The sequence below is a fragment of the Cyprinodon tularosa genome, unplaced genomic scaffold (genome assembly GCF_016077235.1).
Source record: "Cyprinodon tularosa strain WSP-4 unplaced genomic scaffold, ASM1607723v1 ctg24, whole genome shotgun sequence".
Lineage (NCBI taxonomy): Eukaryota > Metazoa > Chordata > Actinopteri > Cyprinodontiformes > Cyprinodontidae > Cyprinodon > Cyprinodon tularosa.
In genome coordinates, this window is record NW_024038896.1 from 201,819 (window position 1) to 314,406 (window position 112,588).

At 38.6% G+C, this 112,588-nt stretch overlaps 7 protein-coding genes across 9 annotated transcripts; 2 read left to right on the forward strand and 5 right to left on the reverse strand.

The window, feature by feature from the left end:
- Window positions 1–569: 569 nt before the first annotated feature.
- acbd3 (acyl-Coenzyme A binding domain containing 3) lies at window positions 570–10,014 on the reverse strand. Of its 2 annotated transcripts, none has more exons than XM_038287487.1 (8): window positions 9,703–10,014; window positions 7,799–7,940; window positions 7,441–7,581; window positions 7,109–7,267; window positions 6,720–6,894; window positions 5,427–5,673; window positions 4,566–4,850; window positions 570–2,583 (listed from the first exon to the last, which is right to left on the reverse strand). In XM_038287487.1, exons 1-8 carry the CDS (start codon window positions 9,968–9,970, stop codon window positions 2,369–2,371), a joined length of 1,632 nt encoding a protein of 543 aa, XP_038143415.1. In that variant the 5' UTR covers window positions 9,971–10,014; the 3' UTR covers window positions 570–2,368. The 2 variants fall into 2 exon arrangements, with proteins under 2 accessions (XP_038143415.1, XP_038143414.1); XM_038287486.1 differs by having other exon boundaries at window positions 4,566–4,853; window positions 9,703–10,013.
- Window positions 10,015–15,399: 5,385 nt separating this feature from the next.
- Window positions 15,400–17,164, forward strand: mixl1 (Mix paired-like homeobox). The gene is made up of 4 exons (XM_038287488.1): window positions 15,400–15,875; window positions 15,967–16,184; window positions 16,265–16,391; window positions 16,470–17,164. The coding sequence occupies exons 1-4, from the start codon at window positions 15,779–15,781 to the stop codon at window positions 17,036–17,038; spliced, it is 1,011 nt and encodes a 336-aa protein (XP_038143416.1). The 5' UTR covers window positions 15,400–15,778; the 3' UTR covers window positions 17,039–17,164.
- A 12-nt stretch (window positions 17,165–17,176) lies between these two features.
- lin9 (lin-9 DREAM MuvB core complex component) lies at window positions 17,177–33,091 on the reverse strand. The gene is made up of 15 exons (XM_038287484.1): window positions 32,978–33,091; window positions 30,724–30,756; window positions 30,342–30,433; window positions 29,002–29,115; window positions 28,431–28,561; window positions 27,832–27,957; window positions 27,555–27,712; window positions 27,330–27,463; window positions 27,094–27,222; window positions 25,031–25,132; window positions 24,866–24,946; window positions 24,651–24,776; window positions 24,353–24,535; window positions 24,154–24,251; window positions 17,177–18,159 (listed from the first exon to the last, which is right to left on the reverse strand). Exons 1-15 carry the CDS (start codon window positions 33,006–33,008, stop codon window positions 18,054–18,056), a joined length of 1,644 nt encoding a protein of 547 aa, XP_038143412.1. The 5' UTR covers window positions 33,009–33,091; the 3' UTR covers window positions 17,177–18,053.
- Window positions 33,092–36,618: 3,527 nt separating this feature from the next.
- Window positions 36,619–65,810, reverse strand: parp1 (poly (ADP-ribose) polymerase 1). Of its 2 annotated transcripts, XM_038287519.1 has the most exons (24): window positions 65,720–65,810; window positions 64,078–64,248; window positions 61,628–61,793; window positions 61,299–61,414; window positions 61,003–61,217; window positions 54,458–54,554; window positions 54,262–54,378; window positions 52,203–52,379; window positions 51,758–51,920; window positions 50,935–51,075; window positions 50,600–50,839; window positions 48,521–48,586; window positions 48,296–48,428; window positions 47,993–48,188; window positions 47,790–47,918; window positions 47,021–47,104; window positions 42,801–42,923; window positions 42,577–42,705; window positions 42,400–42,498; window positions 42,141–42,293; window positions 41,911–42,038; window positions 41,753–41,814; window positions 37,965–38,079; window positions 36,619–37,281 (listed from the first exon to the last, which is right to left on the reverse strand). In XM_038287519.1, exons 2-24 carry the CDS (start codon window positions 64,198–64,200, stop codon window positions 37,200–37,202), a joined length of 3,054 nt encoding a protein of 1,017 aa, XP_038143447.1. In that variant the 5' UTR covers window positions 64,201–64,248; window positions 65,720–65,810; the 3' UTR covers window positions 36,619–37,199. The 2 variants fall into 2 exon arrangements, with proteins under 2 accessions (XP_038143447.1, XP_038143448.1); XM_038287520.1 differs by lacking the exon at window positions 65,720–65,810 and having other exon boundaries at window positions 64,078–64,250.
- On the forward strand, window positions 57,634–58,889 carry LOC119785104 (adenosine receptor A2b-like). Its single transcript, XM_038287521.1, has one exon. The coding sequence runs from the start codon at window positions 57,655–57,657 to the stop codon at window positions 58,816–58,818; it is 1,164 nt and encodes a 387-aa protein (XP_038143449.1). The 5' UTR covers window positions 57,634–57,654; the 3' UTR covers window positions 58,819–58,889.
- Window positions 65,671–70,939, reverse strand: LOC119785091 (poly [ADP-ribose] polymerase 1-like). Its single transcript, XM_038287499.1, has 4 exons — window positions 70,748–70,939; window positions 68,313–68,478; window positions 65,920–66,037; window positions 65,671–65,725 (listed from the first exon to the last, which is right to left on the reverse strand). Exons 1-4 carry the CDS (start codon window positions 70,868–70,870, stop codon window positions 65,671–65,673), a joined length of 462 nt encoding a protein of 153 aa, XP_038143427.1. The 5' UTR covers window positions 70,871–70,939.
- An 8,694-nt stretch (window positions 70,940–79,633) lies between these two features.
- Window positions 79,634–100,168, reverse strand: si:dkey-206f10.1 (adenylate cyclase type 8). Its single transcript, XM_038287461.1, has 20 exons — window positions 99,992–100,168; window positions 99,005–99,739; window positions 97,531–97,680; window positions 97,271–97,401; window positions 96,035–96,146; window positions 94,171–94,298; window positions 93,567–93,725; window positions 93,252–93,486; window positions 92,391–92,561; window positions 91,331–91,431; window positions 90,622–90,823; window positions 90,174–90,266; window positions 88,705–88,865; window positions 88,546–88,627; window positions 88,314–88,472; window positions 84,941–85,087; window positions 84,728–84,820; window positions 83,427–83,541; window positions 81,127–81,329; window positions 79,634–79,995 (listed from the first exon to the last, which is right to left on the reverse strand). Exons 1-20 carry the CDS (start codon window positions 100,166–100,168, stop codon window positions 79,795–79,797), a joined length of 3,555 nt encoding a protein of 1,184 aa, XP_038143389.1. The 3' UTR covers window positions 79,634–79,794.
- Between the last annotated feature and the right edge of the window lie 12,420 nt (window positions 100,169–112,588).

The following is a 112,588-nucleotide window of genomic DNA, read 5'->3' on the forward strand; positions in this document are numbered from 1 at the left end:
TCTTGTTACTGGAGAGGACGTGCAGCTCTTAGATTAGAAAAGCATTCCTAGTTTAATAAACAAGGTTTAAAAAAAAAAAAAAAAAAAACTATGTGTGGAAATGTCTAGAAATTGATTTTTGTAATATCTAGTTCCTCTTTAAGTGTTGAAAAGTCATAATTTATGGAAATGTTATTCTTTATATTCTGTCCCATTATCAGTGTAGCTGCATTTTTGTTCTTCCTTAGGGTCCAGCTCCATCCACCCTGTATATCCTTCCTTCTCTTTATTGCTTTATTTGTTCAGATCGTTTCTTTTAGCATGTCTTTTTTTTTTTTTTTTTTCTTTGTGTTTTACCTCCTTATGTCCCTTTGCGTCCTTAATTTGCATCTTCCACCCTTTGATTCTTATGTAACAAGGTTAAGAACTCAGATCTGAAGCATAAAAAGTGACTTTTTTTTTTTTTTACATTGTTGCACTAACTCTAGCTTAGTATACTATAATTCTAATTCAAACGCAAGTAAACCCTTGTATTTCAACAGAAAAATCAAGCTAGTTTAACATGTACATATTATAATAAGCAGACACAGTTCAGAAGATGAAGTTTAATCAAGATTAAATATATGCCCAAAATGATTTAGCAACTTATGAACTCAAAAAGTAAAATAAAGATGAGCTTCTCTTTCATACCAATAGTCTTATACATTTGTACTTTTAACAAGATATGGGGCAAAACAACCTCATTCACCTTATAATACAGTGCAGCGATTTGCAAAAATGTTTCCTTCCTCCAAGTCTAAAAACCCAACACATAAACCCATTTATTTAATTATTTACATACAAGGCTTGACCAACTAAAACCAACTGGTTAGAAAGAAAAAATAATCAAACACCTTTTCAGGTACAGGAAATGGCATTGACTGAGCCATATGTAGTGACAATTAGATGAACAAATCACTAAATGCTTTTGAGCAGAGTGTATTTAAATGACTGGAAACTGATGAACAGACCCTTATTTACCTTTGGCCACACACACACACAGCACAGTGTGATAAAGCCAAAAACAAGAACCTTTTTCCTTCAGCCATTGAACAAACCCCCCGTTTAAACAAACGTTTGGAGAACAATTCGTCAAGCAGAGGCAAAAGAAACCACGTGGATGCAGAAATGGGGTTAGCTTTGAAAAATATCGACACGTCATGCAGAACACAATTCTCTAAGCAACAGGGATGAAGATCGGCGGCTCTCTGAGGCAAACCACAACAGTAAAAAGTAAATATTTATGCCTTTCAGATTTCTGCAGATGTAACAGAGCGGTTCGGGATTGTTGGTAGTTTTACGGCCAGGTGCTGGAGATTACTGGCATTCCAAAAAAATATAAAAATTAAGTCAACAGTTTGATGCATCACAGAGAGCAAAGGACAGAGGGAACAGCTGCCTGGAGATGAAAAACTGCATTTAAATATGATCTGAATTTAAAGTTTTTCTGCACTGCATCTGTTTAAAGGGGCCAGGAGATCCTTATACCATTACCTGTCCTTCATATGCATGCTAGTAGTCTCCAAAAAAAAAGTTACCGGTTCTGCATTCGGCCTGTCATACAGTCATGAAGAGAAAAATCAAAAAGGTAGCAAAGACATGGAAAGACTTTTGCTCTGACCCCATCAGCCTCCTGACGTCATCTGAGCTTAGTGATTCTGGAAAAGACCGACACGATTGTTTCACAACAAAAAACATGTTTATGTTTGTCTCCACTGATGTTTTTAATGTGTGAACCAGAGGATCTCTGGAAAAAGGCATAGTGTTATGAAGAAACATTTTGCAGTAGCGCTGGATTTCCAACAGTCTGTCTTTTCGGAGGCGGGTGGAAGGGGGGGCGTTCTTTCCAAAAAACAGGAAAACTCAGCTCACAGTGTTGGACATGCCGAGCTTCCTCTCGTTTAATAGGTGTCAGTCGCACAAGGACGGGATTCAGAATATGGCTGGGACTGGGACGTCCCAGGCTGGTGTGCTCAGCGGAGGGGTAGAAAAAAAAAAAGTGGTAACACAAAGGTTTAGAGGACACTCCTACAGCTTTGTGTATGCAAGTGCAGCAAGGGCAGTTGGTGAATTTACAACAGTTATGCACACTCCTTTTACCCAAAGGCTCAAACAAGATGTGTAGCATGGCTGGAACTTGGTTCACGACCGCACAAACAGAATACATCAGTGAAATCTCCAGTAAGGGCTCCAGATGCGTCTCTCTGCCTCCCTCTGGTGGTCTTTTCCAACCATAACGGATCAATTAGTCCTTCACACACAGATACAGGCTGCCTTTACATACATCTTCACCTACACACACATAATATGAACAAACACTCTTCGGCTCTCCCTGCGTCTTTAGTCGGGCTTATCTGGTGTAGTAGACTCTGTAGTGGACGCTCTTGGAGCGCCAAAGGGAATAGGAGTTGTCAAACTTGAGCAGGTAGACTCCGCGCCCAGGATACTGGTGGCTGCCGGCATACACCTCTTCGTGACAGTCCCGCCGGTAAACCGGCACAATCTCATCCACATGAGGCTTCCCTGCCTCCTTCTTTGCCTTCTCCTCCTCGGTGGGAGGATCTCCTGTGGACACAACCGATGTGAGACATTAGAACAGCAAAAGAAAGGATGTTATTATTTATATTTAATTCTTGATGCTTTAATATTTTCATTATTCATACTAAAATAACACTACATTAATAAATGCAACATTGGCCTGTATTACAGCCATACTAGATGGGAAAATATATCCACGTGAACATGCTCATAACCCCTCTAAGCCGATGATTCTAGCATCAATAGCAGGACCTACAGTTTGAACTCATTTTATACAGATAAAAAGGTATGCGTGTCACTATTCCATCCTTGCATTCTATTTATGAAGAAACTGATCTTATTTTCCATCCCTCACCACTCATCTGCACACTGCCAGCCATCTGGCTTAAAGAAACCCAGCTACACTTTTCCCTTTGCATTCAGAATATGGCTGTTAAGAAATATTTCCGGTTGTGAAAAATGCACATAATCTAACATTATTGAGCAACAAAAAATGCTATGTTGACCTCAGTTGTTCAACCAGAAGAAATTCGCCCTGCCACTGTCTACTAACCATCCATTCTGTTATCAGTAACAATAACTTCTCATCTGCTTCTGAGCTAGAGGAAAACTAGCTACCAACACCTGTGCATTATTTAGCAGGAAATTCCCTTTCGCATTTAATTGAAATTTGCAGGGATTCACATTGGTTAAGCATCCATTAGGTTAGGATTATGGAACAAAAAACAAACAATTCAGCTGAAAAGAACTTGACGTGTTTATAAAGTTGGAACCAGATATAAAAATAAACTGATCTGAATTTGATCTGTTAAATCACAAATGTAACATGAATATTTTGACATTTTAAGCCAAAAAATAAAGATATTCGTGTGGGGGCAAAGGATGATTACAGGGATCAAGATAATTCAATTCAGTTTATTTCTATAGTGCCAATTCACAACAAGTCATCTCAAGGCACTTTACAGTTCACCAGATCATACAGTCAAATTAATTCAAAGTTTTCTATCTAAGGAAAACCAGTTGATTGCATCAACCCATTGACTCGAATGCAATCCCTTAAGCATGCTTAAAGTGACAGTGGAGAGGAAAAACTCCCTTTTAACAGGAAGAAACCTCCTGCAGAACCAGGCTCAGTGTGAGCAGCCATCTGCTGAGATCGACTGGGGTTCGGTTGAAGGAATCGACTCCTTTAAATGACATGGTGTTCTGTAGAGGTAACAAATCATTAGTAAGGGTTGGTATGTAGTTAGGAGATTCTGTTGTAAAAAAGTAATGAGTTGGTACTTAAAGGTAACTTAAAGGTAACTCTATAACTTCATAGGTTGTGCAATTTTCAACCTTGCATGGTTTCATTGGTCTGCAGTGCAAAGACAGGGCGTTTTAAAAGCCCCCAAACAAGCCGCTGCCTCAACAGTTCCACAGGAAAACCAGTTAATTGCATCGACTCATTGACTCAAAGGCAATCCCTGACACTAATCATGCTTGAAGCGACAGGGGGGAGGAAAATCTCCCTTTTAACAGGAAGAAACCTCCAGCAGAACCAGGCTCAGTTTAAGCGGCTATCTGCCAAGGTTGACTGAGGTTTTAAAAGTTACATCCTCACACTCAATAACATTTTCCTTCTACAAACTATGTGACACTATAAAGTACTATGATGACCAGTTTTCTACTGCTGTATGGGGCACAGACAGGCATAACTACCATCCCACTCCATGCACACACACCAACACTGCAAAATCAGATCTCTGAAAAATGACGCCCTACATTTCCCATTACTACAGCGGTTTTTACAGCTATAGTTACCAGACAATGCTTACTTTAGAGTATTTTGAACTTTTAGAAGCTTTAACTAAATCATGAAAAGAAATCCATCAAAGGTTCAAGCAGTTTAAGGTGAAAAGAATATCATCAATAAAAGCATGTTGAATAGAGGCCACAGCTTTTATTTCACTAGCAGCCACTGTGAGCTACATTTCAGCAGGAATCACACACTCCAAGCCATCCCTTACCTTCATCATCCTCGTCTTCGTCGCTGGACTCCGACACGTGCACACTGACTGAAGCAGAGGCAGCGTCTGTCCACTCAAAGAACACCCCAAAGCCAATGTCATAATAGTCTGTAGCAAACTCCCAGAACAGGTAAGATCCTTCCTCGTGGGTGGGAACGCGCACCGTCACAACTTCACCACGCCCCACTGTGATCACGCTGTCGGGATCCTGGCGGATTTTCTCCTTGAAGTCCTTGATCTGCGGCCGCGTCCACATGGACGGCGCGGCTATGACTGGTGGAGAGTCTGCTGTGATTAAAGAGAAACAGACGTTTTGTAATCTGTTAAAGAGAATCTGCAATAACACTGTAAGCCTAGCCCTACCCTGAAGATAAATATTACACTCCCAGGTGATTGGTTCCACTATAAAGAAACCGAATTTCAAACAACCAGCAGCTCCAACAGGCTGATTAATTACTCGTTTATATGACAGCAACCAAAGACAGGCCACATATTTACAGGTAAAAGATTTTTGCTTACACACTTATTACTGTTATTTTTTCAGCCACTCGATCTCTTTAAGGGACACTAGTTGTCCCCGTATGTCAATCCAATACTTTGCTGATTTTCTGCTTGACTGTTTTTTCTTCGTTAGTAGAAACTGTGTTCAGATAAAACCTAAATCATATCATGCGTCAAGCACTCATCCTCCCAGCCCACAAGGTCATATAAGTGAGCAGAGTGTTCCACTTCCTTCTGCCATTAGCTGCACTAAAGGGAAAATGTGGATCTGTCTTCATGAGTTCAAATCCTGCACTTATGGTTTTTTTTTTTTTTTTTTTTCCAATGAGAGGGAAAAAAATATAGCTACAGCCTACAAACCTAATAAAGGCCCGTTCTCAGAGACTTCGACTGCAGGCTCTGGCTCCGGCTCTTTGTCCATGCTCTCAGAGTAAGAGTCTGACTGGCCTCCATTGACAGTAGGAGCTTCCTCACTGGAAAGTGGTGAAGCAGCACATAACGTTCCAGCCGCTGATGCAGACGTGATTTCAGCACTGTTAAAGCTGTTGGAATCAAAGGTACCCTGCAGAGCTGAATCATTCTGCTGCTGCTGCTTCTGTAAGGCCGCCTGGGACACAATGAGAACCGCAAAGAATTATATCATAAAATGAACCAGTAAAAATAAATAAATAAATAACCAAAGGGAAACGATTAACTAATTTAATTGAAATGAAAATTGCAGATTTAAAAACATAAAACATTGCATTGTTTACACTTCGTTCCATGCATTCCAATCATGTACTGGACCAACACAAAGTAATGAAAAACAGAGGGGTACATAGCGTGAAAAAAAAAAAAAAAAAAAACATATCTTGGAAATTGAAATGTATTGAATCGTAGCATATCGTAATTAGATCCTTTTGGTTTCTAATTTGGAGAAGCAACATCTCACTAAAATTGAACAATAGGTCAAGATCAGTGAAGATGGGCAGAGATGCAGATCAGTGAAGATGGGCAGAGATGCATCATAACAGTTTCTTCCCCACTGCCATTAGACTGCTGAATGTTATGTAAATTGGGTCATTTTATTATATTAATATTTTATTATAAAGAAATAAAAAACTGAAATTTTAGAACTGTAAATATACAGTCATATGTTTATATTACTGTTTTCAATGCCGTACTTTAAAAAAATGAAACTGTCTAGAGAGCTGTTCTTAAAAAAAAAAATTTTTTTTTTTACAGTTGTGTATACAAAATTACAAAATAAATCTGTCCAAGACTCTCCGTTGGATGCATGTCTGAAGTTTGACAGGAAAATAATAAAACACATAAATATGCTTTGATCTAAGCATTGCTATTTCTAGCATGCGATGCCAGTAGCTCCATCCATCTTACCGTCACTTTAGGCTAACTTCTCTGGAGAAAAACGCCCTAACCGCATGACACCCACTACTCTAAATTGAACATCTAATGGCTTCCTTTCAGCAAATGAGGTTATCTTACCCTTTTTTTTTTTTTTTTTGGTGGTGCACAAATATCAGATATATTTAACAGAATCTCTTGTTTGGCGGCCACATATTTAATAACATACAACGTAAAGTATAAAGGTTATAAATACTTTGGAAAGCATTTCTTTTTTGTAAACTGAGCTGCTGTAAGTCGTCTTCTTACCTGCTGCTGAGCCAGTTGGACCTGGTAGAGCTGTTGCATGTACTGCTGATAGTGCTGCTCCTGAAGCTGGCGGATAAGGCTCATCTGTTGCTCTGGATTGTTGGGGTACTGCTGAGCGGCATACTGTTGGAACTGCACTGCTGTTTGGGCGTTCAATGCTGCCATTATCTGTTGTCTGGTTAAAATGACAGCGGGAAGCTTTGTCAGACAAGATATGCAAGGAATAAAACAGGACGCCAGAACAGTTTGCAAGTTAAGGGAAACCGATTTGAATGTGAACTCAGCATCAAGCTGAGTTTCCAGCAGTAAAACATTAAATATTAAATAAAACATGATGAAAAACATTAAGGAGAGATCAGTTTGCGTTTTACCCAACAATAAAAACATACTTCTGCTGCTCAATCCGTAGCCTCTCCAACTCCGCCTGCCTCTGTTCCTCTTCCTCTCTTCGCAACCTCTCCTCCTCCTCAATCCTTCGTCTCTCCTCCTCCTGCCTTTGTCGCTCCCTCTCCTCCTCCTCCTGTCTCAGTCGCTCCTCCTCTTCTTTCCTGAATGGGGCAAAAAATATGTGTAACTCAAAAGTCAAACCATTTTTAGTAATCAAGATTGTTCTTAAAATTTCAGTTACCTTTGCATTATTATATAAAATTTTAATACCAAACTCCTAAGTGAAATATGCATTGCTTTTACAAAGTGCCAAATTTGAAACTATACTCTTCACCTTTTCCGCTCCTGCTCCTCCCTTTCAATTCTGTGTGATATGACGTAAGGAGCGAAGAGGTTACAGCACTTGTTGAGAAGCTTCACAAACTCCACCATTGCATCTTCTTTTTCCATATTACCTAAGGAGGCCCACTCCTTCCTGCACATGGAAGATAAACAGTACAATCAAATCACGAATAAACAGCCATAATAACCATCTGCTAATCAGAAAACTGTATAAATATTAATCAACTCCACCAAAAGAGATCAGCACCCATAAATGTTTTAATTAAATTTAGCTTTAGAGGTAATAAAACGGTGAAGCTTTATTATAAATAGGAAAACTACATAATTCACACTACAGTTCTGGGGCTTACCTGCGATCATTTCCCAGGACGTCGAAGAAGCCGACTTCTGGTGAAGCATCGGGGTTATAAGGGCCCAGCAAAACCTGTTTGTGGAGGGCCACAAGTCGAAGCTTCTCCTCATATGTAGGGTGGAAGGCTTTACCATCTTTATCTAATCAGAAAAAAAAAAAATAGTATGCACATATTTTTCTGTGAAGAATGAAAAAAACATTCAAATATTCTGACAAACCTCTGACAACCAACAATGAGAACGCACCAGAAACTAAAATATGCAAGATTTGTTTTAGTCTTTAACAATCAAAAAAAATATGACCATCTATGCAGAAACCCTGAAACAATTATATTAGATTATTAGATCAGGATGTCACCATGACAACTGTAGCTAACTAAGCAGGGGTGCTTTGTGAAAGCCTTTTAAATGGCTGATTAATATTGCTACAACTATTATGTGTTGCAATGCGGAGGTGATATCTGGACAAATTTATAGAGGATTGTGGTTAACTTAGGAGAGCTAGTGAGATTGTGTACAGTTTGGTATGTAAACAAGTAGAATTAACCCACACTGAGGAAAAAAATACATAGCAGAGATTTTCTTTGTGCAGAGTGCAGCTGTTTGCACAGTGATCAGCAGAGTGGTGTGCGAATAAAAACAACCCACATGTCTGCAGCTAGAGGTTGTTCACACTTTAGTACATCCTTACAAATCAACTTTTTGTTTATGGGATTAAAATATTAGTGAAAGGTGTAGAATTCTTGGGTTATTATTTAGAAGGAAATTCCCTCTCATGTTAAATTAAACTTTGCAGAGATTCACATTGGTTAATCAATAAGCATCCATTAGGTTAGGATTATGGAGCAAAAAACAAACAAAACAAATACATTGAAAAGAACTTAAAGTTTAAGTTATTGACTTTTTGATAAAATAATCTGTTTTACTGAATGGAATTTGATCTGTTAAATCACAAATGTAACATGAATATTTTGCCATTTTAAGCCGAAGAAAAAAAGATATTCCAGTTGAGGCAAGGGATGATTACAGGGATGAAGATAATTCAATTCAATTTAGTATATTGATATAGTGCAAATTCACAACACGTCATGTCAAGGCACTTTACAGATCCAATTCAACCAGATCATACAGTCAAATTGATTCAAGGTTTTCTATCTAATGAAAACCAGTTGATTGACCAGAAGGCAATCCCTCACATTTAACATGCTTGCAGTGACAGTGGAGAAGAAAAACTCCCTTTTAACAGGAAGAAACCTCCAGCAGAACCAGGCTCAGTGTGAGCGGCAATCTGCTGAGGCCAACTGAGGTTCGATTGAAGGAATCGACTCGTTTAAACGACTTGGTGGTGGTCTGTAGAGGTAACAAGTGATTAGTAAGGGTCAGTATGTAGTTAGGCAGAAAACAAGTGTTACCATTCTGTTATAAAATAAGGCTTACTCCAAAAAATAATGAGTTGGTACTTAAAGATCATTCTTTAACTTTATAGGTTGTGCAATATACAACCTTGCATGGTTTCATTGGGCTGCAGTGCAAAGACAGGGCGTGTTAAAAGCCCCCAAACAAGCCGCTGCCTCCACAGTTCAGAGTGGACAACTGCTCCAATCGACTTGACATGTTCTCTATCGAGCTAAACCACACAAAAAACGCCTACAGGATAGAAAACTAACTTCTCTCCATCACTCCTCAAACGTGTCGTTCCTGTTTTAAACCTCAACGGTCAGCTAACATGTTCGTTAGCTACTGATTAGCCAGAAAGCTGATATGCGCCTGACAGTTAGCAGCTAGTCCTAGCTAAATGCTAAGCACAGCTAGGAGCAAACCGTGCTCACAAAAGTACCACGCGCTTTTTTTAACCCCCACTTCCTCTGCGTCAAACCCGTTTTTGTTTTAATGTGTAAAATACCTTTAAAGAATTTAAGGGCCAGTCCGTACAGCTCCTGTAAAGGAAAGCCCCATTTCCTCTCTATCGCAGGTTTGGTTGACTCTCCATCGTCGCCCTCTTCGTCCACCGGCTTCTCGAGCTCAGGTGGAGCCGGTGCCGGATTCGGTTCTTCGACTTGGTTCTGTTCACCCTCCGGGTCCGGGCTGAGAGTGAGGCCGTCGATGGAAACTTCGAGCCGGCTGGTCGTAGCGCTGTCGAGGTCGCCGCTCTGAACCTCTGTCGCCATCATTGTAGACTGTCAGCTGAAGCAGCCACGTACCTACTTCCGCTAAGATCAGCCGGAACATCCGTTTTTTTTTTCTAACAAGTAAACTGTGACGAGGCTTTAACTAGCGATGCACTGGATGGCATTCAGAAGAGCAGTAGTGCTACTGGAAAAAAAAAAAGTTAACTGATTTTTTATTTTATTTCAGTATAATATGAGAAAAAAATTCAGAATTCTGTCTTTTTCTCAGAAATCTGACTTTAAACCTTGAATTCTAACAAACATGTTAGCATCAAGCCGTAGCCATGTCTGTTTTAGAGAATAAATTAGCTCCCTTGTTTTAATCACCTTCTGCTCTTCCATTAATGAAATAGCATCGCCAGGGACCCCTCGGGCACGTAAAAAATCAACCTATGTGTCACTGGCCCTCTCAAACAACTCACATCTTTGTCAGTGAAGCTGATTGCTACCACATTTTTTCCTTCATGGTGCCCATCTACATTAAGATCCAAAATTTTGAGATTAAAGTCAGAATTCTGAGATTAAAGTCAGAATTCTGGTTAAAACAAAAAATAAAATTTCTGAGATTAAAGTCAGAAATCTGGCTAAAACAAAAATCACAATTCTGAGATTAAAGTTTGAATTCTGGGGAAAAAGTCAGAATTCTGAGGAAAAGGTCAGAATTCTAAGATTAAAGTCAGAATTCTGAGATTAAAGTCAGAATTCTGGTTAAAACAAAAATCTAATTTCTGAGATTAAAGTCAGAATTCTGGCTAAAACAAAAATCACAACTCTGAGATTAAAGTCAGAATTCTGAGAAAAAAGTCAAAATTCTGAGATTAAAGTCAGAATTCTGGGGGAAAAGTCAGAATTCTGAGGAAAAGGTCAGAATTCTAAGATTAAAGTCAGAATTCTGGTTAAAACAAAAATCACATTTCTGAGATTAAAGTCAGAAATCTGGCTAAAACAAAAATCACAATTCTGAGATTGAAGTCAATATTCTAAGATTAAAGCCAGAATTCTGGTTAAAACAAAATCAGAATTCTGAGATTAAAGTCAGAATTCTGGGAAAAAATCAGTCTGAATTCTGAGAAAAAGGTCAGAATTCTGAGATTAAAGTCATAATTCCGGGAAACAAGTCAGAATTCTTGGAAACAAGTCGGAATTCTAAGATTAAAGTCAGAATTCTGAGAAAAAAGTCAGAATTCTGACGTTTTTCCCTATTAAACTGAAATAGTATTTATAAATCAGTTAACTTTATTTATTTCTTCAGTGGCCTGAATCCTCTTCTGTAATTGTACACCCTTTTAACTTTGATTTACATAATTATATATATTAATATATTATATAAATCAAATAAAGCATTTCCAAATAAACTAACCATAATCATATTTCATATTCATTCATTCACCCACCTATTCTGATGTCACGTTTTTGGCTGACTGCCAATATATATGAGGACAACATGAGAATTAGTCAAATTGAGTATTCGTTCATTCTTGCTGTTCAAATAAAGACATAAATGGGAGTTTTTAGAGGGCATATGTTCCATCACAACCACTTTTTACTGAGCATTAGCGAAAAGTATCATACCCACAGTCAAACATGGTAGTGGTAGTGTGATGGTCTGGGGCTGATATGTCTCTTTAGAACCTGGATGATGTGTTTTAATGAATGCAACCAGGAATCCTGACAGAGAATATCAAGATCCAAACATGTTAGGTCATCTTAAATATTTAAGTGTGGAAAAAAAGAGAAAAAAAAATCCTTTGAGGAACCAAATACTTTTCATTACATTATATACCATTGGAAGACAATATGTATTTTTATGTTTGGTTGTTTTTTACGTAAAATTTTATCACTAAAATCTACACCAAAGAGAGCGTAATGAAAGTTTGTATTTATTATACAGATGTAATAAGGTACTTCTAGAAATAGTTTAAATTGTTATTCTCTGAATATTGTTGTAAGTTGTGATGTTATGCATAAAGATAAAATATCAAAATAGTTCCTTTCAACTACTCAGACAAGCAAAACAGTCATGTAAAAGGTAATTAAATTCATATTTAAAAATATAACCAAACACAGGTAAAGAGTCACAACTTAAACAGAAGATAATTTGGGGAGAAAAATAAGAAAAAAACAACAATTATGGTAAATAATGAAAAATTACCTTATTCAGTGATCTAAACCAACCTAATGCCTTTCACAATGCTGCCATTTTCTTTTTCTACATATGCTTTATAAAGTTCACATAAAAAGTTAGAATAAGTAATGAATTTTAAAAAAAGGTAACAGTACACAGACTGCCTCAAGAATCTGTCCATACTTATCTTAAACTGAAATATTTCCCAAATACACAAAGACTGCACTAAAAGGAAAGGCTCATAAGGTAGCTGACACTTTCACATATCTCTGCAAACCTTTGAGGATGATGTACCAGCCTGTCTGTAGAACAAATGCATGCGAGTCAGATCAAACTGTTAGTTTGCCAAGTCTTTAAAAGGTGTGAACGTGTTTTGTTTTGGGATCCTGAAGAAGCTGCTGACTGGAAATGGTCATTAATCCCTACGTGTCTCTGGTGTCTGAAGTGCAGTCTTAGCTGCACACAAACACAATTATATTATTTAGCACTTTAGTTTCTGTAGTCTTAAACAAAATGCCCCCTTCAGCAAAAATCAAAGAAAAGAAAAAAATAATTCTGTGTATTTTCTTGTAGCTGTAGGGCTAAATTTGCAGAGTTTCTGGCTTGTTTCTGTAGGTCAGAACTCTGGGAAGCATATTGTCGATTCCAAAATCCACAGCTCTCAGAGGAGATTACACTGACAGTCACAAGGGACCTGGAAGTTTAACACCCCGATTTTGCATAGCAATATGGTCTGTGTTCACATGCAATACCCAATTACGGTCCTCAGACAGAGCGACCGACAGAACTTTGAATGTCCTAACCAAGGAGAACATCCTACCTGAACAAAGGTGAAGGCGTTAAAGCGCTGAGATCAATAAGTACTGATGCTGACGGGAAACAGCATTGAGTTAATTCACAAAGCCAGCAAGTTTGCTGCTACTCACAGGCTGGGTGATATAAAATATGATTTCCCTGCCAAACATTGAGGCTTTTTCCTTGTGGTTTACCACAGCAAGCAATATATCTTATAAATCGTGTGAGTCAGAGTCTGGATTTAATTTAGTGATTCAGTGTTGCAATGTGGAAGTCAATCCACACCCAGAAGTTTCTTACCAGGAGGAGAAACATTCATTTCTTAAAGAATTGTTCTATAAAACAACTAAAACTGTGTTTGAATGCACCGTTAAATTATTCCAAGCTATTTCTTACTGATCTTGTCCAAACAAAAGGAGCCAAAACATTCTGTCTGACTTCTTGACTTGATCTCCCATGACTTGTCCTATACAATAACTCCCCGATCCTTTAGATCTCCTTTCAACTATAGAGGTTGTGTATTCTGACTCACATCGTTTCCAATTAGCTCTAATTTCAAGAGAGGATTATCTTTAAAAACACCCAAGCTAATTATTTTAATAGTTGGATGATGCAGCTGCACACTTGAATTGATCTTATCGGGATTTTATGTGATATAGATGGACACAATGTATGCATAACTGAAAACCTAAAAAGTCTGGCATGGTTTGTATCCAACACTTTTCAGTAAATATTTTTGTAACCACCTTTTAAACATAGACTTTGTCATTTTGTACACACAAGTGTATACAAAAAGAAATTTTGTTCATTACAGCTCTCTATACATTTTCCTTTTTTTAAAGTGCAGCCTTGATAAAGGTAAGCAGCAGTGATAATGTAAACAAACGACTGTATCGTTACAGTTTCAACATTGTTTTTATTTTTTTGTGTTTTTTTTTGGCTTTTAGCTCAGTTTCAGCCTTAAGTCCTTTGGGGTTTATCTGTTATAGTTTTCTTTATTTAACATCAAGAGACTGTAATGTTTCTCAGTTAATCTTTGCAAATATCTGTCTGATTGGACAGAAAACATTTATGAATGGCACTTTCAGATGCTGCCAGCATTTTTTTAATGGATTAGGTCTGGACTTTGATTGGGCTGTCCTGTTGGAAGTGGATCCTCTATCCCAGTCTGGTTTTAATGAGTTCAACAGTAATTCTTCATGTTTATTTATTTTTTTTACTATATTTACATGCAGCATCTCTGACCCTTTCCTTTTTTCTGCTGAAGCATGATGCTGCCACTACCATGTACCACAGGGGGATGATGCGTACTCTGTCACATCAGTTTGTATATCAACCAAAAGGTTCACTGTTGTTTGCTGTTTTTTTGTTTGTTTGTTTTGTTTTCTGTAGCTTGAAGCAAACTGTAATCAATATTTCAAATTCAATTCAGTCTATTCATATAGCACCAATTCACAACACATGTCATCACAAGGCACTTTATAGTTCACCAGATCACACAGTCAAATTAATTCAAAATTTTCTATCTATGGAAAACCAGTTGATTGCATTGACTCGGATGCAATCCCTCACACCAAGCATGCTTGTAGCGACAGTGGAGAGGAAAAACATACTTTTAACAGGAAGAAACCTCCAGCAGAACCAGGCTCAGTGTGAGCGGCCATCTGCCGAGGCCAACTGGGGTTCAAGGAGACAGAAGCAGAGATACAAAAAACAACTGTAAAAAGCGGCCCTGTCCAGGAAACACACAGCCAGGCAGACAAGCTCCGAGCCAGCTCCCATGTACGAGGATGAAGAGAGCACATCCAGCCAGTCACAGTCAGAGAAACAGGACACTGGAAAAACAGGCCAATCTCCAACATCTATAAACAAAGGTGTTGATGGCAGCAGCACAGCTGATATTTCTCTCCAGGGTGGTATCACAGCCCAACAGGAACAGACCATAACGTTAGAGATTAAAGTAACAGATTCTGCAGAGTGGAATAAAAGAGATAGAATGAAGCAAAATGATGAAATAGGGATCCCTATGTCCTCCAGCAGTCTAAGCCTATAGCAGCATAACTATATAGATAACCTGAGCCACTCTAACAATAAGCTTGATCAAAAAGCAAAGTTTTAAGCCTGCACCAAAAAGTCCTCACAGACTAAAACTGGTAGTCGGTTCCACAGGAGAGGAAAGATCTGCCTCCCACATCCACTAGTAAACCTGCAGATTGAGAGCAAAGCGCTCTGTTAGGAACAATCATACCTCTGATACAAGATGGAGCTTGGCCATTTAAGGCTTTATATGTGAGAAGGAGGATTTTAAATTTTATTTTGGATTTAACAGGATGCAAGTGAAGAGAAGCCAGGATATGAGAGATATGATCTGTCTTTTGAATTTTCATCCATGATTTTATGTGTTTTTTGGGTTGTTTTTTGTTTTTTTTGCATGTTATCCATAAAGGCCAGATTTGTAGAGTGCACAGCAAATATTCTCTGACTGTCCTGTCAGTTTGGGTGGAAGGCAACGTCACACAGATCCCTTTGAACTTGTGCTCAGTTGGGATAATTTCCGTCCAGCTTCCTACCGTCCCTCTTTGAAGCCCACCGGCTCCATTAGCGGAGCTTCGCTCATGCAAAAGCGGATAAATGTTTTCTCTGCCGATGTGTATTGAGTCCCTCAGCTTCCATTAACCCCCGCCTTTGAACAGGCTCGCGGCCTCTCCACCCGCTCCGGGTGTCATGGCTTCACACCTCCACGCGCCCCGCAGACGTCTGAAGTCGCTGCAGCGGCCGCTCCAGTGCCAGTCGGCCCCGATGGCTGACCCATTCACACTTCCGGACAGCATCTGCCTTTGATCGCGGAGGGATTTATAAAGTCGAGCAAGCAAAAAGCTCTCAGTCGGACCATGTCTGCGGTTCATGGGAATATGCGCGTCGGGGATCTCAGTAACTTTCAGATGTTTCAGGAGCGGCCTCTGCAGATGAACGGCGCGGTGACTTCAGGTCAGTGTCTGGGAGATCTAAAAACATCTGGTATGTGTGACCTAGAACTACCAAAGCAGGTTATTTAAATGATTTCTTCCAATCTCTCCAGATTATGGAGCCTCAGATGTTCCAAACTACTTCACCTCAACATCTAGTGGGAGGGCAGACAAGTGCGTTGCCATATTGACCCACAGGAGGAAGAGGACCAACTTTACCCAGCAGCAAATAGAGATGCTGGAGAAGGTTTACTCTGACACCAAATATCCAGACATCTACCTGAGAGAGAGACTGGAGGCTCTGACCGGGCTGCCAGAGTCCAGGATTCAGGTAGGGGGGGCTGATTTCACAAAAGAAAGGACAAGAGTTACAGCCTGGAGGATATGTTCTTATTTTGCTTTTCATCTCAGGTGTGGTTTCAGAACAGAAGGGCCAAGTCTCGTCGCCAAGTTGGTTCATCGTTATCCACGAAAGCATCCAGCACACCGTCAGGACATCACTTTGGGCAACTACCCTGCAGAATGGCTCCAGAGAAAGGTGATTATTAGAAACATTCTCAAGAAAACCTTAGATGTATGGTGGGCTTTTCCTGACCTACCCCTGTTTTATTTGCAGCCTATGATAGCCACAGCTCTGAGCTACGCAAGACAGCAGCTTTTGGTTTGGAGGAGAGTGTGAGGCCCTCGATGGAGCACAGTGCAGAGGATGTTCTAAGGACCAGTGTTCAGACCAAATCCACTAGTTACGACCACATGCTACCCTCCTGCATCTACGATAAAGCAACAAGAGCAACGGATGAGCAGATGCAGCTGATTAAGCCTGCAGGCTCCGTCCAGAGCTGCAGCATCCCTCTTTATCCCAGTGAGCTGGGGAACCATCTAAGAATGAAAACCAACATGCCTGGCAGCCAGGGTCCAAAGGTTCTGGTGGAGTACGATAATTTCCCGCCAAATAAAACCATCGGACCAGAGATGAAAGTTGTGATTCCTCCCTTGCCGACCCAAAACGGCTTCAACAGGTCCTCTCCGAAGGAAAAGGAATGCCACCTGCAGTATCCACATCTGAGGGCCACAGAGAGCTTCAACCAGTTTTCTCCAATCTACAGCATGGAGGCACAGGAAGTCAGCGACTCGGATTCAGACTGGGAGAGCGAAGCCATGGCTGGCTTTGGTGGCTTTATGTGAATGTGTCGACGTTAAGAACTTGCATGTACAATAATAATGAAAATCTGTATTTATTATAAAGCTGTATTAAGTCCACGTGTTTAAAACTATTTGTATTAACTGGATTTTATTTGTGAATAAAATTCAATGACCAAAAGCTTTGCAATCATATGTTTAATATAAAAAGAGGGAAACATTTATGTACAATTGCCCTGAGGCACTTTCATATACATTTGTACAGAACAAACAGGAAGGAAGTGTTGACTTGAGATCGCTAGAGTTAAGTCAATAATGCAGGCTTTTATTTATGAGGGGTTGCAGCAGCAGTAGCCATGCCTGAGGAGGAAATGCTAAGATCTTAGGGAGTAAAAGGCATCAAAACCCAACAATTCACCTTTATAAAAATACCAAAAATCTCTTTCAGTGCACACAAAAATTACCAAAAGAACATTTCTGAGCATACAGCAGAAATGTTTCTAAATAATTATACAATTATCTACAAATGGTTTTTATAAAACATTCTTTAACTTTCCCTGTGCTTGCTAACAGTGAAGCAACAGAACAAAACACTTACAGGGGGAAACATTAGGGATAGCAAATATTATTTTTTTTCCACAACCATACACATCTATGCAAAAATAAATAAATACAGACTATAAAAACTGTTAGAATCAATGTTTGGCACATGGAAACCAATAAATAAAACCCAAGAGCATGGAGATGTGATCTGTGGCAGGTGGATGTAGGGTTCAATGATAGATGGGAGACTGTTTCTGGCTTGTAATGGTTGGTTGGTTGGTTGCGCAAACATTTTCCATACAATAAAATAGGAGGGTAAAATACATGACACCTTCCCTCTGTTTGGATTCAAAACTCCGGAGTCCGGGCCAACTGTCGTCCAAAGTCAGGTGAGCCACAAGAGTCCATGTGGGCCACGTTTGTAGCCTTAAGAGCTCTGTTTTAAAGAGACGGCAGTAATGGGCCTCGCTTCGGTGTGTTCATGCACCCGTGTGTGTGGAAGGGAGGATGCAGGGACTCAGACTGCATTGGTGTTGTTGGCAGCGAACGCGTGCAGATTGCCCAGCTGACTCAGACCGCTCTGAATGTGTGACACGTGGATTTCCACGTTATTCTGAAAGCAACTGGGGAAAGAAGATGAACATAAGTTATTCAAAAATAATAAAGCAATGCCTCAGGATAGATGCCACATCCGCTAAACAACCAACACAAAGCAGTGCTCTGAAGTGGACTAAAAAGGTTTGCTGAATTATTAAAACTAGAATTCCCATGGCAGTCATTTTGATGGTTCTGAGATTTCAAAGTGAAATAACTTTATTTACATTAATCTAATGTTGGTCATGTTAAATGCCTTTTTCCTGTTTCTATATCCTTCATTTTCACATAGGTTTTTAAATAAAATAAATACTGAATTTCTATATTCAAATATTGAGTTCCGCGCTTTATAGAGTAGCCCAAGAAAAGCCTTGTTTTGGCTTAGAAAACATGCAAATTGAACCGGAAGGACAGGCTTTGATTAATTGCTTGCTTTCAGTAAAAAAAAAAAAAAAGAAAGTCTTCCATACTTCAATCTTAAAGTCATAGGGAAGCGGCTGTTACAATGGTTGCAGTCACGAATTATCCCGAGTGGTGCACGACTTTACACAAGTGAATAAAGTGAATGTGATTGGTCGATTATCAAGAGGGCGGGATTGTTGTGGTGGAAGGTTTGCAAGCAGTTTGGTTGTGATCGGTGTCTTGGAAGCATCTTGCTAACCAGTTAGCAACTTAGTGCTAGTAGGTCCCTAATGGGAAATTACATTGGGACCAATTAGCACTTAGCAACGACCCTGTATAGGAACGCTATGGACAGCGGAAATATGCAAGATGAGGAGAGTTTTGTGTCAGAGGTGGATGAGTCTCCTCCGTCATACATTTTTTATTTAGAGGAGGAAAGCGGGGATGAAGTTGTTATGGAAGATATATGATTGGCCAAATTTAGGTGTACAAGCTGACGTATAACTAACTGGCCTGCATAAAATAACAGAAAAAAACAGATTTTAAGAAAGGATTTTTTTTTTTTTATAGAAATTTTCTAACTTTAAGGACAATATCGTCTGATAAAGAGTACATTTATATACCGTACATGTTTAAGCCAGAATGATTTGACATTTAAATTAGGGCTGCAACAACGAATAGATAAAATCGATAAAAATTTACTTTTAAAAGAGTTGGCAACGAATTTAATCATTGATTAGTTGTGTCGCGCGATTAATGCGTCATCCGCCACCGCCGTCATCACATCCACTTGACTGAAACGGGGGAAGAAAAAAATATATGGCGGAGCGAACCAGCGCTGCAGGTGCAGTGTTGCCAACTCAACGACTTTTCAGACCCCTCCAGCGACTATTTTTCAAAAAAGCGACTAGCGACAAATCTGCCGACTTTTTACGGTGTCACTGGCGGCTTTTGGAGACTCTTACGTGAAAGCATGTATCGTTCCTACTAGGGCTGGGCGATAATTCAATAACGATATATATCGATCGATAGACGTGTGGCGCAATAGAAAAAAAGAGGGTCGATAAAAGTTCGATAAAAAAGAAAAGCAGTTTTCCTTCCTTCTCATTGTAGCCTAGCATGTAGGTTTATGCTAGTCACTGCTTCCTCCCAACCAATCACAATCGCGGACCCAGGCACGACGTCACCAAGCGCCGCCCTCTCAAACCACAACACAGCACATGAAGCTGTGCTGCAAGGAGAGGCGGAGGAAATTGTTTCAAAGAAAGGTTTTTGTAGTTCGGCAGTCTGGCAGTATTTCGGTCATGGCAAGTCGGACCAAAAACAAACCACAGTCATCTAGAAAATGTGTCGGGAACCAGTGAAAACCAGTCTGATAACGAAACCAACTTTTTTTTTATCATCTCAGCCGCTCACAGCCGCAGGAGTACGAGCTGTGTAGGGCCCGGTGCGGCTCTCCTCCGAGGAATCTTCGGAAAATATATATACACTACATTGCCAAAAGTATTTGCTCACCCATCCAAATTATTGGAATCAGGTGTTCCAATCACTTCCATGGCCACAGGTGTATAAATTCAAGCACCTAGGCATGCAGACTGTTTTTACAAACATTTGTGAAAGAATGGGTCGCTCTCAGGAGCTCAGTGAATTCCAGCGTGGAACTGTGATAGGATGCCACCTGTGCAACAAATCCAGTCGTGAAATTTCCTCGCTCCTAAATATTCCACAGTCAACTGTCAGCTGTATTATAAGAAAATGGAAGTGTTTGGGAACGACAGCAACTCAGCCACGAAGAGGTAGGCCACGTAAACTGACGGAGCGGGGTCAGCGGATGCTGACGCGCATAGTGCGAAGAGGTCGCCAACTTTCTGCAGAGTCAATCACTACAGACCTCCAAACTTCATGTGGCCTTCAGATTAGCTCAAGAACAGTGCGCAGAGAGCTTCATGGAATGGGTTTCCATGGTCGAGCAGCTGCATCCAAGCCATACATCACCAAGTGCAATGCAAAGCGTCGGATGCGGTGGTGTAAAGCACGCCGCCACTGGACTCTAGAGCAGTGGAGACGCGTTCTCTGGAGTGACGAATCGCGCTTCTCCATCTGGCAATCTGATGGACGGGTCTGGGTTTGGCGGTTGCCAGGAGAACGGTACTTGTCTGACTGCATTGTGCCAAGTGTAAAGTTTGGTGGAGGGGGGATTATGGTGTGGGGTTGTTTTTCAGGAGCTGGGCTTGGCCCCTTAGTTCCAGTGAAAGGAACTCTGAATGCTTCAGCATACCAAGACATTTTGGACAATTCCATGCTCCCAACTTTGTGGGAACAGTTTGGAGCTGGCCCCTTCCTCTTCCAACATGACTGTGCACCAGTGCACAAAGCAAGGTCCATAAAGACATGGATGACAGAGTCTGGTGTGGATGAACTTGACTGGCCTGCACAGAGTCCTGACCTCAACCCGATAGAACACCTTTGGGATGAATTAGAGCGGAGACTGAGAGCCAGGCCTTCTCGTCCAACATCAGTGTGCGACCTCACAAATGCGCTTCTGGAAGAATGGTCAAAAATTCCCATAAACACACTCCTAAACCTTGTGGACAGCCTTCCCAGAAGAGTTGAAGCTGTTCTAGCTGCAAAGGGTGGACCGACGTCATATTGAACCCTATGGATTAGGAACGGGATGTCACTTAAGCTCATATGTGAGTCAAGGCAGGTGAGCAAATACTTTTGGCAATATAGTGTATATTTTCAGTTCTGGGCAGTTTCCCACGTAGTTCTAACAATTGAGTTAAAAATGCTGAGGGGCCAGAAACTTCAAAGTAATAACTCAGGTTAAAGCAGGAAACGGGGGCGGCGGCGGCGGTGGGGGGGCATTTATTTATTTGTTATATTTATTTTGGTCACTTTTCTGGTCACTTAAGTTTATTCTTTGTCAGTATTTAATAACATAACTCAGGTCTCTTAAGTTATTTTTCTTTAAAACAATTCTGTTATGGTTAAAAAAGTTGGTTAAATAAAGATTTAATTCGAAGTCTGTGTTTGTGTTTTTTATTAAAATTAAATCATTTAGCAATATTATAAAAAGTCCAGGCAGAGCTGCACATAAAATATGGTTTCAAATCTTTTCAATAATTATCGATATCGATCAATATGCATTTTTTTTTATCGATAAGCTTTTTTTCTATATCGCCCAGCCCTAGTTCCTACTCTGCCGTGGGGCACCTCCCCCATCCTAACCCCGTTCTCCCACAGGAGTCCCTCTCAGCGCTGCAGTCAGAGCCGCAGGATTTTAGTGAGGAGTTTATCCTCAGCGTCCAGACTGCGAAGGAGGCGCGCATGCGCCGGCGCAAATTGATCACAATAATTAAAATAGCCTGCGCTTTGTAAAGTGAAAAAAGTCGTAACATGCAACTTTTGTAAAAACAAATTAACATGGCACGGAAGCACCACTGTTATGACGCAGCACCTGAAAAGAAAACATGTTGGAGCTGATCAGCAGGGTGAGTAACCGTGTTTGTTTCGTTTTAAAGTGGGAAAACGTAACGTTAGTTTCTCAGGTAGCTCATCTGATGCTTTCCTTACCTACCTACAGACAGTTACTTACAGACAGGGATAAGGTTGGCTACTTATTTTACTTTTAATTTCATTTGAATTAGCTTAAGCAGCGTTTATATTTTCTTTATAAATAAATTAACTTGCAAATTATGAGGGCAAGGCTTTTAAAAGTTTAAATCTTCTGGCAAAGATAAAGTAAAGAAGATCCTGCAATTTATGGAAGTAAAGCAGAATAAAATCCAGCAAGATCAGTAATATGTCAATTAATTATATGCCACATTCCCATGTAAATATCTGTCTTTGGAGGATGTGTTTTTTAGCACCCCTAGTTCTCTCATTTTTATTCCAAATACAATTTATAATTTGAATCACAGGGCTATTTTTATCTCTATGGTTAAGTATTTTCTCAAGTAGCAACTTTAACTGCTATACTTTCCTGTCTTAAAAGGCAGAATTCTTCTAGTCTAAAAAAAACTAATTTGTTGAAATGGGGGGATCTATTGTTTGAACCCCTTAGGGGCTTTTAAAAAGAAAATGTCTTTTTTTGCACTTTATGAAACAAAGTACCCTATATTTTGTGGATGTACAGCTACATTTCTCATGTAAGTTTGCGTAGTTTTAACACAAACATTTATTTTTCATATTGCACCAGTACAGTTAATGAGCAACCTGTACTTGTGTGCTTGTTTGTTCTGTCTAAAATGTTTATTTTGGAATAAAGAGGTTAGTATAAAAAATATTTTTTGTCCGATTCATCGATTAATCGAAAAAATAATCGGCCGATTCATCGATTTTTAAAATAATTGTTAGTTGCAGCCCTAATTTAAATATAATTTCCCTAAGACTTAAACAGGGCATTCCTTTGCAGCAAAAACAGCCTAGAACTGCTCAGGGAAGACTTTAAATCGGGTTACGACACAATAGAAATATTTGACCATTCGTGGGGTTAGATACTGATGCTGGATGAAAAGGCCTTGCTCACGGTTTCTGCTCTAATTCAAAGAGCACCTTTCATGTTCCCATATAGGGCTGGGTGATTAACTGAACTTAACCTTTACCTTCATTCACTATGGTAACCGGTTAGAATTTTCCAATGTTTGTAAAAGAAATAAAGTTAATTTAGCTGTTTTGCCTGTGTTCGCTGGTGGCTGATATTTCCTACCCCTTTAAGACCCGGCAGTGTGTGTGTATAATCTCGTGACTCCACAGATCCAGTCAGAAGCGTGTTCAAAGAGAATGAGCCCAGTGAAGAAGCGTCTAACACAGCATATTGTCTGATAAAGAATACATTTATATACATATTTAAGCAAGAATGCTTTGACATTTAAATATGACTCCCCTACGACTTTAAATAGAAAGGTATAGTTTTCTATTTTTATAAGGCTACTATGTTGGTCAAAAGACAATATTTTTTCTATGCTACAGAACATAAAACAAGAGGAAGAACATTTTCTGTATTCAGTCAATTCTAATAAACAGGTGTCCTGAAGTCTGCTCTGGTTAAAAATGACTAGATGTCCGAAATTAAAAACTAAAGAAATTAAACCGGTGAAGGAAGACTCTGCTTTCAGTGAAAATTTCAGTGAAAAAATATTTTTAACATACTTATCTGAATAAGTGTCAATAATGGCAGGCAAACATGTACCATTTATGATGTGAGGTGTAGTGGGCTGTACAAAATGATTGCAAAGGCTGGTAGATTGGACAGAACTGCTCTAAACCACTTTATTGTAGCCCTGGCTGAATGTTAAGTGGTGTTACCCAGCTGGACGGTGAGGCTAACAAAGATACAGAGAATATATTGTCTTATTTCCTGTCTTTACTGTTCAGCATATGAAAAAAAAAACTGAAAATCTAAAAACAATTCCCTAAAATTTGTAGATGTGATATGTAAAGTATTTAAGTGGTGTGAATCTTTAGAGGCACTGAGCACATATGATTAAATAATGAACAAAAAAGATTTTATTCACTTCAGGTTTTACATAAGAAGACAATAATAGGGAAGCTATATTTCCTCACTTTAAGTATAAAAGCAAAAACAGTAGAAAGAAACAGCTGTAGGCATTTTTTACCTGAGGTTGGATGGATCAATTGATGCTTTGATGTCATTCAGGGAATCCGTTAAAGATTTAAACTCAAATGAATTCAGATCTCCTCCATCTGCAAGACACTGAAACGAACCAGGAGAAAAATAAGGCTGTGCCACACTAGTAGAACCAGTCTAAGTCTGTAATGGGAGCCAGAGAGGAGAACAACAAAACTATCCTCCACCTTGATCTGTAGTAGCAACGCAGTGAGACTGGAGATAAGGTGTGTGAGGCCGGGGTTCGTTGCGCTCGGGTGCCCGTCCCTCTGCATGTTCCTCAGCTGCACCATCTGCTGAGCCTCTTCCTCGCAACGCCGCCGCAGGTCTGTGGGATGGTCTGCTGGAACCATGCCCTGATCAGGAGAGAGCTGGACACATAAACAGCTCTAAGTAACACAAAGTCCCTTCTGGTATACATTGTGGGATTTAAAAGAAATCTTATTTCCACAGCCTAAATAACTTGCAGTGGATCCTTTGACTTACTTCACAACAGAACTGCTGAACCTCTTGAAGCACCTTGTTTAGATCTTTATTGAGTTGCTCTAGCTCAAGAACAGTGGCAGCATATCGCTTCTGAAAGTCCAGGTCAATAGGCATGGAGTAGGACTTCTGAAAGGAGGAAAACACGCATGCAAATAGGTTAAGCTCGACTCCTTGGTCTTCTAAGGGTTTAAAGTTGCGTCAGTGAAAGACTTTACCAGTTTCTCTGCTTCTGTGTTCATTTCTTTTAAGTGCTTTATGTGTTCCTTTTTGATCATGAGGATTTTAGACAGCCTGGTCTGAAAAAGCAAAAAAAAACCTCAATGTGTTAAAGGTGGTGCTGATTTGGAATTATGCCATTTCTTTTGTCAGGAAATACTTACAACTTGGACCAGGAATTTTACAGGAAACCCCCCCAGTGTTTCTCTCTCTGTGCTGGGCACCTTGTTCGTCCACGGGGAAGCGTTCATGAGAGGATCGTTGTCCTGTTTTTTGAAAGTAGATTTTTTTTTTTATGTTTAGAAGTTTAGAAATTGCTTAGTTGTATAATGATGCCCTTTGGTTTATAGACTAAGACCAAAGAACCTATGCTGTTAAAAAAACAAGTATGACCTTAATTAAAATACTCAAAGAAATTCAAAGAACACTTTGTAATCAGAGTATAGAATCAAGTTAATTAAACTTCTGGGATATTGATTTGGTCAGGTAAGTAGCAGAGATGGTTGTTAATCAGTTTCAGCTGCGTTGGTGTTAATGAAATAAACAACAGGTGCACTAGAGGGGCAACAACGAGACGACCATCAAAACAGGAATGGTTTTACAGGTGGAGGCCACTGACATTTTTTCCCCTCCTCATCTTTTCTGACTCTTTTTCACCACTTTTTCATTTGGCTAGGGTCACTGTCACTACCGTTAGCATGAGGCGCTACCTGGACCCTACAGATGCACAGGCAGTCCAACTCCTCCAGGATGGCACATCAATACGTGACATTGCCAGAAGGTTTGCTGTGTCTTCCAGCACAATCTCCAGAGCATGGAGGAGATTCCAGGAGACAGGTAGTTACTCCAGAGAGCTGGACAGGGCCGTAGAAGGTCTACAACCCATCAGCAGGACCGCTATCTGCTCCTTTGTGCAAGGAGGAGCAGGAGGAGCACTGCTGGAGCCCTACAAAATGACCTCCAACAGGCCACTGGTGTGAATGTCTCTGACCAAACAATGAGAAACAGACTTCATGAGGGTGGCCTGAGGGCCCGACGTCCTCTAGTGGGCCCTGTGCTCACTGCCCGGCACCGTGGAGCTGGATTGGCATTTGCCACAGAACACCGGAATTGGCAAGTCCGCCACTGGCGCCCTGTGCTTTTCACAGATTACAGCAGGTTCATCCTGAGCACATGTGACAGACATGAAAGGGTCCAGAGAAGCCGTTGAGAATGTTACGCTGCCTGTAACATCGTTAAGCATGTTTGGTGGTGGGTCAGTGATGTTCTGACCTGTACAGGCTAGACAACGACACCCTGACTGCCATTAGGTATCGGGATTAAATCCTTGCACCCATTGTCAGACCCTATGCTGATGCAGAGGGTTCTGGGTTCCACCTGGTGCACGACAATGCCCGGCCTCAAGGGGCGAGTGTATGCAGGCAGTTCCTGGAGGATGAAGGAATTGATACCATTGATTGGCCCCCACGCTCGCCTGACCTAAATCCAATAGAACACCTCTGGGACATTATGTCTTGATTCATCCGACGCTGCCAGGCTGCACCTCAGACTGTCCAGGAGCTTAGTGATGCCCCGGTCCAGATCTGGGAAGAGATACCCCAGGACACCATCCGTCGTCTCTTTAGGCACGTGGGGGCCATACAAATTACTGAATACCATTTTGAGTCGCTGCAATGAAATTTCAGCAAAATGGACTAGCCTGCTGCATCATTTCTTCACTGTAATTTTTAGGGTGTCTGAATTCAGCCCTCTGTAGGTTGATAATTTTCATTTCCATCAAATGATGTGGCATCCTTTTGTTCCTAACACATCACCCAGTCCATATCGGTATATATAAACAGCATGATTTCTTTCCCCATTGAGATCTGATGTGTTTTCAAAGTGTTCCTTCATATTTTTGAGCAGTGTAGTTTGGAACAATGCTCTTCTAGCTGTTCCATCTTCACGAGTCGTTTTCCACAATGGTGGTCATACGAACAAGACAAGCTGGTAAGTTACCAAACAGGACATACAGATAGTGGCCATCAGTTGGATGAGGAAAGGGAATGAATAGTAGCAAATATTGGAATAGTAGCAAATATGATAAGCTAGCCAAGTAGGAAAGAGATTTATTTGATACAATCTTGAATAAAGTTTGTGTTTGCTATTTTAAAAAAATTCTACAGGAACTGTTTTAACAAACAATGTGAAAAAAATAACCCAGAAATGTCATCATTTGAAGGTTTACCATTTGAACAGGAGTGGTAACAGTTGGGTAGGGCGGTCGAGGAGGAGTCATGAGGTTCTGCATGTAGCGTGAGGACCGATGCTTCTGTGCGAAGGCAGAGATGGGCATCGTCTCATTGGGCTCATTGCTCTGATAAACACAAACATAATTCAGTAAAAAAACTTTTGCACTTGTTAAGAGTAGTTTGACTGCTTTGGTGTTATTTCATCAGTAACAGATGAAGGCAAACACTTTACCAGGACTTCGTAATCAGGCACAGTGTGAGTTCCCAGGCCGTTGCGGTCGAAGGTGACACGATAAGTTGCAGCACTGGTGTCAACGGCATCAATCTGCCCGGTGAAAAGGCCGTCATGGACCCCTCGAAGCCGAGCTGGTAAACAAACAAAAAAAAATCTATTTGATTACAGTCGTTGGACTGAGGTGGGATTCCTCTCTGCGGGCGTTCATCCCAGTCATCTAACCTGTGACTTTCGTTCCTATGATGAGTGGCAACGGGATTTCATCAGGAAGGTCTTTGCAAGTTGAAACATCTGACAACTTTCTTTGCTGTAGGAGCCGCATCTTCTGACGCTTCTGTTTCAGAGCTGTTCGCTCTTCAGCAAAGAAGGCTGACGAACACCTAGGGAAGCCAAGAAAGCGATTTGACTTTTTGCCTTTAGATTTCAGAGCTATTCAGGACAAAACATGAATAAATGAAAATCTGATGATTAATCCTTAATTGTACAGATCAGAGCGTACCGCCTCGGTTTCCCCATCAGCCTCCTGATTGTTCCCCACTCAACTCGAGTCAGTTTTCTTGTTTTCAGGTTGGGAAAAGATTCCTTGAGGCACAAACAAAATTCATTGTCGCCTTCAAAGAGAGGTCTGGAAAAAGAAAGAAGGGTGGAAATTATTTCATTACTAATTCATAACATGTTTATACTTCACAAAGATACATATACATTTTCAATAAATTATATTCACATTTATTTTGCTTTAATGGTGAGATGTAATATTTAATTCTTGAATGTTTTTTCATTAGCTGTAAGAGGAAAAAAAAACGTTTTAATAAAACTAAATGGTTTATAACAGTGTATTTTAATAATCTTCATGGTTTTCTCTGAGATTTCATAGTTACTGAAACTAACAAAGGTTTAAATAGTTGGATTTGGTGAATATGACTGTACATAAATGGTTAACAGGATGATAATGTTCATGTGTTCAAACTAAGCTACAGTTTTCTGTATCAATTGTGGCTAAAATGACAACCAGAGCTCACATCTTTTAAGCGTTAACCATCATGTATCGTTTATGTATAGCAACATTCAAAATATTCACAAAAAAGGGTGAGAATTTACCTGTCAATATTGGAATAAAACCATTCATAGATGCACCATTTATGAGCCTTTGGTAGCTTTAGGAGGTTTCTCAATCTCAGGCCTATTTTTTGTGACGCCTTCTTATCTGGTGTTATGATGTTAGAAAACTTCTGCAAAACAAGTAAAAAAAAAAAAAGAGTAATTCAAATGACAATAAAATAACCATTTATTTTATCAACTCACGACAATGCTAATTTGTAGCAGCAGGAAAAATTAATGATTTTTAAAGGGTAACCATGGAAAAACAAACTTTGTCACAGAAGAAGGTAGATCAATTTAAAATATGTATAAATTCTTAGTTTGTTTGAAGAAACGGTCAAAATTAGGGAGTTGAGGTCTTTCTTATGCAACTTTTAATGAATTTTAGCAGTGTCAATACTTGTTTTTAGTTGCCAAGTTTCAGTGAAGTCCAAAATATAATATCTAGAGCCGAAATAATTACTGTCACTTTGCACCTTTCCAGACATGAGGCATTTTCAAAATGTACCAGACTATGAAGGTAGGTATGAATACCTCAGTTCTCCTCTGTAATTACGAAGAAGCTTTTCACCTGTGGTGTAGTGGAGACTCTCTGGCTCCTCCGAGGAGATCTGGAGGTGATTCGCTGCTGCGGAGGTTCATCTTCATCCCGAAACAAACGGCTTCTCTTTGAACTCCGTGTGGGCTGCGGAGACAAATGGAAGCTTTCACAATCCTGCTGATCTAACAGATTATAGTAACAGAACCTCACACGGAAACATGGACACTGTCCGTCTGGACAAAATCTCACCATGCATAACACTGGACTGTTGTCAGCTAAATAAGAACTCATGATAATAAAAAATCTTTTGTAGCTTTATAATCATTCTGTTTGAGAACATGGAGCATAAATCCACACTTAGAAAAATACAGACTGCAAAGAATAAAAAAAAATAATTTCAGCTGATTTTCAGTTATACACTTTTAAGTTACACAGAGTACTTCCCTTATAAATGTGATGCAAGTAAAATACAATTAAAGACAAAGGAGAGATGGAGATTGACTTCAGGAGAAGACCCCCACCTCACTCCCCCGTGAACATCCAGGGGCAGGGCATAGAAACCGCGAAGAGTTTCAAATACCTTGGTGTTCATGTCAACAATAAACTGGACTGAACTCATAACACAAACACCCTAAACAAGAAGGGCCAGAGGCTCCTCCACCTCCTGAGGAGGATGAGGTCTTTTTGAGTGAGCAGGCCCCTGCTTAAAACTTTCTATGACCAATGGCCTCAGCCCTCTTCTACGCTGACGTCTGAAAGAGACTGAATGAGCTGGTGCGAAGGGCCACTTCTATCCTGGGCTGCGCTCTGGAGTCGGTGGAGGAAGTTGCCGAGAAGAGGGTGCCGTCCAAGCTTACATCCATCATGGACAACACCTTCCACCCCCTGCACCAGACTGTAAAGGAGCTGAGCAGCTCCTTTAGTAACAGACTTATATGCCCAGTGTAAAAGTGCCATTAATCTTTACAATGCCACTGCTCTATAACCTGGTGTAATAACACTGCAATAACTCATACTATTTATCTATTTAACAAACCAGAAACAGCACTTTACCTGCCACCACTTTACTGTACATAAGATACTGTACATATGCACCTTAAATCTCTCCTTTATGTTTTACCATCCACTGGGTATATATGTCTTGATGCACTGTAAATAGTTTATGCAACTTTTATTCCTTTGTGCACCTTCTGTTTCTTTATAAAAGCTGATGTCACAAGTGAATTTCTCCATTGTAAGATCAATAAAATTCTATTGTTCTATTGTGTTCTGACTTTTTTTCCCCATAACAATAAATACCAATTTGGATTCAAATAGTTATCAGGCATTGCCCTTAATCATAATATTAGGACCCTCCTCTTCCCTCCTACCGTTTCCATTGTGACGGAGGAATGTCGCCCCCTGGTGTTGTGAGCTCTCGTGAAGCTGTTCTTCTCATTTAATGTGTTGGACAAACTGCCCTCTGTAAAAAAAGTCAGGTGGTTATTTAAAAAAAACATCACTACCAAACCCAGATGACGGGTTTAATAGTAGAAAAAAAATGTTTTTTTCTCCCCTCTAAAGCATCAACACAATATTACTATCACAATTTAAAACCACAGTAAAACAACAATTTACAAATCAGATCATAGGTTTGAAGGTTTTTTTTTTCCCACAGCCAATAAACACCTCTAACTATAAGACAGACCAAATACACAGCATGCAAACTAAAGCAGGAGAAAAACTGTAGAGGCAAACAAACTGACAACAAACCTTTTAGACTGACGAGGGCCTCTGCTGAGGAACCTGTTGTAGAAAGAATGAACTATATGAAAATGATAGCAATAAACGACACACAAAAGTAAAAGCTGTGGTGAAACAGTGAACCAGACCAGCTGATAACTGCACATTAAAGATGTAGAGAGAAATTTTACATTTTCTCCAAATATAGTATTTTTTTTTTTTTACACATGCTATAGGTCTCCCAAATAACATCCCTTATGGTAAGAAGTTGTTACTAAAACACTTAAAAGATTTAAAAGCAAGCATTTTTACTATTAAAGCAGAGTGTAAAACTATATTCAGAAGAAACTAAAAGAAATTCAACATATCTCAAAGGACAGTAATTCTACAGAGATGTCAGCTCAGCTGTTCATAAAGGAGGAGATCGACTAGAGCAGATTATAGGGAAGTCAACAAAGTTGCTCACGTTCAACGTTTAAAAGTTTGATTTTTTGGTCACATGACATGATAAATCAGAAAGTTGTGAGTATTTTGGAAATCTTACCATTTTATCTATGGTTCTTCTTTATTAAAGGAAAGGGTTTTTATATATATTTGATCGAGTAACATAAAATTCCATTAAAATTATAAAGACAGGCTTTAAAATCCAATAAGATAAAGGATTTTGCCTGTGGGCTAATATTAGTTTAGCACTTACACAAGAAAACCCAGAGATTGCAGCTGATCATGTAAAGTTGACTCGTTTTGTGCTTGTACTGAAACATATCTGCACTGGGGCTGAAACAATCTGATTAATGGTGATTAAAGGATTATTGAAATAATGGTCAACTAATTTAGTAATCGATTAATCGTTAACTAGAGTGTAGAGACTCTAAAACAGGCTTTTAGCTGACAGAGCAACCCACTTCAAGCAGTAATTACATCATTTTGTCTGTCAATATGCTCTATCTAGAACGCCTCGTGTGGAAAAGTTTCACTTGGTTTTCTTCTTTAAGGAGGTTTTTGCTATCTGATTAATAATCGATAAATCGAATAAATAACCGACAGATTTATGAATTTCGTTAGTTTGCATAGTTATACACTACTTCAAATACAAAGATACATAGCTAGTTGAGAAGGAAATCGGCTGCAGGGCTGGGTAACATTTATTTCTCTCTCTCCAACTTTCTTTTTAATGATCTTTAACATTTATTCTTCAGATCTTCCCTGATGTTATTTTTAAAAAAGGTACTCAGTTCAACTTAGTATTGTTAAGTCACTGACAGATCAGTGATGCTGAGAGAAATTCTGCCCATAAACTGGGATTTTCTGAGAAGCTGGCTGGTGTTTTAAATATAATTCTCTTAACACTGAATAGTTGACCTAGTTATAGTTTCACAAAAGTAGAGACAATATCTTATTTATACCTCTCAAAATATTAATTAGAAACAACAAAACCAACTTGTCCCCAAATTAAAATAAATCAATAACTGGAATAATCTCAGCTACCAGTGTTGCAATAAATGATAAATAGATTTTATGCTATACTTTTCAGATAGAAATTAATCTATAGGGATATCCTTAAATTAATTACATATAGATCTCCAGAACCACTGACTGATCCTAGGCGGACCTGTTCACAGTGACAGCATCCGAACAGTTTAATCACAAATAGCTGACGGATTCATTGAGGCCTTAACCCCCAGGATTCAGCTGTCAAATGGCTGTAACGTAATAAAACGGCATTAAAGCAGATAACGTTAATGCGTTATAATGCGCTTATAAAATTTAGCTGACCCACAAACGACAGTTTCAGATGTTAGCAGACAAAACACTAAATTAAGTCAAACGTATCGTCTATATAGGTAAGAATGACCGTAGCTAACAAACCGTTTGGACTGAACTAAGCAACCGCCAGAAAGAGAACTAAAACTATATCCAAGTACACAAATTAATACGCTATAGCTACCTTCATCTTTGTAGTTCTTTTGTTATTGCTAATAGGGTCTTGAAGTTAGCATCGGTTAGCTCCAAGCTAAGCTAATGGTATTTGTTTATCCGGTTGGGTTGAAAACTTGTTCAACTCTAACGTTAGCTTTGGCTAGCCTGCCGTGCTAACAAATGGTAGCTGACTAGAACAAACCGGCAAATCTAGGTTTATATCGGACCTTATTAAGTCAAACCAAGACAGCAGTATTTATTTTACATGAATGCAACGTTAGCATTTCGTCCGCTCTTTATATTTTCACCACAGCACCCCGTCTGGTTAAAGCTGCAAAACTGTGAAAATTGTGTTTTTACTCACTCTCATCTAACAGCTGGTCCATCTCCGCCATCTTGAATTAGCCGCGCTGCTTTTTCAAAGACGTTGTCAAAATGCATTCTGGGTGGGAAATCTGTGTGGAGGGCGATTTGAGGGGATAAACATTGAATAAAAAAACCCTGCTCCTTGGAAGTTGTTTTATTTGATTTAATTATGTCATTTACTAACTTTACCTTACACACATTCGCAATTTGAGTTGTAATTTTGACCGGAAACGGTTGAAATATGTCAGGAATAATAACAAACCCAGATTCAACCCAGCATCACTGCAAACCGATCAAATATTCTGGGATCTACAAATTGTTATCATTTATTACACATACCTTAATTTAATTTTCCTAACTAAAACCGAGTGTGACACATAGTTCTGAAATACATCATAATAAAAGTAAAACATTTTTAGATTATGAGATTAAAGCTGATGACAATTGTAAACGGTTAGAAACCAGACATTTTGAAATAATCCACCTTATAAGACCTGATAAAGAATTTAGGTTCAGGTAATTTAGTTTGAAAAATACGAGTTTTCTATAATGCACTAGTCAAACAAAAAACCTGACAAAAGTCATGTTGCTTAATAGAGTAATGAGGCAAAAACTGCAAATTACATTGGAAAATTTTATAGTAGAAGAGCAGAAGGCTCTTTGTCAATTAAATCAAAATAATCTATACATCTGGACTGGATGATGCAGAAAATGGATTTTCAACTAATGAGATTAACACCCCAACTCTACTTTATCCATGGTAAATAGCACTACTAAGGTGATAACAGGGGAACAAGTCTAAATAAGTACCACTTGATTTAAAAAAAATGTAATGTCAGATCAACAAACCTCACGGTAAGCATTGTAAAAAGCATTATAGGCAGCACCTAATCTGTATCATCATCAACCGTTTAAAAAAATCTCTTTCAGACGATCTATTGAAATGGTGTCAAATGTTTTGCTTGGAGGTAAATTATGGTTTAATAAAATAGAAATTGGAAACTCCACAGTAAATTCCACAAATTTGTTAATGTTAAATATTGTCTAAGAACATTGACTCTTTTAGTTATTACAACAATTGGAATTAGATATACACTATGTAGAGTGTTAATTTAACACTAATTCAGAGTGGGACCAAATGCACAATGACTGGTGTTAAATTTAACTCTTAGTGTTAATTTAACACTGCAACATTAACTTGATAATTCTAAATAAAATGCCCCAAAACCACCTTTTGACTTATGTGTAGATTCCTTTGCAGTGCCATCTATTCTTATATGTATAAATTTAGCTTTGCTGTAAAAAGATATAAAGTGAGCAAAACTAGCATTGTGTCTTATTTCAAATTGGTGACAGCAGCCTTTACTTTTCAGTCATCTTGAGCCTTAATTGCTTCTTAAATTTGTCTTATTTTGCAAAATCACTTAAGAACGTTTACCTAGTATGGAAAATTCCAGGCTTTATTACTAATATAATATTGACAAAATCATAACTGTCTGCTATTCCTAGCCTGCAGCTAAAAAGAACCTGCAATATTTTTTAAAAATATTGAACACATATTTGAATTAAATCTACAATGTACAGAAACTAAAACATACCTGCTGCAGAAAAAAAACAATGTTCCATTAATGTCACTTGTATGTGGAGATTATTTGGATATATGACATTAAATTGCTAAAAAGAAACTACATTTGTATTTAAAAGCACAATTGTTTGCAAAGGTAACCAGAGCAGCTGAGGAAAGCCAGGAGCCACATACATCTTTGGAGTTGCAGGTTGTAGATTTAGTGTAAGCAAACAATATCCAGTATGAAGTAGAGACTGACATTTTTTCGGGAATCCCATGTGTCACGGGATTCCCGTGGGATGGGAGTCAGTATTAGTAACGATCACGGGATTGGGACGGTACAGGATTAAACATTAACGGGAGCAGACGGGAGCGGGAGCAAACCAATAGTAACTTCCGCTCTGAGTTTTTCACCCGCGCTCAAAAACAACAAGAATGGGAGTGGTGCAGGAGCGGGAGTCATTCTGAATGGGAGCGGGATGGGAGTGGGAGTAATTTCACCAGGAGTGGGACGGGACAGGATTTAGATTTCTACTCTGGCCCGGGATCGGGACGGGACACCATTTTTTTCTGTGGGAGTGGGACGGGACATGAGTGAAAATCCAATCCCGTGTCAGTCTCTAGTATGAAGCAAGGTGATGGAAGCATCCTTCTTTGGAGATGCCTTTATTCAGCAGGGATGCCTCTCAGGGTTGAGAAAAATATGGATGAAACTAAATACAGGGTAATACTGGGAAATAAGCAAGACTATAAAGAGAGTGGGTTAGAGGTTCGTATTTCTGTAGGGTGATTGAACTTCAGATAGTTTAGATCAAAGCATTTTTGAGTGTTGGTATGACGCTTAGATGTTCTGATTCTGATTGCATAAATTTCAACCCTGTAAAAACACCCCAGCAGTAAAAACAATGAAAAGTTGTTCTATGAAATATTTTCTTTTCCATGTAGCCCTGTGTTGACCAGTTTTATAAAATCACACCCAGATTTGTGGGTACCCCCCTTAAATGACCTTGACACTTTTATAAGTCGCTTTGAGGATTATATAAGGTACATTTTAAGAGTCACAAATCAACTTTAATATCTAGTTAAAGGAGAAGTTCGGTTTTTTACACTTTAAGCCCATTTTCTGTAGTGTCCAGGATGAAATCGAATGATCGACACCAAAAGTGAGACAATTGCTCCTGTCTCTGCTTTTTGGCTCATTTAGAATCACCCCCTGGCTGCTTTAGAATGGCTTGCATAGAGCATGTCCGATAATGTCCTTAAAACAACCTTAAACGTTCTTTTTTTTTAAATATGCTACTCACCGGGTCGTCAGCGCTGTTCAATTACGTTCCAAAAAAAGTTTCGTAAAGAAAAAACGTTCCTGTAGTGTTTTATTTAGCATTTTGTAAATCCCATTGAGTTCTGTTGGAATAGTCAATATTCCCCTGCCACCGGAAACGGAAATGGGGCCTGTTTACACAGTTGTAGTCTTTTCGCTTCACTCTGTGTACTCCGACGTCGAGGTGCTAACGTCTCTGTTAAACACTTTAAAAAACTCTGAAAATGGAATACGAAAGGTGGATTCTTGATTCTCGACGTCGGAGTACACAGAGTGAAGCGAAAAGACTACAACTGTGTAAACAGGCCCCATTTCCGTTTCCGGTGGCAGCGGAATATTGACTATTCCTACAGAACTCAATGGGATTTACAAAATGCTAAATAAAACACTACAGGAACGTTTTTTCTTCACGAAACTTTTTTTGGAACGTCATTGAACAGCGCTGACGACACGGTGAGTAGCATATTTTAAAAAAAGAACGTTTAAGGTTGTTTTAAGGACATTATCGGACATGCTCTATGAAAGCCATTCTAAAGCAGCCAGGGGGTGATTCTAAATGAGCCAAAAAGCAGAGACAGGACCAATTGTCAAACTTTTGGTGTCGATCATTCGATTTCATCCTGGACACTACAGAAAATGGGCTTAAAGTGTAAAAAACCGAACTTCTCCTTTAATATCACTACTAGTGTGGCCAGTTCTACTACCTGAGCCAGTTCATGACCAGTGAGATCAGTAAGAATAAAGACAAATGTTTTAGGATGTACCTTGTTTTATTGCAATGAGGTTTAAGCAGGAAAAAATTAACCTTTAAAGGGGAAGACGGCTTTAGATAGAAAGAAACTAACCAAATATTTACATGTCAAACTTTTAAACAGTCTACAAAATGCTTAACAGATTGTAATGTTAGAAAAAAAACATGAGAACAGGTAAGCATGCAGATGTCCTGGTCAGAGTTCAGAGCACGTTTTAAATGTGAACAAGGCGTCTTATCGAGTCACTTAATTAAACATTATTATATTCCTCTTTATGACCATTAATTCCTGAAAAACCGGGTTTATCATTAGACTTCTTCCTTCACTGTTGTGTCCACGGCTCATGAACTAACTCTTGATGTCCAGTGTTATGAGAACGCCCCAGTGGCTTTTATCTACTGTATTCTAACAAACGCTGCTGGCTACAGATCCTGGTGAAAAACAAAGAAAATGAAACTATTTCACATGGACACGATGGGGGCATAGAACAGCATCACATAGGCATTGCTGAAGAGAATTAAGCCAAGACTGATGCAACTTATTTTCCTTGAAGGGTTCCGATCCAGTCCTTTTTTGTTGTTTACCACAGAGACGTCTGGTAGTTAAACCTGATCTTTAGGAGATACTTCAAGTTTATTTGAGCCACATCATATACGATGTACCTGGAGGAGTGATGGTTAAGGAAAGCAGCATGGGTAATGTAGTCAAGTACACAAGAAATGAGTTATAAAGGGAAGCTACTTATGTCATAGCCTACATTCAGAGAACTGGTTAGAACGAGATGATCAACAAAGACAGGGATTCACCTTCTGTGTTTTATACCGTTTTTTTATAGTGCTTTTGGGGATTTTTAGCAAAATTTTCAGATTTAAATTTCCAGAGATTGCAGCTGTTATTCAAACGTAGCAAAACAATATATTCCTAATAGTTTTATAGATTTGGATAAGTGAGCTATAAGGAAAACCTTAAACCATACCAAATGGACAAGACAGACAGTTGGGTCTGAGTTGACAGATGGACAAAGGCACTTGAGTATTTAAGGTGTGGTGGTTGCGTTTCAACATTTTCGATTTTTCCATCATGGGGATAATAAACACTGAATAAATTCTGGACATAATAATGTTTGGTTTTTTCCTCCAAACCTATACAGACCTGATAAACAGTCAAATTTGTTCCTCTGAAATGAATATTCCGCAATAATTTACCTGCTATCCTGTTCCTGCTGTCCAGAAACAACACAAAAAAGTAACCAACAGAGAGAAGCTGGGCAAAAAACAAAACAAAACCTGTAGGATTATTTAACAAAAACATTAAATTCATAAGGCGGGAGATGAATAAAGGATACTCGTTGTACAGTAGACTTGTGTCATCAATGTTAGTGTTGACTCCTTTACCCAGAGGTACTTGTACCCCATTCAAAGTGACGGAAGCATTCGGATCAGGAGCGGTTCTACCCAAGCCTGTAGGGATTGGAATTCATTAAGAATGAGAGTTTAAAAAAGAAGACAAAATAAACTGAATATAATCAACAAAACCTAAAGATCAAACCATTTGATTTCGTTTGTAAAATGCATTAAAATGAAGGTTTATTACAGTAGAAGCACAATCTCACACTGAAAATCTTAGTAAAATCATATTACTTTATTTAAAAAAAAAACTATAATAAATCAATGGGTTTAGTAAAACCACCAGATCCAAACATTGGCACCATGCCTAAAAATGCTAGTAAAATATAATTTGAGCCAAAAAAAAGTCTGTTTTAGACTAGTCCAGAAAAAAGATTTATATAATTTTTACAAAAATAGATAAAAATGTTCTGTTTTTCTGAATTAAAGAGATCACGCTGCTGATCATGATTTAATAGAGGATGTTCTGTTACTGTTTGCATTGCTGATTTCAAGGCAAGAGATGCCTTTCATTTAGAGAAGCTTGAACATGTTATCCATTTATATTTACTTTCTTTTAGGATCTCCTAGTTATGTAGATCACCATTAGTTTGTGGACTTGGTACGGTTGTTTCCCCCTTCCTCTTCTCGTCACAGTTTAGCTTTTTTATTCAGATTTCCTTTTAAACTTATCTTGTGAATTCAATAAAAAACAAAAAAAGTTAATTTTTTCCCCCCTGGGTGAATGAATTATGCTTCCATATGAAACATTTATTTCATTTATATAAAACATTGTTCCCTTTGGCTATCATACTGGTCAGCAAGAACAGGGCATTTCTAATGGTTATTCCTCAAAATAAGAAAAAAAAAAGATGACATTGTAATCTGTGGTAGGAGAGGGTAAAAAGTAGAGGAAAAATACAGGAAAATAATAAAAAAAAAAGAATAAAGATCAGCCGTAACAAGACTTAATACATGTAAGGAACCAGAGAGATTAGAGCAGAGCAACAGAGGGTGAAAAGACGAGAAGAAGGACTGGAGCAGAGATGAGGAGGTGCTTCTCTTTAGGAGTAACCAGGGTGAATAAGATCATGCAGGCGGCTCATGTTAGATGTTTTGGAGATAAAGTCTGAGGCCAGACTGAGATGGTTTGGACATTAACAAAGGAGGAATAGTCAGGAGACCTAAAAGAGATTTACGGGTGGAAATGAAGGTAGCTGATGTGACAGAAAAAGATCTAGGGGACAGATTTAAGCCCAATTTCCACTACCCTTTTGAAACCACGCTGAGAACGGTCCGAGCACGGTAGCAGTTACCAGTTGAGTGTTAATGGAACACAGCTGAACTGGACCGTGCAGACACAACCAAACCGCCGTAATCTAGTACTAGTTCATCAGTAGGGCTCTGCACGGTTTAGATGTGGCTCGGTTCTTCAATAACAAAGAGCCTTGAGCAGACCACATCATCTCCTATTTACAGTAACCTGACTTATTTCGTGGATATTCTGCCATGTCCAGCTTTGCTATTCACAGATCCCTTCCCCTGTTCACAACATAAACTTCCTTTCAGCCTTTTAACAATAAATGGCGTCAAAAGAGCGTGGCGCGACCTGAGATGATGCCGAGACCAAGGCTCTTATTAAAATGTTGGTGAAGGACGCTATCCAGGCACTTAAGTTCCTGAATGTCATGGGTGCCGCCATTTTAGTTTGCGTAATTTCCGCATTGAGAGTTGCAGTATCGTGGACCGCGGATAGGAGGCGAGGAACCCAGCTAGCGTGATGTGTAATTGGCTCTAATAACCAAGCTAGGTACGGATCGGTTTCAGAGGGGTAGTGTAAATGGGGCATCGGATGGAGACAGATAATTCGCTGTGAAAAGCTAAAAATCAGAAGATGAGTGTGATCTACAGGTGCTGGTCATAAAATTAGAATATCATGAAAAAGTAGATTGATTTCAGTAATTCCATTTAAAAAGTGAAACTTGTATATTATATTCATACATTACATACAAACTCATATATTTCAGATGTTTATTTGGTTTAATTTTGATGATTACAAATGACAACAAATGAAAATCTCAAATTCATCATATCAGAAAATTAGAATATTGTGAAAAGGTTCAAAATTGATGGCCCCTGGTGCCACACTCTAATCAGCTAATTAACTCAAACCACCTGCAAAAGCCTTTAAATGGTCTTTCAGTCTAGTTCTATAGGCTACACAATCATGGGGAAGACTGCTGACTTGACAGTTGCCCAAAAGACGACCATCGACACCTTGCACAAGGAGGGCAAGACACAAAAGGTCATCGCTAAAGAGGCTGGCTGTTCACAGAGCTCAGTGTCCAAGCACATTAATAGAGAGGCGAAGGGAAGGAAAAGATGTGGTCGAAAAAAGTGTACAAGCAAGAGAGATAACCGCACCCTGGAGAGGATTGTGAAACAAAACCCCTTCAAAAATGTGGGGGAGATTCACAAAGAGTGGACTGCAGCTGGAGTGAGTGCTTCAAGAACCACCACACACAGACGTATGAAAGACATGGGTTTCTGCTGTCGCATTCCTTGTGTCAAGCCACTCTTGAACCACAGACAGCGTCAGAAGCGTCTTGCCTGGGCTAAAGAGAAACAGGACTGGACTGCTGGTGAGTGGTCCAAAGTCATGTTCTCTGATGAAAGTAAATTTTGCATTTCCTTTGGAAATCAAGGTCCCAGAGTCTGGAGGAAAAGAAGAGAGGCACTTCATCCACGTTGCTTGAAGTCCAGTGTAAAGTTTCCACAGTCAGTGATGGTTTGGGGTGCCATGTCATCTGCTGGTGTTGGTCCATTGTGTTTTCTGAGGTCCAGGGTCAACGCAGCCACATACCAGGAAGTTTTAGAGCACTTCATGCTTCCTGCAGCTGACCAACTTTTTGGAGATGCAGATTTCATTTTCCAACAGGACTTGGCACCTGCACACAGTGCCAAAGCTACCAGTACCTGGTTGAAGGACCATGGTATCCCTGTTCTTAATTGGCCAGCAAACTCTCCTGACCTTAACCCCATAGAAAATCTATGGGGTATTGTGAAGAAGAAGATGCAATACACCAGACCCAACAATTCAGAAGAGCTAAAAGCCACTATTAGAGCAACCTGGGCTATCATAACACCTGAGCAGTGCCACAGACTGATCGACTCCATGCCACGCCGCATTGCTGCAGTAATACAGGCCAAAGGAGGCCCAACTAAATACTGAGTGCTGTACATGCTCATACTTTTCATGTTCATACTTTTCAGTTGGCCAACATTTCTATAAATCCTTTGTTTTTATTGGTCTTCAGTAATATTCTAATTTTCTGATATGATGAATTTGAGATTTTCATTTGTTGTCATTTGTAATCATCAAAATTAAACAAAATAAACATCTGAAATATATGAGTTTGTATGTAATGTATGAATATAATATACAAGTTTCACTTTTTAAATGGAATTACTGAAATCAATCTACTTTTTCATGATATTCTAATTTTATGACCAGCACCTGTACATTAATCACCAAATAGCCACAAGAAAAAAGGGACTGAACTAAGCTAGGGATCATCTCTAATCAGAGCAGCTGGATGAGGAGTCTTTCCTTCCTACCACTCGGGAGTTTAACCTGCAAAGGTTTCTGCTGTCATCACAGTAATTCACATTTCACACTCTTCTTTACCAGGGGAGCTAATAAGTGTTAATCACCTGATCAATCCAGAATAATAGTGAAGGTTCTTACCTTTAACGCTGTGTTTTCCCTTTGGTAATTTGGTGATGTGAGAGGCTTTCTTCAGCTCGTGCCTGCATTAGCAACAGTGTGTTAATTTAATCAGTTACATCAGTTGTGTCTTATAGCTGACTCTATATGTATGTTTAAAATCTTAGATCTTGACTCACATGTTGCCTAGAGCGACCTCTGCCAGCAGAATGAGACCCACAGGGTCTGACTGAGAGGTGTGGCAATAGTTTGCACTCTTGGACACCATGTCAGCAAAGTACACACCTTTGCCGAACATGTAGCCGGTCTAAAGAGCGTGGGAAAGAAAGTGTGATAAGAAATCGGACTAAAATAAAACAAGAGCTGTGAAGCTTTCTAACCAGCTGGAAGAAGATCGTCTCTAACTCACCACAGGGGCCTCTGGAGGAGCAATGCGGAGCCCCTGAGACAGAATACCAGCATAGTTGGGGGCGCGAGAGCCGTGCCACAGTAACTGCCGGTTGTGTAGCTCCTCGAATGGACGGTAGCGTTGGTGCTCTCCTTCTCGTGCAATTTTGAAAATCTAAAAGAGAATTCATTGTGCGGGAAAAAAGATTAACTTAAAGCGATTAGGTATTTTTATGAAGACTTATAAAAAAAAAAAAAAAAGAAGAGATTTAACAACGTACGTCTTGTACTTCCAGAGTGTAGGTGTTGTGAGTAGCAGCATGGGTGTTCTTAACGTATTGCGTGATGATTTCGGCCTCCTCTGTGGTTTTGTCAACAACCTGTGCATCATCAAACCAGTTACTCTCTGTTTCACGACGGCAGAGATTCAGTTCATTAGAAGTTGTTTCAATTTATACCTCAATCTTAGTTTTAAGCTTCTCATAGTTGATGTCGATTGGATCGTGCTCATTGTCCTGAACTCCTCCTCTCAGCAGGCTGTAGGCCACTTCGATATCCAACAGGTTGTCCAGCATCTCAACTTTAGCCTGAGCAGTAGCATATGGGAAAATCTGCATTAGCTTCCCATCTCAGAACTGATCTCTTCAGAGGGGAAGGCGATAGGAATAAATAGAGGGTTCACCTGGATGTAATCCAGGTTGTTGAGCAGAGGAGGTTTCTTCATGCCAAAGTCATGAGGAATAAGGGTGTAGAAGCGATTGGACAGATCCAGAATCTGGGCCTCCGGTAAACTATCTGATACCGCCTATAAAAACAATAAGAACATTTTACTATTTAATTAAAGATACCTCTAAACAAACTGTTGCAAGACCATAAAAGTAAACCTTCGGTGAGAGATCCCAACAGGTGCAATAGATCAATATTTCCTTATAAGAAGATCTTATAAGGAAAGCTTAGACAGATGTTAAACCGTTAGCTGAAACATTCTGTCAAGTTTGTAGTCCAACTTTTATTCTACTGGCTCCATTTTGCCACTGAAATGCATGTTTTTCTTCAATGTTCTGTTCATGGTATATAAATAAACATGAATTTCTTTTCTTTAAAAAAGCAAAAAAGAAAAGGATTTAAACATGGCAATAATGTTTAGAATAAAGCAGCTTATTTTAATAAACTTTGGTCAAACCACAAAATTATCAGAATTTCTTTCAACACATATATATATACATATATATATATATACATATATATATATACATATATATATATATATATATATATATATATTAGGGTTGTCAAAAGTATCGAAACTCAAAAAAGTATCGATACCAAAATGTTGTATCCGGATACAATACTCATTTTTAAAAGTATCGATACAGTGCCACCACCAGTGGCACCTAAGCAGTCATTCATCTAAATTGCAGAATAGAGGACAATGCACTTTGAGAACACTGTGTGATTGAATAATTCTACGCACTTTTCAGTTTCAGACTTTTTTTTTTGTAACAGGTGCAGCTGCTGAGAATGATTTTTGTTTCATAACCGTTTTGGCTAGTGTCATTGTTATGTGTGCAAAGCATAGCCAAGGAAGGAGCACTTAATTTTAATTTTATAAGTTTTTTATCAAGCTTGCTTAATATTGTGCACAGCATACAACCGTTATTGTATTTATTTATTGTATTTTATTTATTAATGAAAATTTTCTGTAGAATTTTTGGAGTCTTTGTTTTTATCTTTGTGGTATCGAAAATGGTATCGAGTATCGAATATTTTCCTCAGTATCGGTATCGAGTTGAAAAGTTTAGTATCGTGACAACCCTAATATATATATATATATATATATATATATATATATATATATATATATATATATATATATATATATATATTTATATATATATATTTATCATTTTGTGTGTGATAAAGAGGCTATATTGATGGCTGCAGCTTCCTGTCTGTGTGATCTTCTCTCAGACCGACAGCATGTAGGGGATGAACTGAGCTTTGAGACTTCTCTTTAAGACATAACACAATTAAAGTAAAGCAGCTAATTCACCTTAGTTTTAGCTAAGTTAGACATGATGAACTGGAACCAAATGCTATGACCTGAATTATCAACAACACATGATAAACAGGGGGAGGACAATTACTTAATGAAAAATCCTCAGTAAATGTACAAAAAAAAAAAAATAAATTTTACCAGAGACTTGAAAGATCGGGCTTTATTACAAGATTTTAGCAGGTAGAACTGCTGCCTTGCAGCAAGGAGGTTCTGGGTTCCATTCCTGACCTGGGGTGTTTCAGCATGGAGTTAGCATATTCTCCCAGAGCATGCATGGGTTCTCTCCGGATACTCCAGCTTCCTCCCACAGTCCAAAAACATGACTGTTAGGTTAATTGGCTTCTCTAAATTCTCCTTAGGTGTGAGTGTGTGTGTGAATGGTTGTATGTCTTTGTGTGTCTCTGTGTTGCCCTACGATGGACTGGCATCCAGGGTGGACCCCGCCTCTGGCACATAGACAGCTGTAGATAGGCACCAGCATCCTTCACGACCCCGGCAGGGATAACCGTGATGGAGAATGGTTGGATGTAGGAATAGTTTTTGTGGATTTGATGTCATATAAGGTATATTCTATTATTTTTGGACAAAAAATTTAATATAATAACTTTTTGTTTGCCATTTGTCAGCTGGAAATGTTAGCATCAACCATGATTTGACACAATCCAATGTGTTGGAAAAAAAAAAAAGTGTTGGAAAAGGTCAAAATAAGCTGATTTTATCTGAAATCAAAGTACAGCTTTTGAATTTAGGCAAACAATCACATCTAGTGTGTTTTTAGTCCTATGTTAACAGATTTAAATATACTTATTCCAAAAATAATAAAATGCTAAAAATAAACAAACAAAAAACAACTGATTGAAATTCTCAGGGTTCCAGAACTTAGTGAAATCTTTAAAAAAAAAGATTTAAATATAATAGAAGAATCTACAGTATTCTTGTTGTGTCGCTCTCTACTACTATTTCTAATTCCAAACAGAAAAAAGTAGACTACCGTATTTTCACGACTATAAGGCGCACTTAAACGTCTTTTTTTTCCCTCAAAATGTGCGGTGCGCCCTATGGTGCGGTGCGCCCTATGTGTGTTGTAACTGCGACTTTTGAGACCACCTCATTGAGGAGATGATGAAAGAGTGGCTGAATGTAAGGAGACCAGCTGTTTTTTTTCCACCCCTCACCATCGCTGTTAATATGTAACTCCATGCGTGCCCATCTCACAGCTGATGTGAAAAACATGGGGAAACAAATTAACGCTGCGCTGTTCAACTGCTCGACATCGGTGTGAACCGGACCCAGCAGGTGCAGCAGAAGCAGCGAGTTTACATGCAAAGTCAATGGTTGACGCGCGTATAGGTGCAGCAAAAGGTCCCGCAGCGCGTTTTGAGCAGCAGGTGCAGCACGTCGGGAAGCGTTTAAGCATCTGACGCACCGCCAACGCGCTGCTGCTGCTCGAGATGGAAAAATTGAAGTTTTGCTGCTGGACGCGCCGCATCAACCAATCAGAGAAGCTGATCTGGGAGCTGACAGCGAGACAGACACAGCGCTCTGATGACATATGATATTAAATGAAAAAGGCTGGATGGATGAGGAGATGATGAAAGCGTGGCTGTGCCCATCTCACAGCCGATGTGAAAAACATGGTGAATCAAATGAATGCTGTGCTCGCCTTTATCCCAGGGGTCTGACAAAGGAGCTTCAACCGCTCGACATCGGTGTGAAGCGGCCGTTCAAAGTAAGGCTGCGAGCGGCGTGGGAGCGATGGATGACCGACGGAGACCACAGTTTCAGGATAAGAAGGCAGCGCCGGGCAAGTTACGCCACCGTTTGCGGATGGATTGTAGATGCTTGGACTAACGTGTCTGCTGGCTCTGTTGTTCAAGCTTTTGCAAAAGCCGGCATTATTTCTGAGGAGCTGCGCTGCTCGGAAAGTGACTGACAGCGAAGAAGGGGAAATTGGCATGTCTGATTTAGCGCAGCTCTTTTATTCAGAAACAGAGGATGATGACTTTGATGGGTTTGATTAATACTTTGTAATAAATACATGAATAAAGCACAATCATACTCAGTTTGGCTCCCGCTCTATTTTTCTACCTGAAAACTTAATTCAACAGCAGCCTCTGGGCGGGTCTCCTCCTCTTCACCGCGGTGGCTGGCAGGTGTTTTTTCATCTAAATAATCTAAATCTTGCAGCTATATTTGCTGTGATCAGTGGGAATAAAGTAGTTTTAATATGTTTTTAAGTGAGAAAGTCCACCTGAAAGCTTAATAATTGCAGTCAGTTCATCCAGATTATCTATTTCTGTCGGAGGCGCTCAGACCCCCACATACCAGCGCTGCACCGACAGTAGAAATCCTTTCATCAGCAGCCTCTAGGCTGGGCAGCCTCCAGGATCACCGCGGCTGCTGGCAGGTGTTTTTCATCTAAATAATTTAAACGGCAGGCACTAGGATACCGGTAATAAAAGCGAACATATTCCGTCGGCAGGTTTCAGGATTTTAAGTTAATTTAGGAGTGATCACAGCGCTGTGTCATCTGCGATGTGTCTGTCTCACGGCCAGCTCCCAGGTTTGATTAATACTTTGTTATAAATACATGAATAAAGCACAGTCATACTCAGTTTTGCCCCCGCTGTAGCCTATTTTTAAATACGCAGTAGAGGTATTTAAAGGTAGTAGAGGACATGTACCTGTATATAAAAAACGCGCCCTATAGACCGGTGCGCCGTATGTGTGTGTTAAATACAGAAATGGGACACATAACTGAGAGTGCGCCTTTTAGTACGGTGCACCTTATGGTCGTGAAAATACGGTAGATGAAGCATAGATAGGACCAGTTTATGACCAACCTGCTGTACTTCAGTCAGAAGAGCGTACGCACTCTGGATTTGTCTCTTACTCAGCTTGCCAAGAGGCATTTTCTGAAGGTCGATCTGAAAACAGAGCAATAAAAAAAGTTAATAGATAACAGAACCAAGGAAACCGTCTATCTGATAGCCATTTTTTTAATCCACTAGCTCAGCTCCTTTCTGTTGGCTCTACTCGCCTCTTAGGCTTTTCCATTAGTAATGTTTGCAGGGAACCAGAACTATTTTGCTTGGATTCAGTTCCAACCATGATGAAGGCATTACACCACAAATATCAAAATATTAAATAAATAAATACTGGGCTTGTTCTGTATGTGAAAGCTGTGGCATACTGGAATTAGCTCAAGCTTGTATCCTTCTATTTGGCACCGCTACATGGATTAATCCCAGCTTTCTTTTAATATGAGAATGACTAGAAGCCATTAACAGAGCAGAACGTCCTCCATTGTTGCTTTGTGTCACATTGCCTTGCTATGATGAGTCTGCCCACACAACCCTGGTACTCTATCATAACGGAGAGCAGAGCTGACAAAAACCAAAACGAGGTGAATAAAATTGCCACCAAAAGAAAGGGGCCATAATTTACAGTAAACAGGCAAAAAGAAAAAATGAATCACAACATGGATGAGTTTACAAAATGGCCTCAGTGACAGGTTTTACTTCTGTTGTGACAAGATGAAATGGGAAAAAAGACAAAAAACAAATCCACATAACAAATGAAAAATGTCTGACATCGGAAAAGAAGCCGTACCTCAAACTCAACCATGGCCTTCTTCATGCTCTCCACATCAAAGATCATCTTGATCAGATCCTGAACGGGCCTGTCTAGCTTCGACTTTGTGCCAGCAGAGGCCGTCAGCCGTTTCACCGCCTCCTCATCCTGCAGAGAAAATGTAAATCTAACTCTAAAACTGTACAGTGAGATTTGTTTCTGAAAGGGACCTGCGTTGGTACCTGTCCATAGTCGATCTCCAGAGGGTAGAACTTGTTGGGATATTTAGTGAAGTTTGTAGTTCCCCATTCGTTTCCAGTCTTTTCTTTATAAACAGTCAGGAAATTATCCATGGCAGAGTTCTTGTCGTGGAATTTCTCCAACTTGTTTCCTCCGAAGGTGGTGCCCACTCTGCCCCAAGACCTGAAAACCCAGTACCTACAAAAACAGATGGACACATGGGTTACAGCTGAAGCAGAGGGAAATGCCAGCTTGAAAACAACATTGATACCAAGCCATGATTACTACACTTAAAGAGATTCTACCTCTTGTGAACATCATCCTCCAGCAGCTGCAGCTTATAATAGGAGTTTGTTCCTCTTGCGATGTCAACAAGACCCAAAGTAGCACTGTATATCTTCCCGCTCTGCTCCAAGACATGGGCACTGTTTTCAAGGCCTGTTAAAGTCCATTAAAATAACAAGGAAATTAAAAAAAGGAGAATAGACAAAAAACTAATTATAATAATAGTGAGAGGAATTTGCTCCTACCGGAGTCTGGATCCACGGCAGCTCCACCTTTGACTGTGAGCTTCATCTTCTTGGCTTTGCTCCCACCTGTAATTATTTGGAGTCAACTATGGTCTCAGTCTTAAACTGTTGCAATCAACTATTGTTTCCCTTGGGTATGGAAGGTGACAAGTGCCGCAGCAGAATAAATAAATGAAACAATTATTTAAATGTTTCATTAATTTAGACCTAAAGGCAATATTTTAGCTTTAAATAAATTTCTAAAACGTGATTTATTTACAGAACACTAGATTAGCAACTGAGATGGTGAGCCGGCGTTAGTCAGGGGGCGTGGCTAACTTTGATTTAGCTTGTGGGTCGTCAACCTGCGGCTCTTTAGCGCCCCCCTTGCAAAAATTTATGAAAATCGATTTTTTGCTTCGTTTTAAAATGGTGTGCAGAAGATCAAACAAACATTAATTATGTTTTCCAATGCTGTAAACATTTGTATAATAAATAAATGTATGTAATAGTTTGCGTCCTAGCTATAGAGATCAGTGGTCATAACTTGCAACCAGCGTGGCACGGTGCCAGGCAAACAAAGCTGCAGGTGTGTCTCGGACCAAAGAGGAAAAAAGAAAGGTTGCTGATGAGAAAAGAGGATTAAAAAAATGGAGCGAATCATTTGCTTTCATTATCAATGCAGAAGGATTGTCTGAATTTTTTTGCTTTGTAATGAGAGGTTGTCAAAAAATAAAAATTTGGAAAGGCATTTCCAGGGAAGGCTGCTAAATATGCAGCCGACCACCAAGTTGGGAGTGAGAGAAAAAGTGCGATTGCACAACTTCTAGATAAATTAGAGGAGCGCAAAGATAGATTTAAGAAGTGGATTGCATCTCCAAACTCCACTGCTGCTGCTAGTTTGTTGCAAAGATGGAAAACCATCCACAGATCAAACATGTAGCGCTCTGATGCGGGGATGGGAACTTTCTTCTATTATTTTCCCCAAATCCTAAAAATATAAACCAAGGAACGCTGGTGACGGAGGATGTGGGGTTTTCAGGGTTAGAGAGCTCTGCTCTGATGGATGTCAGTTCCTGCTTGGTTCCTCATGACTCAATCAACTCCAAACAGAAGCACATCCACCATACAAAGATTCCTTTGTCGTGTTTCTATAATTTTATTAATGCAACAAAACCTAAACCGCGCAGTGAAAGGTGGTGAAGCAGCGAGCCATGGGAGCGTTCGGTGCTCGTCCCTCACCTCATGCTGCTATGTGACATTTGCTCAAGGATAAACATTTATTTATTTATATATTAAAGCCCACATAGTCGTTTTCTATAGTGGGATAATACACTTAGTGTTGCCACATGAGGCATATATAATACTTTTACATCTTTAAAGCTCCAGACCGATTTATTTTTTGGTTCAATATGGATTTTTGAGCAGTTTGGGTTGCCGACCCCCTGATTTAGCTGAACTCTCTGGCATCTCCCACCCCCTGTAAATGAGTTGGAACACCTTTTGAATGTATTTTCACCTTTTTTTAGTGATAATATTGACTTTCTTTAAAGGAAAACCACAATGAAGTTGCCTTGCTCAGTTAGAAGCAGCCTATTAGACATCAGGGTTTATTTGAAAGTGGCTCTAGTCCCGCCTTTTTGACTTTGATGGATATGTGACATTTTAAAATAAATCATGGTGTGCTTCAGCAAAGGAACATTATAAAATAATTAAATAAATATATGTACATATTTAAATATAAAGCTATCAAATAAATTGTGTATTTATTTCCAGGTTTAATAAATTAATGATAAATTTAGATAATTACTTCATAAGGTATTTATTAATATGTTGTGGCACTCATCATCCTCCATACTTTAGCACCTGAAAATGTATTCCCCCTCCCACTCAAGAAAGAGAGGCTTTAATTACAATAGTGGAATTTAATCAGTAAGAAACAGACAAAATGATCAATAAACTCTATATTGTGAAATAACTGATATACATATAATAAATAATATTCTGTCATTGACAACTTCACTTTCTAAAAGCTGCAGCAGGAGCAGCTGTCCTTTAGCACTCTCACAGCTGATGAAAAGAGCAAAACGCATCATTTACCTTCCTCCTCCTTTACCCTGCCGGTACTCTTAGCAGCCAGGGCTCCAGATTTGGAGGCCACAGCTGGAGCCTGAGGTTCAACTTTAATTTCCGCTCCCCATGGTGAGATGGCGTGTAGAGACACCAGCTCCTGAAGAGCTTTGCCTGATGACTTGATGTCTGTGAGGAAGTCTTCAGAGACCACGCGCACGCCTGCATCTCTGACTTCCTCCATCTTCTTACCCATCTTCTCAACTTCATCTGAAAAGAGGATTAAAAGTAAATATAAATATAAAAAAAAATCAACATATTTAAGACTAAAAATAAGATACAGCCCAAGGTAACTTATTACTCACTCTTAGAGCTGAGGCAGAGAGAGGCCTTACTGGCGGTGCCTGTTATTTTGCCTCCCATCTCCTCCACTGCAGCTTTTAGATCTTCTTTGTTTTTGGATAATTTGCCAATAGCCAGCAGCTTCATACCAGTTAGAGGTTTGTCTGCAAAATAGAACATCAGTTTCAAAAAATAATTCATTTGAGAAGAGTAAATCCAGCTGAACCTAACAGAAGTCAAAGGTAAGGAAAAAACGGTGTTGACTACACACCGACAGCGTTGGGTTAAATGATGGTTGTTTTCCTGCTGGAACATTTGCTCCAGTCTCAAAACTTTTGCACCCAACTTTCCTTGCAGCATTGCTTCACATTTAGCGTCAACCCTTCCTCCCATAAGGTCTGAGCAGCCTCCCTGTCATCACTGAAAAAACATCCCCACACCATGATGCTCCCACCTCCATGCTTTATGATAAGAACGGGTAGTCAAAAAACCCAAAGCATTTTGCATATTACAAAAAATTAATAAATAAGAAAACTGTTCAAATTACCTCCAGCAGCTGCATTTCAAGAGTCCTGCAGACTGCTGAGGCAAACTTTAAATGTGAATTCTTACGTTTTTATTCAGTGTGGGATGTTAAAAGCTCATTTTAAGTGAGTTCAATCAAAGTTAATCAGATTACAGGGGGTTCGTCTCTCTACCATATTTTCCTTTTTTTTTTTCTTTTAATAAATTGAACATCTATGTCACTTTTCTTTCACTTCACAGTTATGTAAAACTAATCGGAAATAGTGATTAAAAACAAAAACATGTAAAGGGCATCAGACATTTCAGTGTGTATTCTCTGACCTGATGGCGCTGCCTCTAGCGGGCGCTCAGTGGGAGCACTAGAAGCACTCGCCTGGGATTCCGCCTTCACTGGTTGCAGGGTTGGAGTGGGAGCCTCCTGGGAGTAAACCCTGTCCTGTCGCTTGAACTTAAACTTCTTTAGAAAAGGGACTTCATGGAATTCCTGAAATGACGTGAAAATACCAAATAAAAGGAAAAAAAAGAAGATTAGTGTGGATATTAGATAAAGTGAATCAAATATTTTTCCAGACTCTTGATTTATTGACAAGAATAATGACACCAACATTTTAACCACATTTTGCTGAGGTGAGCAGGTTCTCCATCATCCACCTTCTTAATCAGATCATCTGGACTCTCCTACTTCACATCGATAGTAAATACCAATAAAAACACACTGAAAGTAGTAATATCATCACTATGGAAACCTTTGATAATAGTGACCCACCTTAGGGATGAGCCAGTCTTTTCGTGCCGGAGTCTTGGTTTTGTACACACACTTGGTCCAGGCTGAAATGTCTCCACGACAGTAATAAGAGTCTCCTTTAAACACCAGCTGGCCCTGGCACTCCTTACAGGGTTCGAGAGCTCCAAAGGCCATGCCGTCAGCCAGGCTGTCCAGCACCTGAGCATAGATGAAGACCCAGACCCTCAGACATTTAGAGAAATCAGTTTTAAACACATATGCGTTAAATTTACAAGTTACAGCTCAATCTAAAATTCTCATTAACAATGGTCTACCTCTTTGTCTGATTTTAAATTGCTTCTAAAAACTCATCTTTTTGTTCTGGCTTTTCAAAACTATGCGAGATGTTGATTTTGGCATGTGATCAATTATTTTTACTTTACTTTATTATAGGTTTTATAGTTCTGATTTCAATTTTATGTCTTGTAATGTTTTTATGTTGTTTCACTGTACATTACTTTAAAGGAATTTGAAGAAATTTTAAGTGCTTTATAAATAAAGTTTGCTTGAATTGAAATATATAGGATGTGGAAGAAGCCTTAAAATAGAGCCACCTTTCTAAACTCGCTCCCTTTTTCTCTCCTTTTTTATGTCCTGAGGTTTAGGAGTTGATGTTGCCATCAAACATTTTAAGGGACATTTTAAGAGAGAAAAGGAGATCCACAGCATAATATATCCTCTACCGTGTGTAACAGGTGTTGTTATAGTAGTTTTATCCTTTAATTCACTCCAGGTCTATCAGGATAATTTTTTGCTTTTGTTGCTGAAAACTCAAATTTATTTTCATCTGATCCAAGGACAAGATTCCAGCTCAATCCAGGTACAGTAAAGAAAACAGCATGTTCATGTTTATAATAGTAGCACTGAGCAATTTTTTTAGCCTTTTTTTTCTTTTAGCAATTTATTATTTTTTTTCTTTAGTCCAACTGCTTTTAATGTTCTTTCTTGTTTCTGCATCTTTTTTATTATTTTTTTATTTATTTGTTCTTCTACTTGCTCCGATTGTGTTTTATTTTCCTATATTTTAATCATGTAAAGCCCTTTGCATTTTCTTTGTACTGAATTGTGTTATACAAATAAATGTGCCTTTGCCTAAGGAACTATTAGCTCCTTAGTGTTGTTATGGAATGTTGATAAGAGCTTAAAATATTCCATTTTGTTTGTAAAAATCAAATTCAATAGAAACAGAAGTAGCAATGCTTTGTTTGGTGTCTAAACCGCTAAAGAAAAACAGCTAATTTTGCACGCTGATCGGGGAAAGTCTGAAGACTAGGGCAGCAACTAATGATTATTTTGCAAATCGATTAAAATCTGTCGATTAGTTTTCTACTTAATCGATTAATAATGAGATAGCCAAAGATTCTTTAAAGGACATCATGATATTAAACCAGGTGAAACTCAAATGTTTCCACTTGAGGAGTTCTGCATAGAGCATATTAATTAAATATTTTTTATCTTAAAAGCAAAAAGTTTATTTTTTATTTTTCTTACAATTTTGATATAATTACTGCTCTGAGTGTCCACTGTCAGTTCAAGGCATGTTATAGAGTCTCTATACTCCAGTTAACAAGTAATCGATTTCTAAATTAGTCAACAATTATTTCAATAATCAATTAATCGGGATTAATCTGATTGTTTCCGACCGACTGAAGACCAAAAGAATCTGGGATATTTTCCTTGTTTTGGTTTCATCTATGTTCCAAAAACTAAATTAAGTCACAATCTGTGAAATCAAATATAAAGCGAAACTAAGCAAAAATGCTTGGCAACTGAAATTAAAGAATATTTAATTTCACGTTGGGATTAATAAAGTATTTTTTAGCCTGAGCCTGTTTAGATTGGATTAAGGAACTTCAATGCAAGATTAGCTCATTTTAGGATTCCTGCATGTCTACTAAGGGTGCCAGTGAAGCAGACTGGATAGTTATGCAGTACAATGGATTTCTAACCATTGCTTAAATAATAATTAAAACTAATTATTCAATTCAAAAGTATGTTTATGGTTTCAGTTAAAGACAGCAACTTTATGTTATGTTCTTACGTTGGACTCTCCGGAGGGAACATCCTGGCCGTTTGCAATCAGCAGCTCCTTCATGTCGTTGACTGAGCAATGCTTCTTCAGCTTGTCCTTGATACCCCAAATCAGCTGGCTCTGATTCTAATTACACATGCAGATGATGTGAACATTAACCAAATGTGTTTATTAAGGCCAAAGATCTGTAAACAAAGTGTAAAACCTTCAGCTGCTCCTCCAGCTTCTTCCTCTCCTCCTCCTCCTCCTCCTCTTTCTTCTGTTTCTTCGAAGCTCCGTCCACCTCATCGGATTTACGCTTCCTGGGGAAACAAACCAAACTTCAGAAAGTTTTCAAAGCTCAGAAAGGACGCAGGATAAGGTCAGACATCATCATCAATTACTTCCTAAATGAGGCACAATGGGACAGAGCACAACAACAGAGGTGAGAAGCAAACAAGCCTGAATCCAACACCTTTATTCATCAACACTTGTTCATTAGGCCCTCATCAGTTAATGGACAAAGATCCAAACACAAGCTGGTGCATGTCAGTGCTGATTCCTGATGATGTCCAGACAGGAATAATGGCCATCCCACTGAGACCATTAGACCAGAGGTAATCATCCCCCTTGATTTATTTCCAGTTCGAGGGAAAAACAAGACAAAACCTCCCTGATCAAACACAGCAGATGACATCAGGGGGAAAAAGGAAAGCTGTTTAAATTAGGATCCTGCAGATGTGTTCTAATTGAAGAAGGCTGTCTAGAGGACACCAGGGACAATCATAAAAGAATGGGTAAGCAACCGCTCAGCTGGAAAGCATTAAATGATCATTAAACTTCATCACGCTTTGCTTCAATGAAAAGAAATGGAAAATAAACCTCAGAATGCAGCTATCTTAAAGCATTATAGACGTGCTGTTTTAAAGTTCTTTCCTCATCTTGTTTATTTTTCCACTTCCAAGTCCTGCAAACCTCTTAGATCTGTTTGCACCTCCAGCTAAAAAAATCCCCCTTCATCTACAATCGGAGCAGCGTTCAGGAAGATCTGAGGACTGCTGTGAGTTTGGATTTCTCTATACTAATACCTCTAAGCTTCAGTCTTATTTTTTATCAGTTTTCTTTTATGTGCATATTTGGTTTTGGTTTGGTTCCATTACACATACGGTTATTTTTATTTTCCTCATAACTTTTATTGTTTTTCATTCAACTTCTAACACCATTTTACAGAAACATAAATATTTCATTCATTATTTTAAAAGATTTTATTACATATTTATTTTAATACATTTTTGGATGTTTCTTCATTAAATGTCCTCACTTTTAAGTTTTTAGTATTTTCTTATTTTATTTCCTGATATACAAACATACATGCATTAACATAACAGGTGAGAAGGAAAAACATTCTGTTTTTTTTTTTAAGAGACCGTAACTTTAAATCCAACCAAAATATTCTACAAGATTATTCAAAACTTTACAGGAAACCTCATCCCTTATGCAACAGATTTTTGCTTAACTTGACAATGTGCATCAAAGTGGAGACTGTTAATGATAATAATTGGATGAAAAAGAAAACAAAAGGTGTTAAATAGTAATTACTTAGTGATTTTCTTCTGAAGGTTTTTAGATTTCATCTTTGGCCGTCTAATAATAGATTTGTTTTATGTGCTTTTTAATCATTCCCTTTTTCCTTTTCTGCCAACATCATGCTTGTTCTTTGTTTTCTATATTCACCACAAACTTTTCTCTCAGTTCTTGTGGATCTTTTGTCATCAACCAAAACAAAGTAGTCCCTTAAAATGAAGAAAAATGGCATTTTTAACACATAAGAACTGTATAAGGTGTGGCATTTGTTTGTTGTACGATAATTTACTTTTATATTCGTAAGAATTAAAAGAACCAAATTATCCTGATGAACTATTAATGATTTATTCTATTAATGTAGAGCATCTATATAGTTCTCAGAGGTTTTATCTCCTCATGAAGACCAAGGAGCTGAGCAGAAAACAGACTTGGAGAGCTTTTCCATCTAAATACCAAAGATTACTGCACAACTGCAACCAGTTAAGGAGATTGATGAGCAGCAAAAAGGCTAAAGGTAAGCATAGCTAAGGTGTGAGACACAATTGACAGGAAAACTGTAAGATTTGCAGCTTTCCAATGTGACTTTAATTAAATTACAGCAGGGCTAATAAACTGTTGAAGAAAAGCTAGAGGACTCACTTTTACATGAAAGGAGGTTTTATTTTTAAATCCCATGCTGTGGTGGAAAATTATGCCCTGATAAATACTACTGTGGGGATGCTTTCCTTCAGCAGGTAGAGAAGCAGGTCAGAGCTGATGAAGGTAAATAAATGGGGTCAACCTGGAGGAAAACCCATTAGAAGCTGCAAAAGAATCAACTTCAGGCAAGAAAAAGAACCACAACATGGAGCTAAAGCTTCAGCTGAGGATTTATATGCTGGAATGGTCTAGAGAAGGAGGTTTGGAAACATTTAAAAACTGGTGTTCATTGATCAGGGGTTGACGTTAAGGATTTTTACCACTTAGTGACTTTCACATTTCATTTTCCCAGAAACAATTTTTACTTGCCCAGTATAATGTTTGATAAATATAGTTCCTAATATTCATTATTGTTTATATATCAATGAAACATGTTTGTTTTTTAAATGTTTTTTTGTAATTCAGTAAGTTTACAGGTACCTGGTGTGTATATGCATGTGTCAGATAATGAACTCAAGCCTACATTACCGTGTTAACATGCTTTCCAATCCTTCCTGCACATTCTTTTCAAACTAAACTTTGCTTTAAACTGTTGTGTGCTTGGAAAAATATAAATTGTAATGTTAAAAATCTAAAAAAAACTTGACAGGTTAAAAACTTACACTTTAACAATTTAACATGTTTAGCTCTATAACATTTAAATGCACCCGGCCAATGTCTAAAAGAAAAAAAACAAATGAACATTTTTAATGTATGACCACTGTACAGAACACTGCCATATGATAGAAGTATTTACACTGAGCGCATACATTATTATTATCATTTTCCCAATCCCTGACTGATCATGTTTAATCTAGCGTGCTTTTCACATCACACAAGAATGTGTACAAGACAACAAAAATGGCGCCGGCAACGCTTGTGGGTCGTTTTCAGCGAATGTCTGTTATTTTAAAGTAATTTTGAGTAAGAAAAAAATTTTTTTTGCGATCATTGCACTTGCCCGGCGGACAAATGCAATGAAATTTGTACTCTCCCGACAATAACAACTACTTGCCCCGGGCGATTGGTCAATGGTTAACATCGAGCCCTGTTGATGCAGATGGTGAATCTAGAAAGAACGGACTCAGAAAAAATACAAACAGATGCCACACTTTGTAGATGTGTTAAAATGTGAAGCCCTCTTCTTCATTGCATGGGTCCATGAACAAACTTTGGTTAGACAAAGAAAAATATGACTCAGCAATCTCACTGATTTCTCTTCTATCTGTTTTTAGGAGAATAATGGGAAACCCTCTGGCTTCATTGTACCCCCATGATGTCCAACACAGCCCCCCCTCAGCTCGTCTAGATCCCCTGAATTTCTCATCTGTTTCCATGTCACCGCCTCCATCTGCTGATGTGGTGACTCCCCCAAATGTGCCGTACATGACGGCTGAGCTCATCATCGCCTTTTTATCGACTCTGGGTAATTTGCTGGTCTGTGCTGCCGTGGGTCTCAACAGCAAATTACGCACAGTCACCAACTACTTCCTGGTGTCGCTGGCGGTTGCGGATATCTGCGTGGGTATGATCGCCATTCCTTGTGCCATCCTGACAGGCGCTGGCTTACCTCGTTATAACCTCTACCTTTGCCTCCTCATGCTCAGCGTTCTGATCATGTTCACTCAGAGCTCCATCTTTAGCCTCCTGGCCGTAGCTGTAGAGCGCTACGTCGCCATCTTCATGCCTTTCCGTTACCGCGTCCTGATGACGCCTCGGAACGCGGTTCTGGTCATCCTCGCCACATGGTTCCTGGCCTTCCTCATCGGGCTGGTGCCGCTCATGGGCTGGCACAAGACGCCGCCCGACTCGGGCTACTGCTTCTTTGTCCTGGTGGTGGACATGACCTACATGGTCTACTTTAACTTCTTCGCCTGTGTGCTGGTGCCTCTGATCATCATGTTTCTCATCTACGCTCAGATCTTCGTCACGGTCAAGCAGCAAGTGCGACGAATAGGACCGGATCAGCGGAGCAGAGCAGACGGCCAGAGCCGAGCGGCAGCCAGCATGCGGAGGGAGATGAAGATGGCCACCTCTCTCTTCCTGGTCCTTTTCCTCTTCACGGTCTGCTGGATCCCTCTTCACATCATTAACTGCTTCCTGCTGCTCTGCCCTCGCTGCCCCGTGCCGTTAGAGCTGCTGCTGGCCGCCATCATCCTATCGCACGCCAACTCTGCCGTCAATCCGTTCCTTTATGCATACACCATGACAGCTTTCAGGGACACTTTTAAGGCCATTTTCTTGTGCTGCACGACGTTCAGAAGCAGAGACGCGCCAAACTTGTCCGACAGAGGAGAGGAAACAAATTCAAGGCCTAAAAAGTGATCCTGTAGATATTTCTCTGCATTTTCCAATCAAAACATACTAAATTAACCCTTTAGAGGAAACTAAGTGAAATACTCTGAAAATCTAAATTTCAAGCCAGTAGTGTTATTGGAATTCAGGACAAGATCATAAGTAAGTAACAAGTAACATTTTAAAACTATGGATATTTTGATAATAAAAATGTATGTCATTGTAATAACAAGAACAAGGTTCCTACAGCATAAGACAAGTTAAATTCAATACTTTTTGACTTTTTAATGCCACTTGAAACAAAAATTTAAGACCAAATTCACAAGAAACACAAGAAAAACATGCTTGTGACAACTTAACCCAGAGGTTTATTTCAACATAAACCACTGAACTAATGTTTCACATTTTGAAAAGCTTCCCATACAGCAAGGAAGCTAAAAACACACAAATGACAGATATATTTTAAAAATTATTTAACTGAATTCACAAACATTGTTTTAGCAAGGAACAAAACAAATCAGTTTTAAAGCCACAACATAACCAGTGCTAAGTCTTTTTTGCAGCTATTTTTCTTTGTATCGTTTTCTTGGTATGTTTGATTTGGTGATAAGTGGAGGCGTTGCAGAGACAAGGGTGGAACTAAACTGAGAAATACTGGCTGTCTCTCGGTAACTCCATTTTGACGCTTTGTGTTTCGTGCTTCGCATGCGACTCCACTGCCTTAAATCCCATCGTTCCGAGCTTGAATGACATCTTGCACAAAATGCATTGTGCCTCATGTATGTTCCCTGGTTTTAGCCATGGAGAAAACTCTTGGCTGGATAGACAATTTTGGTAACATTTACACTTGCTCATATTTTCCAGACAAAAAGTAAATGGCGCATCTCCCAAATGTCCCGGCCGCAACAACGCTTTTATTGGTTCCGCTTTCGGGACGGAACCAGTAATGGCGAGCCGTTATATTTTTTTAATAAAAAAATGTTTTTAATTTTAATGTTTTATTTAGATTACAAAAATAAATCGTAATAAAAATAATCCTATTTATATTTATGAAAAAATAAGGCCTACGAAAGACTGATAAAGACATTTTAATACCACTTAATGGCCTTAGTTTTATTTTGAAGAATTCAATGCCTTTTAGGACTTTTAAGGACCCGCGGGAACCCTGAAGAAATGCCAACTTGCCTGAATACATTAAGAAAAATAACAAAAGTGCTTCTATAAGAAATTCCGAAAACCACTCTAAGAATTAAAGAAACATGTTTATTTTCAATTAGCTCTTTACCTTTTTTCTCGACTCGTTAACTTTTTTTTAAAACTAAATTTACAGTAGGTAATCTATCATTCAAGGGCTCATCTAATTGGTCAAATGCCAGAATAATATGTACAGCCATGTAGCAGCATCTTTGCTGAATGGCTGGATATAGATCTTGTGTTTCTAAACCTCACTGTAGGACGGGGGGACTACATCTGTTAGGAGTATGCAAGTGATCAAAAACAGTAACCTGCCCTATAAAGGAAAAAAAAAGAAAGATTTTGCCTTGAATTTATAACCATTGTTCATATATGAATAGAAATCTTACATATCTAAACAGAGGACATATTGATAATCTGGATGGACGTGATGATGGATGGATTAATAACACTTCAGAAATTCAGACATTTACAATATGGACATTAGGGCTGCAAATAACGATTATTTTGATAATTGATTAATCTGTTGATTATTTTCCCAGTTAATCAATTACTAATCAGATAGTTAAAGGTTCCTTAAAGAAGACTTTTTTAAAAGAATTAAACCAGGTGATACTAAAACTTTTCTACTTGTTGACTTCTGGATTTAAAATATTGACAGATAATTAAGTTTTGTTTATCTTACATATTTTTATTACAATTTTGGAATAATTGTTACTCTTGGTGGGATGCTCTGTCATCTTAAGGCATGTTTTAGAGTTTCTAAACTCCAGTTAAGTATTAATCAATTACTAAATTAGTTGAGGATTGTTTCAATAATTGATTAATCACGAGAGGAAAACAGGAATAAAATCCGGGAGATCCTTTAAATCCAGACTATCGGTCTCCGCCAAGTGACGTCAATTGTTTACCTCGGGCGCGTTACACTACACCTTTTCCACCTAAAATGGCGTTTTAGCAACAAATGTCACGTGACTGGCGGACCGATAAGGGAATCCTGTTCGTTATTGTTTTTCTCACCCTTCAGATTTGACAGCAGGCAGCCGCTTCTTCAGCTCCTCCTTATCTTCTGCCCGTAGCCCGTTGAAGCCCTTCAGCTGGGCGGCGCTGTATTCAGGCTTAAAGAGCAGCTCCTCCCTGCGGCTCACGAAGCACGCCGTGTGGTACCAGCGGTCGATCAGGCCCAGCTGAGGCTTCTCTGGGTCCACAGTCTTCTTGGACACCCGGATCTGGTCCTAAACCAGAAAATGTGGTAAATTCATTACAAAGCAGCTGAAGGTCGTTAATCGCTTCATGGGAGCAGCACTGGTGCAAACCTTTTCTATTTTCTGCTCGCAGCCTTTGCACGTGCTGCGGTTGGATTTGGCATATTCCACCGCAAAATCATTCAGCGTCTTCTCTCCTGCGGCGGCACTCTTCTGACCACCTTTTGCTGCAGAAATTATGGGTGTCATAAAAAGCAATTAACTCAGTCCAGCAGAAACCATAAATGTGAAAAACTAATTATCAGGACAAAAGAGTCAGCAGATGATATTTGCTTGTTCTTCTTTAGTTTATTCTATGTCGTCTTCATTAAATAAATGAACCAGACAGCCTCTGCTTATAATGATTAAAACTCCAGCATCTCCACAAACCGAGCACTGACCTATCCCGACTGCTCCGCCGCTCTCGATGGCCTTCTTCACCTTTTCCTGGTCCTCCCAGCGCAGGTCGGAAAAGCCGGCGATGTCAGCTGGTGACTTTGCCGCCGCTCGCAGCCAGAAGCAGGAGAAGTGGTGCCAGTGGGGGACCTTCCCGTCAAACATGGGCGACTGGAGGACAAACATCAAACGGCGTCAGCAGCATGTTTACACGTAAGCGACCGCAAACATCAGAGATGGTGGAAAATAATTATGTGAACTTTGCAGCGAGGAGACATAATTACACAGGAATGTATAAGGTCTAACAACAAGGAGTCAAAGGGATTGATTTTCTTATTATTGGAAGATTTATTTTATACGTTTTAAAGGATCTTATAAAAATATTTCTTAAAGGTTCTAAAACAACCCATCTAGCTCTATAAATTCTAGAAATTGATCATTAAGAGTTTTCCAAACTGTTGAACATGAAGGATTCCTGGTGTTATTTTTGCAAAACAGATTAAATCCAATCAAATTGAGCTTTTATCTATAAAATCCTTAAAACCAGAACTCTAAATGATAATGTATATATATTTAGCATTTTCAATTGAAAGAACTGCTCAATTTAAGTTTAATAGATGATGTGACAAATTAAGGACATTTTATGAATATAAAAGCATCGAGACCAAAAGATCCAGAACCATGGATTGGGTTCACATCAGCGTAATCCAAACTGGCAGGTTTAAAGTTATCAATGGTTAAACATGGAACAGTGATAACTTTAAAGTTATCACTAAACTTTAAGTCATAATAATTTTTGATTTATTGAATACTGTAAATATTTTAAATAATCCTTTCATATAAATCAGTTATTTCTCAAATTTAAAAAAGAGTCAAAAGGATTTTCATTGCATTTCTTTGCTTGCATATTTTCTAAAAACAACAAATATATAATAGTTATTTTACTTACAGATAAACTTAAATCCTTCACACTGAAGATTTGGGCAGATAACTGTTATTTACTGCTAATTTCAGCAACGGAATCATTTCTTTATCCTTTCCAAAAAACCCCAAACACCTCACTTACATTTCTTCTCTGCGTCAGTTTAACCCTGCGCTGCAGCACTATAAGCTGTTGTTAATAACGGCCTAATTTTACTCACTGACTGCTTTAGCTATGCTAATATACATCCAATATCAACGTCAGTGAAATATCTTGGATCTATAATGATAGTGCTTTATAATTGACAATGTTCAGTCAGGTTTATTCATTATGTTAGGAGCCAATCAGGTGTTTGCAGAGTAAATATTTAGACGGAACCAAACTCTTTTTTTGTGCAAAAAAAAAGAGGCAGGGGGTTTCACTTTACAAAAATAAAATAATAATAATAATAATAATAATAATAATAAGACGTGATGGGAAAAAAAAAATCAAAATATTACCCACTTCTACTTTTGTACACTGCAATTTTTACAAGAATCCAAATGTTATTAGTTATATATTAATTATTAGTCATTTTCAATAAAGTTGATATCAGTAAATCAGCCTGATAAAATAAAAAATAAAAGATAGAATTACATAAACAATTCAATTCAGTTTATTTATTTATTCACAACAAGTCTTCTCAAGGCACTTCACCATATCATGCAGTCAAATTGATTCAAAGTTTACTATCTAAGGAAAACCAGTTGATTGCATCGACTCATTGACTCAAAGGTAATCCCTCACACTAAGCATGCGTATAGCGACAGTGGAGAGGAAAAACTCCCTTTTAACAAGAAGAAATCTCCAGCAGAACCAAGCTCGGTGTGACCTAAATGTATTATTTTCCACACAGAATGTGGTTATACATCCGATTTGTCCTACAGGGTCAGTAGATGTGGAGGAGAGGAAGAAAATATTTACGAATTACTGCTAAAATAAAGTAAAAAACTGGAGATAAGAGCTTAATCATTAACCTTATTCAGACTGCTGACCTCTGATTGAATCTGGACTAAATGGTTTTTATTGACAATAAAGGGAAGCAAATGATTGTAAAGCTGGAGCTGCTGCACAGGCCATGGAGTCCATGACTCCAACAATCTGTTCTCCTAAAGGCTGGGAGGATGCAGAAGTTTGCACAGCAGGAGGAGATGCTGAGGATACTCTCAACTGGTTTAGCCTGTGCGTATTTTACTGGACTTAGGTTCTTAAGTGATCCAGTAAACCATCCAATACAGAAGAATTAAGAAAAGCTGAGCGGCTCTTTGTCAGCAACAACCTAGCACGCCATGCAAGCCATTTAAATGCTAACTAAGGCCTAACTTAGCAACTGAAACCACTTTTTTTTCAGTACGTTTAAGCTTAAAGAGAGAAGCAGAAGAGCTTATTGTGTGTAAAACGATGGAAAATAGTTAAAAAGTCAGCAGGGATGAAATAAGCTTCAAAAGAGGGAAAATTTCTTGGATAAATCCCCCCCGGATGTGGCCATCTCACCTGCACCATGATGGCTATCCTCAGTGAGCCTTTAGCGATGCTTTCTTTGCATTTTTTGCAAGAAGCGCGGCCGCTTTTAGCGTATTCCGCCGTGTACAGCTTCTCCTCCTGGATGTCCGCCATAGCTGTGTGATAATGAGGTAAAACAAAGCGAAGGAGCTGTGAGAGCAACTTTCTTCTTCTTCTTCTTATGAGATTTTATGGCGGTTGGCAAACTTGTGAAATGTGCATTACCGCCACCAACTGATATGGAGTAAAGCAAGAAAACAGGAAACGATTCACCCAAAAAAAAAAAAAAAAAAAAAAACCTGTGTAACTTAAACCAACATAATACTAAATCACATTTGCCCATATAATTTTAATTTAACTCTAGGTCATCGTAACTTTGCCAGTTTCTGATGGTCCCATCGGTCCTCCCATCATGCTTCCAACCATCTCCCAGTTCAAATCTTTAATGTCCAGATATTTTTCTGCAGCCTTCACTATTATTTTGATTTTTTCAGTTTTTTTTGTTGTCTGTGCAGTACAATTAATCACTTCCACCATGAAAAGAACAAAATTTGTCTTTTTAACAATTAGTGAGTCTTCATCAATTTTTGGAGATTTCTCTAGAGGTCTGAAATTTGCCGTGTGTTGAACTGTAGGTTTGGGTTTTTCTGACTGAGATGGGAACCTTTTTGCAGCTTCAGCATAGGTTATTCCGAGCTCAAATTTCATTTTTTTTATTTCCTCAGACCTTTTGCTTGCTTCACAACCGCGATAAGCAGCAGTATGTTCTCCACCACAATTACAGCATTTTATTTTAGCTTCTTTTCCACATTTACCATATTCGTGTTCTCCTGCACACCTTCCACACCTCCGTTTCCCTTTACAAACTGCTGCAATGTGACCGAATTTTTGGCATTTGAAACATCTCAGTGGTGGAGGATTGTAGATTTTAACATTATAGCTTATGTAACCGATGAATACTTTGCTTGGTAATTGCTCTTCTTCAAATTTAATTAATACTGATAAACTGTCAGATCTTTCTCCGTTTCTTGTTGTTTTAACCGTTTTACTTCTTTTACTTTTGCACCGCTTATGTTTTCCAGAATCTCTTTTTCAGAAATATTTAGAGGAACTCCTCCAATGACTCCCCTGCTGATCTTTTTGTTCTCCATTAAGCTGCACTGAACTCTTATCCCGTCAATTTTGTTGATTCGTATTGCTTTGCCTTGCTGGGCGCTGTCTCTGCAGTTAATTAGCAGGTCTCCACTGTACAGAATTCTGGCACCTCTGACTTCTCCAACAAGTTTATTGATGGTTTTTGTTAAGTGAACCGGATTCCAATTTGTAAAAGAGTCTGCCTGATTAACGACTTTGAATATGACTTTGAATTCATTTCGTTGTGCTGTGGAATGTATGGATTGCTCATCACTGGATTGTTCTGAACTAGATTCCCCTTTAACTGATCTCTGTTTTTTCCGCTTTTTCTCATTTTTTGATGTTGCTATCTTCCAACCTTCATTGTCACTATTTCCCTCTTCCATCCCACAAGAATCGCTTCCTGTTTCCTCACTACTCACGGCCCAGGACATCTCTCCACAAGCAGCTTCAAAACACGCGCCAACACGTTACGGTCTTCTTCTTCGCCTCAGAGCAACTTTCTCTGCAACCGGCGACACAACAATCACAAACAGGCAGCCTGCGAAGCCCGCGTGCCTCCACAGAGGGGAACCTGCGCGAAGAGCTCTCACTCTGAGCAGTTTTGCTAAAACGTGTGTTTTTTTTTTTTCCAGCTTCAGTCATGTTAGTTCACAAAATTACGGAAGAGGATCAGGGCCACTGAAAAAAAAAGTTAACTGATTTTCTATTTTCTGCTCGCAGCCTTTGCACGTGCTGCGGTTGGATTTGGCATATTCCACCGCAAAATCATTCAGCGTCTTCTCTCCTGCAGCGGCACTCTTCTGACCACCTTTTGCTGCAGAAATGATGGGTGTCATAAAAAGCAGTTAACTCAGTCCAGCAGAAACCATAAATGTGAAAAACTAATTATCAGGACAAAAGAGTCAGCAGATTAGTGTTAATTTCGTTAACGAAAACTAAACGAAAATATTTTCGTCAACGCACATTTTTCACCCAACGAAAACTAGACGAGACGAGACGAAAATCCCCACTAATAAACAATATCTGGCAGTAAATCAGAAATATTTTTCGTTGACTAATAAAGACGAGACGAAAATGCAGTTTGGTAAATAAAGACTGGACTAAAATCTATGGACATTTTAGTTCACGAACAAAGACGAGACGAAAATTACATATTATTATTTTATGTTTTTTTCAAATCCTGTCTCGTCTCCTCCTCCGCCTCCTCCTTGTCAGCTCCACACACCCACTTTCAAACCTGGAGCGGGCGGCACAGAGTAGCCTACTCTGGGGCTCGGGAGAAAGAGGAGACGTGATATATGGACACATTTTCACTTCATTGAAGTGGAGAACAAACCCAAATGCTTTATTTTAGTGGAAGGGAAGGAATGTGGCCACATGGTAGCTGGAAAAAACACAACCTGAAGAGACACGTCGCAGTTCAACACAAAGACATTACGGTAAGTTAACAGAAATATTGGTGGTGGTTGTTTATAATGTAACATTAATCAACAGCTATAATGTCCTAATGATAAACTAACTGATGTTGGCTAACTTTCATAGCATTTAGTATCCAGGCTGGCTATGTTACGTTAGCTTGTTAGCACGTAGCGACCGTAGCCACTTGTTGATAGAACTTAGATATGTTATACTGGCCGGGCAACTATAGTTTCAGTTACATTGCAAGTTTGATAAAAGCAGACAGATGCTTTAGGTAAACTAGGAGCAGCAAGTGAACTATAGTTAACACAAAACACCTCGGCAGCTACACATGTATGCTAAATGCTAAAACCAACTGAAACTATCGGTCTTTGACAGTGTGTATCAGGATAAGAAAATTAAAATAATATGCCACACATAATTCAGAACAACTTTAACCTAGATTTTCATACACAAAATAGCCATTGCTTGGGGAACCACTGCGGGGATTTGGATGCAAACATCAATATTAATCAATATTAATACAACCAAAATGCATGCACACATAAAAATGTCTGCAATTTATTCCTGCATAAAATGATAGTTAGGTTGTTTGTATGAGTTTGAAATGGATTGTCAAATGTAGTTTTTATAGAGACTTAGTTTTTGTTAAGGAAAAAAAGAGACCTATATGCTACTTATACACTTGGAATTCCTGTTATGCTGTTTATCTATCCTGACATTGTATTAATTTCTGTTCCAGATTGAAGATACATCGACCACCAACAACCATCCAGAAACAATGACAGGCCAGCTATACAAGCTTCCTTAATTGCCCACACCAAATACAAAGCTGACTCTCAGGACCAGCAAGCTATGCCTTGTTTCACATAAATACTGTACCTTTATAAACCATGTGAACTAGCTGGCAGGAAAGCACTTTTGTTGTATCAGTTGGAGTTATTTTTTTCACATCATTGATCTCAAATCTATTTATTTCTATCTATTTATTTTATTATTCTATGTGAACTAGCTTTAAACAGCCAGCAGTTGTGTTAAGTTCATAAAACACTTTATTTTATTTATTTGTTTCCTTTGTCAGGTGTATTTTATTTGTTTTAATGCAAGCATTTGTGTTTGTGTCTTTAAACCTTAACAATGTTCAAAATAAATATGCAAATATTGTCAGAACATCTTCCATGTCTGCAATTGTTCCTTAAATTAGTGGGGGGTTTTTTATCAAAAAGATGAGAGAAAATGTTGAAATGTGAAATCATTTTAGGAAATGTTAAATATTATCTGCTGACAAAAAAGTAAATGGTTAAAATTATGTCCTGACTAAAACTAGACTAAAATGTTGACGGTTTTTGTTGACTAAAACTAAACTAATAAAATTATGTTTTCTTGGACTAAAATAAAGACTAAAATGCTCGATTTATAGTCGACTAAAACTAGACTAAATAAAAATGGGATGATGTCGACTAAATGTGATAAAAACTAACAAGCGATGCTGAAACTGGACTAAGACTAAAACTAAATTTAAAAATGGCTGCTAAAATTAACACTACAGCAGATGATATTTGCTTGTTCTTCTTTAGTTTATTCTATGCCGTCTTCATTAAATAAATGAACCAGACAGCCTCTGCTTATAATGATTAAAACTCCAGCATCTCCACAAACCGAGCACTGACCTATCCCGACTGCTCCGCCGCTCTCGATGGCCTTCTTCACCTTTTCCTGGTCCTCCCAGCGCAGGTCGGAAAAGCCGGCGATGTCAGCTGGTGACTTTGCCGCCGCTCGCAGCCAGAAGCAGGAGAAGTGGTGCCAGTGGGGGACCTTCCCGTCAAACATGGGCGACTGGAGGACAAACATCAAACGGCGTCAGCAGCATGTTTACACGTAAGCGACCGCAAACATCAGAGATGGTGGAAAATAATTATGTGAACTTTGCAGCGAGGAGACATAATTACACAGGAATGTATAAGGTCTAACAACAAGGAGTCAAAGGGTTTGATTTTCTTATTATTGGAAGATTTATTTTATACGTTTTAAAGGATCTTATAAAAATATTTCTTAAAGGTTCTAAAACAACCCATCTAGCTCTATAAATTCTAGAAATTGATCATTAAGAGTTTTCCAAACTGTTGAACATGAAGGATTCCTGGTGTTATTTTTGCAAAACAGATTAAATCCAATCAAATTGAGCTTTTATCTATAAAATCCTTAAAACCAGAACTCTAAATGATAATGTATATATATTTAGCATTTTCAATTGAAAGAACTGCTCAATTTAAGTTTAATAGATGATGTGACAAATTAAGGACATTTTATGAATATAAAAGCATCGAGACCAAAAGATCCAGAACCATGGATTGGGTTCACATCAGCGTAATCCAAACTGGCAGGTTTAAAGTTATCAATGGTTAAACATGGAACATTGATAACTTTAAAGTTATCACTAAACTTTAAGTCATAATAATTTTTGATTTATTGAATACTGTAAATATTTTAAATAATCCTTTCATATAAATCAGTTATTTCTCAAATTTAAAAAAAGAGTCAAAAGGATTTTCATTGCCATTTCTTTGCTTGCATATTTTCTAAAAACAACAAATATATAATAGTTATTTTACTTACAGATAAACTTAAATCCTTCACACTGAAGATTTGGGCAGATAACTGTTATTTACTGCTAATTTCAGCAACGGAATCATTTCTTTATCCTTTCCAAAAAACCCCAAACACCTCACTTACATTTCTTCTCTGCGTCAGTTTAACCCTGCGCTGCAGCACTATAAGCTGTTGTTAATAACGGCCTAATTTTACTCACTGACTGCTTTAGCTATGCTAATATAGGTCTAATATCAACATCAGTGAAATATCTTGGATCTATAATGATAGTGCTTTATAATTGACAATGTTCAGTCAGGTTTATTCATTATGTTAGGAGCCAATCAGGTGTTTGCAGAGTAAATATTTAGATGGAACCAAACTCTTTTTTGTTCAAAAAAAAGAGGCAGGGGGTTTCACTTTACCAAAATAAAATAATAATAATGAGACATGTGATGGGAAAAAAAAAATCTAAATATTACCCAATTATACTTTTGTACACTGCATCCAAATGTTATTATTTATATATTAATTATTAGTCATTTTCCCTAAAGTTGATATCAATAAATCAGTCTGATAAAATAAAAAATAAAAGATAGAATTACATGAACAATTCAATTCAGTTTATTTATTTATTTATTCACAACGAGTCACCTCAAGGCACTTTACAGTTCATCAGATCATGCAGTAAAATTAATTCAAAGTTTTCTATCCAAGGAAAACCAGTTGATTGCATTGACTCATTGACTCAAAGGCAATCCCTCACACTAAGCATGCTTATAGCGACAGTGGAGAGGAAAAACTCCCTTTTAACAAAAACAAATCTCCAGCAGAACCAGGCTCGGTGTGACCTAAATGTATTATTTTCCAAACAGAATGTGGTTATACATCCGATTGGTCCTACAGGGTCAGCAGATGTGGAGGAGAGGAAGAAAATATTCATGAATTACTGCTAAAATAAAGTTTAAAAAAACTGCAGATAACAGAGCTTAATCATTAACCCTATTCAGACTGCTGACCTCTGATTGAATCTGGACTAAATGGCTTTTATTGACAATAAAGGGAAGCAAATGATTGTAAAGCTGGAGCTGCTGCACAGGCCATGGAGTCCATGACTCCAACAATCTGTTCTCCTAAAGGCTGGGAGGATGCAGAAGTTTGCACAGCAGGAGGAGATGCTGAGGATACTCTCAACTGGTTTAGCCTGTGGGTATTTTACTGGAATTAGGTTCTTAAGTGATCCAGTGAACCATCCATAACAGAAGAATTAAGAAAAGCTGAGCGGCTCTTTGTCAGCAACAACCTAGCACGCCATGCAAGCCATTTAAATGCTAACTAAGGCCTAACTTAGCAACTGAAACCACTTTTTATCAGCACGTTTAAGCTTTAAGAGAGAAGCAGAAGAGCTTATTGTGTGTAAAACGATGGAAAATAGTTAAAAAGTCAGCAGGGATGAAATAAGCTTCAAAAGAGGGAACATTTCTTTGATAAATCCCCCCGGATGTGGCCATCTCACCTGCACCATGATGGCTATCCTCAGTGAGCCTTTAGCGATGCTTTCTTTGCATTTTTTGCAAGAAGCGCGGCCGCTTTTAGCGTATTCCGCCGTGTACAGCTTCTCCTCCTGGATGTCCGCCATAGCTGTGTGATAATGAGGTAAAACAAAGCGAAGGAGCGGTGAGAGCAACTTTCTCTGCAACCGGTGTGACAGATCAACTGGGGACGAGATTAACTGGTTAGGATCTATGCGCACAGCAGATGTTACTGAAGCTTAGGTGGCTGTGTTGATGCCTGGCGAAAAAATATTCCTAACGTAACAAAACTGTTCGCCCAAAAAATTCAACCGACATATCTAATGAATTAATTTCTGTTTTGTTTTGTTTTTTCAGATTAGAACGATGTGGTAAAGAACTTGTATCCTCAGCAAAGCAGATAGTGCAAAGAATCCCACACAGAGAACAGCGTCGTTCACAAGTGTAAAGAAAAAATACAAATAAAAGTCTGTCTCACACTGGAGTGTCATTTCTCCTGTTGAACGATAAGCTATAAATGGAAACCTGTAGCTTGGACGATAAAGTCCGCCCACTTTATAAATTCCTGAATGTAAAAATAAATCCATTAATGAGGCCTGTCATTCAGAAGGCACACGTGTAAGCAGCACATTTTAAAGAAAAACTGACTGCAAACAGAACAATTGGGCTTCTCATCCTTCCAACTATTCCCACTTTATTTTTGGAATATTGACAAAAAGTTATTTTCTTAGATTCCATGCTCTCATATTTCCTTTATTCTCCTGTCTGGACACAAATACAAGTCTCTACTACGGTGTTGTTGTTTTTTTGTGGATCCCAAAACTTTGTCCCGTATGATGAACTGTATCAGGTCAAACACCTTTATTTTCAGTCTGTTCAAAATATCCAGTTATGAGTCGCTAGCGGGCTGCTGCTGAGCTGGTTTTACTGTCCCATATGCACCAAGGGGGTAAAATGTATTTACTTAGGCACATTGCAGCTAATAGAATCTGAATCACATACCTGTTGATGCGGAAAGTTTACTTTTTCTGTTTTCACAGTGGAATTTAAATCCCAGAGTTAGCAGCTACCGCTATGGTGTGGGTAGGAGTCGCCATGACTGCTTTATGTTTTATCTTGTAGAAAAATGCAGATATTCTTAAACGAAGAACTAGATTAATTTGTGACGGGGTCCACAGCACAGCTGTTTGGAGAGATTAGTTGGCTGCGTGGTTGCCCGATCAAAATGCCGCAAATGTAAACAAACGGGTCAGAATAAAGGTTATAATTTATCCTGGCCTAATATCTATCCAACACACGTCTGTAGTCTGTGGATAATGTGAAATATTATGAGTAATTTAAGTTTGGGGATCAAATAAATGCATCGTGAGGATCTGAAAGCGTCCGAATCTGCAGAGTGTCACAGATTAACTTGTGATCCAGCGGGATCTGGAGGAATATGGGCTGTAAAACACTCCATCTCCTGGTATGTTGTTTGGATGTTATTATCTTATCCTCAGTTAGGGTTGTAGCAGGCTACTTTAAATTTTTAACTGTTATTGTTGATTAGTTTTCTTACAGCAATTACGAACCTGTCATGATGTGTGACCATGTTCCCTCAGTCAGCTGTCATCTTATTCCCTTCTATTGTTTTGAGGACGCCACATTATTTGGTTTGCATGCAGAACAACTTTAAATCATTCACGTTTTTCAAGTTACTGGCAATAGAGTATTGCTTTGTCTACTTTTTACTATTAGTCTAAATAGTTTGCTTCACTGGTACAATTAGAATGACAAAAAGCAACTCAGCACAAAACGCTGATTGCGAGGAAATGTTTGTCATTTCAGAGTTAGGAGATAATATTATCTTGACCATCTGTGGAAAATCTGTTAAAATAAAAGGAAGGCATAAGAGTACACGTGGGCTCGAACCCGCAGCTAACGTTGTTTTAAGTCGTAAGGCGTCTCTTTACCTACTGAGCTACTGAGACGTAAACAATACCTACCCCACCTGCGATGATGAACCTGCTGCGTGTGTCTGCTCTGCCTGTTGAAGAGCTGGTCTTAGATCAACTGGTGACAGTTAATGTTTCAGAGTCCGCTGATCGCTTAAAACATGTTTGAATTCCAGAATATCAGATATTATTACTATTTTTTCCTTCTTTACTCTTAGAACAGAATGGGGCCTCCCCGTTAAGAGATAGTTAGACAGTAGTTTATGCTATGCTATTAAAAGAAAAAATAAACAGATCTTTTTTTTTTTGATCAGACATCTACCGTAAAATCTCCCTGTTTTATTTATTCATTGTTTGGCAGCGGTTAGCCTGGAGGCTGTGCTGCTTCTTTAAATGCTTTAGTACAGTAGGTTCTGCATTTGTTCGCCCCGATGCCCAAAATATCACATATATTCACACAATATATAAACTGAATTCAGAGATTTCACTCTTCGCCGCAGCAGTTATGTTATTTTGCTTTGTTCCTGCAACATGCCTAAAACTTTAAAGACATTTATAACTCCTCTGGGAACGAGTTGGGCTGTAAGTAATTAGTTTCCCTCCATATAAACAGTCGGCGCTTTTAAGAAAAAAAAGAGGAAATTTTTATTTTCGCTCGTTTTAATTTACAAGACATACAGGACGACAAAAAAATTTAAAAAATACACCGTTAGTTGTTCCCATTGACCTTTTATTGCACTGGCTGTTTTTACTTCTCATACAGCTTTCTGTGGGTTTTCTACTCGGTTCTTTCTCTCATCGCTGAGGCTCTGAAACAAACAGATAAACAACAGCAGGACAAGTTCCTCAAATCTCTGTGTGCGGGTTTGGAGAAAACCCAAAAACATGCTATATGCTTTCTTAATGCATTTAAATACCTTCGTGACGGTGACTTCTTAAGATCTCAACGTATTTCGTATCGATCAGATAACAAAATAATTTGTAGTTCTTAGAGTCTACACGCTGTTTACTTCCTGTTTGAGGCGAGGGGTCCTGAAAAGCCCCGCCCACAGACACATCTGCAAAAATCAGCGGTTTTCCAGCTGCCGTCACCAGTTGATCTCCTCCCCAGTTGATCTGTCACACCGGCGACACAACAATCACAAACAGGCAGCCTGCGAAGCCCGCGTGCCTCCACAGAGGGGAACCTGCGCGAAGAGCGCTCACTCTGAGCAGTTTTGCTAAAACGTGTAGGAGTTTTTTTCAGCTTTAGTCACGTTAGTTCACAAAATTACGGAAGAGGGTCAGGGCCACTGAAAAAAAGGTAGCTGATTTTAAAAATGTATTTCAGTTTAATATGGAATAAAATAATCTGAATTCTGAATTTAATCTCAGATTTCTGATTTTTTTTCCCTCAGAATTCTCACTTTAATCTCAGATTTCTCACTTTAATTTCAGAATTCCCACTTTAATCTCAGACCTCTCACTTTAATTTCAGAATTCCCACTTTAATCTCAGAATTCTGATTGTTTTTTCTCAGAATTCTCACTCTAATCTCAGAGTTCTGATTTTGTTTTCTCAAAATTCCCACTCTAATATCAGAATTCAGACTTTTTTCCCAAAATTCTCACTTTAATCTCAGAATTCTGACTTTAATCTAAGAATTCTGATTTTAATCTAAGAATTCTGATTTTAATCTAAGAATTCTGATTTTTTTCTCAAAATTTTCACTTTAATCTCAGAATTCTGACTTTTTTCTCAAAAAATTCTGACTTTTTTCTCAGAATTCTGACTTTAATCTCAGAATTCTGACTTTTTTCTCAAAAAAATTCTGACTTTTCCTCAGAATTCTGACTTTAATCTCAGCATTCTGACAGCTAACAAATCTGTTAGCATCAAGCCGTAGCCATGTCTAGAGACTAAACTAGCTCCCTTGTTTTAATCACCTTCTGCTCTTCCATTAATAAAACAGCATCACCAGGGACCCCTCAGGCACATAAAAAGTTGCCTTATTCCATCATTTTCCACCAGTGTGTTACTGGCCCTCCCAAACAACTCACATCTTTGTCAGTGAAGCTGAGTGCTCCCGCATCTCTTCCTTCATGGTGCCCATCTACATTAAGATCCAAAATTCTGAGATTAAAGTCAGAATTCTGAGATTAAAGTGAGAATTCTGAGATTAAAGTCAGAAGTCTAAGAAAATAGTCAGAATTCTGACTTTTCCCCCATATTAAACTGAAATAATATTAAAAAATCAGTTCACTTTTTTTTTCAGTGGCCCTAATCCTCTTCCGTACAAAATACAGAACCTCGAATGTAATAAATAAACTATATGTCAGGAGAAATTATCCAAGAACAGTGGCACAGAGACAATAGGACTAAACACCATTATGGTATCCAAAGGAAAATGGTTAAATACAGAAAATGTAAGGGATGAAGGATGTACAACAAAACAGGCAAACATTATGGAGCATTGCTTTTGCCAAACTAATCAAATCAAATTTCGTCTATAACTTTATAATAATCATAATTTAATAATATATTCATATTTTAAGCTAAGGTATTAATGCTATGGACTGACAGTTAAAATTAAGACATTTTCCCATTGAAACTTTATTGGCTTGACTCTGTGTAGGATTAAATCTCACCAATAACATTTAATTTGCTCTTTTAACTTGTAATGTAAAAATAAAAATAAAACTCAGTATTCTGAGTTTGTTAACGCTGAAATGAGGGAAACTCTGGGTTTTCTGTTTCAGAAAGGGAGGTAAGTTAAACCTGAGAAAGCAGAGTAAGTCAAGCCCGTTTCTGAAAGAGAGGTAACTTATACTCAGAGTCAGTTACCATGGGAATTTACTCTGTGAACCTAACCTGGTCGGGAGCAGGGGCCTGTTTCAATAAGGAAGTTCAACCAACTCTGAGTTAAAACATGAACTCTTAGTTGACTTATCCTGAGATTGGAAACTCTGAGTTTTGGGTTTCAGAACAGCTGAAATGAATTAGTTCAATCAACTCTAAATTGACTGACTCTGAGTTAAGCGCATGCACCACAACTATAAAAAGCCATTATCAATGGAGCACAGATATGATGAGTCACCATGGCAACAGCGTCAGACAAAAAAAGGTGTGCATATTTCTCACCAGCAGAACTGGATGTGCTTATGCAAGCATATGCAGAATTTGAAAAAAAAAAAGCAACACGGCTGCAGCGGCGAAGGAGAGAGAGTTAGCTTGGGTGAAAATAGCTGCTCGAGTCAATGCGTAAGTTTACATTTTAATTACTTTTATACAGTGTTGGGTGTAATGAATTAAGTTACTTAAGTCATATAAATACTGTAATTAAATTAAAGACTATAAAACAATAGTGGGTTTAATATCACATTTTAAAAGGTATATTTTGATTTGAACTTTCTCCCTCTAGTTACACACTTTGGTCAATTTAAGATTAATTCATGCAATTGAATATTGTTTATTTGAAAGCATTAGAAGTGCAGTTTCTTGTCTTTCCTTGTATTTTTAAAGTGGTTGAGGTGATTTGGGATTTAGAAAGTAATTAATAAGTAAGTCAAACTAATTAGTAAGTAGACCAATACTTTCTAGAGACAGTAATTAATACATTGATCTAATTAGACTTGTTGAAGATAAAATTTGTAGTTAGTAATTAAGAACTATTTTAGAGTAACTTACCCAACTGTTATAATATCAGAGGTGAAACTGGAAGAACAGTATTTTATTAAACCTAATTTAGTTTTCATGGATAGGTGCAATCCTGCAGGCATCAAAAGAACATGGCAGCAGCTGAAAATGAAATATAAAAACATACTTCAAGCAGGTAAGCCTTGAGCACATCATGGGAGTAGAGTAGCTACCTGGCTTTACAAACATTTGACATATTAAATTACTAAATGGCATTCAGTGTCTAGCAGTGCAGCAGCATTTTTGACATAGGTCTAAATGTTCATTCTCATTTGACTTCTACTCAGCCATGAATATGTCCCCAAAGAATCAATGAGGTGTTTAAACACCACTTCCTCTTTAAAAAAGGGGAGGAGACAAAAATAAACTCTGGATTTTCTGAAGAAAACCTGCTCCCGACCAGGTTAGGTTCACAGAGTAAATTGCCATGGTAACTGACTCTGAGTATAAGTTACCTCTCTTTCAGAAACGGGCTTGACTTACTCTGCTTTCTCAGGTTTAACTTACCTCCCTTTCTGAAACAGAAAACCCAGAGTTTCCCTCATTTCAGGGTTAACAAACTCAGAGTTTTCACATAACCTCCTTTCTGAAACAGGCCCCTGGTTTTCTTCAGAAAATCCAGAGTTTATTTTGGTCTCCTCCCCTTTTTTAAAGAGGAAGTGGTGTTTAAACACCTCACTGATTCTTTGGGGACATACAGTATTCATTGCACACATTTCAGTCACGTAGAGCGCATAAAAGGGAATGAAATGGCATGTCCTTTTATGGATGATCCTGTTTGTAAAGCCAGGTAGCTACTCTACTCCCATGATGTGCTCAAGGCTTACCTGCTTGAAGTATGTTTTTATATTTCATTTTCAGCTGCTGCCATGTTCTTTTGATGCCTGCAGGATTGCACCTATCCATGAAAACTAAATTAGGTTTAATAAAATACTGTTCTTCCAGTTTCACCTCTGATATTATAACTGTTGGGTAAGTTACTCTAAAATAGTTCTTAATTACTAACTACAAATTTTATCTTCAACAAGTCTAATTAGATTAATGTAATAATTACTGTCTCTAGAAAGTATTGGTCTACTTACTAATTTGTTTTACTTACTTATTAATTACTTTCTAAATCCCAAATCAACCTCAACCACTTGAACAATACAAGGAGAGACAAGAAACTGCACTTCTAATGCTTTCAAATAAACAATATTCAATTGCATGAATTAATCTTAAATTGACCAAAGTGTGTAACTAGAGGGAGAAAGTTCAAATCAAAATATACCTTTTAAAATTTGATATTAAATCCACTATTGTTTTATAGTCTTTAATTTATTACAGTATTTATATGACTTAAGTAACTTAATTCATTACACCCAACACTATATAAAAGTAATTAAAATGTAAACTTACACATTGACTCGAGCAGCTATTTTCACCCAAGCTAACTCTCTCTCCTTCGCCGCTGCAGCCGTGTTGCTTTTTTTTTTTAAATACATGTTCAAATTCTGCATATGCTTGCATAAGCACATCCAGTTCTGCTGGTGAGAAATATGCACACCTTTTTTTGTCTGACGCTGTTGCCATGGTGACTCGTAATATCTGTGCTCCATTGATAATGGCTTTTTATAGTTGTGGTGCACACTCTTAACTCAGAGTCAGTCAATTTAGAGTTGATTGAACTAACTCATTTCAGCTGTTCTGAAACCCAAAATTCAGAGTTTCCAATCTCAGGATAAGTCAACTCAGAGTTCAAGTTTTAACTCAGAGTTGGTTGAACTTCCTTATTGAAACAGGCCCCAGAAGTCAAACTTATGTTATAGCACAAATTGGTGTATTTTAGTAATTTATTAGGTGACTATTAAAGGTAGCCGCTTGCACAGGATTTTATTTATGTTTATGATGTTAAAGAGGAATGAATAAAATAAATTTTATTTTGAATATCATCAAATGCTTTCATTCTTCAAATGCTAATCCCTTTGTTGTGTTTAGTTTCTTACTTTGCTGGTTTTATGTGGAATTCTTCTAAACCAGCGAGTGAGGCATCTTTTCGAATAGAAGATGCCTCACAGATTACCCGCGTTAGCTGAAGTCGTAACTAGTAGAGTAAAGAAAAATCGATCTAGCAATTTTATCAACGAATTGTTAAATTATATTGATATCTTCATTGTGTGTATTTCGATGTATTTAACGAGAATTTCCCTTTAAATTGAAAAGAAATAACTTCATACTACTTCTAGCCCGTTTTTGTATTTATCAGCTACAGGTTCCATCAAACAATAAATGAAGTTTTATAGGGCTTTCATTGGCTTATTCATAAGTTTTTTTCTTTACACATATAAATCACAAAATGTGTCTTTTGAAACTAAGAAGATTGGCTTTGCATAGACAATTACTTGAATTTTAATGAGGGAATTTCAGAAATAATACCAAACTATTAACTCAGAGCAAATTGCTAATTTACTGCATGTAAAATTTACAGAAGAGGTTTTGGGCCACTGGAAAAAAAAAAAAAAAAACTTAACTGATTTTTATTTTATTCGATTTAATATGAGAACCAAGTCAAAATTCTGAGAAAAAGTCAGAATTCTGAGATTAAAGTCAGAATTCTGACATTAAAGTCAGAATTCTGAGATTAAAGTCAGAATTCTGACTTTTTTTCCCCATATTAAAGTGAAATAAAATGTAAAAATCAGTTTACTTTTTTTATTTCCCCAGTGGCCCTAATCCTCTTCCATAAAAATTAAAGCCAATTTGCCATTGGCATTTTAATTAGCTGAAATCCTTAAAAAAGCGCAGTGCACATCTGTAAAATAACAGTTTCTTTTTTTTGTTGTTGCAAAAAAACATACAAATGAGTATTTACTTAAAATCACTACACAATAATAAAAAAAAGCAACAATGGAAAACACATTGCATTATGTAGCAAGTCTGATAAAAAAAGATGGTTATTTAATCAAATAAAATGATTTTTATTTTTATTTGAAAAAGACAATGGACCACATGAGATATTTTGATACATACAAAGGCAAAGAAATAAGAACCCAAGCAGCAGGTAATGGATGAATAATCGGAATTTAAATACAGAGGTGGAAGACCATGTGTAAAAACAACTTTCATAGCTTAATAGGCCATTTGAGCTGGCTTTATAGAGGTATTCTGTGTTTTGGTTCAGAAGTCTGTCATCTTGCGGGAACATAGTTCAAATAAGAACAATACAAAATGGCATCAAGTAAAGTATAAATCTCTAAGCAATGTTCAGATACACCACTCTGCTACAAAGTTTGAGAAATCACGATTTTTTCCCCAGTCAGGAGAACAGGAGGAAACCAGAATAAGGGTTTTTGGCAAGTTTTGGCTCTTTCCTGTAAACTTGATAGAAAGCTCTGTGTGGAGGCCTTTTTGTTTGCTTCATGCAGCACTCCACTCTGCAGTTTTCAAGGAGTCCGATCAAAGTTCCCATTTGCCTCTCTCAACTTCTCTTTTTGCCTGGCCTGAACAAGACCGTGCACCACTTCTGCAAGAGTCATGCGACTTCCCGCTCGGCCCTCTAGGTAATTCTCTGCTCCAACACTGGTCCTTTTATTTCGCATGGTGCTGATGAAGTATGTACGCACCTTCCCCTGACACTCACTCACCTAAGGAATAAAGAGAATAAATAAAATGAGGAAATACAAAAGATCTTTTCCATATTTCTGTGTATTCTATTATGATTTGATATTCTAGACCAACATCATTAAAGTGTAATAATCACATTTTTACTCCAAAAATTAAAGCTGTACAGTAGAGGAGCACAAATAAAGTTGTTCTTAAAGCAAACATGTGGGTGAAGGCGCTCTGGTCAGGTGAGATTTAATTTAAACTTTTTTAGCTGACAGGTAAAATGTTAAGTTGTGAAATAATGAACAGATCATTCCCTTGGAAATCATAGTGATGGCAGAATCATGCCACGGGGAGGTTTTTCACAGCAGGGAGAAGGAAGCTGCTCAGCTTTTATTAAAGAAAAATAAATGGAACTAAATCCATGCGAAATCCTGACAGGAAACTTATCAAGAGCTGCAAAAGATTTTGAACTACAGCAGAGTTCAATCTTTTTGTTGGACCACAAAGCAATTTATATCAAAGCTGTTATAAAGGCCCAATTCAAGTTTAGACCTTAATCTAATTGACTTGTGAGAAAACTAAACTGATGCTGGTGAAGACTCTCAGTCATTCTCGGTCCATTTTGAATTGAAAAAGCTTCCTGGATGGGAAGCAAAACATATTCAAACTTGGAAACAAAGTCCAGTGGAGTTTTTTTTTACTTTTTTGAAATAACTAAACAAATGTTCACATACAATGCATGCATAATCCAACATAGTATAACCCATTCCTGATAAGAAACAGGCAATATTGTCAATCTCTATAGGTGCAAAGGTTTTATGAGAAAACTTTAAAACGCTGCAGCTCCGACTTAAGCAACAGATGATTCTGTTGTGGTTTTGCACGTTTTATTTCAAAATTGCAATGAAAAAATTAAAACCAAACATTTTCACTTTTGCATCACTGTTATGTGCTGCATTATTTAATATATTTATGTGGCATCATACAAAACCCTAATAAAATACAATTTATTTTTAGTTTGCAAAGTGCCAAAGTATTTAAAATAGTTTCAAATGTGCTAACATTTTGTAAAGTCTGGACAAATGTTCTATATCATTATACTGTATATAAATGTAATCAACCCTAAGCATTGCTTAAAAGTTCCAATTTACAATCTATCAACTAACCCCCTTTATGAATATTTCTCCTCGAAGTTCCAGAACGAATCCCCACTCTGACAGGATCCTGCAGGTGGCTTCAGGAACCTGGATGCGTCCGCTCACGCCAGTACTGTCCATCCGACTGGCCAGGTTCACCGTTGATCCCCAGATATCATACTGGGGTTTGGTGGCTCCGATCACTCCTGCGATCACCGGCCCATGGGCAATTCCTGGAAGAGTTACAGACTAATGGAATATTTTGGTGGAGGTTTGTGTCAAAAGATGTCACAAAAACATTGATATCTCAATTAAACACATTTTATTAATATTTTTAAACTGAAATATGTAAAAAATGACAGCTTTCAATTTATTGATTTATTTAGCACACATCATACTTAACATCCCTGTTAAATAAATGTAATTGTGGTGTTTTTTTAAATTCATGATTCTATTTTTAAAGTGGATAATATTGTCCGTGAAAATAGAGTTAATGATCCATCTCTTCTTGTTTTCTTGCTTTTCTATTGGACACAAAAGAGAAGCCAGTTTCTTTTAGCCCCTCTTCAAACAGGAAAGACAGGAGAACATGCATTTAGGTTCATGCTGACTTCAACGAATATCCATCCATCCATCCATTATCTGACACGCTTGGTGCTGGTGCATATTTCTAGCTGTCTAGAGCGAGAGGCGGGGTACACCCTGGACAGGTCGCCAGTGCATTGCAGGGCAGCACAGAGACAAATATGACAAAGAACCATTCACGCACACACTCACACCAAAGGAGAATTTAGACAAGTCAATAAACCTAACAGTCATGTTTTTGAACTGTGGGAGGAAGCCAGAGTACCCGGAGAGAACTCATCCACGTTCAGGGAGAACATGTAAACTCCATGCGGAAAGACCCCAGGCCGGGAATTGAACCCAGAACCTTCTGGCTGCAAGGCAGCAGTGCTACCCACTGCACTTCAAGGAATAGCTGCTAGAAAATAGTTACTTCAATCAGCCCACATATACAGTCGGAGCAATAATTAAAGGAGTTTAGAATAACTGCAACTGTAACAAATACAAGCTTGTTTTGTTATTAAGTAGAGTAGAGTAAAGAACAGGGAGGTAAACGAGATAATAAAATCTCCAAACATCATATTTAGCAAAAGATGGAAGAAGCAAAGAAGTAATCAAAGTTAGTGTGTGCAGAAACAGACCTGACACCTATTGCTTGGTATGATGGCCAGTTTCTCTTATACAGACCTTTGAAACCTTGTTAGATTGCAAATTCTGTCATGATCTGGCCTGTTTGCTCTCCCTTAATTGGTTATTTCTTTCACCTGTCATTTTCCATCCCTGCCTCAATTATCATTTATTCCTCTCACCTGTTTCCTTTGGTTTATATTCTGTTCAGCCTGAGCATTTGGGGCCAGATCATTATTTGTCTTTCTGTTAGCCTGTCTGTTATGTTGATTCCAAGCTTCTTGTCCTGGATCCTGGCGGCCAGTGGAAAGAGGTTTTTGTGTCTGTCTTGTCTCCTAATCGTCCACTCTTCCTCCCCTGCTGAGCCCTCCGGGTTTTTGGCTCTGTACTCAGGGAGGTTCAGTTTTTATCCAAGTAAGCCTGGCTCCAAGGTGGAGACCAGTTTAAAAGTCCTGCATCAAGCTCTGGTTCCACGTCTTGTCTCGGCTACTCTCTTGCACTGAGCCTCCCTGTCTGCCCCTGATCCTGCCTGCTCCTGTGCATGACCACCTGGTCACGCTTTGGACTATGCTGGACTCTGAACCTGCCTTGGAGCTCTACGAGGCCTGGAGGCCTGGATTCCCCCTCCTGCAGTCGCCGCATGCCACAGATCCTAGCAGCTCCCCTTATAGTTTTGTTTTTCTTTAAATTAACGTTTTGAGCTTGTCCACTGACTGTCTCCTTAAATACTGGGTCCACCTGTCCTCGTTTCTTGACAAATTCAACTGAACAGTTTCAATAGACAAGACACATGGGTATTATTTGTCTTTCATCAGGACACTGAGGCCAAAACATTGAGTTAAATGAGTAAGACAAAAAAAATGTATTAAACCCTCTCTCTACATAGAGAGGGTTTAATACATGAAATCTATTGAAAAGTTGTGAGCTGATGAAAAGAAAGCATAAGGTAGGGAATGTGTTCAGAGGAGAGAATGGAAGCAATTATTTGATAACACTGGATGTTTCCCTCGACAAACTTTTCATATTTTTTTCCCATTTTAAGTCTTAGAATGTGCCACACAAGTGAAAGATTAGCTCTTTATTAGTTTTTCCCCAGAGGTTTAGGTAAATGTGAAATGTCTAGCAGCTCAGTCACTTACCGACGCGCAGCTCAAAGTTTTGGGCAGAGTGGTTGTTTATCTCTCCTAAGACCTCCTGCATCGCCAAAGCAAACAAAACCAGCTCACTCAGGTGGTTCCACTCATCCACTGATCCCTAGAAAAAATACAAACAGCAAAACAAAGTTATGCACTGCAAAAGTCAAATCCTAAATAAGTCAGTTTTTTCTTAAAATAAGTGCATTTGTTCTTGAATTGAGGAGGTAAGTGAGACACTTTGCCAACGGAAAAAGAAAATTAACATTTAAAGGAAAAAAAAACAATAGCATGGTCTTATTTTAGTAGCATATTATCTAATTAGCTTACTTCATAGGTAAAAAAAAAATGATTCCATTGGCAAATCATCTCATTAACCTTCTCAAATTGAAGGTAAATATACTTAATTTAATTCTTTTTTTTTTACTTATTTCTAGCTTGCTTTTGCAGTGTGTTCCAGACACAGAAGCAAGTTTAAATGTGATAATAATAATAAAAAATGAAAAGTTTGTAAAGAAAACAAAAGTTTATGTACACTCCTCTTGGACATCACTGTTTAAAATATTATTTACTGAAATAATTATTTTATTTTGGTGGACTAAAACCATAACAAAGCTTCAATAATCTAAGAAAAAACTGAAAGGGTCCCCATCAGGAAAAAAACGCACCTAAACCAACATCTTTAATTTAGACTAGAGGGGTGTCTGCCTGCTTGTTCAAATCAAATACCTTCAAAGGTTATTTTTTATGCTCAGAGGAGTCAAAGATGAAGCTTTTTGGACAAAATGACAGGAATAATTTTTGACTGAGGCTTTTAAACCTGCGAAGCATGGTGTTGGTACTATCATGCTGCAGGAATAACAAAGTGTCAAGACAACATTTTAACACGTATTGGATTTGTTCAGCAGGAAAGTGACTCAAAACATTCCTCAGAACTGTTTTTGGGATAAATAAATTAGGCTAAAATCAAGCTTATTAACAAGCCAAACCTCATTCCTATTATAAAATGTAGGAACTGTGTCTAAAAGTAAGGTCAGTAGCAAAGCAATGACAATTTTTAAACTAGAATTAACAACTTTGACAAGAAGAGTTTTCAAACACCTAACCAGCTGAGTTTTGAAGCGTATACGAATTTTTTGCATTATTGAAAGGCCTTTAAGTTACAGCTATGATCTGTCAAGCCTCTAAAATGCACAACTTTCAGCTTAAAAAAGACAAAAACCTCACATTCCACTGAAATAAGTAGAACATTTTTCTATAATCCTGAATTTGGTTTACTGATTGTCCTTTATGTAAAACCATCTCACCTGTTCATTTGGAGCCAAACCAGACGCCGCCATATAACAGCTTCCAATCGTCTTGATCTTCTCCAAATAATGGAAATAGGATTCCTCCAAAAGCTTTTTATATGAAACAGATAAAAAAAAAAGCAACTGCCTAAATATTCTACACTTTGATTGGTTCTTTTCTAATAATTCTATATCTATACATGATGCAGCAGCTGTCTGTGTTTTGCTCACCTCATCGAAGCCGGCTAGGATCTCGTTCAGTAGCCGGAGACAGTCCACCCCTTCATGTTTGATCTCCTTCTGCTCAAAGTATTCATCAAACCCAGCAACAGAAGCAAACATCACACCCACTTCATCGTAGGACTGGGAGTAAAGGTCCTGCATGACAAATTAACAGAGATGCGCTGAATTCATCCATTAATGGGCTTTGATTAGATGCTGAGAAATTTGAATTGTGTTTATTCAGTTCAATAAATCCAAACAATGTTGGTCTTTAAACAACTTCAGTGAACTTTAAATTATTTGTTTGGCTTCATAAAAATCAGAAAATGGTGTGTCTCCTACTCTAAAGTGTGTAGCCAATTCAAAGACAAGATAAAAGGGTCTGATTGTGGAAGGGATTGATTCATATTCCTGACTATGTGGTAGGGTCCTGTTTGTGGGGTTTGTATTTTTTGTTTTTCTTTTAGTTGCTCCTTCCACCACTAGATGGTGCCCCTTCCCCGTTTTGGCCTGGAGGGTTATTTCCGGTTTTCCTCCCACACCTGCGGCTCGTTGGGTCATCACCAGAGGAGTATTTGAGCAGCGGACTGTCACCACCTCGACGCCAGAGTGTTTGCCAGTTTTGGGTACTCTAGCTGAGATTAGCTGAGTCTAACCATTGTTCCTTTGTCTCTCTGAGTCTAAGTTTGCCTTTGTCTCCTTTGTGTTCTCTGGTAGGATACCCTCCTGATCCGCTGGACAAGCCTGGTCCTTCTCCCCCCCTGGAAGGAAATATTTGTGTCTCTCTGAGCAAGGGGAAACCTTCATCTGATCCATTCAAGCCCACCTCTGGAAAATCCTGTGACAGTCACACATTGCTCCTCTGGACCCTTCACTAGTCCACCTGTCCGCCCTCCAACAAGTACAATCTTCTCTGGACAATACCCCCACAAACTGGACCCAAGGATCTTCCAAGAACCCCTCGAATGTGAGTCTTTACTGAACCATTCATCAGCCGCGATCATTTTCCCTACAGCTCTTGAACTCATCCTTGTGATCTCCCCCTCCTAGAGTTTCTGGTTCTGGTTCACCTGATCGCTGGACCTCCCTCTGAGAAAACCTGTTTACTCTATCTCTCTCTCTAAGCTTGTAACCCCTGCAATAAACCAATGAACTTTTTCCCTTTGTCTCTGAGTCGTTATCTGCATGTGGGTTAGATCTCTGAAGCCAATCATGACACTATGTTTTTATTTAAAGTAAATAAACTCAAATTGAGCTGCAGTGCTCCGAGCTGTCTGTGATGAAACTCAACTTTCGTATATTCTTCAAAACAATCTAGCAAGTGGAGATTTAAAACTTTCCACTTATTGAAAGTAAATGGCCAATTGTCATTATACGTAAACCAATGCTGACAACCTCCATCCAAATGAAAGATAACTAAAACTGAAATTGATTTACCAGGAACCTAAAATCTTTCATTCCTCAAATAAGAATAGGAGTCCTCCCTTTGGCTTTAGAAACTGTAAAATTTCACCAAATCCTATAAGAGGATAGACTCTCTAATTATGTGACTTAGAAGTAGAAAATAAAGTACATTTTAAAGTTGTAAGGAAGCGGCAGTTTCAATGGTTACAGTTCCAAATTCTCCCGAGTGGTGCACAACTTTACACGAGTGAATAAAGTAAATGGGATAGGTCGTTTATCAAGGGCGCGGGAAGCATCTTGCTAACCAGTTAGCAACTTAGTGCTAGTATGTTCCCAATGGGAAATTACATTGGGACCAAGTAGCAGTTAGAAACGACACTGTCAAGGAACACTATGGACAGCGGAAACATGCAGGAAGAGGAGAGTTTTATGTCTGAGGTCATGGAAGAGTCTCCTCTGTCATACATTTTTTATTTAGAGGAGGAAAGCGGGGATGAAGTTGTTGCTGAAGAGGACGCCAGGGCGGCAGAAGCTTTATTTGGTGTAGAAGGCTTACAGCCGTACATGTTTGAGCCCTTGCCTCGCAGTGCTGCCAGTTCTGTTAGCTCTACGCCTGCTGAAGACACAGACGCCCATCCCCATGAACACTGGGACAGAACTCAATGGGAAAGTAAATGATTCTTATTTCAACTGTTGCATATATTAGCTGCAAAATATGAATCAAGATGCAATGACCGAAAACATTTGATTGACAGATGACCGTTGATATATGATTGGTCGAATATAGGTGTACAAGTTGACATATAACTAACTGGCCTGCATAAAATAACGAAAAAACCCTCCACACAGACAGGATTTTTTTTAAAATAGAAATTTTCTAACTTTTGGGACAGTATTGTCTGATAAATACTACATTTATATGCATGTTTAAGCCAGAATGATTTGAAATTTAAATATGACTTCCCTACGACTTTAATTCAATTCACATAAATCCTGGGGAGAAATATCAGCTGTGCTGCTGCCATCAGCACAGCTGATATTTATAGATGTTCGAGCTTGGCCTGTTTTTCAGTGTAGTCCTATTTCTCCAACTGTGTCTGGTTGGATGTGCTCCCTTCATCCTCTGACATCTGAGATGGCTCTGAGCTCATGTGCTTGGCTGTGTTTCCTGGATGGGGCTGCCTGTGGAGCTGGTTGACAGCTGCCTTTTTTTATCTCTGCTTCTTTTTCGATGTCTGCTTCTGTCTCCTCTAACCCTACTCGGCCTCGGCAGTTGGCCACTCACTTTGAGCCCGGTTCTGCTGGAGGTTTCTTCCTGTTAAAAGGGAGTTTTTCCTCTCACTGTCGCTACAAGCATGCTTATTGTGAGGGATTGCATTTGAGTCAATAAGTCAATGCAATCAACTTGTTTTCCTTAGATAGAAAACTTTGAATCAATTTGACTGTATGATCTGGTTGAACTGTAAAGTGCCTTGAGATGACTTGTGTTGTGAATTGGCGCTAAATAAATAAACTGAATTGCATTGAATTGAAAACCTGTCATTTAATTCTAGGGCTTATAACTAGGCTTGCATTGGGGGAAATGGCAAATATGCCATTTTTAGCTTAACCAATGTTATACACCCTATTCAGAGACATTACAGACCAGCACCAAATACCCCATCTTGTTAAAAAGGAATTTTTCCTCTCCACTGTCGCTCCAAGCATGCTTGGTGTGAGGTGTTTCAGGTCTGGGAAAATATTACTGTATATGGATGATACTATAATAAAACTGATTCCAATTCTTCGTCTGATTCTGTTTATTAATATAATGAAGATGATCTCATTGTTATTTTTGTTGGACCCAAAATGACTTTGATAGGTCAAAATCAGAACCTGTATGTTAACAGAGAACCAGATATGGACCTGTGCATCTTAATGTATCATTAAGAACTAACCTAGATTGCTTAGTCGCAGAATAAAGAGACGTCACCATTACCTCATCGTGTCTGCTGCGCTCCAGAAAATGCTGCACGACATGCAAGGGCAAGATATTGTGCAACAAACACTCGTTGTGTTCTCGCAGCTCCCTCATGTCCTCCACCTCCTGCTGGGCCTGCAAGCGCCACAAGAAGTCCAGTCTGGCGGTAGCCTCCCACTGGAAGGCAAAAAGATGCAACAGCAGCACACAACCAGGAATGCTAGTTACAAAAGATCAGTCTAAAGAATACCTGTCGCCCACTGTAGAAAACAGCTACAATAAACATCGCTATGAGAAGAATGGAAATTCCTTTTCTCCTGAGATAGTGGGATCTGAAGAAAAACAGAAGAATAAATGGGATGCATTCAAATGAAAACAATGGTCATGATGAAAACCATAAGCAACAGACCTGTGCTGCACGTCACTGCGTGCTAGTGTGACAAAGGCGAGGTGGATGAAGTAAGAGTACACCATCACTACCAGCAGCAGCACGGCCAACTTTAAGAGGGAGTTCAGGCGCAGAAACACGGCGCATGTTACCATCACCACCACACCGCTCAGCACAAAGATCTAAACAGGCAAAAACTGTTTTTCATTCACAGTGGTGTGCAGCAACCTTCACTCTTATTAAAAACCAATTCGGCATATCGTCAAACTGAAACATCTAAATCAGTCCTGGACAACAAATCCTACAGTATGTAAAAAAACATTCAAATATATATATATCTTTTTTGACCCAAATCATTGGAACCACAATTAGTGCCATAAAATCTTTATACGGGTGGCCAGGCAATAACCAATGTACACTGAGGGGTGGCCGAAAGCGGATAGGTGCCAGAACCTCAGGGTCAATCTACACTGTTCCAAAAGGAAAATGAACAATCACAACATCCATATTTTCTCAATAAAGATAAACTACACTTTCCTACAGCCTTTGCTAACAAATAGACACATATATTTAAACATCCATGCTGTCTAAATTAAAGGTGTAGTGGACAAAATTCTTAAATTCATCTTATTCATTGTCATTACTTACCTACTTTGATCAATAATAATTCTGTATAAATTAATATTTACATGTTCTACAATCTACATTAAATGGATACCTTTTATTAAAATTGTTATTTGTCTTTGATTGCTGTGAAGATTCCTAGATGACTTGGAGACATAATTTTCTCTTTACCCAATATAAGACAAAATCTAGCTCTGAAAAGAGCATGAATTCTATATTTATCATCTTTAATGTTAGTATATTGATATGCATAATTAACCACATTGTTTTAGATGTCAGGTAATTGTTTACATATCGAAAATTAAAACATTAAAACATTCCTTTTGAGGGTATTACTGCTGCCACCGTCTGTATTAAATGTGGAAAAAAATGGTAGGGGTGGCCAATGATTTTCTAAGGCCATAGCCACCTCTGGCCCCCCATCTTGCTCCGCCCCTGGTGGCACTGCTAACAATATCTCCAAAATAAAATGATCTGAATCTGTTTTTGAAAATGCATACCAACACATGTTTTTACCCTTTTTAAGTTCTAGAGAGCGTTTAGGAACTTATTCACCATTTTCTGTCAGAATGTGACATTTCTCCAATCCAAAAGACAAAAACAGAAAATAAATCTCAAAGCTACTGCAGGACAAGACTACATGTAAAAAAAATGCAATCATTTATAGACCTACAGCTTGTCTAGGAGATAAACAATAACAATCATAAAGTGCCCAAACATCACGAATGTAAATGAGAATAAGACTTCAGTTTATTTATTAATGAGTTGCAACATGGTTTTGAACATGAAACTTTTAAATAACATTTTAAAGATAAAAGAAATGATCAACATTTAAAAGAAGGTGACGATAAAAAGTGTTTCTCTACCTCAGGATAAATACAGATGGTGACTGAACGTGAGCCGGTGCTCTTCTTCTCCACTATGTCGGCTTCTCCTGTGGCTGCAAGGACACACCACACCTAGGCACAACACATAACATAAATAACTGATCATTATTCATGAGCTATTAGTATTTAGTTATTTTATAAACTGACTCTGATCTTTGGCCACATGGTGGCAGCAATATTACAGTTTGGTTTGATCAATTAAATTTTTTGATTAAACTTTAAAGGCAACTGTTTTATAATCCTGGCAATAAGGAGAACTTACAGATAATGTATAAAATACATGTAGTTTACTATTTCCAGTCATAAAAAATCCACTTTTTCCTCAATAAAAACATTCTGCCAATGATCAATAAAAGCAGGTGAGAATCAGCTGATCTGAAAATAGTGCTTTAATTTTCTCCGGCCCCTGTGATGTTCCAGCCCTCACCATGTCCGTGGAAGCCAGGCTGAAGTTGATGATGATGGCCGTGAGAGTGAGGAGGTTCCGGGCGCTGTGGTTCTCGTGGATCCAGCAGCCGAACTGCTGGAGGGCTGCAGGGGTCCACCTGAACTCCTCAGCGAGGGCGACCAGCAGCAGCAGCATGTAGGCAAGAAGGAAGAGGGAAAACTGGAGGACGGCTGGGAACAGTCTGCAGGGATAAGAAAAAACAAGAACTGAAACATATAGCAAAGGAAACTTGGGCTATTAGTTTAGAGAAAATAATGAGGGTTTACATTTTATAGATGTTTTGTTCTTTAATCTGAAGGTAAAAGTTTTAACCTTGTTGGGATGACTTCTAATATACTTAGTTCTAGTCCTTTTTGTTGCCTTATTAAATGATTCAGAATACTCAAAAGTTTTTGGGAAAACGATTACCTAAAAGTTTTTGAGTAAATACGTTATAATATTTATTTTTTACAGCATTTACATCATGGTGTAAAACATGTTAGTACTTCAAACTTAAATATTCTAACTTACTCAAAAGCTTTGAGGTAATTGGTTTCCAGAAACGTTTTGAGTATCTGAACTTATTCAGGTTTACTTTTCTACAATGTTTGTTTGTCTGTTAATTATCTGGAAGTAATGCATCTTTATTATTCTTTGATTTAAGTTTGTTAATATTTTTGCATCACAAAACAACCAGACATCTTCCGACCTGGGAATAGGGATGATGGCCTGAGCAGCCATGAGGAAGAGGAGCACGATGAAGGAGCAGACCATGTTGGAGTTAAACATCTCATCTCTGATCTGAGAGAACTAAAACAAGCAAAGACATTTCGCTCGGTTCATTTCATCTATGTGAGAAAATCTGCCATTGTATAGTGAACAGCTTCCAACACACTGATCTCTATTTATTCACTGGATTGCTGATAGCCTATTGGTAGTACACAGTGCTGTGAAGTCACCAGCTGCCATATTGGTGCTCCTTAGTTAGTGTATGTAAATCCCTTTATTGTCTTACAATGGGGAAATTTTTCTCTGCGTTTTAACCAAACCCCTTGGGCTGCCACTGTTTGGCAGAGTGAAGCAGTGTGGGGTTAAGGCTCTTGCTCAGCGACCCAGAGTGGAGGATGTGGGGATCGAACCGGGTACTTTGAACCTTCTGAGAGCACAAATGCACAGCTCTAATCCACTAGGCCAACACTGTCCGGTCAGAATGTTAACAATACGTGTGCTACGGCATCGAACAATGATTATGTTCTCACTTTCAAGGGGGCTTAAAACTTTTGAAACAAAGATACAATAATCACTATGACACACACTTGCTGTTTCATAGCATCAGTAGATTATATACTGTGATTTATGGTAAACAATATGCAAATCACATTGCATGCTCAGTATGAAGTCAATGAAGTCTATAAATCATGTAATATGACAGATTATACAAATCCATTACAACAAAATAAGTGTATTGATGGAGCATAATAATACTGTAGTCAGATATTAAGAATATTACACACACAGACGCACACACACTATCTGATGATGTGCCAAAAGTGCTAAATTTATGTATATGTAGTATACATGTATTGATTACATTGTTATGGTAAATGAATTACATTACAGGCATTTTTATGGCGCGATTCTGTGAAAGTGGGGGGTACCAATATGGCGGCAAGTAAGTTTTCGGTTTATCAGTAATCCATTGAATAAATAGAGACCAGTGGTATAACACTTCCATAGACTGGTTATCTCCTGCAGATGAACCTGCGTACCTTGTCCTCTATGTGTGCCTCTTTAAACACCAGGGTGAGAGCAGTGATGTGCTCGTTGTGCATGCGCTCACTGCTTCGAACCTCGATGGCATGTTTGATGCGTTTGTTAATCTCTCTGGTGTTGGACTGCCATAAACCGGGCAGAGAGCCGTTAGTGAAGGAGGCCAGAATCTGTAAGGGAACAACATGAAACGGGCAGGTGTAAAAGAAAATGTTTTCCTCCTCCAGAAACTTTAAAATTAAACATCTAGCAACATAACTTTTGTTAGGTTTATTCTTCATACATCATGTGCATTGTTACTTTGTTAGCCAGATTAGAGAGAGTAGAAGGCCTTCCTTCACATTGTGGATGTCACTGTGTGTACGGAGGCCATCTAATCAGGACAGCCTTCGTGTTTTTAAAAATACACAGGATATGGGCACATCTTGGAGTTGGACTGATAAAGGAGAGCTATGTTTAATCCTGGGGTGAAGAGGCAAGATGCATAAAGGTTAAGGCATGGATGGCGTGTCAGTTTCTGATACGGACAGCTAAGCATCCACCTGATCCAAAACATGGACTCATGGGGTATAAGAAGGAGGAGATGACTTTGTTTAGGGCTCAATCTTTGCTCAATCTTTGCCTTTTGAGCCCAATTTCTCTGTCCTGTAACGACCTGACCTGGAATAAACACTGTTACATGTTTACTCCTGTTTTATAGTCCTTTCTTATATGGTTTTACCCAGTTTGAGTTAAGAGTAGTAAATAACTTGCTCCCAGGAAAAGAACGGGAAGGGAAGTTCTGAGGCGCAGCTGCCTTCAGGGGGACCTAACTTCCATATTTAACACTTTTAATTTCAACCCTGTTTCACTTCTCTTACACTGTTCATGTCTATTGCATGGCCAAAGGGAATCTCTGGGTTCCAGGTCCGAATGCTTCTCTGGACTTTTATGGGCTCAGGATGGTCTTCCTGATACCATTCCTCTGGAGGGCAGATGAGAAAGGTGTCAATGTTGTGTTTCCGAAGGAACTCATTCCTGTCACGCCCATGACCCTCCTCTGTCTTGTATGTCGTCCCCAAGCAATCTAGAGTGGCCTTGGAGATGTGGATATGTCTGAACAGGGAAGAAAACGGGACATGAGCTACACAACTTGGTACAAGGTGCCTCCTTGTACTTATGTTGAATACACCCACCCAGGTATTCCTCCTGCTTCCAGCATGTTGGCGATGCTCACATCCCAGGACCAGACATCAAACTGCCATTTCTGCAGACCCAGCACGCCGCAGAGGACCGAGCCAGAGTGGATACCGATCCTCATGTCCAAGTCAAAGTTCAGCTGCTTCCGGATGTGTCTGGCATTATTGAAGAAATAGAACATGTTAATGAAACTTTACTGATGCAGAACATCATTTAATTAAGAAGTATTTCGTTTTAACATCCAGCCCCCCCATCTAACAGTAATCCCGCATAAATATGTGCCAAAAATGTTTTTACAGGAAAATGTGTTTTGAAAACAGTAGCATCATCTCAAACTTATATATTTATGAGGATCTAAAATTTTATTTGAGATCATTTATTCAGTTTTCATTTTTCAGCATCAGCTCATCTTTTGACAAAGACATATGTGAAGCAGATGAAATATGGCATGTTTTTGTCATTCACAATCTCCTAGGTTGGCTAGAGTCTTTTTTTCTAAAATTTGCAATCTATTACTTTCTGTTTTCCTGAACATGGCATATAAAAAAAGTGTATTTCTTTGAGTACGGATCATTTTATATAATGTACATGAATACTGACCTTATTGTGCTGATCATAGCCAGGCCCATTTCTACGCAGTAACGTGCGTGAGCAAGCTGTGGCTCAGGCACCCCGGAAACACAGTAGTAACAGTCTCCCAATATCCTTATTCGCAAGCAGTGGTGCTCCTGTGTTGAGAAATAGAAGAAGAGAACACTGCCTGTAGAAATGACTTAAACTGCTTAAAAACCTAGATTACAAGCACTCATACGGGATAAATAGGACACCTTAGGAAAGACTGTGTTTTTTTGAAATACACAGACTTCATTTTAAAAAGAGTAAAGAATTTTAGCAAGAAATAATTTCAAATGTGAGGGTTAATTGAGATAGAAAGTGAAATGATAACTTCACTTTTATTTCCACTTGAAATAGCAATTAAATCCCCCCTTAGACATATCACTTATCGGCACACAATGACAAAATCCTTACGCAGCATTTAGAATGAGATTGGCCCACTTTTGGCATGCTATTGACTGTTGAAGTGAGTGTGAAAACCATGATGAGAAAAAAGGAGTTCCCTTAAGCCTTCACAAAGAAGAATGTAGGAACCTAAGAGTCCTTATAGGTGGAAGACATTCATTACAATGAATAATGTGCAGCTGAGGCTGTCTAAACAGGTTCACCTAAAATGTAGACCAGAAGATGCTAAAAAATGTCTTGAAAAAACTTAAAATGTCATTATGGGACCTTTGGGTTCTTGCAAACATTAATATTTGCATGCCTTTACTGTCAGAAATGGAAAACATGAGGGTTAGACTAAGGTTTGTCAAATAATGTTTGTCTGATCTAATTATTTGGACACTAGAACAGACACTGTGAAGCTTATATAGGATTCTGAGAGAAAGAAAACAAAACAAACAATCCCAATGTGAAGCATGGGGGTGGAAGTGTCATGATTCTGGGAGTCCCTTAGCAAAAAATAGTATACCTGAAGTAAATTCTATTAAGAATACTTAAGTATAAGTTTAGAAAGTATGCCTAACAATGTACTTTTTGTGTACTTGAAGTATTACTAAAGTAATACTTATTCAAACTAAGTTCGGACATTTTTAAGTTTACTAAAGTATACTCAAAGTATACTTTAGTAAACAATAAAGTAAACAATAGTATAGTCAAGTACACTTGACTATACTATTGTATATTAAATATAGTTTAGAATAAGTAAACTCTAAGTGCACTGCCTGATTTTAAGTATGAAATTAGTGCACTTTTAGTATACTTGAACTACTTTTTGTAAGGGGTGCTTTGATGCAATAAAAACTAATTAGCTCAACATTGCACAATCCACCATGAAGTCTTCTGTGTGGCATACCTTAAAGAAATGTGAAACCAGCTATAAATCATCTAATCTGCACAGATCTAGGCTCCATAACATGACAATTGTCTCAAACAATTAAAAGCACCAAGAACATGCTGAGAGTAAAACAGATGGAGACTACTAGAATAATATCACATTGAGTTATTGGCTTGAGCTTTGCAGCAAAAGCAGATAAATCCTCAAGCATCTCAGAAGTGTAATAATTAGTGGGGCCAATGTTCTCCTTTGAATGTCATAGACTGGTTGACTTCTAAAAGTAGCATTTTATTTACCCCCATTTTATGAAGATATTTGAACCAAAGGTTGCGACACAAACTATAGTAAGTTAAGTTTCCTTTAGATGACATGTCTTTATCTATATTTGTTGTTTAATTAGTAAAAAAAGGTTAATATTTTTGGTTATCTGCAATTAAATAACTTTATTTTCAAGCAACAACAAAAAAGAAAGACATCAATAGGTCAACACAGTTTAATATATAATGCTCTTTCATACTGATTTTATATGACTATAAGAGATCCAAGAGTAAAAGGTTTCTTGGTTCTTACCTCAGCTAGTCGGTCGAAGCGTCCAAAGAGCTCATTTAGGATTCGAACCATTTCCTGGGCAGACAGGTTTATAGACAGCTGGGTGAAACCTTTTATATCTGCAAAAAGGATGCTAAAAAGAGGACAGAAACAAAAGTCTGTGTTTCTGTTAATTCAAATGACAGGCTGTGACATATTCTCATCTCATTTGGTCCTTTTGGTGTTTGTATGCTGCTGTTCCAAAGTGTTAAACCTGAGAAGAGCTGCAAGCTTAAACTATTGAATGTTCTAATACACTGGAAAAACGATTTAGAAATAAGTAAAAATTTCTTAAATTAAGTGTATTTACCCTCAATTTGAGTAGGTAAATGAGATCGTTTGCCAATAGAATGAGTATTTTTACTTTTAAAATAAGATAATTAGATCATATGCACATGAAATAAGACAATGCAATTGTGTTTTTTTATTTTAAGTGTAAATTGTCTTATTGGCAAAATGTTTCTTTTACCTCGTCAATCCAAGAGCAAATGTACTTATTTAAAAAAAATGCATTTTTCTGCACTTTGTTCTTTTCTGTTATTCACACTTAACCATCTCAGCAGCTTCTAGTCTGCATGACGCTGCTGAAATCTGCCTGCAGTCAAGTTACCTAGTATTAACGACATGGCTGACTGCCCAGGGGACACAACTCAGGTGCTGACATGAGATGAAAAGATTAAGCAAGAAGTTAAAACAATACTTTTTATTTGCATCTAAAATGACTCTACTAGGCAGATGACTTTTTAAACATTTTGTAGTAGCTGATAATGTAGAGTTAATTTAAAGATTCCTTTATGAAATCTGGACAAATCTTTCCTTGCTTACTTCTGTATTTCACATATTCAGACTGTCCAGACCTTCACTAAATATTTTCTTTATGGAACAAAGACTATTTAAACCAATGTAAGATTTATGAACCATTTACTATAAATAAATGCATTTACTGTATGTTGTGTTACTTTACACTTACATGCAAAATCCATGTTTATCTACAGCTATTAATGTGTTAATGTGTTAATGGCTGATAGATTTTTTAACACTTATGACAAATAATCACCCTTCCATGTTAATGTGTTTGGATTCTTGGTCTGGTTTCTCTAGTTTGAGCCCACAGAACGGACAAAGACACCTGGATGGTGTTTTCAGAAAAAGTAAACTAAAGTCTAATTGTTTTGTAATCTAAGCTCCACGATCATCAATGTCTGCTGGTATACGCACCTGACATCTTTATACTGGTGGATGTAGATCTTGTAAAACTCTTGGGGGTTCAGTTCGTTCTCCATGGAGCTCATGTCAGCAATCATTTCCAAAGTAACAAAGCGAGGCAGGATTGACAGGACCAGCCGCTCCTGTCATGCAACATCACAAGGAAGAGTGAAATCTTCATTACCATTTATACTGCATAGAAGAGATGATAATAGTCTGAAAGGTCGAATAAAAATGAAACTTTGACCAATTAGTAACTAGAATTTTAATGCCTGTCTTTTGTTCTCTTGCTCAAGTTTGAGACGGCCCTCGATGCAGCGGCGTGTCTCTAGGAAGACCTGTCGCTGGGCGTGGTCTGTCAGGTAGTGGATGAACAAGCCAGCTGTGTTCATACCTACAAACAGCAGGCCTTTGGCAAACACCTGGATCCAGATTGGATACAGGAAGACACAGAGTTAGATTTCCATTTTATTACAACGAAGAACTTCTAGAACATTGTAGTCAAAAAAGCTAAAGAAAAACTTAAAACTGGGTAATAAACTGAAAAGAAATAATAGAAAATTATTTATTGTATCTTCAAATGTGAAGATTGGAATTCGTTTGTTATGCTGAGGGACAAATAATTTGATGCTTAAAACCCCCTTAATTATAAAAAATTGATTTGGATGAATAATGTTCATTTAAAGCCTCAGAATGGTAGACAGTTATGCCTTCAGACCATTTTATTCCTTATCTAAGCTCATATTTACAGAAGAAAACATTTAAGCCTTTATGTTTTTAGCAGACTTTCATGTTCTGTCTACAAATCTTAATGTTCACAATCAGGATTTTTTCCTTAAACACCTAAATAAGGTACATCATTCTGAACAGAAATTGATCTGCATTCAGAAGCCAGAGTCATTAAATTGCTGAAACATCCACATAAATAAACATCAATATTTTGTACCTTTTCCAGCACAAAATCTCAACCTCAGTCAGAGAGATAGTGTGAAAAGCAGTTTAGAAGTCTTTCCACAGACTCTTTAGTGGATCTTGATTTAAAGTGTAATTGAGCTGCTGACACATTTAAAAAAACTTTAAAGCTTTCTAATAGCTCTGGTTGTTTATTTCTAGTTATTGACCTGCTGGAAGGTAAACATCTGCCCCTTTATGAAGTCTTTTAAAACAATTTCCACTCTATAACTGCTATATTTGATTAAGTTAATCAATCTATAAAGATTACACCTGCTTCCTGAGGCTAACAAATGAATGATTCAATTATAGTCATTTATTTGTTTTGTTTCTTTTTGTTTTACATGAAGGGATGGGGATGTTTTGGTTTTTTTGAAAACAAAAAAACATTTTGAATGTAGAATCAACCATTTACATGTTGTTCTTCCAATGTGACATGAAGCAAACAGTAAGTGCTTTTACTTCTTACCAACCTTCAATAAGATATAGATTTCTGAGGTTTCAATTAAGAGCCATATTTTAGTAGGTTTACTGTTGTAAAACTATATTTATATTGAGTTCACTGCTGAGGGGCGTTGGGTGGACTGATATCTATTTCGGGTATTTGTATTTTATTAAAGTTAGACAAGACATTTTCCTGACATTAAGCCGCGATCAAACAGAAATTCTCCCTATAGGTTCCAGAAAACTGGACACAACTGGTACTTAGTTCAGACTCTGAGGGGTTTTAAAGTGAGCCCAAGGGCTACCCTTATAGAAGAGAAACTGTAACCCCTTGAGACCAGATTTTCTCACCTTATTTAAAAGCAAAACATCATTGTAGTAAAGCCAAATCTCCATGGAAATGTGCAGTATCGGGGTGAGGAATCCAGCACACATAGCCCACAGCAGAGGTAATGGCAGCAGGGTGTATGTTGCAAACAGTGTGAATAAAATATACCAAGATGGGTCTTTTTCTAGTCCATAGGCCAGCCCCCCTAGGATCTGTGCAGTCTGCGACAGCCAGCTTGCAATGCCAGCATAATAGAGCCACTGTGGTGACATGGAGTCTTTGCAGGTTAACACTAGTATGCAAATAGCTATAGCCACCAACATAAAAATGCCGGTCAAACAGCCACGCAAACAGTCCGTAACAGCGTCTGGAGCAAGAGCAAGATACAGGACCAACATGTGGAGCTTGGCCACTGCATCGATCACATTGGTGATGGCAAGAGAGTTTCTCCTCTGGTGGGAGGAGTACTGCTGGTAGAGCTTTTCCAGATCGTGAGATTTGAAGGTGTGTCCCAGCATGGGTATGTAAACGCTATGAACAGTGTTACACGAGTGCACAAAAAAGTCGGCATCACTGGTGTAGTCCTGCGTTGAAGACCTGATGCTACGATGGGTGATGGTGGAGGATCGGCCATGGACTCTGAATGTAGAGGAGCGCCGTTTTGTGACTCCACGGGAGGCTTTGCTGCGGATCTGCCTGTTGATTTCATCTATGTAGGTGTCTGTCACAAAGATTTTACGTGTAGGTTCCACACCCACCTAATAAAAGAGGGGAAAGATTGTACATTTTTGTTTTTTTAAATACATTGGAATTTTTATCTTCAAAATAAAAGGATTTCATGGTTGCAGCTGTGGATAACGATGGTGGTAGCCTCATGTTGAGGCTTGGCTTTCACAACACTGTACAAAGGAGGTGGAATAATGAAGCATTCTTTATCTTCACCTCAAATCAACTACACAGATGAAACTTGGTCACAGAGACACTAAGGCTCGGATGTAACAGTTAATCACCTGAGCTCCAAGCTCTTGTTGGGTAATGATGTGTTTCACCGCATTCTGCCACAGCATCTTTTTCCGTTTGAGCCCAGGAGACAACGTGGCACTCAGGGAAGGAGGCTCATGCAGCTCCATTGGGGCGACCTGCCTGGTGTCAGCGAAGGTCACCATGGTGATGACCTTACCTGGCATCAGCTGTTGGGCTAAGATCAGGAGAAGGCTGAGGACTTAAAGGGTATTACAGGAAAGAAAAAAAAAACAGACAGTGGCAATTAGAAAGAAGTGAGATTAATATAGCCTCAAACATTTATTTCCATTGAAAAAAGGGAAATGATTTTGCAGAAATTTTACATCTGCCAAAATGCTCTGTGCTCTCCAAATGTTACATCTCTGAAATAACATCTCCAAATGCTCAAATCTATCTGCTCAAAAACTCAACTTTTACATGACGAACGTCTCAAGTATATGATGTGGAAACTAAAACAACTCGGGAATCCACAAAAGTGATACATAACAATGTCTGATCTCTTTTTTCCACTTCTATATGCAGAGAGGATTCATTTCCAGGATGTTGATTCATCTTCTTACATGAACTCTTCAACTCAGACTCTCTCCCAACCTTTGTAATTGGATTCGGGTCAGTACTTAGACTTGGATATAGAACAGAATTGCCTTTATCTTAACTACTCAGCAAGACAGCAACAGGGGGTCCCTCAGTCGTCTAATATGTGAAGTTCTATCTTACATCTAATCTGCTTAACGTCCATCGATGATAATAACCTGTCCTGGGCCCAGACAGTAAATTTGTTTTTTCTTGCTTTTGGCTTGTGCACAGTTCTATTGGAGTTTTAATGCTGCATTTAAACCATTGTACACTGCAAAAAATGGAAATCTAAGTAAGTCATTTTTTCTTGTGCATTTTTTCTCCAATTGAGGATAAAACAAGACAATTTACATTTAAAATAAGAAAAAAACAATTGGATTGCCTTATTTCAAATTCATATTATCTATTTATCTTATTTAAAGAGTAAAGATAGTAATTTCATTGGCAAATCATCGAATTTACCTACTCAAATTAAGGGTAAATACACACATTTAAGAAATTTTAACTTATTTCTAGATCGTTTCTGCAGTGTAGAATGTCTATTTTTTCAGAACATCAGTTGAATGCACATTTTCAATTGTGTTGGAATTTTCTTTAATCCAAAACTTTTATAAGCCTGTTTTTAAAATATCTTATTTTTTGGTGTCTCTTTAGGCTTTTAAGCCCTCTGACACCATGGAAACTGTTAAGTATGGAAATGGAAGCATAATGCTGAGGGTCTGCTTCATTGCCAGCTGCAGTTGTGCATTGAGTAAAAATGGGGGGAAAAGTCATGGTAAATGTGTGGAGTACCTCCCAATTTCTTAACATTATCTCAAATCAACAGCTAGGTAATTGAAACATGGACACAGCTGGGTACTCTAATAGTTAAATCTTCCCCAAAACATATCAGAGCTGGTTTGGAAGATGTAGGCTATGCTAAACCATTCAGCACAAGCAGAATGGTCAAATATCCAACAGGGATAATAGCAGGAAGCTTGATAATACAAAGAGTGTGCAGTTGAGTTGTGGCTTACTGAGAAAAGCAAATACTACTGGGAAGGTAGAACATATGAACACAATGTCCAGAATAAATGAAAGCTTGTTTTTGGTAGTTTATTTTATTTAAGAAATGTATGTTTGTAGCATTATCATAGCACCTAGGGAAAAAAACAGACTTAATATTGAAAATTCTGTCAATGAGCATCTGAACAACACTTTAGGAAGCCTTGGCAGCCTTTAAAGTATCTCTATGAACATCAATCACAGTGACAGATGCATTTACCTTCATTTCTAACTATATACATACGGTATATATATTGATGAAATAGGAAATATCTACTCAAATGAAATTTAGGAAACAAAGGAGGTCAATATTAATCAGAGCTCAATTTTAGCTCAAGTTTTCATATAACCTCTATAAATGGACCTGGTTTCTGTGAAAAGAAAAATATACTCAGATACTCTAATGTAATTTTGCTCCTTTTTTAAATTAAAAATAGCATCAACTTGTTATAATATCCCAGAGGCAGATTTTGGGCGTGCAGCACACACTCAATGTAAAACCTAATTGTCTCCACATGTCGACACAGTGTGTGCTATGAGCCTCCAAGTGAATTATCAGGTGGCTAAAATTAGCCCTGAGCTGGTTTATGCAGATTTAAACTCCTTGAGGTCCTTCTGGCTCCTAGTCTCCCATTTCCAAGCCTCTGAGCATCCACTACCAATCTTCTTCCCACTGAGATTACGTGCCCATACGCACAACAGGACGGACATCTACAAGCAGTTTACAGTTAAAATTTTGTGATTTGGGATATTGAAGAAAACAACATAAAACTTCAATCTGTATTTTTTCCAGTATCTGTTTTATCTTTAGAGTGGTGTATACAAAAACAAAAAAACTATTCAGTGTAAAATGCTCCAGCAGAGTACTAACCTCTCTTGATTCACATATGATGCATCCACTCCTCAAGTCCAGCATATTTCCTAGGATAGACGCAACAAGCTTTTCATAATCCACTTCCTCTGATTCCATTGCACACCTGACAGATATCAGAATAAAGAGGTAACCAATCCAAACAAAGCTTAATCTAAGAGAAATCCATCAGGAATGAGGAGCTCTGTACTGCCGAGTCAAAGATGTGGGAACTTCCCCTCCCTGGATTGTAGGTCACCACCTGGACTCTTTTGAAAGGAAGTCAAGAACTGCCACAAAGCGAAGCTGCGGAGTGAAGAACACTAAGAGGATTAATTAGTCTGCAGCCACTCTCACTGTCCTGCAAAGCTGAGTGGGGTGTCCTCAAGTTAAGGCCAAGATAAATGTAACACCCCCATCTTTTAAAGACAGTGCTAGCACAGTAGCATTAAAACAAGGCATTTTTTCAACATTTCTCTTCCAATCCAGTCTGTTTCACTGACTTTGCTCCCATAGTGATGCTCTGACTGAGATGAGGCCTTTTTACTGCCTCTGCACTCTTGTTTACTGCAGGATTTCTCCAAGCATTCATGATTATGAATTAATTTCAATCTGTATGTAAACAGAAATAAAAACACAACCAAAAGGTTTTTAAACTCTGTTCATGCAAAAGCAGGGTGGCTATCTCACCTGGCACATGTAAAGGGATTCAGCTGCACGCAGGTGTAAACAAAACTGCCTCTGTTGTGTGCATCACATTTCTCTCTTATAACAGACTCTACTGAAGATGCTGACTAAAATGTTTCTTTTCAGCTTTGGGATGCTAAGATTCTACTTTGAGCTTTACAAGCATATCTAAATTAACCATGTGTACATTTTTAAAGCTACAGTGTGTCATTTTCAGCGACATCTAACGTCCAGACTGCAGCAACATGAACATGTCATGACAGACAAAATGTCTTCCACGACGTCCGCATCACCTACCTTCTCAAGTGATGAGGTTTGTTTACATAGATAATTTTACAGATAGTATTTCATTAGTCTGTGTATGGTATAGATTTCAGTACCGTCTTAGTTCATCTCTCTCAACTTGCCGTAGTTACTTTCGAGCGTAATGGGCGATCCCGCAATCGCTAGTTTGTTGGCTCTGCGCTGCCGTAGCGCAAAGATGTCTGCCTCCATGGCTGCGAGACCCGCTCCTATGTAATTATAAATAACGAATTCTGAGGCAACGCAAATATTAAGGTTAAGAGGCTGAGCTCGTAGATGATGATAAATGACATAGTTATGTATAATATATTACATTTCTGACTGTATATCCCTGTAATTATTACACACTGTAGCTTTAAATAGTCGTTTATTCATTCAGCATTGTCTACAAATAACATATATAATGATAATAACCCTTGTCCATTTTCTTCCTCTTTCTCTGGGTACATCCTGGACAGGTCTCCATTCTATCCCAGAAAAAACACATCCAGACAATCACCAAACAGCAACTTAGAAACTCCAATTAACCGTACAGTCATGTTTTTGGATCGTGGGAGGAAGAAGCAGAAAACATGAATGCAAAGCAAACACATGTAGACTCAATGGAAGAAAGGCTGTAAATCAAACCTTCTTGCTGCAATACAACAGAGCTACTAACTACCTCAGCGTGCAACCCAGTTTTTCTCCATCCAAAATCCAATTATTAGCTATATTACTGTAGCAAAAAAAAACAACATCTAGTTTGGGCATGGCTGGGAGTAACAAGTGATATTTAGTCAGTAACGTTTGCTTGAGTAACTTTAAAAAAAAAAAAAATTACTTTCAGATGTAGTATGTTCCTGTCCTGCTGTGACACCATCCTGGAGAGAAATATCAGCTGTGCTGCTGCCATTAACACCTTTGTTTATAGATGTTGGAGATTGGCCTGTTTTCCAGTGTAGTCCTGTTTCTCTAACAGTGAGTGGCCAGATGTGCTCTCTTCGTCCTCTGGCATGGGAGCTGGCTCAGAGCTCATCTGCCTGGCTGTGTGTTTCCTGGATGGGGCCGCCTTTTACAGCTGCTTTTTGTATCTCTGCTTCTGTCTCCTTGAACCCCGGTCGGCCTCTGCAGATGGCCGCTCACACTGAGCCTGGTTCTGCTGGAGGTTTCTTCCTGTTAAAAGGGAGTTTTTCCTCTCCACGTTCGCTACAAGCATGCTTAGTGTAAGGGATTGCATTTGAGTCAATGAGTCGATGCAATCAACTGGTTTTCCTTAGATAGAAAACTTTGAATCAATCTGACTGGATGATCTGGTGAACTGTAAAGTGCCATGAGATGACATTATTTGTGAATTGGCACTCTATAAATAAACTGAATTAAATTGAATTGTAGCATTGTACTTTTTACCTTTACTTGAGTAATAATCTTAGAGAGAATTACTACTCTAACTTGCATAAAATTTCCGGCTACTCCATCCATTGTCATGATCTGGCCTGATTGCTCCACCTTAATTGGTTATTTCTTTCACCTGCCGTTTTCCCTCCCTGCCGCAATTATCTAATTATTCCTCTCACCTGTTTCCTTTGGTTTATATTATGATCAGCCTGAGCATTCGGTGCCAGATGTTCTGTTCAGTTAAATTTATTCTAAGGTTCATGTCCTGGATCCTGGCGGCCAGTGGAAAGAGGGTTTTTGTGTCTGTCTTGTCTCCTGCTCGTCCACTGTTTCCTCCGCTGCTGAGTCCTCTGTGTTTTTGGCTCTTTACGCAGGGATGATCAGTTTTTATCCCCCTAAGCCTGATTGCAAGGTGGAGACCAGTTTAAAGGTCCTGCTCAAATTCTGGCTCCACGTCCTGTCTCTGTTACCCTCTTCCATTGAGCCTGCCCTTCTGCAGTTGATCCTGTCTGCTCCTGTGTGTGTCCGCTTGGTAACGCTTCTGGACTCTGAACCTGCCTGGAAGCCCTAGGAAGCCTGGAAGGCGGATGCTGCAGGAGGCGGCCCCGTCCAGGAAACACACAGCCAGGCAGATGAGCTCTGAGCCAGCTCCCATGTCACAGGATGAAGAGAGCACATCTGGCCACTCACTGTTAGAGAAAAAGGACTACGCTGGACATCCTGCCTGTTGTGTCTGTTCCTGCCTGTTCTGAATTCCTGTCCAGGATTGACTTCCTGCAAGTCCTCTGGGACTGCTGCACCCGGGACACTCTGGGTGACACATGCTGCATCAGCCTTCAGTCCAGGGGCTGGATTGCGCCCCTTTCTTGGGAGATGGACTGGACTGTTGTGACTCACTGAGAGCATCATCTTTCAGATGAGTGTGGTCACTTACCTGTGTTTCTCCCACAGAGCGTCAGAGAGTGGGCGGTGCCCACCCCCCTCCTGCAGCATCCGAGAGTCGCAGATCCTGGCAGCTCCACTTTTAGTTTGTTTGTTTTCATTTCAATAAATGTTGTGAACTTTCCTACTGACTGTCTCACCTTGAATACTGGGTGCATCTGTCCCATTTTATGACACCCATTGTGAGTAACTTCTCCTAATGAAAACAAGCTTGCTTTAAACAAATATGCAACATTGAGAAACAGACTTTCTTCTATTTAGTTGTGAAGGCTTATCGATTAAATGCCCGAGTTAATTCTCAGTCATCAAGACATGGCAACCAAAAAACTGATTTTAATTATAAGGCAACCAGTTATTTTCCATCTGCTGAGTCTGCTCAGTCATTTGGAGGTTCAGTAAACATTTTATTGTAATTTAACACACTAACAATTGAATTCTAAGTTTTTTATAAGATCTACAACAAAATTATTTTGAAGAGTATTCATTCCACCTAATTTATAAATTTTTGTAATTCATGCATCCTATATGTATATTTTTTATCTTATTCTTTAAAACACCAGAATTTGTGTTTTACTTAAGATTGAGATACATTTTACATCTTTTGTAAAAAACTAATTCAGCTGTTAGGCTAATGGCTATTCATAGATCAGTTACTCAGTACTTCAGTGGTTTTGTGCAATGTTTTATTTACTTCTAAAGAGAAAATGCCAAATCACACCCATAGGAAAAACCTCTCCAGAATACTCCAGTTAAAATTTCGGCATGTAAGAGAAGTCTTTTTCTATTCCATTATTTGTTTTATACGTCTAAATTTTAAACCATTCATCTACAGTGCTGTGAAAGCCATCAGGTGAGAGGGTAAGGGTTTGAAATTTCTGTACCAATTTCCAATATCGTAAAACTAAACTGTTTTGTAGATATATACAAAGCTAAAAAACCATGGCTCAGATCATATATGTTTACTTGTTTGAACTGGCCTGTAAAAGTCCAGATGTGAACCAAATGAAGAAACTGGCAAAAAAAAAGAAAATGATTGCCAATATATTTCAGTTTCTAGATTTTTTAATCTGATAGTGTTTTCACATGCTTTTTACAAAGGAATAACTAAAGTATTCCCTCTATTTCAAAATTACACACTTCCCTCTGTCTTGTACAATCAAACGAAATCATAAACAGGCACTTGTGATCAAACATTACAAAATGGGACAAGATTCAAGAGAAACTAAAGCAAATTCAGATTTTTTTTATTAGAAAAAAGACAAAAAACAGCAATATGCTAATTGCATATTACAAAAAATAAGTTGTGTGAAGCTTATTTTAACTGTGTGGGATAATAGAGATGAGAAAAGAGAGGAATTTAGTGTATTGGGGACTCTTGAGTACAATAAAAATATCCCAAAATCAACATCAAGGGCAACAGTCCTGTGTGCAATGAGGAACACATTTTATCCTCTGCCGTAATTCTCACGTCTCTGTGGTGTTAAGCTGTTTACAGTTTTTTAAACTGCTAATGGTTTGGAAACAACACTCATAGCCCCTTAGGCTGATCTAATGTGTTCCCATCTGTCCCCATGAGGCAGTGGTGCTGAGATCTTTCATACTGATTGTTGTGCATCTAAATCTAGCTGTTAGGTCTGAGACAGGTAAAGACACCAGAACTCAAACCAAATCACTGTCCTCCATTTACAAAGCAGTAAATAATCCTTCAATAGCATCTCATGTGATGCTGTGTTTAACACTGAGAGTGAAGAAGGAGGAAATCAGTGAATATCAATTCAGAGTACTAATCGTTACTGATGGTCACCTGTGTGCTTTAAAATCAAAGTTTCACTCTACAAGTGTTAATGGTTTAGGCACAAACATAGAAACAGCTTACAGTACAGGCCAACTGCTTTAGATGCCTACTAATTAGATCATTTTCTTTTGCACTAAAGCCAAACCCGCAATAGAGCTGACCCTGTGACCTGGAAACCTGTGCCAAACACGTGACTCAGATCAACACACCAGACTCAGGTCTATTTATGTCTGCTAGTGAGTAACAATAGTCTCTCTGTTAACAGAGTTAGACTGCGCTACGGTATTTTTTGCTTAGGTAAATAACTGCTGCTGTTAGAGATAAGATGCAGGTCAAATAGGAATAGAGCCCTTCCACTATGATTCTATTTGCAGGAACAGATTAATCCAAAACTTTTTAAACACTTTCAATGGCATTAGCAAGTGGATGTTTACATTTAAGAGAAGCTTTACAAGAGTTATTCATTTCACAAAGTAGCGCATGATCTCTGTCATATAACAAAATAATCCAGGCACAATTTAACAAAGGCTTTTTCCATCCTCCAATCGTCCACAGGTAAGTTTTAAATGTGCGTTATTCTATTCCGACAAGAATTTCACAATTCTCCAAGGTATATTGCTTGTTTTTATGAATATATTGTATAAACTATTTGATTTTAGCACAATGTTTTACAAGGTGGTAATCTTCAGAATTCCTATTAAGGAATGTACACCAATCACATTTGTTTATTAGATTTTAGCAGTAACTCAAATGAAATGTATCAAGGTAAAGATTTCTATCATCTGGGATTGTGTTTTTCTAGAGGGATCTGTGTTAATTTCAGAAAGATAATGTTATAAATCAGGTAAAAGTTTTAATGAGTACAGATACCGATTCATGTTCCAAGCATAAATTATAAGTGTAGCAATTCAAACAAAAACAGCATCCTTCTCTATTATCTTCTATTATCTCTGTTGGTGACCAACAGGTGGCAAAGAATAACTCTAAAGTGAAAGGAAATTTAAAAACAATTTTTAAAAACATTTTACAAATCAAAATCATTTGGCTTCTATTTATATTCAGGACCCCCCTCTAACACAGATGGTGCAGAACCCCCTTTCTCTTTAATTAGTGCAAAATCATTTGGGATATGTCTCTACTGGCTTTGCACATCTAAAGAGTGAAACTGTAGTCCAACCTTTAAAGTAGTTTAAACACAGTCTGTCTGGGTAGGCTGCATCTGTTGTAAGCAATTTCCAAGTTTGTTCTTTTTTTACAGATCTGACAAAGAGTTATCCCTAGGTTGCCATATAATTAAAATATATTCTCACATACTCTTATCCAGGGGTTTACAAACGTTTCCATGCCATGGCCCCCCCAAATTCAGTTATTCAGCTGCGTTTTTTTTTAGCTTAACAATATGAACTAATTTTTTTTTCAATTCTGTATGATATTCCCAGTGAATCGGGGGGTGGTCAAGCATCATGAATGCCGTATGTTCTGAGTTCAAGCCCCACTCCTACGGACTGCCATTACTGGTCCTGGAGCAAGACCCTTAATCCCACACTGCTTCCACCACCACACAGTGGCAACCCACTGCTCCCCAAGGGGATTGGTCAAATGCAGAGGTGAATTTCTCTAGTGTGAGATTAATAAAGTTCATTAATTATAATATAACAAACCTCTCCGGTACGTGTGTAGACACTTGTAGACATGTTCTACGTTTTGTTTGGATTAACTTTAAAGCCAGGCTTGCACAGGTACAAGAACTCTAAGGCACTCTGGGAGGATCTCGTCCACCCCTAAAGCCTTGGCACCAAGAATATTTTGACCACCTCGCTTACTTCAGCCTGAGTGATGAACTAATCCGGCCCCGAGCACCCTGTCTTTTCCTCCACCATGGATGTTGTGTCTGCCGGATTGAGGAAATCCTCAAAGTATGCCTTCCACTGTCCACAATGTCCTTTTTAAGGGTCGTCAGCTCCCCACTCTGAGTGATAGCAGTTTCCTGTTCATAACCTTTACAGAAAGGATTTCTAGGTGCAGCCAAGGACCAGAGGGGGTCTGGTTTGGGGACCAGTGAATCTTGTCCCTGCTTTTTGCAGATGAAGTGGTTTTGCTGGCTCCCACCTACCAAGACCTACAGCATGCTCTGGGGTGGAAGCCAAGTTCGAAACGGCCGGGATGAGAATCAGCTCCTCAAAGTCTGAGGCCATAGTTCTTAACAGGAAAAAGGTGGCTTGTCCTCTTCAGGTTGGAGGAGAGTCCCTACCTCAAGTGAAGGATTTTTAGTATCTAGGGGTCCTGTTCATGATTGAGGGGAGAATGGACCAGGAGAGGGATAGATGTACTGGTGCAGTCACTGGTATAATGCACACGCTGTACCTGTATGTCGTGGTGAGGAGAGAGCTGAGTGAAAAGACAATGCTCTCAAAATTACGGGTCTGCCTACATTCCTACCATCAACTATCATCATGAAACCTGGATCATGACCGAAAGAAGGAGAGCCTGGACACGAGTGGCTGAAATAAACTCCAGAATGGCTGGGCTCTCCGTTAGAGATAGAGAGAGGAGCTTGGTCATTTGTGAGGGGCTCGGAGTAGAGCCGCTTCTCCTCCACATTGAAAGAGGTCAGCTGAGGGGCAGCTTTTCACCTGGCTTATCCAGCAAAAGTCAAGTGTCACAACAGTGCTTTGGTCATTCTCCGCAACCTCCACATGAGCGTCCCAAGTGCAAATACAAAGGATGCAGAAAACTCTGACACTTTCCATCTAGTCAGACCACTCTTAAAGATGATCTGCATCACTGCCAGTCCTTTTACCTGCCACTGTCAAAACACCTGACAGTGGCAGGTTTATTGCCACTAAACCTGGCAGTGGCATAAAAACAGGGGCTGATGCTGTGTGTTCTGGCTGATATAGATGGCTACACTGCAGATTACATCCTTTACACAGCAAAGGCCAGAACGCCTGGCTCAGGGAACGGTCTGTCATTTGATTTTGTTTTGGATCTGGTGAAGGAGTATCAGCAGCAGTTCCAGGAAGAGCTGACGGACCACCTTCTTGGAACACCACTGAATTGCTCTACTCCTGTTCCACAAGCCACCCACCACTACCCCAAGTCCTTAAGCAGCGGAGATCCAGTTTCTTGGCGTTCCACCAAAGGAAGGGACATTTGCATACTATGCAATAAGTGCACAAGCTGTCTGCAACCAGACAGGAACTGTTTCAAGCTCTTCCATGTTGTACCATTCTCATTAATTTCCCCTCAGTATACAGTATGATTAGCCTAGTGAATTAGCCCCACCTGCCAGCAGACAAAATCCTTTTTGCCTGCGAGTTTGATCTAGCCTCGATCAATGCCCCAGGCCCTAGAACTGGCGGGCCAATCACAACGCAGAGTTGTGTTTTGAATTTTTGGATGCAAAACGGGCGGGGTTTTGCAAAGCTGCGGGAGGGTGGAGAAAGAACAACAAGGAAGATGGCAACAACTATTGAACAACAGCATGCACTGCGGCAGCAGCAGCTTTTAATTGACCTCTCCATTGAAAGTTAAAAGTTCTGTTTTCTGTTGCTGTTGTTCAATAAAAATATGTTTTAAGATTATTTGACGCTATATATGGTCCATTTACAGATTTAATGCGTAATTAAAAAAACAATGTCCGAAGTTGAGAGGAGCTCAACTAATGGCAGCCAGGGCTAACCACAGCCCGTCTGCAATGGCCCTCTCTCGGCATAGTCGTGTGTTAAGGACTGTGTGGCTCTGATGACGATTTTTGACTCAGCTTTGGAATCGGTTTTGGAAGGATTAGACTTGGGGTTTTCGTTGAACCTTTCCTTGAGCAGGAAGAGGCTCTACACTCATTCATTTTTAAGAAGGACGTATTTGCCGTTTTACCGACAGGCTGTTTGTTTACACTCCCCCGCCAGCTTTCTGTCGCGCTTCCTACATTACAGTCAGTTGCGCTCAATAATCAGAGCGCTGGCCAATAGGCACAGAGAGGGGTTTGAAAAACAACGGGTTGTTCTGATCAACAATCTTCCGATGTCTCATTCATCGGTCCCAGACTAAACTACACATTTAATCTCACATTTAGTCTGGTTTATCAGGCTACAGCAGTGTTTTTCAATCCTGGTCCTCAAGGCACCCTGCCCTGCAATTTTTAGATGTTTCCCAGCTTTCACACACCTGTTATCAATTGATAGCAGATTATCAGGCTTTGCTGAACTGCAATCATCTGAATCAGGTGTGCTGAACCTCAGAAACATCCAACACATGCAGAGCAGGGTGCCTTGAGGACCAGGATTGAAAAACACTGGGCTACAGTATGAAAGTATAGATAATATTACCGTACTGTGGAAAAGACAGTAGTGCAAAGTAATACTATAGTCCCTGTCATGGCCTCCAAAGTTAAATGATAATAGCACTGAATAATAAATATGCAGATTGGAAGGAGCTCTCAGTAACCTGGGCAACCAGGGTTAAATCATCCCTCTGTCAGTCCTAGTTTAAGTAAAGATATGTTTTATACCTCTAATATTTTGATACACAAAATATATTCATATCATTAGATTTTGTTTCTGCCACACAAACGTTGCTGTAATATGATTTTTGATAAAAGCTTTAGAAATATTTCAGTCTTTATTTCTTACTTTCTGAAGTGAAGGATGAAAAGACGTAATTTATGATTGACTGGAGAAAAAACAGTTCACTGAAAGTTCACTTAACTGATTAATCCTTCCAGAAGAAATGAATAAACACTTTTTATATTGACTGTGATTCAAAGATAACTTCTGGCTTGTCTAAATTTAAAATCAGGAAATTATTAATCCAGTTTTTTTTGTCTTTAAGAAATGCTTGTATGCTACCTAACATGTAGATTTGATTATTTAATGATGCATGAATTAAATGAATGGTTAATTATTTAATGGGGGGTTTGATTATTGGTGTGTTTAATGGTTGTGAAAGCCTGAAATGTATTTATTTCATTATATATTTATTTTATGGTGTCCCTTTTCACCCTACATAATTTTG

Coding starts and splice junctions, on each gene's coding strand:
- acbd3 (XM_038287486.1), bottom strand. CDS start 9,970: ATGATGGCGACAGAGGTTCAGAGCGGCGACCTCGACAGCGCTACGACC. Junction 6,895..7,108: donor CTACGGATTGAGCAGCAGAA/GTATGTTTTTAT, acceptor CATTTTAACCAG/ACAACAGATAATGGCAGCAT. Junction 2,584..4,565: donor CGAAGACGAGGATGATGAAG/GTAAGGGATGGC, acceptor TTGTGTCCACAG/GAGATCCTCCCACCGAGGAG.
- si:dkey-206f10.1 (XM_038287461.1), bottom strand. CDS start 100,168: ATGCCAGGTAAGGTCATCACCATGGTGACCTTCGCTGACACCAGGCAG. Junction 92,562..93,251: donor ATGCAATAGACATGAACAGT/GTAAGAGAAGTG, acceptor GTTCCCTTACAG/ATTCTGGCCTCCTTCACTAA. Junction 81,330..83,426: donor AAACTTTGAGCTGCGCGTCG/GTAAGTGACTGA, acceptor TAACTCTTCCAG/GAATTGCCCATGGGCCGGTG.
- parp1 (XM_038287519.1), bottom strand. CDS start 64,200: ATGGCGGACATCCAGGAGGAGAAGCTGTACACGGCGGAATACGCTAAA. Junction 61,794..64,077: donor GGATAGCCATCATGGTGCAG/GTGAGATGGCCA, acceptor TTTGTCCTCCAG/TCGCCCATGTTTGACGGGAA. Junction 48,587..50,599: donor CAGGGTAAAGGAGGAGGAAG/GTAAATGATGCG, acceptor AAATAATTACAG/GTGGGAGCAAAGCCAAGAAG.
- LOC119785104 (XM_038287521.1), top strand. CDS start 57,655: ATGAACAAACTTTGGTTAGACAAAGAAAAATATGACTCAGCAATCTCA.
- lin9 (XM_038287484.1), bottom strand. CDS start 33,008: ATGGCGGAGATGGACCAGCTGTTAGATGAGA. Junction 27,958..28,430: donor TTTTATTCCAATATTGACAG/GTAAATTCTCAC, acceptor TTCTTTTTCCAG/ACCTCTCTTTGAAGGCGACA. Junction 24,947..25,030: donor TAAAATTCCTGGTCCAAGTT/GTAAGTATTTCC, acceptor TTGCTTTTTCAG/ACCAGGCTGTCTAAAATCCT.
- LOC119785091 (XM_038287499.1), bottom strand. CDS start 70,870: ATGGCGGACATCCAGGAGGAGAAGCTGTACACGGCGGAATACGCTAAA. Junction 66,038..68,312: donor CGGCGGAGCAGTCGGGATAG/GTCAGTGCTCGG, acceptor TCATTTCTGCAG/CAAAAGGTGGTCAGAAGAGT. Junction 65,726..65,919: donor GAGCAGAAAATAGAAAATCA/GTTAACTTTTTT, acceptor CGCCGGTTGCAG/AGAAAGTTGCTCTGAGGCGA.
- mixl1 (XM_038287488.1), top strand. CDS start 15,779: ATGTCTGCGGTTCATGGGAATATGCGCGTCGGGGATCTCAGTAACTTT. Junction 16,185..16,264: donor TGCCAGAGTCCAGGATTCAG/GTAGGGGGGGCT, acceptor TTTTCATCTCAG/GTGTGGTTTCAGAACAGAAG. Junction 16,392..16,469: donor CAGAATGGCTCCAGAGAAAG/GTGATTATTAGA, acceptor TTTTATTTGCAG/CCTATGATAGCCACAGCTCT.